We start from the raw sequence: 132,378 nt of genomic DNA, 5'->3' as shown, positions 1-132,378 counted from the left end.
GTGGTTCGCTATTCTGTAGGTGATGTCCACAGTGGGGGGTTTACCCCTAGCCTATTGACCTTATGAGTGTACGTAGCGGGGTCGCCCAAGATTCGGCTGGGGGGGGGGGTATGGTGTAGTGCATATGTGTGTCTATGTGGTATGATTATGTGAGCGTGTCGGTTTCCTGTTGCCGGTGAGTTAGTAGCTCCTGGTGTATGTGTACAAAAGTGGGAGCGGGTTGGATTAAAGTCTAAGTAGTAATATAATCGGGTATGTGTTGGCAAAACGATTTTGCAAATTAACTAGGCGTAGTCTCTAACTTGTGAAGTATGCTCAAAGTGTGAGTAGTACGTTGAAGAGTCACCACTGGTGGTCTTCTTCCATCTCCTCAGGTAGGCAGGCTGCTAGGTGAGGCTCTGGGGTTGTTCCTTGGGACGAAGTCTCGGATGGCGGCCATGTTTATTTGAGATAGTCCCTGTTTCTGTATTGTAGCGGTTTGTAGAATGCCTCTTGATTGCAGGTGTAGTTAAAGTTCTTGGTAGTCTTGCGCTTTGTATACAGTCCCGTTATGGGTAAACATTACGGCTCGAGGTGTACCCCATCTGTAGGGAGTTTCTCTGGCCTGTAGGTGTTGTAGGAGAGGCTGTAAAGACTTCCGCCAGGTTAAGGTGTTTTTAGTGAGATCTGGGAACACTGTTAGTGCGGCTCCCTCAAACAACATAAGGGTTTTCCCTCTCAGTGCGGTCAGCAGTGCGGTTTTGTCAGAGAGGGTTTGGAAGCGCAGTATGAGGTCTGGAGTCGCATTTGTTGGTGCTCGTGGTGGCTTTGGTATTCTAAACATCCCATCCAGTCTCAGGGACTTCATTTGTTTTGGTGGGAGCAGGGCTGCTAGGAAGCGCCTTATGTAGTGGGGAAGGTCAGCGAGTTCAACTGACTCAGGTACACCCCTTATTTTCAAGTTGTGGCGCCTCCTGTGGTCCTCCAGTCTGTCGGTAGTGATGGTCTGCCGCTTTGCCAGATCTGCTATTTGCTGCTCCACCGTTGTAAGTCTAGCCTCGTGGGTGTCAGTGCAGGCCTCCAGCCGTGTGATTTTTGTAACTTCCCCTTCAATAGCCTCTTTGTAATAGGCCATATCCGCCACCAGGTTTTTTTTAGTTGATCCGCTGTGACCGGATCCCTGGCCGTCTGTGAATCGATTTTGCGGTCCGGAGGGCGCCCCCTCCAGAAGGTCTGTGGCAAAATCCTCAGAGGAGTATGAGGATAACTCGTCCGTCAGCTCCATCTTGGCCCATGCAGCCTGCTGCGTGCTCCGGAGCATATCTCCAATATCCCTTCCGTGGGGACTCTTATTGCATGAGTTAGTGTCGGAGCTCCAAGAAGTGCGACCGTTCCGTTACCTCGCTTGCTCCGCCCCCTCCCCGGTACAAACCATTTTTAACTTGCTAATGTGAAATAAACGATGTTCATTTATCTTTACTGGCTGCAGTGGAAGTCTATACATTTGGGCTACTAAAGGTAGAGCAGACTTATCTGCTCTGTTTGTGAGTTAATTTCCTATTTTTTCCATCAATTCAGTACTCTTTATCCTACAATATCATACTATATATGTTTTTTGTCTTTTTTTATGTACTACAATTGGAGCTGTGGCTTACCTCAGAAATATTGTTAGTGTAAGTTACAATTAATTTATACACTATATCACTTTAAGCAGTAATTTGCATTTTGCACTTTTAGATATCACATGTGCTGATTGTTTGTATACACTTTATAACTTGTGAGTGAAGCAGTATATTGCACTTTATATTAAACATTTGATGCTGCTAAATGAATTTGCACTTTAAATTTTAGCGCACTTTTTTTTGTTCACAATTTAATGTTAATATATAATGGAGATAAAGGTTTTAGAACAAAGATAGTGGTGTACATGCAATCCATGTATATGTAGTAGCATAGCATTAAACACCCAGAAGGTGGCATCATGTGGAAAGATTAATTTGCTTGATGTAGAAGCAGACATCTTGCATAACCAAAAAAAAACAAAACACAAGTTCTTGTTTTTTGTCTATTATTCATTTAGAAAGTTACCGTATTTCATATTAAATATACAAGGGTACATATATTAGTTGGACATGTAGTAATTTACAATTCAGCCAGTCACACCAACTGTCTCTGGCATTATAACTGGCTGGTATTTAAGTTGGGAAAGCCTTTCGTTTTCCTGTGAGTGCAGATCATTAAACGTGAGTGTCCTCATATGATCAGGAAGGTGAGCAAATTCTTCTTCGTTCACATCAAAGTCTTTCATCTTCGATTGGAGAAACCACCAACGCCCAAAAAAACCAACATCTAGAACCTTGCTTGGAAAATCGGACCAACGTGGCTTAAGGTGAGGGCAGTGTGCTGGGTAGAGATCAACATCCGGGTCATAGGGGGCTTCGTAGACCAGAGAAACCACAATGAGGTTTAGGTAACGGAGACGACCTTCATTTGACAGATTTGTGAGGTTCAGCACATGTTGGTCAGATTTCCCACTTCGTGTCCACGGAGAAAGGAGGAGGAGTTCGGCAGAGGCTTCTAAAAAAGAACAGTGAAAGGAATCCTCTGAAGGAGCCTTAGAGGAGCATACGCCAATTCCTGTGAATAGTGAGAGGTAAAGCGCAGCTTTGCCTGGACGCTCTTTGGCCCCTGTTACAATATCCTTGCACGCTTCTCCATAGTCATGAATGAGGCTTTTCATCCACACAGCTGTCACAAAAGAAGAAAAAAATAAATAAGCCAGAAAACCACATTTCACTTATTTTTTTCCCCTCATTTATACATGGCTACTCTGTAGTGAGCCTTACGATTTGAACAGCTATTTTTGGTTGTGTTTATTATTGTAGTTTACGAATAACCTACTTGGAAATTCTAATTTATTTATATCTGTACTTTCTTGTTTATTATATGGTCAGTCAGTGTTTTATTTATTATTGCATATGTCACTGTCTCGTGTTTTACCTTAAATATCAACTTAATATAATATATATGTTACACTAAAAGAAAACCAAATTGCGAAGCTACATTAATCTCTGCTGGAGGCTATAGTACTTTTAATCTATACTTTTGCAGAATGAAATGACAAGGAGTTGTGGGAAACAGTGACACAGTGAGATAAAGCTATGAGGCATGGAGTCTGTCCCTCCCAGCATAGTGTGACACAGACAGGAGGGAGCTATGGGACATGGAGTCTGTCCCTCCCAGCACAGGGTGACACAGACAGGAGGGAGCTATGGGACATGGAGTCTGTCCCTCCCAGCATAGTGTGACAGACAGGAGGGAGCTATGGGACATGGAGTCTGTCCCTCCCAGCATAGTGTGACAGACAGGAGGGAGCTATGGGACATATGAATGACAGTGTATGTCATATATAACCTCTACGGTCGTGTGTGTATATACATACACACACACACACACACACACACACACACACATATACATATATATATATATATAAAAAAAATAACCTCAATGAAGGGAGCACACTAGGTCTTCAATTCAGTGGAAAAAAATATTTAATGTATCATACGAAATACATGAGCTGTGGGTGGCAAAAATCAACGTTTTGACCCTCCTGGGTTTTTTTATCAAGATCTTGATAAAGACCCCAGGAGGGTCAAAACGTTGATTTTTGCCACCCACAGCTCATGTATTTCGTATGATACATTAAATATTTGTTTCCACTGAATTGAAGACCTAGTGTGCTCCCTTCATTGAGGCGATTATATATTACGTGGGACTGCACCTAGGCACATATGGATACCTTTTTAGATTTGAAAAATGAGGAGTGCCCTGCTGATTTATTGTTTGGAGAGATATAGATAGATAGATATATATATATATATATATGAATGACAGTAGAGGTATATTGCAGGATGCACAGAGGTTACATTACTGTCTCATTGAGGTCAGTTACTGATTCATAGCAGCGGCGGCTCTCTAATCAGGCGGTTTAGGCGGCCGCCTAATGGCAGACTGCGTTGGGTTCTTGGTCAGTGATATGCCCCCTCCAGAGAGCGCCAATCGCAGACACATGTCTGCAGAGCTACAGACCATGTGTCTCGCAAGATCTGGCCAGAGTGTTGCGGCGTGTTACCAAGGCAGTACTCTGACTGGGTTTCACAAGATAAATGGTCTGCAGCTTTGCACACTGCGGCACTGCAGACTGGTTATCCCCACCGGACCACCAGGGAGCCCACACTGGACCACCAGGGAATGACAAAAGGTATTTAGTCCCCCTTCCCTCATACCATCACCTACCCCATACACATACGGTCCCAGATAAAAACGCAAACATGGTCACAGAGACAAATTCACACACACAGGTAGACAGTGCATCAATGTGTATATGTGACAGTGTGCATGTATTGCATTTCTATTTTTTCCCTTTGGTGTAAGTGGGGCCTCGTGTTTGAGTTTCATAGTTTGACCCCACTCACCCATGCCAGTCTCCCCACCCACACACCCCCATGCCAGTCTCCCCCACACACCCCCCGTGCCAGTCTCCCCCACACACCCCCCGTGCCAGTCTCTCCCACACACCCCCGTGACAGTCTCTCCCACACACCCCCGTGACAGTCTCTCCCACACACCCCCCGTGCCAGTCTCTCCCACACACCCCCCGTGCCAGTCTCTCCCACACACCCCCCGTGCCAGTCTCTCCCACACACCCCCCGTGCCAGTCTCTCCCACTCCCCCCGTGCCAGTCTCTCCCACTCCCCCCCGTGCCAGTCTCTCCCACTCCCCCCCGTGCCAGTCTCTCCCACTCCCCCCCATGCCAGTCTCTCCCACTCCCCCCCATGCCAGTCTCTCCCACTCCCCCCATGCCAGTCTCTCCCACTCCCCCCATGCCAGTCTCTCCCACTCCCCCCATGCCAGTCTCTTCCACACTCCCCCCATGCCAGTCTCTTCCACACTCCCCCCATGCCAGTCTCTTCCACACTCCCCCCATGCCAGTCTCTTCCACACTCCCCCCATGCCAGTCTCTTCCACACTCCCCCCATGCCAGTCTCTTCCACACTCCCCCCATGCCAGTCTCTATGAATGGAATCCCTCTCTCCCACGTGTTCTGTTACTCTGCACACTTGGTTTACCCATTTTCCCGGTTCTCAGTCGCTCCCAGCGGCCGGGTTTCTTTATTTCCGCTGCCGGTAAAGGGTTCGCAGTGGCGGCCGCAGAGCACGACCTCCGCCACAAGACCCTGACACAGCGCGCGGCCATGATCGTCTGCCAGCACTTCACTAACTTCCGGCGTCAGCTGCCCTTAGCTGTCCGTCCGAATCGCCCTCCGCCCGGAAACAGCCGACACACACCATTCAGTTCCTGTCACTCCGCCCGCGGCAGCCGTCGTGGCCATTACTGCGTGTTTCTGTTCCGGGGGGCGGGGCCGTGACAGGTTTGGGAGAAACCATTGAGAGTTATGAGGGGGGGGGGGTGTGCTCCCCCTGTGTGCAGTGTGAGATGATTAGAGTTTATTATACTGTATGCGGTGACTGTGCGCCCTGCTCTCTCTATGACAGTCTGTGTGGAGCTCTGACGGGCTCTGTAGAGAGGAGCTGTGAGGGTCCCTCCCCCCCCCGGCCCGGCTTGGTACAGTCCGAGTGTGAGCTGACGCGGAGGCTCAGTGTTTGGAGCGGAGTGAGAGCTTCTAGGCTCAGCTGAGTGTGAGTGAGGATCCAGGACATGGTGTGAGTCAGACAGAATGGCTTCAGCAGATCTCAGGTTCCAAGGTAAGGACTCTATCTGAGTGACGCTCACTGTGACCTGCACTCAGCCAAGGTACACTCACTGTGACCTGCACTCAGCCCAGGTGCACTCACTGTGACCTGCACTCAGCCAAGGTGCACTCACTGTGACCTGCACTCAGCCAAGGTACACTCACTGTGACCTGCACTCAGCCAAGGTACACTCACTGTGACCTGCACTCAGCCAAGGTGCACTCAGTGTGACCTGCACTCAGCCAAGGTGCACTCACTGTGACCTGCACTCAGCCCAGGTGCACTCACTGTGACCTGCACTCATCCCAGGTGCACTCACTGTGACCTGCACGCAGCCCAGGCGCACTCACTGTGACCTGCACTCAGCCCAGGCGCACTCACTGTGACCTGCACTCAGCCAAGGTGCACTCACTGTGACCTGCACTCAGCCAAGGTGCACTCACTGTGACCTGCACTCAGCCAAGGTGCACTCACTGTGACCTGCACTCAGCCAAGGTGCACTCACTGTGACCTGCACTTAGCCAAGGTGCACTCACTGTGACAGTCACTCAGCCCAGGCGCACTCACTGTGACAGTCACTCAGCCCAGGCGCACTCACTGTGACAGTCACTCAACCCAGGTACACTCACTGTGACACTCAGCCCAGGTACAGTCACTGTGACAGTCACTCAGCCAAGGACACACTCACTGTGACAGTCACTCAGCCAAGGACACACTCACTGTGACATTCACTCAGCCCAGGTACACTCACTGTGACATTCACTCAGCCCAGGTACAGTCACTGTGACATTAAATTACTGTTACATGTGCTTACCTCATTTATCCCCACCCTATGTCGTGTATCCAGCCCAAGTATACCTATCCCATCTTCCCTCTTACTGTGACACTCAGATCTACACAGTACTAGCCCACCTAGTGTAACAGTATGATATACACAGTACTATTCCCCTGGTTATATACAGTACTAGCCTACTGAGTGTACCAGTCTGATATACACAGTACTATTCCCCTAGGTATTGCAGTCTGATATACACAGTACTATTCCCCTAGGTATTGCAGTCTGATATACACAGTACTAGCCCACTGAGTGTACCAGTCTGATATACACAGTACTAGCCCACTGAGTGTACCAGTCTGATATACACAGTACTAGCCCACTGAGTGTACCAGTCTGATATACACAGTACTAGCCCACTGAGTGTACCAGTCTGATATACACAGTACTAGCCCACTGAGTGTACCAGTCTGATATACACAGTACTAGCCCACTGAGTGTACCAGTCTGATATACACAGTACTAGCCCACTGAGTGTACCAGTCTGATATACACAGTACTAGCCCACTGAGTGTACCAGTCTGATATACACAGTACTAGCCCACTGAGTGTACCAGTCTGATATACACAGTACTAGCCCACTGAGTGTACCAGTCTGAAATGCACAGTACTAGCCCACTGAGTGTACCAGTCTGAAATGCACAGTACTAGCCCACTGAGTGTACCAGTCTGATATACACAGTACTAGCCCACTGAGTGTACCAGTCTGAAATGCACAGTACTAGCCCACTGAGTGTACCAGTCTGATATACACAGTACTAGCCCACTGAGTGTACCAGTCTGAAATGCACAGTACTAGCCCACTGAGTGTACCAGTCTGATATACACAGTACTAGCCCACTGAGTGTACCAGTCTAAAATGCACAGTACTAGCCCACTGAGTGTACCAGTCTAATGTAAAGGTTGCCACACAAAGTGCATTAGTTGGGGATACATAGAACTGGCATATGAGGTCAATTTCTGGACAACACAACAGTACATCTGACATTGGAATCATCCTCTATTGCCAGAATTTGATGAAGCAGCTGACCTTCTAGCTGCCAGTCCCGATGCCACAACGACAAGTACGAAGTCGGAGAGTAAAGCCCAGCATGCCACACTGCACATGGGGGCCGACAGTGAGGGAGATGAAGGTGAAACAGATCAGACAGAGGTAAGAGTCAGTCTGTCTCGATTTGTCTTATTTAATCCTCCCCACTAATGAAGAAACCAGTATTTGTCCTAATATGTCTGGTTTAAATGCTCATCAGCTTTGGCCAGCCATTACATCGCGTTTTGTTCATACCTGGCTTAGCTTTTTGTTTTTTGTTAGCAGCTAAGCAGTGCATTTCTGGATACATGTCTAGTAAACAGTTAGAATGTTATAAGTATTTCACCTTTCTTTCCAGCTTCTCGCTGCCCAGAAGAAGCCATCAAGTTTCTGGACCTTTCAGTACTATCAGGACTTTTTCGATGTAGACACATACCAGGTAAAGAGCACTACATGGGGTAGTGTGCATCAGTTAGCGTTGGCAGATGTAAATTAAATCCTCCTTTTTCGTTTCAGGTATTGGATAGGATTAAGGCCTCTGTTATCCCCCTTCCTGGGAAAAACTTTGTACGGCATCATTTGAGGAACAATCCTGACTTGTACGGACCGTTCTGGATCTGTGCCACGCTAGTCATCACACTATCCATCATGGGAAACCTTTCAACATTCATTCAGATGCACGACCGTGCTGGTTACAACTATAACCCTCAGTTTCACAAAGGTTGGTTTTTACGGCTCTGAGTAACGATGCTGAATATGCACTCTCATGGTCTCATTTAGGTACCCAAGAGCTAATGTTTCTGTCCTATATGCACAACTGAATGACGAGAAAAGGCAATCTGAAGAAAAATAGAGAGTACAAACGTAATATTTATTTTAATTTATATAAAAAGAAAATGGTAAAAACATGGTGGTGGGTAACACCCTAATCAATTATTAGTAAAAACCAATCCTGTCATATGAATATTCAGTGTTAAAAAGGAAAAGCCATTAAAGCAACATTTACATAGATAAACACTTGTAGCAATTCATGTCAAAAACAAAACATAATGGAGATCAATCCATTTCCTCATATGTTGAGGTTAAGACTATTACCAAATATTCTGTACTCTGCCCTTGGGTTTTTACGTCCAAAATGCATTATCTTGCTGTTATCCACATTCTAGAATCCTTCCAAGGTGCCTCACAGTCGAAGGTGGCATAACCTCAATTCCAGAGTAAACCCCAAAAATGGTCTGGACACTCAAATATACATCCAATACAGACTTTATCGGACACAAATGTTTTGACTTAACAGAGTCTTTATCACGCCATAAGGAACCAACACATTCACAGTATCTTTTATTTATGTATAATATAGTGCAAAAGATGTACGACATCACTTCCGCCGTACATTGCAGCATTTTTGTAATGGGAACACAGCTGTAAGTAATGCTCACTAATCCTTTGCAATATATATATATTTATAGAGAGATATATGTGACATTGTAAATGTGTTGGTTCAGTTTAGCTTGATAAAGACCCAGTTGAGTCGAAATGTTGGCTTTCGTGTCCAATAAAGTCTGCATTGGATGTGCCCTTTGAGTGCCCCGACCTTTCTTTCTGCTATTCCATGTTTTGTTAGGAGACTTCCTGTCCCAGAGCTGAACTGTATGCTATATTCTAGTGACCCTCTGCCTCCTCTGTTTCAGTGTCTGTGGCTGGTGTAATTATATACAGTTATGCCTGGCTTGTTCCACTTGCTTTATGGGGCTTCCTGCAATGGAGGAAAGGCGTGATGCAAGGTGTGGGGTCTTACAGCTTCCTGGAGACAGTGTGTGTCTATGGATACTCCCTTACTGTTTATATTCCAACTACGGTGAGTGCACTATATAATCCTACATTAATTCATACTTTCTGGCCCTGCAGATGTTTATTGCAGTAATTATTACGATATCATGCTCAAGAGATGAGGCATGTAGCTAAGCCAGCTTATCTAACCCGTTTAAAGGTGTCCATTGGCACCTACCATCACAAAATGTTACAATCATTGGAGCGAAAAGGACGTGTAAACTCAATACTTTGTGTGTGTGTCCACAGACAAACTAATATGCCAAATTACTAATTTTCCCAGGCAATTCCTGGTTGATGAATAATACCGTTTGTTGAGGGGCGGGGCTAAGCCAGCGAGCCGAGCGGTCGCATGTAAGCTGGGCTCCCGTCTAATGGGCCACATTACTGCTGATCCTTGCCAAATCCGAGCCGAAAACCAAACCGGGAAGCGCTGACTGAGATAAGCGAGACCTGGTGACAAGCCTGAGACCCGTTCTAAGATCCTCGGAGACCGGGAGACTATGCTGGCCAGACGCGGCCTAGAGGTGAGGGGACTGGGGGGAGGCGGCCGCTCTCCCCGGCCCTGCATCGGAGGGGCCGGGGAGATAACAACCCCCCCCCCCCTCCGGACCGGTGGGGGTTATCCCGGTCAAAGCTTGACAGAACATCTACCTGCTAAAATCCCAAACAGGGAGCTCCATCGACGGCAGGAAGAGGCGAACTCCGGCAAAATGGCCGCCGTCACACACGCCCGACCTATGGAGGGGACTGACTTCCTTGCCAAACTAGATGCGCTATTTGCCAAATTCTGGGAGAAGATGGCACTCAGGGAGCAGCAAGCCCAGGCACACAAATCTAACATCTGCACTCTCACAGCGGAACTAACAGGCATCCAACAAGAGCGCGCACACCCCCCCTGGCAACCAAGGTCCAAAAATGGTGCAGAAGGAGACGGCCTGCCAGAGGAGAACACACACGCGCTAGGAAGTGGCCTGGGCAGCCTCCTAAAAGCCTACTCACCCCGAGACAGCCCGACAATCCTGAAGCGACGAAAGCCGCGGAGACTACCTCACCGGCTGAATAGGCGTGCAGCGGACAGACCTCTCGCCCATCACGCCAGCGCAGACACGAGCCCTCAAAAGCAGACTTACCTAAAGCATCTCGTCCAGCTACAACCCGCTACACGAATCCCTACAACATCGCTGAAAACAAAGAGACCTGCTGAATACAGCCAGCTGAGCCACACCTGGCAATACAGAGCATGAGCACTGAGAAGACCCAGAGACCATGGTCCGGTAACTGGACTATGCCGCTATGCAGCCGGAGCAGGGCGGGAGCACACAGGCACTTGGGGCTGGTGGCTTCCTTCCATACAAAAAGGTGGACTAGTGGGTTCCAGTCTTAGCGGCTTGCCATTAACGGGCATAGGGTGAGCAGCCCCATACGAAGGCCACAGATCCCTTAATATACAGCTTGTTTTCACTGACCAACTTGCCTTACACCTGTTCCAAGCCTTGATAAGACAGTGCGCAGTGGTATAACAATGACCTAATTCTTTTGTGTGTATGCCAGTTAAGTTAATGCTATCTTTTTCATCCACATAGATATCTAATGGCAAGCATAATATACTACCAGTGTGAGCCTGATCAGTTAACAATATGATGTTTAGCCGCCCACTCTGACAATGTTAATGTCTGCCTACCCAATATGCCTTGATAACACTCTCACCAGATAATCTCTCTCCTGCTGCCCATAGCAATCTGTAATGTGCCCCCTGTACCTAACCGCAGAGTTTAAGCTACCGTATTATTCTTATCATTTAAAGGAGCTCTACGCTAACATTTTGTGTTACTCATCATTATTTTATACCTAACGGGACTTTTCGCAACTAAATGGTTAAAGCTAGTTTAAACATTAATATAAAAATGTGCCTGTTCCTCAAATGTCACTTCCAGTTTTAAATGTATAGTATTGAAGCTTGTTTACGACGCTGTGACATATAGAACGCTTATATGTAATTTTCATAAATGCACAACCAAAATAAATAAAAAAAAAAAAAAAAAGAATAATACCGTTTGTTCACAAACTGCAGTTTTGTTTTTTTCCTTTTAACAAAGATTATGAAACTAATGTACCCTTAAGGGAAGGATGCAATTTCTGAGGCTCGTGTATTCTCACTTGATGAGGTCTAAAGGTGTAGACACACAGGGTGTTCTTGTGGAGGGTAATATCATATAAGGATGTACTTTACGTCTATTCCATCAGAAGCCTAACTCCACACTTTTCAGGCATCTGCATACGCACCACTGTCAAAGAAAGAAAAATGAGTCTGAAACTAAACAAAAATGCAGAATCCCATTCCCAAACCAGGACTTGACAACACCCAATTAGCTAACTGGAGACCAACTTCTCGAATTAATTTCAATTTAAAAATACTGGCAAAAAGGTTCAATCCAATACTTACTGTGTTAGTTCACCTTGATCAAGTTTGCTTTATCCCAGGCAGACATCTCTGAGAATACTCAAAGAAATATTGACCTAGTATGCCACCTTGTTGACTCTGACACCTTGTCTGGTCCTTTCTTCAGATGCGGAAGTGTTCAACAGGATTGAGCAGCCTTTTAAATTTGAACTTCTAACTCAACCTGGCTTTACCCTTACCATGTGTTACAGCGGTCTAAGCCTTATACGCAAACTTGAGAGCACTGACATTGATCATAGGATCTAAAGCTATACCATTCCAAATAGTGAATAGAATTCGGCAGAGGTGACCCTTTTCACCTTTATTTATTTACATTAACAATTTTGCTGTTGTTGTACTCAATCTGTAAGCAGCCAGGGATTTCTGGGGCCAATGTAGAGTAATTAGAAAGTAATTTGGCATATGCAAATGACTTTCTAATTATTCTAACCAGCCCAATCCTCTCCATGCGTCATTTGGTTATCATTCGGGAGATCTGTCTGGTTATAAGGTTAACCTGACAAACTATAGTAATGCCAATACATGTCTTCCCAAGGATGCAGCATGGATAGGAGACTTAATCCAAAGGATTATTTTGGTAACATTCAAAATAAAAATGTAAAAAAAATAATAGTGCTTACACGTCTGAAGCGCCAGGTGTGCATATCAATATCAAGCCACCAGGAGCCCTTCACTAGGAATTCTGTTTAATGCAGGCTGCTGTAGGATGTCAGATACCCAATTCACCTGGCCATTACTGTGAGGGCTTCCGTCAGCAAAGAAACAGAACTCTGGGATTTATAGCATTAATGTTAAAAATCAGTAGACCGGTGATTGTACCATTGTTTCTGATGTTGCAACATAGCAATCTGGTTGAAAATACATTTCCTGTCATTGCTCTCAATATCCATAGCTGGGACACATACTTTTGGTAAAGGTTGGGGCTAAAATATATGGTTCTAGGAGCCACAGCCCATGACATTTTGAAGAGTTGGGTATACCGATGAGTAACTGTATTCAGGGTATAATTGACAGTACAGAAAATAACATCCTTTCTATATCTCTAATTGCAGATTTTGTGTGTGATTCCTTTCGAATTATTCCGATGGATCCTGATCATTGTGGCTATGAGTATCTCTGGTTTTGTCCTCGTTCTTGCTTTCTGGCCTCATATCCGCAACGACAACAAAATGGCTTCCCTTGGCATGGTGATTGGCATGATTGCTCTGCATGTCCTAATGGCTGTAGGCTTCAAGGTACCAATTGCCTGTATTCATTCCATGAAAAGTTATGTGATGGAAATGTGTTTTCTTTTTTTCTATAAAAGGACAAAAAACTTTATTTTAATCTGACTATTACATTTCCAACGAGGACTGGTAGTCACAACTGCAGTGTCATATTCCCAAGTGCCCATTCTGTGTGGCTGCTTTCTCACAATATCACACTGTACAAAACATGTTTAATGATCCTTAGTCAGTTTTGTTTTGCTCCACCCATTCCTATGCTACAACGTAATTTGTTTCCAATCTTCTATGTAAATATCTAGATGCACCATGTATTATAGCCCCAATCTGTATTGATTTGTAATGTATACATAAGAAAATACCCTTTATCCCCAGAACATCTCCTGGTTTACCCTTGCAATATGGAGTCAGCCATCTTTACGTTCATTTGGTTAGAAGCACAGCTTATCCGAGCAAAAGCTGTGCTGGTAATAAAGATCTAGTGAGTGTATACAAATCCCCAAATCATGGGCATCTCAAAAATCCACTCCAGGGTGGTGTCAGACCTTCAAATTATGCAAAGCTTTGGGAGACAAGTGGAGTGTCTGAGCAAAGAGAATTTAATATGGCTGCCCCACAAAGCAAAGGCTATGATTGGAGATGCACTATAGTTAAACTTATTCATTACCAAATAATGCACACCATTACGTCATTTTTTCCTTTGGAATAAAGGAATGAAAAATAAAGTAACTACTAATTTATTTTAAAATGCATTCACATTTTGATTTAAGATGCACACTAGGCAAACCATTAAAACTAGTATATAGTTTACTAGAAGTATACGTCAGGTAGAGCTGCACTAAAATTGTTTGTAAGCCAAATGTGGATTGAAAAGTGCCTTGTTCATTAAAGTAGGCAACCACAAATCTAAGGTCCCATAGCTATGTTACAGTAAATGGCCCTCTATATTCAGGACATTCTGCTAGTCCTTGTCATCATGTAAGTGATGTCTCTGCCAGTCCTTGTTGTCATGTAGGTGTATGAGAGAGTGGCTTACAGCTTTGTGAATTTGTTCTGTGAGTGACCGCTTCAATTCCTGGGTCACAGTAGTCTACATTTGGTTGGATTATGCGATACTATTCCTTGCCAACCATGTAAGTCAATACAGCATATTCTACAAGGTTTATGGAGCTGATAAGAGATTGAGAATAGCCATGTTGCCTTGTGAGAAACGTTCTTCTCTTTCGGATGGTTAGTATCAAACAATCACAAAGGAACAGAGATAACTCTTTATTTCTGTCCACAGATGTATTTTTTCCAAAAGTTTGAAGAACAGAAGGCAGCGGTTGCAATTGCTACACAAAAACCAGCTCACATCACCACCCACAAGTCGTAGCTCCTGTATTGGACTCCATTCCAGATCGCACAAGCTTGATAGCCTGTTCTAAGGCTTTCTACTGCCCCGAGTGACTTGTCCTGGTAATGCAAGCTACTAATTTCATATATCTAGTGGACATAGGTAGGAACAAATTAACTATATTATTATTATGGGTAAGGTACCCTTTAGATTTGTGAAACTTTGAGATATTTGTTAATTATATAAGACAAAATGTTTTGATTAATAAAGATATTTTGAGGGGTTTCCCTTCTTCAAAGAAGAATTCAATGTTTGTTTAACAAATTTAATCATTTTATGCTGCTAAGCAAAACTTTGGTTGTAAAGGGGCCGTGGTGATTGTATTTTAGGAACACTCCAGACCCCTGAAGCAATTTAGCTTGCTAAAAAGCTTTGTGTCATTTGAAACAAGTGCAAATTTCAATATAAATGAACCTGGTTACAGCCACTTTGCTTTCAAGCAGACAACCTGACTTGTTACTTCCTGGTTTCGTTAGCTCAGTGGAGCTTAACTCTAGCTGCAGCAATTGCTTAGAGCACCTGCCTTGCAAAGACTTCTCATTGAGCTGCATTGGCAAGTTTGTGATTGGACGGTCACAGAAGGTCTGGGCGGGCTTGCAAACAGACAAAATGCAACTTTGCAAGCCGTTTTTATATCTAACCCAATTGGGGAAAAATTATGCATAATTAAATATGCAAGTTTTTATTTTGGGATATATTTAATAAACAGTGATTTTTATTTTCTATTCGACAGTAGAGTGTGCTTTTAATGACGGTCATGATTGCAGTACAATGGTTAAATGAGCACTATATGGTCATGTACCCAAATATGTATTACTAACCCTATATTGTTAAACTTTTTAGACACCCCCCCCCCCCCCCATTGAATACAGTAATAACTCTTATTTCCAGAGATGCGTGGGGTCTGCCAGCGCTGGCTCAGACATCAGAATTGGTGATCTTAGCCAATCACAATAGCATTGAATTGACTGAGACCATCAATTCTGATTATCTCAGCCAGGAAGGTAGGCTGGGACAGAGCTCAGTGCCGCTGTGGCCAATTAGCATTTCCTCCTAGACATGCGTGAAATCAATGGATCACAGAGAGAGGAGGGGGGGGAGGAGGGAGGGAGGAGGAGATCAGCTTCTAGAGGTGTTCCTAGGCTGTAATATTTGCTCTGAAAAGACAGTGTTTATAGCAAACGGGTTGCAGGGACTGACTAAAGCATAATGGAGTTGTTCTGGTGAGTATAGTTGTTCTGGTGACTATAGTGTCCCTTTAAAGACAACCTTCAGTTCTAGGACCTATTCCATTGTAATATAGATCACTTAACTCCAGTGGGATAGTAAGTGCTTTTAAGTTACCGTAATGACATTTCCCATATTAAAGAGAAATAAAATACAACTATATGAAAACATCTGCCAAAGTAGAATAAAAATATCACATGGAAAATTATACACATTACTAGGAGATTCCTATACACATTTGCAAATAAGATTTTTAAATTTAAAAAAACTAAGTAGTAGCAGTCCAGTGATTTAAAGTGGTTGTGGTGCAAGTACCCTGAATATGCAACATTTCAGTATAGAACCACCTGTAGTTATTTTATATTTCTGCTGTAAGTGTAACGTGGCACGTCTGTCAGACTGGAACGAGAGTTTCAAGCTGACTTCATTCTGTGCATATTCGTAGCACAGTGGTTCTCTGTTGAAGCTGGGTGATGGCTCAGCAGACAGAGTAGGCTCGTTGCAAAACATTCCCCAACCTTTTACTGTGCAACGGCACCGGGTGCTCCTGACACCATAACCTCCAACACAGGCTGTGATATAGTTATGCTTTCAGTAGCCCTTTAACAGTTTACATGCATTCTAGCTAGCACCGGGCTTTCTTCTTAACCTTGGGAAACAAAAGCCACTACCTAACATTGTACTGGCTGAATGACCTAGCTTTTCAGATTAAACATTATGTGACGACAATAACTCTACAAAACATCTGCATTCTACTCTGTCCAGTGCCAGTCTGCCTTAAAACTTAAGCAGACAGTACAGCTATGGTAAACATTGTATTTTGGGCAATTACTAAAGGTCAAATTCAAGTGATGAAGGTTCCAACTGTTGGATAGCATTTTGTTCCTGCAGCTCAAGAGGTTAAGAACCACTGTACTATCACAATATCAGGTTTGTTTCTCCTCATTTATACATTAGATGAGATATCAAACAGATCATTAAATATGCGGTTTCAGATTGAGCAATCAAAAGAGCAGATGGCCGATTAAATTGTTTCATAAACTGTCAGTGTGTCTATGGCATTAATAGCAAATTTTTTACCTACAAATCAGGCTTATTTCCCCCTTTCCTCCTCCCCCCACCGTTCCAAATAAAAACACAGACTTTATATTTTAAAATAAAAAAAAAAATAATCCCTCCCAACTTTATTGAACACTACAGACAGAACTGAGAACAGCAGCTGTGTTTGCAATGGTTTCCTACTGGGTCCTTCAACGTTACCTGTGAAAATCCATCTGATAAACTACAGTCTGCCATCCGATCAGAGGCAGACAAACCAACAAAAAAAACAGACAGGGTGCGATTGGGATCCTGTGACAAGCATTTTAATAAATGGGGAGGGAGGAATCACTAAAATGGGTGGGGATCTCATACTTTTTGGTGCCAGAGGTGAGTGCAGTTCATTTAGTCACTCCCTTTGGAACCAAAAGGTTTAGAGGAAAGTTTACAAACACACAACCCTAAATACTATAGGAATAGCGGATGGGTAAACAAAGAAAAATAAACTATTGGGACGGACGTTCAGGGCAATTCTGACACGTTCATAAAAACAAAAAACAAACATGCGCTAACCACTTCGTCGGAGGAAAAGACAGGGGTAGGAGGAAGGGGTGGGGAAGTTGAGGCAGGTAACGGAATCTGTGTTATGCACACAGAGAAAGAGAAGTGTCCATAACTAGACAAAAGGGCATGAAAGATCTGTACATTTAAACTACCCCAGCTCCCATAATCCTCCTGTTCTCGCTCAATGTGCAGCCCTTTTTAGAAAGCTTACTAACTGGATATGCATCTAGCTCCCATCCTATTCTGCTCTAACATGTATACTGTTAAAGCCTTGAGTACATTTTACTGCTGTATCTCTCCTCAGCCCCTGTGACCTCTCTTCATTAAGAATCTGGAGGAACTATTCACTAAACAATTTGACAACTGAATTGTACTTGGTAGGCCATCGCCAGTCAAAAACGGCTCCAATGATTGGCAATGCACAGTTTAATGAATAAATGCCTACATTTTCATACTCTTTAAAATTGTCTCAATGTTTAAAATACCAATGCTTATTATTGCTATTTTGCTCAAAGGGAAATCATGCCAAAATATTATTTAGGGATCATTTATAAAAAGAGGCATCTCCTCGCCTAGGTATGCACTTGTAATTATACGACCAACATAAGAAAGTCAGTGAAAGCAGCCAGTTTGTGTCTATTGCTTGAAATACTTAGGTGGTATTATTGCAAATTAACAATAAAAAAAAAAAATGGATTATACGGTGTTGTGATAACACTACTGCATACTAGTTTTGTTTAAAATAATCCTCTTCCCTGGAATCCTTACAAATGAAAACCAAGATGGCTACTGTCATGAACCTTATTTTGTTCATACATAGATTACACCTGCGTACACAGAAATAAATGGAGTCGGCAAAGAAGAATGCCTTAACTTTAAGTTAAAGAGACTAGGACTAACAGCATTTACAGTATAAAACTGGAAGTGCAGTCCAATCGATCTACAACAGGGATAGACAATTAGTTGTATATTATGGTACAACATCACAGCAGTGATGTTATGAAGAGGCAAAGCTAATAAGGGGGTATATTCCCTAAATTGTGAATTCTAGAGAATGGAAAGGTGTATTACAAATGATGGGAAAGGGATTGTAGTATTGCTGTATACACTGTTTAGGAGACAGTCAATGTAAACCCCACCAGCCAGCACGATACAGTTAGCTCTGAACTCAGAGGAGCAACATTAACAAATTAGTGTTTTTAGTGCGATCTGCTTTAAACGGATATATGGAAATATGGGGACAGGATTATCTATTCTCTTAACGGCCACAGTAGATTTTAACTTTTATTTGCCACGGGCTGACCATCAAAGAGCAAACAACAAAAAGACAGATGAATGTAAACGCTACAAATATTCTTCTGTGAGAAGATTAGGCCTTTACATTCTACCTCCTTAAGGAAGACAAAATAAAAAACAATCTGTACCTTTATGTCAGCAGTGCACCATTACCTACTGCTTTTAGACCATACTATCTTCTCTCGGGCTGCACCTGCCTCTTGAAGGGACGCTATCTAACCATAATACTAATTCACAGCAATGCCCCTAGGGCTACACCGAATGTAAATTCCAATGTGCTAAAGGAAGCTTTTTTAAAAGCAATGCGCAATTTTTGCATTTTTTTTGCAAAACAGACGGCCCTGATTGGAGGTTTCTTTCTTCCTCACTTTTCCCCCCCATTTTGTTCCATTTTTTGACACAGTGAGGTTTTAAGTAATTTCTTTAAAAAAAGAAAAAAAAAATGTACAAGTTCATTTTCAGAAAGCAAAGCATTTAAGCTTTGTCGTATGATACAAATGGGAGCAGGTTAACGAAATGGGGGAGGGAAATAGCAGAACGGGTAAAAAAGAAAGGGTGATGGTGTTGGGGAGAGAGAGAAGCCAAACGAAATCTCTGCACCTGAGAAGGAACAACAAAGACTTGTGACAAGCGGTGCAGATGTCTTGATAAAGAGACTGCAGCGAATCCAATGGAGTGCAATGAAACATCGCCGCATCATTTGGTATCCTCTTACTGTCAGTTTGAAGAGAGGAGGGAGGTAGAAGCAGAGAGGCGGGAAGGGGAGAAATGGCGACCTTTAACTCCCATAATGCATTGTGTTGGTGGTGAGGGACATCGGAGAGGCCATAGAAATGGCGGGTCCACCCATGGTGAACTGGTTGACCTGGTAATGGGTGGAGTTGCTTGAGCCAGTTTGACCACCAGCGGAACCTAAAACGAGACAAAACCAGGAGATTGTATTTCTGCTCTCTAAAGTCTTCACAAGAATTTTACTCCATTTCCTTGGGCCAATTTATGAAGCACCTACCTTGGACAATTCCTGTGCTCATGATAGATCCCATTCTTGAGTGGGTGTGATTAACAATTCCTGTGTTAGCTGTAGGTAAGAAGGAGAAGGGAACAGGAACAGTGTTAAAGCAGGTTATCCTGAGTGGCTTTCAAACTACAGGATAAAGAGTACAATGAAACAAATATTAGATGTAATGAGTCACTTAATGTGGCAACTGATTCTACTTGCTTAACCCCTTAAGGACCAAACATCTGGAATAAAAGGGAATCATGACATGTCACACATGTCATGTGTCCTTAAGGGGTTAAAGGAACACTGTAGTGTCAGTAGTACAAACACGTATTCCTGACACTACTGCTGGTGTGACTGTTTAGGTCCCCAGCTCCCTTCAGTTGCAGTGAAAAGGTGAGATTACCCAACTTTTCTCCCACGCTGTGCTAGTCTCACCGCAGCTGGCCCTGCCTCCATGGCTGAGATCGATCTTTACCATCTCAGCCAATCCAATGGGAGGCTATTGCACATGCACGGCAATACACTGTGGTGTGCTTATCAGAATCACTGCATCTCTATGTGGAACGATGAACGCCAGTGCTGCAGCACTGGACTAGGAAGCACATCTAGTAGCCGTCTGAGTGACAGCCACGAGAGGTGCAACTAGCCAGCAATATAAACACTGCCTTTTCTCTGAAAAGACTGTTTACAGTGCTATGGCTGCAGAGACAGGCTGTAGACACCAGAAACACTGCATTCAGCTGTAGAGGTTCTGGTCACTATAGTGCCCCCCTGTGCTAAGCAGCTCTATTACATTTATGGACTTTGTAAAGCAGATCCCATCAGCAAAAAAAAACCCCAAAAACTTTAGATCAATCAAGTGACAACCAGCTATGAACCACAAAGCCAAAGATTCCCAATTTACGCTAAGCTAAACGTTGGTAAGAGAGCCTTATTGTCAGCAGCAGCCTTGTGTACTAGCAGGTACCTGAACTCTCCATGATTGGAACCCTGCTGTGTATGGGTTTTACAGCACTCTCACAAACTGTACACTTTGCAGGTGGAGAGTATTGAGTTGGCACATTTTTGTCATCCTTGATTTTTTTTATGTAAAGTTTTTCAGGGATGGGTCCACTCGCAAATAAAGATGTTCCTTTTTTTTTTTTAATTATTACAAAAAAACAAAAAAACCCAAGCATAATTTAGTGGGTAACGCCATTTTTGTTTGTTTTGAAGCCTAAAGGAATACTCTAAGAACCAAACCAACTTTAGCTTAAGAAGCAGTTTTGGGCCATTGTTCATGCTCCTGCACTTAATTCGCTGTCATTTAAGAGTTAAAATAACTTGATTTTGTTTATGCAGCCCTACTCACACCTCCCCTGGCTGTGACTTGCACAGCCTCCGTGAAAAAATGCTTCATATTCGGTTAGATCTTACAGCACAGTATGTATTTTAGCTCGGCTATGTGCAGAGTTGCAGGCTATTACAGCAGAAAACACTATGTAATTAGGGAAGTAACACATTTTGACTCTTCCAGAAAGTGTGTAGGGAGGCTGTATGAGTCACAGCCAGGGGAGGTGTGCCTAGGGCTGCATAAACAAAAGTGATTTAACTCCTAAATGGCAGAGAGAGAATTGGGCAGTAAGATTGAAAAGGCATGATTTATATACAAAAATCAACTACAGCGAGAGTTTTGGTGCTTAAAGTGTCCTTTTAAGAGTGAGATTTAGAGGTAAAGCTGCAGTTTATTTTATTTACTGAATGTGATGATATAACGGAGATTATGCTATTACTGGAGGGTCCGAGAGTCAGGTCTTGGGGCTCCGGGTGCAGGGACGCAGGACGGCAAGAGGCTGCATTCTGCTCACCTAGAGGGATGAGGTTACTGTGGCTGATGCCTGAGCCGCCAGCTATAACACTGCTGAGATCATACGCAGTGGGCATTCCTGCAACAACATGGGGAGACAGAAAAAATATATATGTACCATTTAAAGAACAAGTAGCACAATAGAGGCTTCACACACAGTTTTCTAACCAGGCTAGAACCAATATGATCAGCTAGTTTGCTCATTGTGAAAAATATTATTTTAAAATTTTGAACAGTCTAAAAGTTAAAATACCTGAATGTCAACTTAACATTGGATAGACGTATCGTCTACTGACAAATTTAGGTGGTTAAAGGATGAATGGCAAAATCTAAGCTAAAACAGCAGATATGGAAAAAATTCAGCAAAGTCACACTTTTGCCATTGAGAATGTAAGATGATAAAGTTTTGAGTTTAGTGAATACACCCCTGCATATTTTCCTGAGCAGATTTCACTGGAACACTTTACAAATGTTCTACAACTCAACTATTCCATGTTGTGTGTGCACACCAGGAACAAAATGCATTTATATGCTGCTTCACTAACGGTACGCTCCCTGTTGGGCCTCTGACGTATTATAGTGAATATGATGCCAGGATAGCTAAAAGAACTTCCTGCTCTCCAGAAGAGGTAGTGGAGGCGCGAAGTGGCGACAGCTAACACAAGTTAAGAAGTCACTTACTATGGAGGGGAGCCAGGTCACACCTAACCATAACTACAGGGAGCTGTACTTGAAGTATTTAGTTAGCAATGAACAGATTGGCTGTACTCTGATGCCTTAATGTTATAGGTGAAGTCCAGTCCTACCTCTCAGCAGCTGGTTGAATGTTATTATTTAAAAGTTTAAATCACAGACAAACCTAACCGTGTGCAGTAGGACTGCCTATGTTACTGCCCTGCCTCTCTCCATAGCTTGTCCCAAGGAACTCAGCATATTTACTGAACGACAAACACTCCATTCACCAAGTCCTTAAAGTCCTTTTTATTCACAGTGAAAATTCAAAGCGAATTTCAAATTTAAGGCCAGAATAGCCAAACTGCTGACTTAGAGAATTTTTTCAGTTCCGCTATTTTGACATTCAATCTAAATTCACACTTTAGTGACCAACAACCCCTTTTCACATTTCGGGAGGAACATGCTAGTAGAGTTATAGATTTAGAGGAGACCTTTCATAATCAAGGGCAGACTAACTCACTGAGAAAACCATAATGGGGGTGGCGATGTTTTCCTATTGTAAATGAGTGACAAGTTCAATAGCAGGTCAGCAACACAGTTCACTGGCCGATAAAGGCCCATACTTAAAGGGACACTCCAGGCACCACAATAACTTCATCTGAATTAAGTTGTTATGGTGCCAGGAGGCCCCTGGAGGCACTCTTACCTCAAGGGGTTAAACTATTCTCAAACTGTTTAACCCCAAAGTTGTCTCCACTGACGATGACCACTACCCTGCCCTTACCCAGACAGCATCCAGCTTCTGATTTTTTTTAGATTAGGAAATCGCAGAAGTGCCATCGGGCAGCGGCACCGCTGATTGGTCAAAAGCAGTAAGCTGACACTTTCAGCCAGTCAGTTGCTTCCCATTCACTAAACTGGCATGGAAACAAACGTACCTTTTTGGTGCCTGGAGTGTTCCTTAACCCCTTAAGGACACATGACATGTATGACATGTCACGATTCCCTTTTATTCCAAAAGTTTGGTCCTTAAGGGGTTAAATAGTTACATGTGATATCGGAGTTTTCTGTGTTCTGCTATCCTTATAACACATTAAACTACATAAACAAATGCTAAATTATCACTAAGGTTTTAACACAGGAGATCGGATTCTGTCACTTACCACCCATGCCCATTCCTGTGTTCATGCCATAAGCTCCGGCTGTGTTCCACATATTCTCAGAAGGAGAAGAGTAGTGGGAGCCAGGAGGTGGGGATGGCGTGCTGCCTGTGTACCTGAAAAATACACAAACAGGTTGGTGAGATGAGGCAAGGCCACCTAACTGGACGGATGTGAGGTTCTTGTTTAAGAAAGGAGGGATACATACCTGAAGAAAGGGTTCTTCAGATCCAGGAGATTACTTGATTTGGAACCGGTCTGTTCCACCTGAGCAACAATACTGATATCGTAACTCTGCCTACAAGAGAGAGAGAAAGAGAGATAGTTTAAAGGGCTGTATCTGAGGAGTAGTTTACAATATCGGGGAGAGGAGGGCAGGTGTATTTTCCACAGTAAAATATGGCATCAGATGACGTTACAAGTATAGTATATTGAGTGGATAATAGATAGAACATGTGAAACAAAAAGCATGGAAGTAAAAAAGTTCAAATTTATAATAAATAATTATGAGTAAAATGAGGATTGTAGCGTCAGCACACAACATACAGACAGTATATAAATATTTGATCATCTCACAGTAATGGATGTGCAGTAAATGTGTGAGGAGTGAATCAGTACAGTGAGGTGTGTGCTTTAGCTTTGTTAGCACAGGAGGACGGAGAGGGTTGTGTCGCACCTTTTATTGGCAATGAGCAGCACAGTCCCAGACAATGTGTCTCCAGCTTTGGTGAAGAGTGGGGACTGCAGGAGGCAGCGGACTTGGTACCAGTGAGTAAGAGGCTCAGTTGGGGCTGTGGAAAGCCAGACAGTCATTCTGAAAAGAGAAACAGAGAAATGTTTAAGGGAGCAATGCTTTACATCACACAGTCAGCATCATCTTGCAGAGGTTTATATATTAAATCCCAACATCGATCTTATTCTTTGCATCTATCATAGTGTGAGTGGGGACTGCATGAGTCTTTTTACATATCGCTTTCAACGTACACAAGTCCCATATTGAACTGACAGCCCAATGGCAAACCCAGGTTTTTGCTTCGCAGTCGAGGACCCACAACTATATATACACACACAACTTTATATTTACACACACACTACTCACATTGATCCAATGAAAGCAACATCGAACCAGAATGCTAAACCGTGCACCAGTCCAGAGTGAAGCATGTGGAAGGAAAAAGGGATCTCTATCCTGTGAAAGTATAAGAGAGGACATGTCAACACGACTGCTTCAGGATACCCTGCTCAGCAACAATTAATAATGAACGTTACAAAGTGATGTAGTGTCTGCAGGTTAATACCTGTGCAGGTCAGCCTCTTTGGCATCCAGGAAATTTACTGTATACTTCACAGATTTGGCCATAAGGATTCGGATATCAAATGTGTCCTGTGAAGAGAGGGAAGAGTTAGTGAAACAATCAGATGTATGAATTTACAGATGCTCGTATCTGTATTTGCACCGCCAGAAGAGAAAAAAAACCTCAACGTACCACTACTGGCTGCTTGAAATACTCATCTACCGCAGCACCTCTGAGAGCGGAGAGATCCACCCCGTGGAAAGATGGCTGATACCTGAAGAACAAATTGGGCATTACAATGTGGACAAAGGGGCAAACCATGAGACATTTAAATGGTGATCACAAGGACTTCACGACTCACCAGAAGTTGGCCTTTGTAAACTGCTCCATATAAAGCTGCTCATCTGTGAACGGAGCCAAGTGAACATCTCCAATTGTGGGGAACATATTACCTAGGTAGAAATAAATTGGATGTAGTCTCAAGTTTATGCGGTGAAGAAAACACACATTCTGATTACATAACGCATGTCCGATAGCAGTTCCTTCCACAACTAAAGAGAATCTCATTTGATGTGATTCCTTCTCTCTAGAGAGGGAAGACACCCCTAAATCTCACCATTTGGTTTGAGAAATTTCTTTGCATGCAGGTAACTCTCCAGCATCCTTTCATTGAACAACATGTATCCCATAGGTTCAGAGACGATGATATCGACTTGCTCTGGGAGAGTAACCTCCTCCACTTTCCCTGGGATCACCACGATGCGATCCATTAGATTATTACTCTTTACCAGCAGCTGTGGGAAGAAAGGATACAAATTAGTAAGACAAAAGATAAACATGCCAACCCGTTTAAAAGTGGAAACCCTCCCAGTTAACAGTGGCACGCTCACCTCGGCATGCTGCGCCATAGAGCTGGCTTCCACAGCATACACCTTCCGAGCTCCAGCCTGAATTGCAAAGAAGGAAAGGATCCCTGAACCACAGCCGACATCCAAGATTACCTGACAGCACAACGGAAAGAAATTAAGTTGGTTGGGTTGGGCGAAAGGTCAGATCACTGTTAAAAGATTTGTTTGAAAAGACTCACCTTGTCTTTAAAGTCTGTGTGATTCTGCAAAATGGCTCTCTGGTACGTCCCCGTCCTCACATAATCTTGCATCATATTCTGTTGCTGTGATAAGTATCCATAAAACTACAGGGGGAAAAAAAATAAAAATGAAAGAAGATACACACCATGCAACCTGCCTTTTAATAGTTAATCTAATAAATAATATGCAAGTCATTGGGTCGTTACGCTCTCCAGTGGATGGAAAGTTTAAGTTGTACCTGTCACAAGTACAACAAATTATGCCCAACACAATTATGAACACTATAGCATTAGGAATACAAACCTGCATTACCTGTATTCCCCAACGCTATAGTGCCCTATTTGCATGCTTGTTTAGGTCCCCCTAAAATAAATAAAAAAAGTCTATCCATCACAACAGCAGATCACTGACAATTGCAAACAGGCAAGGAACAGAACCACCAAACGCCAGGCTGTTGTCCTGCTTACTGTAGTGCATACACAGCATTGTGCTGCAGTTTATGTAGTTTTGGGTCTCTGTGGTAATCAAATAAAGTCTCACACTTTGCCAGAAGATGACTAGATAGGAGTGACTAGCATCGTTTCTGTCACACGACAATGTCTGAGTGTGTTTAACTTGCTTTGGGAACCACTATTGTGCTGATTGAGTGATCGTTACAAAATTATTTTCTAAAGTGAAATTCAACGTGCATTTAAAATTTAAGCCAGAGTTGTCAAACTAAAAATCAGAGCTGACAGAGATTTTTTTCTAGCCTGGATATTGTAACCTTAAATTTTAAATTCTCACGTTAGTGAATAATCCTGTTAAACAGGAGGAGAAAAGGTGGCCCACCCAAAAATTCAGGAAGAAGATAGCCGTGACATCACTCGAGGGAAGATTAAATGAAAGATTTGGCATTATTAAAAAAAATGCAATGCCAAAACATTGACCAATAAAGTTATTTTCCAGTTCCAGTTTAATTAGGTTATTAGCAGAGATATTCACTAAGTAATTCAATCCAAGTGGAAAAACAGAAGTAAAATTGCCAACCTGTGACTATGGCCAAGGGAATTTTTCTAGATCACCTATTTTTCCTTCAGCTTTTCTATTTAGACTTAATTTGTGAAATTCAGAGTTTAGTGAATAACTAGGTTTGAATCCTGACTTAATTTGACCTGCTAAAAAAAAGACAATTGATGTCAGCATCACAACCTTCTCTGTAAAGATCACTTCAGCATACCCCCTCCCCCTCCCAAGATTACTAGTGAAGTAACTCTATAGATCACTAGTGATGCTAAACTAGGGGAAAGCTACAGGTCTACACAGTTATGTGCGACCTGAAGTCTGATTCTTAAAAGCAATTTGTGCTTAACGTGTTCGGTAATGCAGACAGCTCATTAGTTTACACTGCTATTCCAACCAATAAGTCCTGACCTGGAAGTACTGCACCGCAGACGATTCTTCTGTCCGCTCGCTGAAGACACTTTTTTCCATGGACTGGCAGCGGCAGTTCTTGATGATGTTGTAAAATGAACAGAAATCTTGGAAGGAAAGCAAGGTACAATGTTTCATTTAGTTACGTGACGTTCTGTAACCGTGGCCACATATCCGCAGAAAGTATAATGAACGTGTATTTTTATCTACAAGGCTCCAGGGAAATCTGAATTTTGCAGTAGTTTGGGAAATGCTGTGGTCACGGACCACGATTTGAATAGAACTACTTTTCAGACGTTGATACTGTGGCAAACCTAGCCACTTCTGGACTATAGTTATTAAAGGTTGTCCGTAGGCTGAATATATACTGTGTATTTTAATCTGTGTATGTACTGTATTATGGCCGTTCGCATGCTGGCAGCTGTACGCTGCCAGCATGCAAAATCCTTTCGTTTGACGAAACACGGCTCTCAAGGCCGTTCGCCATACGAATGCGGGCTCCCCAGGTAGACCACCCACTCACAAGTCGTGTGGCACCAATTAACCGATTGCAACAATGTTGCAATCGGTAATTAAGGGCTCTCCTAGGTGGCCGTCGTTCGGCTACCGACCATGCGGCGGTCGGCCATCTTGGATCCTTTGTCTCTGCAGCGGTGTTCGGTCCTCGAGAGCCTGGAACTGAAAACGGCTACTCAATGATCCGAACACCGCTGGACTTCCAGAGCGTTCGGGAGTTCCGCGTTCAGCACATTCTGTTCCCCATAGGGGTTCGGTACTTTTAAACCGAACTCAATGTTTTAATGTATTTTGTGCGGCGTTCGGTTAGTTTAGCTGGGATCGGAGCGGTATTCTCACTAAATGTGCCCGCCGACCCCAGCTATCTACCGAACGGTCATTCGTCTAAAACCGAGTAAAATGGTATAAAATATGGATTTCTGTATAAATTGTCGGTTTTGCTGCACGAGGAGATAATCCACTTAATCGTCCATTTTAGTGGGAGTATCCCTCTCGTGCAGCAATGCCTGTTGGGATAATCAGGCTGCCTGATGGGAGAAATCCCCTGTAACATCTGTACGGAAACCCCTTGCAAGGGGAACTGCATAAATATGGAAGTCTGTGAATAAAGCAAGTTAGTTGACTCCCAGACTGTGTTTCGTCCGGTTATTGGGAGGATTGGGGAACTTGTCTTACTTTTCAGCGCTGACTGTGGATGTACCTGTGTAACCAGCGGATATCGGGGATTTTACTATTGCCCTCCGCTACAGATACTCTTGACAGATCTATCAGGGACAAAATAACCCTATAATTCACGTTTGTGTGCTTGCCTACAAAGATCTTAACGGGACACTATAAGCACCCAGACCATTTCATCTAATTGAAGTGATCTGGGTGCACTACTGTCACTTACCTGGGTCCAGCGCAGATGTCCCTCGGCACTTGTTCATCTCTGCCCACGCTCCTCCCCCCGTCGACATCAGCAGGCGGGGGGACCTAATGTGTTGTACAGGATCCAAATAACCATACAAGGCAGAAGATGGTGAGGTGTAACCACTTACCTGATGGGGTGGCAAACTGGACCAGCACACTGTTGCATCCCAGAGTGACAATAAAAGACTGCTTCCCAACACGGCTGCATTCTGTATCCCGAGTGATTGAGCATTTAAACACGCAGACATTCTCCGCTGGAAGAAGAAAGGGGAGTTTAATGAGAATCCCAGTAAACATAAGACATGCCCAACACACATTGAAAGCTTGTGGAGCTCTGAATGAGCATGTTACAATGACAGTCTTTGGGGAAAAAAAACTCACAGCTAGTCCCAACTTGGGCTAATTTATCTGGAATTTTACAATTCGTGGTTTAATTCACAACTTTGTGTTTAGTGAATAACCCCCCTAAATCTTTAAAATCCCTTTAGAATTAACCAACCATGGTGCTCACTTACAGAACCTGCTTCTTTGGCCACCTTAAGTGTTCTATGTCCCCCATTCCCTGCAGTCCAGAGGTGCCCAACCTTGTCTCCCCAGAAGCTGGCAGAGAGAATAAGAGAGCCAAGGATGAACACCCCGTTCTAGAATTAAATGTTGCCTTTTAAAATCGGTTATCTGTATTAACAAAGCTTACCAAAACCTTTTACAAGGTCACTACCACAGCTTAGCACAACTGCAAAGGTGATGCTGTATGGAGCATCATGAACCGAGTCTCATCTCAGAGAATGGCTTAGAACTGCGGCAATGTCTAAAATAAATAAATAATATAAACTACTACTCAAAGGAGAACGTCTACTTGCCAATAGCTAGTGGAAATTTTTATATGAAGTGTGTGTACGTATGTGTACACATACGTACATACATATGCAAACACACACACACACACACACACACAGAGCTATAATCCTGCCCCTAGAGCTGTCAATTAGAGGACTCTGGGCTGCCTATGTTAATTGTGTCCTCCATGTGAGTGCATTGTGTGTACAGCCACAGATAAGTGTCTTCTGATAACATTGAAAGCAATAATTTTGTTGTTGTTGAGGTTTTGCCATTGATAAAATAGCAGGTGTATTTTACGTTAACCCTACAGTTTCCCTTTAAGTACTATAGCCAGCGTTCGGTAAAAGAAAGCAGAATCGATCTGAAAACGCCATCAGTGCTGATTTATGGCTTAACATTTACATATTCTAGTAGGACATGCTCCTTCCCTCCTTAGAAACCTGCATTAAAACCTATTAGAGTAATTAGGAAATTCATGGCACACCACCGGCATGGAAAGCTGCATTTAGATCTATCCTGTGAGCTAAGAGAGTAAAAATAGAAAATGCCATAACCGGAATCCAGAGACTGCTGCCAAAACACAGAAATGGATGCAAAACGGGAAACTATATGCAAGAACAAACAATAGGAGCCTTGATTATTATATTATTTATATAGCACCATCAGATTCTGTAGCGCTGTACAATGGGTGGACTAACAGACATAATATTATATATATTTTTGACAGTTGCAGGAGAGGAGTCATGGAGGGTGGGGGATGAAAACCTGCTAACAGTTTAATTGATTTGCTTTCTTGAAGAAGTGAGTTTTCAATGATTTTTTTTTAATGAGTGGAGTCGGTGAAATTCTTACGGAGAAGGGCATTAGAGGTGGGAGTATGGACAGAGGATAGACGAAGGTCTTCGGCAGAGCGTAGGGGCCTCGACGGGACATACTTGTGTATTAGGGAGCATAGGTAGGTTGGAGCAGAATTATGTAGGGACTTGTAAGCAAGCACCAGAATTTTAAATTGAGCCCTATATCTAACTGGAAGCCAAGGCAGGGACTGAGAGCGGGGAGGCGTGAGAGGTGCAGGCGGACAGGAAAATGAGCCTCGCTGCCGCATACATTATAGATTGCAGCGGTGGGAACACGTAAGACCACCGAGAAGAGTATTGCAGTAGTCCAGGCGAGAGAGAACAAGAGCATCTTAGCCGCATCCAGGGTTAAATAGGGGCGGATGCGCGCTGTTTTTGAGATTAAAATGCATCAAAATATTAATAGGAGAAGGGAGCAGGACTCATCAATGCGACCTGAGCTTTAGAACACGCAGCGTGTTTCACTGCCTCCCTGTGCATGTTCGTATAGAGGTTTACATGTACAAAGTATAACAATAAAGCGAAGAACAGGGGTCAGGAGGAGCTGAGAAAAGCTTTATCCTTTAAAAGGATAAAATAAATACACACAACACACTGACTAGATTTGGATGTTTTGGAGTGTAGGCTTTATATTTGTACATATATATTACTGCCTCCAAGGGTAATTTCCCAGGAAGTCTTTGTGTCCGAGCTATGAGGTGTCGCCAACTCTCTATATGGGCCAAGAGAGTATCACAGACTGATGCTGGATTTAGTCAAAGAGCATTCAAGAATATACCTTGAAAGACCCACCTGTGCTGGTACTACAATGTCGGTAGAAGCCACGGCGGTTAGGGTTCCAGAAAGCTTTTTATCCACTGCTAAATTAAACCGTTTCTTTCTGTAAATCATAGCACACTTTCCGGCTCCTATTATTCTGCCTGCCTCGCTACTCTTTTCTGTGTAGCTCAAATCAAAACTGAATTGTTTCTCACTGTGAATACCTATTAAAGGCAACAAAAGAAAAAAAAAAAACAAAAAAAAAAACGTGCAATACTGTATGAATGTGAATGCTCCGAGCAATCTATAATTACGTGCTACGGCTCTCCCGCAGTAACGGCAGCGGGAGGTCTGGCTGCAAGATTAGCCAGATAATGTATTGGAAGAGGAGGAACCGGAGCTCAACGCCAACACAAGCCAATTACGGACTACAGCCGCAGAATTGCATACAGATTAAACATTTCGTGTTTATATGTACACACCACTGCAGAGAACAGCGCTACAGAATCTGTTGGCGCTATATAAATGGCAATAATAAATAAATAAATAAACAGTCCTAGGGCTGTATAGAGATAAACATCATGAAACTGAAGGGGGTTTGAATGTGTGTGAAACTAGTCTGTATTGAAACTAGATAATGTATTGGAAGAGGAGGAACCGGAGCTCAACGCCAACACAAGCCAATTACGGACTACAGCCGCAGAATTGCATACAGATTAAACATTTCGTGTTTATATGTACACACCACTGCAGAGAACAGCGCTACGGAATCTGTTGGCGCTATATAAATGGCAATAATAAATAAATAAATAAATAAATAAACAGTCCTAGGGCTGTATAGAGATAAACATCATGAAACTGAAGGGGGTTTGAATGTGTGTGAAACTAGTCTGTGGAATGTTACATATACCGTGTATGAGTGCAGTTAAACTGGTTTTTAAAAATGTATTACCCTATGCAAGATTGGCCATACCACAGACAGATAAGCTAATATATGATTTCCACAAAGTAATCTGCCGTGACACCTTAAACGGACACCTTTATTAAAGGGACATGATGAGACACTAACAGCCTAGGATACCTGCATTAAGGTATGGTGCAGAGGTCTCCCATCGGTCTACCTGCTTCATCTTGTGCCCGTCTACATACATGCATGGAACAAGCATATGTTGTATATGCCCAACCTCTACCGTGAGGCAAATATCTGAGCTGCATGTATGTCCAGTTTTATCAGTTGCAATAAAGTCATCCCAATGCGGGCAGAATGAAAATACAAAAACACTTTTTTTGGGGGTGTTTCTGATCACCGCTGGGGTGCAAAGCAGGAATGGAACACAACATTTAAAGAGCCCTCACCACCTAGTGCACCATCTACACATCAGCAACAAAAGAATGATCAGGTACTCAAACAGGTAACAGGGTGACAATTTAATCTAAGTCAGAGTGGCCATTCTGTGATCTCAATTAAGGTGTATCTGTGTTATAGACTGCTTGGTCCTTTTTCTTTGCCCTCTGATTACCCCTGGGAAGTCAGACAATTAATTTGATGCCAGACATAGTAGGATTTTCATAGCGAATACAACTGCTTCCGAAACATCATTTCATTGAAATCTCACTGTACAATGGAAAGGTTTTAAAGTATGTCAACTTTCTCTCGGGCAGTTCTGGTCTTAGCCGATACTGCCCCGTAATCAAGATTAGTCACACAGACAACCTGGGTAAAGGGCTGTCAATTCCTTATAATCATTGAGTTACTTTGAAAAAGTGAAATAGGAGGTCTATGCGGTTTCTATTACAGGCTATACTCCTCAAACCTCTAGATTGTATCTGCACACTGTCCTGTTCATTGCAGTGAATGTGCAATCCTGGCTGTTTGGACAGCAATGCACATTTTGTTGTTTACTCTCCTCTCTATGGCACAATATTTAACAAGAGGATAAGGTGCAGTCTAACAGTATTTACATCTATAAACTGAATTGTGTGGGAAACATAATATAGAACTTCCTAGGGCAGGGCTCATTTTACTGCTGCGTACTTCCGTCCTCCCTTGCTCTCCGTACATTTGCAGCACAAAAGCAGAGGTCCTCAATAACAAGACTCAGATTGGTCAATTCCTAGGGATGGACAATCTTTGCAAAAAAAAAAAAAAAAAAAAAGCAACAAAAAAAGAAGGGCTTGCAAATGCTACAGACAAAAAAAATGCATAATTAAATGGATGCATGATTTTTAAGATCTATTTAATAGTTGTTTTTTGGGCAGTTACTTTTGCACCCTAGAATCAAGGTCTGTGTATAAAAAGGTTGTACACACACACACACACACACACACACACACACACACACACACACACACACACACACACCACAATTCCTGGCTTTACCAGAGTTGCTCCAAGAATTGTGCAAAGCACTTAATATACCCATAGTCCCAGAGAGTATAGAAGATAGCCAGGCTTTAAGAGAATGACTAATGTCAGGGTTATTATGTTACACATACTCGGTTAAAAAGAATGATTGCAAATCTTTTATATAACCCGTAGCAAGCAACACTGAATGAATATGTTCTGCCCATATTAACAGCTGGAAAAGCATATCAAACGCCGTAGTAATTGAAAGAAAGAAGAGGGAATAAAAAAAATAAAATAAAATAAATTTTAAAAAAAACACACACACAACCAACAACTCACAAAACACAAGACAACTAAAAACAGGATGGCAGAAATCTCATTCTTTTCCCGTTCAACAAGAACAGAACAAAGAACGAATATATTTTCTGAATAAAATATCTAGGTAAATGCTACACAAGGACCATTATTTAAACAAGGTATACAATCCATAGATTTGTTCCAAGGCGTGCAATCCAATTTGCTGTGAGATGCGGAGATTGCACTGCGCATGCTCAATACAAAAGCAATCTCCAGTGAAATTCAACGCCACCCCATAAAAAATACATTTAAAGATGGGTTTCTATTTAACATAAGTTATAGTCCAAAGGTTATCCAGCATGAAATATGGATTAGTTATGTAGCACGAGGCTCTGTATTTATGCACTATTTACATATTTCCACTGAAATTCCAACTTAGTCAAAAGGTATCAGAAAATAAGGTAGGTACTACGTTTCCTTGTGTACTTTTCCTGTACTTGACAGCCCTCAGCTGTCACTAGTACGGCCTAGCAAGACCCTCCACATACACCAGCGTTGTACTTGCACTCATGTACAGTACCGTCGGGCCCTGAAAGATAAATTGCGGAACAAGATGGCGGCAGCTGCAAGGGACAGGTTCAGGGAAGTAAAACTCACCTCTTCCTGCTCCCCATGGCCACTTAACTATTTGGAGTCTTTGCAAAATATGAGAGAGTCGCTTTAAATTATAACCACCCTGCAATGATCGCATCACTGGAGTATCAGGGTGAAACACTTTGCTATAAACCAAGGACTGTCAGCTTTTTAATGCATTGTCCAAATAATGGATAAAAATTCAATTAAGGGGTTTCTCAAAGCACCATTATCACTTCAGTGATTTAAAGTGGTCACGATGCTTGGAGAGTGTATGTGCAATTCTCTAAGATTCACTAAGATTGGCAGGACATAACTGCCGCATGTGTGCCTCCGGCAAAGGCATTATCCAGTCTAGAACACAAGTACCAGGCTGGCTAATGTGAATATTTGGTACCTGTGTTTAATTAAAACAATATTTCTGGTTGGATTAACCCTTTAAAATCACTCTGTAGGCATTGTAACCGTTTCATCACCCTGAAGTGGTTATAGTCTCTGGAGTTCCTTGGCACAATGCTGACATTCTGTGTTATAGAGGGACATTGTCCGAGCACTATAACCAATTCAATTAGCTAGAATGGTTATACTGCCTATGGTGTCCCGGGCATATGTGTAGCAGGGGTATTTGACTCACACCTGATTACGGAAGGGTTTAACAGTAGAATCCCCTTCATACTTTGCCCACAGCCACTAGTCACAAACTCAGACGGTAATAGAGATAAGAGTATATCAAACAATATGTGCAGTCTCAAACAATTCTATACACACACACACACACACACTATAAACTGTTTCCTGTCTGAGATCACAAGGATAAATGTTTAAAAACATCCTGAAAAATTGCAAGAGTAGAAAGCTGCTTCCCTTCCAAACAAGGAAGGCAATATGAGGTTTAATTCTAAACGAGGCCGAAAAAAAGTGCATTAAATGGACACCAGTCACTAAACCAATAAGGTAGCAGTTTGGGTGTATAAATTACCCCCCTGCAGCCTCACTGTGCAATTCTCTGCCGTTTAGGAGTTAAATCACTTTGTTTATGCAGCACTAGTCACAGCTTCCCGTATATGATTAGCACAGCCTCCCTAAACACTTCCTGTAAAGTAAGATGTAATGTTTACACTTCCTTTATTGCACAATATATTTAATTTAGATTTTTTATTTTCTATCTCCTGCACTGTGAATAACCTGCTAAAACTTGCAGGAGCCTCTTGTACGTGATCAATATTCATTTTACAGTGCAGGGGATAAAAACTTCTAAAGTTAAAGGGACACTATAGTCACCTGAACAACTTTAGCTTAATGAAGCAGTTTTGGTGTATAGAACATGCCCCTGCAGCCTCACTGCTCAATCCTCTGCCATTTAGGAGTTAAATCCCTTTGTTTATGAACCCTAGTCACACCTCCCTGCATGTGACTTGCACAGCCTTCCATAAACACTTCCTGTAAAGAGAGCCCTATTTAGGCTTTCTTTAGTGCAAGTTCTGTTTAATTAAGATTTTCTTATCCCCTGCTATGTTAATAGCTTGCTAGACCCTGCAAGAGCCTCCTGTATGTGATTAAAGTTCAATTTAGAGATTGAGATACAATTATTTGAGGTAAATTACATCTGTTTGTAACAACTCCTAAATGACAGTGAATTGAGCAGTGAAATTGCAGGGGAATGATCTGTACACTAAAACTGCTTTATTTAGCTAAAGTAATTTAGGTGACTATAGTGTTCCTTTAACTTCTGTTGTAATATTATCAGTCGTAATAATATCAGTCACAGCCAGGGGAGGTGTGGCTAGGGCTGAATAAACAAAAACAAAAGTGATTTAACTCCTAAATGGCAGAGACTTGAGCAGTGAGACTGCAGTGGCATGATCTATACACTAAAACTGCTTCATTAAGCTAAAGTTGTTATAGTGACTATAGTGTCCCTTTGAGTTTACTAGCAACACATGCCACATCTCCCTGACAGATGAAAGGTTAATGCAGAGCTTTACACTGGTTTTATGTAGCTGTTCTGGGATAAAGATCAGCTACAGCAGGTGGTAAGTTGGGGGGGGGGGGGTGTTGAAATGGGATAAAGACAGAGAGGGTAAAATGTGTATTGTTGGAAATTCAGAGTGGAAAGCACATTTTAGGTAAGATACAAATTAGACAATTTCTAAAGGGAAACTATGTTTTGAAGAAAACGTGTGTTTTGGAATAATGCTTTACAATGATCTGAAATCCCAGGAACCTACACTTTAGTGGCTCACGATTCCTGTTTGAAGTCCTAGGAGAACCACTTTTTACAGCGAATGAAAGAAAGGAAAATTTCAGACTACACACATTTTATTAAACTATCCAATTTTACTAAAAGTGCTTTACAGAACTGTGGTAGATTATATATATATATATATATATATATATATACACACACACACACACACACACACACACACACATCCTCAAAAATGCAACTGGAAGGAAAAAAAAAAAACACAAAGTTACAGTGCAGAACAGCAGGTTTTTAATTCCAGTGTTTCTTTACAAGGAGCAGACTAGCTTATATCCTTTACATAAAAGAAAGGCTGTGCATAATTTTACATGTAAAATAGCCAACCTCATGCAGGCTGAGTGCTCTCTCCGTGGCACGCTCCCCAGGACACATTGACAATAACAACAGGACTGGGGGGGTCAATAGCCATTATACAATCTGAGATCTCAGTGTTACTGGAGAGCCATTCAAATAGACATACAAAAGCCTTACGGGACAAAGAGGGTCCCCTGCAGGGTTGGACACAGCGCTATCCTATGTCTCACCATATGCATATGAATACATTAACCCCCACTATACTCCCTGCCCACACACCAATCTGCAGGCAGAATTTATTAGTCCAGAAAAGGTGCAAATATATAAAAAATGAAGGGGGTTGGAACCCCTAATACACCCATATTACTTTGTTTCCATAACTCATACATGCTAATTACACAACAGATATACCAAAATAAAAATATAAAAACAGCCGACTGACAATCTTACCTGCAAGAAAGGAGAATAGTGGGGGGGGGGGGGGGGGGGGGGGAGATAACCTCAGTAATAATGATTGTCTAGTGAGCATATTATGGGAGCACAAGTGAGGATACAGGAATAATTTACAAGGTCTAAATATAAGGCAGTTCAGCAAAAGTATTGAAGGGAGATTACATGGTCAGAGATGTGGAGAGATTTAGGACGATATTAGTAGCAAAGCCCAGACTTTCTGCTTTACAGGGTTACTTCAAGCACCATGATCAGTTCAGTGATTTGAAGTGGCCATAGTGCCTGGAGCCTGTATGCACAGCATTTCAATATAAAAAACACTGAGCAAACTGAGTTTAACCCCACCCCTGGCAGAGTCATTATCCAGCCTGGAACAAGAGTTCCAGGTAGCTAATGTTAGTTCTGTGCATGCAGCTCACAGCCATTGGCAACATGCCGCCATTACCCACAGCACATTGGACAGAGAGTCATGTAATCAATTACCACTTTAGCTATACAGCTACATATTAAGCATTAGAATCAGATGGGATTAGACTGGATTGGTGCTGGCCACTGGGGGAATGGCAGAAAGAGGTCAAGGTGGTTTGAGGGTGTGAACAGGCAGGGTAACAAACAGAAGAATTAGGAAAGACATGGTGTGAAGTTGAAAAAGGATTCCTATAACAGAGAAGCAGTTTCGCCTGGAAAATATAAGGGAGTGAATACGCACAGGTGTTCACGGTCAGCAGCAGTTTTCATATAAGAAAGAGGATATAAGCGGAAGTGATGGTAATGAAGGATGTGCTTGTCACATAAAAAGGAAGGAAATTAAAACGGATTTGTGCGCTGTTTTTAGGGGAGGTCAGGGAGGTGTCCAGCAACAAGGACCTAAAGGAGCTCCCGTCTACATGGCTCTGAGAAGCCATTATTTCACACCGGAACTTGGAATCAGTCTGGAACTCTGCGTTGGGTCAGAGGATAGTTGCGGCCCCGCCAAACCAACTGGTGATTACTTTGGCTACACACCTCCGATCCAAACGCTGTTTGCTCAGCTTACATCTTTAAATCAGGGCTCTTTGGGGATGTATAGCTCTTGGGAAAAAATTATGGTCCGCTCTCTGTTTTGGCGACACCGTTGTAAGGTGCCCTGTTGTCTAGTAGTTAATGTTATGCAGCTTTTGAGTTAATTATGTCCCACAAACTAAGGAGCCAGGGTAGGACTGTATGGTTTGGTTGAGGACTCCTATTGAGAATAACTATATAAACATGTGCAAGTTGTTGAATAAAGTGTGTCTGTTTTAACCTTGATCACGCCTTGGCTAATGCTTGGGGACTGACCTATAAGAACTCTACTCTCTACTTGATCTGAAACTAAATAGATACTTGGCTGTAGCTCCGTCACAACCTACAAGTGTAGAACTTCATATGACAACGGTCTGTTAGACTGGGTTTAACTGAAGGAAGAGCAAAGACATCAAATAAGAGATAAAACAAGAGTCGCTGGATTTTTGAGTGTAAATAGGAAAAATATGTGGATGAAAACTACAAACAAGGAGTGTTGAAGCTATTAAAGAATATATGATCAATATGTGATATGATAAAGTATCATCAGAAAGCACCTCTTATTCCAATACATCTCATGGTAAAATTGTCTATACGTCCCCAGTGTTGATATTCCCATATACTCTCTATTTTAAGGTGTTCTTGCAACCTTAAAACTTCTCAGCATTATACCCTCATCCACTACGATAAAGTGAGCTCTGTCAGTCATGAACCTTAATGTGATGCAATGTCAAAACTTACCAATAGGAAGAAGAAAAAAATAAAAAATAAGAAATACCAAATGCACATGTACGTGCCATTAACGCAGTGATACCTCCTAGAGTCTAGGACCTAGACTCTTAGCACACTATAATTAAAACTTTTTTACCTCAGGCTCGCAGGCATGCAATAGTTTTATCCAGGCCCCCAGGCCACATTTATCCCAAAAATTACAAATAAATGCCAAGAAGGGTTCATGCATTATTCTGAACACACCACTATACCGCCAGCCCATTCCTAGAAGTAGCAAACAGAACTGGATCATTCCTGGACCCCAGACAATATATTCTTATCGATAACAAACCATTCCCTTATAAATAGTATTTTACACTGCTTTGGATCCCGACCCTCCAAAACTTAGATTTATAAAGCGCAAAATTGCTACCCAGACATCTACTGTATTACAAGGCTTATCTTTTATCCAGGATTCACAGACACAATCTACCATCACATAGTCCCCTACAACAGGCCATCACTCTGCCCCAGTAGTGATCTTCTTTCACAGATACCATGACAAAGAGCAGTTCCCCTCCATGGAACCCCAGACACTATCTTCCCCAAATATACCAATATAAAGCCCGCTCTCCACTCCATGAGTTCCCCTCATACAACTGTACATAACTTTCTCAATGTCCCAGACACCATCTCCCCACACACATACCTTTACAAAGAGTTCTCTCTCCAACCTGGACCCTCTGCTACAATCTCCTCCATATATACAATTATAAAAAGTACTGTTCAACTCATCCTGGATCCTCAGCCATTATCTCACCTCCATACATTCCATTATAAAGCTCTAACACTCCGTCACAGAACCCTCAAAACTCTCCCCTGTACAGACCTTTATAAAAGCACTCTCTCTACACCCAGGGCCCTCATATATAATCTACCTTTATAAAAGCAGTATCCCCCTTTCTGGACCACCAGCCATGACCTCTCCACTTATATACAATTATAAAGCTCTCTCTTTATCCCAGGGCCACAGCCATGATCTTCCCCATAGATACATTTATAAAGTGCTATGTCTCTGTCTGACCCCCATACAAGCAAAGTTCCCTCCACCCCCAGCCAAGATCTCTCTATACATACCACATTAAAGCAATCTGTCCTCCCAAGACTCCCAGCCACGATCTCTCTCTATACATACCACATTAAAGCACTCTGTCCTCCCAAGACTCTCAGCCACGATCTCTCTATACATACCACAATAAAGCACTGTCCTCCCAAGACTCTCAGTCCCGATCTCTCTATATACATACCACAATAAAGCACTGTCCTCCCAAGACTCTCAGCCACGATCTCTCTATACATACCACAATAAAGCACTGTCCTCCCAAGACTCTCAGCCACGATCTCTCTCTATACATACCACAATAAAGCACAGTCCTCCCAAGACTCCCAGCCAGGATCTCCCTCTATACATACCACAATAAAGCACTGTCCTCACAAGACTCCCAGCCAGGATCTCCCTCTATACATACCACAATAAAGCACTTTGTCCTCCCAAGACTCCCAGCCAGGATCTCTCTATACATACCACAATAAAGCACTGTCCTCCCAAGAATCCCAGCCAGGATCTCTCTATACATACCACAATAAAGCACAGTCCTCCCAAGACTCCCAGCCAGGATCTCCCTCTATACATACCACAATAAAGCACTCTGTCCTTCCAAGACTCCTAAACTTGATCTCCCCCAAACATACCATTACAAAGCGCTCTCCCTTTTCAGGGCCACCATACATACTATTATAAAGCGACCTCTCCCTTCCAGGACCCCCAATCTCACCCCATGCACACCAATATAAAGCGCTATCTCCTCCCCCAAAACATACCATGACCCCCATATTATAGCGCGCCCTCTGCCTTCCCGGGACCCCCAGCCACAATCCAACCACCCTGAATCCCATTATAAAGCGCTCACTCCCCTCCCAGACCCCCATCCATGCTGCCCCCCACACTGAGCGGTATAAAGCGCTATCTCCCACCGGCACTCCGTTATAGAGCGCTATCTCCCCCGCACATACCGTTATAAAGCGCTATGTCCCCTCCCCGGGCCTCCAGCCGCAGCTCTCTCTGCTCTGCGTGTCGCTGGATTTCGCCATTCGCGTCCCCGATGCTGAGGAGCCGCACGCCGGGGAACACCGACACCGCCGCCATCTTTACAGAGGCGGGCACAGCGAGCAGCGCGGGGAGTTATGGGAGGCCAGGGGTATCGCGGGACACAGCGACACCTACCGGCCGGGAGGGGGACTGCAGGGGAGGATTACGTCATAGCCCAGCTCTCAGCTCCAGGGATAGAGTGAATCCCACCCAGCAACTAACTCTAGGGATAGAGTGAATCCCACCCAGTAACTCCAGGGATAGACTGAATCCTACCCAGTAACTAACTCCAGGGATAGAGTGAATCCCACCCAGCAACTCCAGGGATAGACTGAATCCCACCCACTAACTAACTCCAGGGATAGAGTGAATCCCACCCAGCAACTCCAGGGATAGAGTGAATCCCACCCACTAACTAACACCAGGGATAGAGTGAATCCCACCAAATAACTAACTCCAGGGATAGAATGAATCCCACCCAGCAACTCCAGGGATAGAGTGAATCCCACCCACTAACTAACTCCAGGGATAGAGTGAATCCCACCCAGCAACTCCAGGGATAGAGTGAATCCCACCCAATAACTAACTCCAGGGATAGAGTGAATCCCACCCAGCAACTCCAGGGATAGAGTGAATCCCACCCAATAACTAACTCCAGGGATAGAGTGAATCCCACCCAGCAACTCCAGGGATAGAGTGAATCCCACCCACTAACTAACTCCAGGGATAGAGTGAATCCCACCCAGCAACTCCAGGGATAGAGTGAATCCCACCCACTAACTAACTCCAGGGATAGAGTGAATCCCACCCAGCAACTCCAGGGATAGAGTTAATCCCACCCAATAACTAACTCCAGGGATAGAGTGAATCCCACCCAGCAACTCCAGGGATAGAGTGAATCCCACCCAATAACTAACTCCAGGGATAGAGTGAATCCCACCCAGCAACTCCAGGGATAGAGTGAATCCCACCCAATAACTAACTCCAGGGATAGAGTGAATCCCACCCAGTGATGTAGATTAATTTAGAAATAAACAAATATGTTTAAATGTCTATCTGTTCCTGTCCAAATCTGAGATGATTAAATTGCGTATACGCAGAAGTAAGTTCACACTGACACATGGAGTTCAGGTTAAAAGCACTTCAGAAAATTTAATGGCATCTGGGCAAAAAAACAGGCTTGCAGGCCCTTATAAGACCAAAATGACATCATCATTGAATATCAGATAATAACAAATAAACATCATTAATTGGATTAAATGTTAAGTGGCTATGTCAATGTCCACCCATCAATATTATTAATTGGCTCAGGGATTTGAGTGACTAGTGGGGCACCCTCCCATCATGGGATGTCGTCTTTACTCGATGGGAGGGGGAATCTGGCGACTAGCCATTTTGGGTAGTTAGTGATGTCAGACTCGTGATCAGGCTCAGGGTTCTTTTTATGAATAGAACATTTCATTAGTACAGTGTTCTCATGGCCTTCAGATTATACTATGTTGCAAATTACAGGAGATTCAGCAATTCCGGGGTTAGTCATGTCTTTATAGAAAATACAGTCTCTATTCATTATACTAAATGCTGTTAGGAAATTCTGTCATGTAATGTAGACAAAATGGAGGGTCTGTCATAATGTGAGGTTATGTGAGATTAAAATGGAGTTAGTACAATAATTCAATACAGGTGCAATAAAGATTTTTAAATAATTCTACATCAGTCCCCCCTATGAAATGTTAGATTCTAAAAAAGATAAACTTTATTGGTTAGTTTCAGAAGACAGGTTAGCCCAAAGGCACAAAACCCTATGAAGTAACGGTTCTTAAAGTCTTCTTAGTTCTTCAGAGGGACATCATAAAATAGACAAGCTTACATTACCATATGGACCTGTGTTATCTGGAGTATAGGCACAACAAGTCATGGTGACAGGTAAACGTTGTTGGTTGCAATAGATATAATAAATGCAAATCAAAATATTATTATTAGCAGTGACGGTTGGGAAAATGGACTCAAACTTTCCTTTTACTGCAAAATCATCTGGTACCCCCCTTGGCACACCTATGGCATCAATATATATATGTGTCAAACTTTCCCTTTAGAGGGGTGCTCCTCTTTGTGTTCTGAAGCATGAATGTGGTGTGTCAAGAGTACCTTGTCATGTATTATGTGTATGGACATAATAAACTTGGCTAGGGCACATTTGCTTATGCATTGTAGTATTAAACCTGTCCCACGCTACATCAGCGTAGGTGGACTCGGATCATTTAGTCAATATTAATATCACCACAAACTCAGGATGGGCAAATAATCCTGAGGAAGCTTGGCGTTTGGATCTCTTTAGCTTCACGAGGTCTCCTTTTGGGGTCCTCGGCTTTCCATCGATGGCAGGTGGTCAGGCATTATTATGGCCATCAAACACCTACTTGTTGGTATCTTTTTTTTTATTTTTTTTATTTAGAGTCAAAAGTGTGTCAAAATCAACAAATGTTACTTCCCATGTTGCAGAGAGAGAGAGTCTTGAATCTGGAACAATGAATCCACTGAGTGATCTCTGCAACTTTCACAATGCACTATTGGGTATATGGTCTTGGTTGTCACATTGATGACCGGCTAGGCTTCTGGCCATCCTGACAAAATGTCTATTATAACTAGTGCATATTTGACCCAGCAGCTCTTTGTCACCTGGATTCTTGAAAGGGATAGTGAGAGTTAGCTAGGTGCTTAGGATTCTCCTCCTCTTCTGCCTGAGCTGTCCTTGGCACAAATAACACAGGATCGGCAGTAACTGATGATTAGAGGAGTAATTCTAGGTGCTTTAGAGTATTTAGAGATCAAAGAGTTCATGAGGGTCTTGGATAGGTATAAAGTTCCGTGGGCCCACTGCCCAGTACATGTTTTTGGGTAAACAGAACTTGAGAGTGTTGGAGTACAGCCCGTCTTCAAGGGTTGCCCCTTTCTGTTTTTCCAGCTTTGTATTTCTTCAGGGTCAGCAGCTGCTTGTCATTCTTTCAGAAGCTTGAGATCTGTGGGTAAGATCTACATGGCTTGGTTGGCAGCTTGGTCAGCTGAGTGGTGCTTCTTATCTTCCAGATTGATCCAAAATAATGTGCTGCACCCAGGGCATATCTTGAGTCAGTGTAGGTATTGGCATGTCTTCCTTCAGGCATTTTGTATGCCACTGAGAAGGCTGTCAATTCAGCGTCTCGAGCAGATGTGGGTGAGGAAAGTGAAGATGCTTGACGTACCTGATCTTCTGTAGCAACAGCAAATCCAGTATGGTACCTTTCCTCTTTATCCGCAAACAGAGTGGAGTCAGGATCTGGTAAAGCTACTGCATGCTCTGTTGAAAGGTGTCTTGTTTCTTCTTTCATCTGTTCAAAGCAACCATGAGGAGCAGTAGAAGAGGTTTCCTCACCTATTTCTGTGTGAGATTGGGGGGTATTTGTCTTTCTATTTACAGTTCTCTTGCTGACCCCCCTCTGTAGAGAGTTGTAAATTGATTGTTAGTGTTTCATGTTTTGTTCTAATGAGTCAGGTTCCTTTCATGAGATTTCTGGGGACTTAGTGAAGAAAAACATGAGGGACAGCCACCTCCCTTACAGGTGTCTTACTTCCATGGGAATCTGGGTCAGGACCGCACTATTTCCTTGAGAGTGCCCAAAACAGTTCTTTCATGATGAAGTGCACCTCCACCAGTCTGAATAATTTTTTGTTAGAATAATTTTTCGTTAGTGTGGTATTCCCCCCTGGGAAGTGGCGGAAGAGTGGCCAGAGCAACTTTTCTTCAAAATATAATGTTGTCAGGTAGAGGCAGAGTTGTCTATGAGCGGAGGAAATTGGTAAGGAATAAGAAGGGAGGAAGCATATAAAGGATATAGATATGGTAGTGGGGAGATGGAGGAATGAGTAGTGGATAGAGCGAGAGGGGAAGAAGGTGGAGTAGGAAGGACAGGGGAAGTAGGAAGAGGAGAATGTGGAGTAGGAGGAGGAGAAGGTGGAGTAGAGGGAGGAGTAGAAAGAGGAGGGAGGAGTAAGAGCAGGAAGAAGGAGTAGGAGGAGGAGAAGGTGGACTAGAGGGAGGAGTAGGAGGAGGAGAAGGAGGAATAGAGGAGAAGTAGGAGGAGAGAGGAGAAGGTGGAGTAGAAGGAGAAAGTGGAGTAGAGGGAGGAGTAGGAGGAGGAGAAGGAGGAATAGAGGAGAAGTAGGAGGAGAGAGGAGAAGGTGGAGTAGAGGAGGAGGAGAAGGAGAAAGTGGAGTAGAGGGAGGAGTAGAAAGAGGAAGAAGGAGTAAGAGGAGGAGAAGGTGGAGTAGAGGGAGGAGTAGGAGGAGGAATAGAGGAGAAGTAGGAGGAGAGAGGAGAAGGTGGAGTAGAGGGAGAAGTAGGAGGAGAAAGTGGAGTAGAGGGAGGAGTAGGAAGAGGAGGGAGGAGTAAGAGCAGGAGGAAGGAGTAGGAGGAGTAGAGGAGAAGTAGGAGGAAAGAGGAGAAGGTGGAGTAGAGGGAGGAGGAGGAGGAAGAGAAGGAGGAATAGAGGAGAAGTAGGAGGAGAGAGGAGAAGGTGGAGTAGAAGGAGAAAGTGGAGTAGAGGGAGGAGTAGGAGGAGGAGAAGGAGGAATAGAGGAGAAGTAGGAGGAGAGAGGAGAAGGTGGAGTAGAGGAGGAGGAGAAGGAGAAAGTGGAGTAGAGGGAGGAGTAGAAAGAGGAAGAAGGAGTAAGAGGAGGAGAAGGTGGAGTAGAGGGAGGAGTAGGAGGAGGAATAGAGGAGAAGTAGGAGGAGAGAGGAGAAGGTGGAGTAGAGGGAGGAGTAGGAGGAGAAAGTGGAGTAGAGGGAGGAGTAGGAAGAGGAGGGAGGAGTAAGAGCAGGAGGAAGGAGTAGGAGGAGTAGAGGAGAAGTAGGAGGAAAGAGGAGAAGGTGGAGTAGAGGGAGGAGTAGGAGGAGGAGTAGAGGAGAAGTAGGAGGAGAGAGGAGAAGGTGGAGTAGAGGGAGGAGTAGGAGGAGAAAGTGGGAGACTGTAGATGAAGGGGAGGGATCGGTGGAAGGAGTAAGCGGGGGTGGGCAGGTAAGGGAGCAGACAGGTGATGTAGCAATGGAGGATACATCAGAAATCAAGACTAGGTAGAAATGCAATGGAGGCTGCAAATAGCCCATGTACAACAACTATTAACTGGCCCTATGCTTTCCCTAGAGAAAAATAATAAAAGGCTAACATGCTCATCTTGTCTGCACAGGCCTTGAACGTTTCACTCCGTGGGTGCCCCGCAGTGGCTAGCCCACCACTTCTCCCACACCAGACTTGTGCCCGTGGACAGGGCCGGCCTTAGGCATTTGGGCGCCCTGTGCAAAAAATCTTCACAGCGCCCCCCCTTCCCGTCCCCCCTCCCCCACTCCTTACCCCTTCCCACACACCCTGTCACACACACACAGGCAGACAGCCATACACACACACACACAAACACACTCAGGCAGTCATACAAAGACAGCCACACACAAACACACACACAGACATAGAATGTGACGGCAGATAAGAACCATTCAGCCCATCTAGTCTGCCCAGACAGTCACACATAGGCAGTCACACACAAACACACACACACACACACACAGGCAGACAGCCACACACACACAGGCAGACAGCCACACACACAGCCACACACACAGCCACACACACAAACACACAGGCAGACAGCCACACACACAGCCACACACAAACACACAGGCAGACAGCCAAACACACAGAGGCAAACAGCCACACACACACAGGCAGACAGCCAAACACACAGAGGCAAACAGCCACACACACACAGACAAACAGTCAAACACACACTGTCAGACAGCCACACACACACAGTCACACACAGACAGACAGACACACACACACACACACACACTGGCAGACAGTCACACACACACACACACACATAGGCAAACAGTCACACACACAGGCAGACAGCCACACACACACAGTCAGACACACACACTCACAGACACACACTAACAGACACACACACTAACATACACAGACACACACTAACATACACACACACACTAACAGACAGAGACACACACTAACATACACACACACACTAACCCACATTAACACATTTTTTTTAAATTTATTTAGACACCCCCCCAGCCTCCTTACCTTTGGGAATGCTGGGGGGGGTATCTTCCTCCCTGGTGGTCCAGTTGCTGCTGGGCTGGGCGGGCGGCTGGCGAGGGAGCACTTCCTCTGAGCTGTCTGCTCAGCTCCCTCGCGCGCCGCAGAGTGAGGCTGGGAGCCGGAATATGACGTCATATTCCGGCTCCGCCTCCCAGTCTCACTCTGCGGCGCGCGAGGGAGCTGAGTAGACAGCTCAGAGGAAGTGCTCCCTCGCCAGCCAACCGCCAGCGCCGCCCGACCGCCCAGGAGCCCGCCGGCATGTCTGTTAGCCGCAAGGCTAACAAGACATTTGCCTTGGGCATTTGGGGGGCGGCTTTTTTTGCCGCCCCCTGGAAAATGCCGCCCAAGGCAAATGCCTTGTTAGCATTGCGGCTAACAGACATGCCGTGTGAGCTATGCGGCCGCAGGGCGCCCCCTGCACCATGGCGCCCTGTGCGGCCGCACAGCTCGCACACCCCTAAGGCCGGCCCTGCCCGTGGAGACAGACGCTATCCCTGACTCTCGTTCTTTATTTTATTAATTTATAGCTAACATCTCAAAATGTAATTCCTACTTATATCACAAATATACATTATCACAATTTTATGTCTCGCAAATGGGATAAAATTTATTCTACTCTTCACTGATAATGTATTTTTAAAACATACAAAATAGACAAATAACATTGTCTTCTGCAAAATAAATGAAAAAGATAATGGAGATTTTGTTAAGCTTATAAATAGCTATACATTAATTCACATTTCTTGTTCTCCAGTTTCTGGCTGTTAATGACAATGTACAATGTAATAGAGCAGCAGAAAATGCTAGCAGAATGCTTGGTTGCATAGGGAGAGGTATTAGCAGTAGGAAGAGGGAAATGCTCATGCCATTGTACAGAACACTGGTGATACCTCACTTAGAGTACTGGATACAGTACTGGAGACCATATCTTCAGAAGGATATGGATACCTTAAAGAGAGTTCAAAGAAGGGCTACTAAACTGGTTCATGGATTGCAGGATAAAATTCACCAGGAAAGGTTAAACAGGTATAGCTTGGTGAAAAGACGAGACAGGGGAAATATGATAAAAGCATTTTAAATACATAAAGGGAAACAACACAGTAAAAGTGGAGACTATATTTAAAAGAAGGAAAACTACCATAACAAGAGGACATAGTCTCAAAAATAGAGGGACAACGGTTTAAAAATAATATCAGGAAGTATTACATTACTGAGAGGGTAGTGGATGCATGGAATAGCCTTCCAACTGGAGTGGTAGAGGTTAACTCAGTAGAAGTGTTTAAGCATGCGTGGGATAGGCATAAGGCTAAGCACTTGCTGCTAGTAACAGATCTAGAATTAATACACTATAATGCCCAAAGTCTCAATTCCTATGCATATGCAATAATAAAATATCTGGGCTTACAACAAAAATTATGTTAGTCAGTCTTTTAATCTTGGAGGCAAACATTATCCAGTAAAAAACAGATTGGAACACACTCCCACCTTATTCGTTTGTTAATAGTTATGCTTATAATGTTAACTGGTTCCTTTTCAATTAGATCAAAACATTTTGAAACCAATCCTTAATTGTATTACCATTTGTTCAAGAAATCTTGGTTTATTAGAACTTTCTTTTAGTAAATGTTCTTTAAGATAACCCTTCTTCCAGCATGTTATAAATCTTTGTACACAAAGTTCAAACACATTTGTTACTTACACATGAATCGATACACATATATATTCTATCTACATATTAACCATCACTTGTCACAGACACTTTCCTGATATAGGGAAACTAATAGCAGGATTATTTTAGTAATTGTAACTTTCTTGTTCATAATATGTGGGAATTAAGGAAGACAACATGTCTTAGGATAGGATGAGCATGGTAGGAGTAGATCTCGTCAGCCAGAATTGACACGATATATGGGCGGATATGACCTCACTAAGGGCAGAGTGAGGGCACTTAAGGACAACCTTCTTTTGTTCTAGGGGCCATTTTCTTTTAGGGCATTTCAGCTTAGCTACACTAAGTTATAGCCTAATAAAATAAATCAGAGAAGCAACATTCTGTTCGGCAAAATGAAATACCAAACTGGACAGACTTGACGGATTAAATAAGACAGTTTAAAACATTATACATCAACATGATGCAAAAATAAACTCACGGGATGCAACTAACCTCCCCCATCATTCACCAGCCATTAATCACTTAACACGTCCAAATATATATAACGCTACGGAAGAAACAAATCTGAATTTGCAAGCATGCAACCCCCCCCCCCCCCCCCCCGAACCTCCGCACACGGAGACCAGAAGCAGGAGGGAGAGAGAGCAAGCATGCCGGCCCCCCCCTCCCCCTCCGGCCAGAAGCCAGAGAGAGAGAGAGAAAGAGGGGGGGGGAAAGGGGAAGAGCGAGACAGGCAAGAGAATTTACAGGCATAAGGTTTAACCATGTCACTGCTGGAAGGACAGTAACAAAACAGAAGGATAGTTGCATTACAATTATTGCAAAAGCAAAGAGACACAAAAACACAACATTTAGTAATACTCTCAGTGAAACTCAATACAAAACCCCCACCCTCTACCAGGGTAATGGCTAACACAAAATACAAAAACAATTATTATGATATACATACATTCTTAACCCTTTGTGATCTAGTTCTTCCTCAACCCAACCTTCCTGCTGAATAGCTCTTGCTACTCTGTACCAGTAAAGCATTATCTGTAAGCTTGCTTTCTTCTCTGTCAGCAATCTACGCCAGCTTTCTGGCTGCAATCTACCACATGAAGGCACAGCAATTTTACACACTTTAGCAATCTTCAACTAGATCACACGCTAGTCAGCCCTTACCGGGCTTTATAATCCCTGTCTCATATCCCCCTATAAAAGGCGTCCCAGATATAGGGAAAGAAGATGAAACAGAGTGTCTACAATGGTCGGCTGCCACTCAGAAGGGTGGGTCCCCCCAAGTGCGTCTTCCCAAAACGTAGACTAGTCACTGAATCCGTGTACCCAAGGTGGTAGCCACGGATTGGAGCGGGGTGAGAAGTGTGTGACCAATCACTTCTCTCACAAGAGAAATAGGAGTGGATAGTGTAAATAATACAGGAAGTAGAGTAAGAAAGTAAAAAAAAGGTAAAGTGAATGCAGAGACAGACACAGGAGTTTGAATGACAATTCAATTGAAATACAGTGCATGCATCACAGTTCAAATAAAATCAACAGTAATCCCTTTCCTTTACTCGTGTGACCAAAGTCCCCTCCCTCAACCTCGTAGTGCCCCGCTCGGAGAATGACTTCCTCAAGTCTCACTACCAGCGGCCACGGAAAACAACTAACACCGGCCCGAGATCCGTAAGCCTCCCTCGTTACAGCAGTCCACTAAGTGTGGCCACCTCTATCCTCACCCCCGTAGCGCCCCTATGAACCCACTCATAAGTCTCACTACCCCGTGGTGATGGAGACAGCAATGCCTGCCCGAATCCACGCACCACAAATAACAATTGGAATGCCACCAGCCTCAGCGCTCGAAGCTGGAGGGTACCACCTCTCTGCAAGCAGAGCTATGTGCACAATGAGGCTAGCTAGGCTATCAAAGTGACACCAGAAGGACCCCCAGGAAACTATGAGTCTACACAATCTCCACAGATCCAACACCCTCTTTTTCCTTACCGCCACAGCCACGATGCTCCTAAAAGAGGTAAACAGGCAAAGAAGACCCCCAGGAAAACTTCCACAGGTCCACCCCCCTTTTTCCCTACAGCCACAGCCACGTGGCTCCTAAAAGGGGTAAACAGGCAACAGAGGACCCCCAGGCAAACACCACAGGTCCACCCCCCTTTATCCCAAAAGGGGCACACAGACAAACAGAGGACCCCCAGGCAAACTACCACAGGTCCACCCCCCTTTATCCCAAAAGGGGCACACAGTCAAACACTCCACCCGGGCACTTAAGCTAAACAAGCCCAATACAAACACACCCAGGCAACAGATAGACTAAATGCAGGTAAACAAGTATTAACAAATAAGGTATAGGCTCTCTGGGCAAGATATTACCTGTCTTTGATGTCCTCTTGGCAGCAGTCACAGACATTTGAATAGATAAATCAAAGGGGAAAGAATCATACCGGGCTGCTGCAGTCAGTCTCCACCGTGTATTTAGAGGTGATCAATCTCCATCCTTCCCCTGGGATTCACCCACCCAGGTCTTCTTGGACGGCTGCCAGATAGGTCATAACCCAGGCCCCACGTTGGGCGCCAAATTGATGTAGATTAATTTAGAAATAAACAAATATGTTTAAATATCTATCTGTTCCTGTCCAAATCTGAGATGATTAAATTGCGTATACGCAGAAGTAAGTTCACACTGACACATGGAGTTCAGGTTAAAAGCACTTCAGAAAATTTAATGGCATCTGGGCAAAAAAACAGGCTTGCAGACCCTTATAAGACCAAAATGACATCATCATTGAATATCAGATAATAACAAATAAACATCATTAATTGGATTAAATGTTAAGTGGCTATGTCAATGTCCACCCATCAATATTATTAATTGGCTCAGGGATTTGAGTGACTAATGGGGCACCCTCCCATCATGGGATGTCGTCTTTACTCGATGGGAGGGGGAATCTGGCGACTAGCCATTTTGGGTAGTTAGTGATGTCAGACTCGTGATCAGGCTCAGGGTTCTTTTTATGAATAGAACATTTCATTAGTACAGTGTTCTCATGGCCTTCAGATTATACTATGTTGCAAATTACAGGAGATTCAGCAATTCCGGGGTTAGTCATGTCTTTATAGAAAATACAGTCTCTATTCATTATACTAAATGCTGTTAGGAAATTCTGTCATGTAATGTAGACAAAATGGAGGGTCTGTCATAATGTGAGGTTATGTGAGATTAAAATGGAGTTAGTAAAATAATTCAATACAGGTGCAATAAAGATTTTTAAATAATTCTACATCACCAGCAACTCCAGGGATAGAGTGAATCCCACCCACTAACTAACTCCAGGGATAGAGTGAATCCCACCCACTAACTAACTCCAGGGATAGAGTGGATCCCACCCAGTAACTCCAGGGATAGAGTGAATCCCACCCAGTAACTAACTCCAGGGATAGAGTGAATCCTACCCACTAACTAACTCCAGGGATAGAGTGAATCCCACCCAGTAACTAACTCCAGGGATAGAATGAATCCCGCCCAATAACTAACTCCAGGGATAGAGTGAATCCCACCAAGCAACTCCAGGGATAGACTGAATCCCACCCAGTAACTAACTCCAGGAATAGAGTGAATCCCACCCAGTAACTAACTCCAGGGATAGACTGAATCCCACCCAGTAACTAACTCCAGGGATAGAGTGAATCCCACCCAGTAACTAACTCCAGGGATAGAGTAAATCCCACCCAGCAACTCCAGGGATAGAGTGAATCCCACCCAGTAACTAACTCCAGGGATAGAGTAAATCCCACGCAGCAACTCCAGGGATAGAGTGAATCCCACCCAGTAACTCCAGGGATAGAGTGAATCCCACCCACTAACTAACTCCAGGGAAAGAGTGAATCCCACCCAGTAACTAACTCCAGGGATAGAGTGAACCCACCCAATAACTAACTCCAGGGATAGAGTGAATCCCACCCAGCAACTCCAGGGATAGACTGAATCCCACCCAGTAACTAACTCCAGGGATAGAGTGAATCCCACCCAGTAACTAACTCCAGGGATAGAGTGAATCTCACCCAGTAACTAACTCCAGGGATAGAGTGAATCTCACCCAGCAACTCCAGGGATAGAGTGAATCCCACCCAGTGACTAACTCCAGGGATAGAGTGAATCCCACCCAGTAACTCCAGGGATAGAGTGAATCCCACCCAGTAACTCCAGGGATAGAGTGAATCCCACCCAGCAACTCCAGGGATAGAGTGAATCCCACCCAGCAACTCCAGGGATAGAGTGAATCCCACCCAGTAACTAACCCCAGGGATAGAGTGAATCCCACCCAGTAACTAACTCCAGGGATAGAGTGAATCCCACCCAGTAACTAACTCCAGGGATAGAGTGAATCCAACCCAGTAACTAACTCCAGGGATAGAGTGAATCCCAGGCAGTAACTCCAGGGATAGAATGAATCCCACCCAGTGACTAACTCCAGGGATAGAGTGAATCCCACCCAGTAACTCCAGGGATAGAGTGAATCCCACCCAGTAACTCCAGGGATAGAGTGAATCCCACCCAGTAACTCCAGGGATAGAGTGAATCCCACCCAGCAACTCCAGGGATAGAGTGAATCCCACCCAGCAACTCCAGGGATAGAGTGAATCCCACCCAGTAACTAACTCCAGGGATAGAGTGAATCCCACCCAGTGTCTAACTCCAGGGATAGAGTGAATCCCACCCAGTAACTCCAGGGATAGAGTGAATCCCACCCAGTAACTCCAGGGATAGAGTGAATCCCACCCAGCAACTCCAGGGATAGAGTGAATCCCACCCAGCAACTCCAGGGATAGAGTGAATCCCACCCAGTAACTAACTCCAGGAATAGAGTGAATCCCACCCAGCAACTCCAGGGATAGAGTGAATCCCACCCAGTAACTCCAGGGATAGAGTGAATCCCACCCAGTGACTAACTCCAGGGATAGAGTGAATCCCACCCAGTAACTCCAGGGATAGAGTGAATCCCACCCAGTAACTCCAGGGATAGAGTGAATCCCACCCAGCAACTCCAGGGATAGAGTGAATCCCACCCAGCAACTCCAGGGATAGAGTGAATCCCACCCAGTAACTAACCCCAGGGATAGAGTGAATCCCACCCAGTAACTAACTCCAGGGATAGAGTGAATCCCACCCAGTAACTAACTCCAGGGATAGAGTGAATCCCACCCAATAACTAACTCCAGGGATAGAGTGAATCCCACCCAGCAACTCCAGGGATAGACTGAATCCTACCCAGTAACTAACTCCAGGGATAGACTAAATCCCACCCAGTAACTAACTCCAGGGATAGAGTGAATCCCACCCAGCAACTCCAGGGATAGAGTGAATCCCACCCAGTAACTTCAGGGATAGAATGAATCCCACCTAGTGACTAACTCCAGGGATAGAGTGAATCCCACCCAGTAACTCCAGGGATAGAGTCAATCCCACCCAGTAACTCCAGGGATAGAGTGAATCCCACCCAGCATCTCCAGGGATAGAGTGAATCCCACCCAGCAACTCCAGGGATAGAGTGAATCCCACCCAGTAACTAACTCCAGGGATAGAGTGAATCCCACCCAGCAACTCCAGGGATAGAGTGAATCCCACCCAGTAACTAACTCCAGGGATAGAGTGAATTCCACCCAGTAACTAACTCCAGGGATAGAGTGAATCCCACCCAGTAACTAACTCTAGGGATAGAGTGAATCCCACCCACTAAGTCCAGGGATAGAGTGAATCCCACCCAGCAACTCCAGGGATAGAGTGAATCCCACCCAGTAACTAACTCCAGGGATAGAGTGAATCCTACCCACTAAGTCCAGGGATAAAGTGAATCCCACCCAGCAACTCCAGGGATAGAGTGAATCCCACCCAGCAACTCCAGGGATAGAGTGAATCCCACCCAGCAACTAACTCCAGGGATAGATTGAATCCCACCCAGCAACTAACTCCAGGGATAGAGTGAATCCCACCCAGTAACTCCAGGGATAGAGTCAATCCCACCCAGTAACTCCAGGGATAGAGTGAATCCCACCCAGCATCTCCAGGGATAGAGTGAATCCCACCCAGCAACTCCAGGGATAGAGTGAATCCCACCCAGTAACTAACTCCAGGGATAGAGTGAATCCCACCCAGCAACTCCAGGGATAGAGTGAATCCCACCCAGTAACTAACTCCAGGGATAGAGTGAATTCCACCCAGTAACTAACTCCAGGGATAGAGTGAATCCCACCCAGTAACTAACTCTAGGGATAGAGTGAATCCCACCCACTAAGTCCAGGGATAGAGTGAATCCCACCCAGCAACTCCAGGGATAGAGTGAATCCCACCCAGTAACTAACTCCAGGGATAGAGTGAATCCTACCCACTAAGTCCCGGGATAAAGTGAATCCCACCCAGCAACTCCAGGGATAGAGTGAATCCCACCCAGCAACTCCAGGGATAGAGTGAATCCCACCCAGCAACTAACTCCAGGGATAGATTGAATCCCACCCAGCAACTAACTCCAGGGATAGAGTGAATCCCACCCAGTAACTCCAGGGATAGAGTGAATCCCACCCAGCAACTAACTCCAGGGATAGAGTGAATCCCACCCAGCAACTAACTCCAGGGATAGAGTGAATCCCACCCAGTAACCCCAGGGATAGAGTGAATCCCACCCAGTAACTAACTCCAGGGATAGAGTGAATCCCACCCAGTAACTCCAGGGATAGAGTGAATCCCACCCAGCAACTAACTCCAGGAATAGAGTGAATCCCACCCAGTAACCCCAGGGATAGAGTGAATACCACCCAGTAACTAACTCCAGGGATAGAGTGAATCCCACCCAATAACTAACTCCAGGGATAGAGTGAATCCCACCCAATAACTAACTCCAGGGATAGAGTGAATCCCACCCAGTAACTAACTCCAGGGATAGAGTGAATCCCACCCAGTAACCAACTCCAGGGATAGAGTGAATCCCACCCAGTAACTCCAGGGATAGAGTGAATCCCACCCAGTAACTCCAGGGATAGAGTGAACCCCACCCAGCAACTCCAGGGATAGAGTGAATCCCACCCAGCAACTCCAGGGATAGAGTGAATCCCACCCAGTAACTAACCCCAGGGATAGAGTGAATCCCACCCAGTAACTAACTCCAGGGATAGAGTGAATCCCACCCAGTAACTAACTCCAGGGATAGAGTGAATCCCACCCACTAAGTCCAGGGATAAAGTGAATCCCACCCAGCAACTCCAGGGATAGAGTGAATCCCACCCAGCAACTCCAGGGATAGAGTGAATCCCACCCAGCAACTAACTCCAGGCATAGATTGAATCCCACCCAGCAACTAACTCCAGGGATAGAGTGAATCCCACCCAGTAACTCCAGGGATAGAGTGAATCCCACCCAGCAACTAACTCCAGGGATAGAGTGAATCCCACCCAGTAACCCCAGGGACAGAGTGAATCCCACCCATTAACCCCAGGGATAGAGTGAATCCCACCCAGTAACTAACTCCAGGGATAGAGTGAATCCCACCCAGTAACTCCAGGGATAGAGTGAATCCCACCCAGCAACTAACTCCAGGAATAGAGTGAATCCCACCCAGTAACCCCAGGGATAGAGTGAATACCACCCAGTAACTAACTCCAGGGATAGAGTGAATCCCACCCAATAACTAACTCCAGGGATAGAGTGAATCCCACCCAATAACTAACTCCAGGGATAGAGTGAATCCCACCCAATAACTAACTCCAGGGATAGAGTGAATCCCACCCAGTAACTAACTCCAGGGATAGAGTGAATCCCACCCAGTAACTAACTCCAGGGATAGAGTGAATCCCACCCAGCAACTCCAGGGATAGAGTGAATCCCACCCAGTAACTAACTCCAGGGATAGAGTGAATTCCACCCAGTAACTAACTCCAGGGATAGAGTGAATCCCACCCAGTAACTAACTCTAGGGATAGAGTGAATCCCACCCACTAAGTCCAGGGATAGAGTGAATCCCACCCAGCAACTCCAGGGATAGAGTGAATCCCACCCAGTAACTAACTCCAGGGATAGAGTGAATCCTACCCACTAAGTCCCGGGATAAAGTGAATCCCACCCAGCAACTCCAGGGATAGAGTGAATCCCACCCAGCAACTCCAGGGATAGAGTGAATCCCACCCAGCAACTAACTCCAGGGATAGATTGAATCCCACCCAGCAACTAACTCCAGGGATAGAGTGAATCCCACCCAGTAACTCCAGGGATAGAGTGAATCCCACCCAGCAACTAACTCCAGGGATAGAGTGAATCCCACCCAGCAACTAACTCCAGGGATAGAGTGAATCCCACCCAGTAACCCCAGGGATAGAGTGAATCCCACCCAGTAACTAACTCCAGGGATAGAGTGAATCCCACCCAGTAACTCCAGGGATAGAGTGAATCCCACCCAGCAACTAACTCCAGGAATAGAGTGAATCCCACCCAGTAACCCCAGGGATAGAGTGAATACCACCCAGTAACTAACTCCAGGGATAGAGTGAATCCCACCCAATAACTAACTCCAGGGATAGAGTGAATCCCACCCAATAACTAACTCCAGGGATAGAGTGAATCCCACCCAGTAACTAACTCCAGGGATAGAGTGAATCCCACCCAGTAACCAACTCCAGGGATAGAGTGAATCCCACCCAGTAACTCCAGGGATAGAGTGAATCCCACCCAGTAACTCCAGGGATAGAGTGAACCCCACCCAGCAACTCCAGGGATAGAGTGAATCCCACCCAGCAACTCCAGGGATAGAGTGAATCCCACCCAGTAACTAACCCCAGGGATAGAGTGAATCCCACCCAGTAACTAACTCCAGGGATAGAGTGAATCCCACCCAGTAACTAACTCCAGGGATAGAGTGAATCCCACCCACTAAGTCCAGGGATAAAGTGAATCCCACCCAGCAACTCCAGGGATAGAGTGAATCCCACCCAGCAACTCCAGGGATAGAGTGAATCCCACCCAGCAACTAACTCCAGGCATAGATTGAATCCCACCCAGCAACTAACTCCAGGGATAGAGTGAATCCCACCCAGTAACTCCAGGGATAGAGTGAATCCCACCCAGCAACTAACTCCAGGGATAGAGTGAATCCCACCCAGTAACCCCAGGGACAGAGTGAATCCCACCCATTAACCCCAGGGATAGAGTGAATCCCACCCAGTAACTAACTCCAGGGATAGAGTGAATCCCACCCAGTAACTCCAGGGATAGAGTGAATCCCACCCAGCAACTAACTCCAGGAATAGAGTGAATCCCACCCAGTAACCCCAGGGATAGAGTGAATACCACCCAGTAACTAACTCCAGGGATAGAGTGAATCCCACCCAATAACTAACTCCAGGGATAGAGTGAATCCCACCCAATAACTAACTCCAGGGATAGAGTGAATCCCACCCAATAACTAACTCCAGGGATAGAGTGAATCCCACCCAGTAACTAACTCCAGGGATAGAGTGAATCCCACCCAGTAACCAACTCCAGGGATAGAGTGAATTCCACCCAGCAACTCCAGGGATAGAATGAATCCCACCCACTAACTCCATGGGATAGAGTGATTCCCACCCAGCAACTCCAGGGATAGAGTGAATCCCACCCAGTAACCAACTCCAGGGATAGAGTGAATCCCACCCAGTAACTCCAGGGATAGAGTGAATCCCACCCAGTAACTCCAGGGATAGAGTGAACCCCACCCAGCAACTCCAGGGATAGAGTGAATCCCACCCAGCAACTCCAGGGATAGAGTGAATCCCACCCAGTAACTAACCCCAGGGATAGAGTGAATCCCACCCAGTAACTAACTACAGGGATAGAGTGAATCCCACCCAGTAACTAACTCCAGGGATAGAGTGAATCCCACCAAATAACTAACTCCAGGGATATAGTGAATCCCACCCAGCAACTCCAGGGATAGACTGAATCCTACCCAGGGCCGGATTAACATAGGGGCTGATGGAGCTGCAGCTCCAGGCCCAGGCCCATGGAATAGGCCCATTTAAAAAAAAAAAAAAACATTTTTTCTTTTTTTTTTTTTTACACACACATTACTCTTAGGTTTGCCACCTGACTGGTATTTTACTGGCACAGACAATATTTGAGGCTGCCGTGCCGTGCCGGTATTGCAGTAATACCAGCAATACAAAGGCAGGTATTTTTCTCAAAATAATTAGATTACTCTGCAATACCAGCACCAGCCAGTAGGGGTCACTGTGTGTGGAGAGAGGCAGGGATAGGAAGTTACAGCATTTTCCTGCCTCTCTCTACTACTTACTGATCCATGGGGGAGCAGCAACACAGCACAGAGTCCAGACAGCAGCTCTACAGCTCAGGTAAGTGAGGGATGGGGGGAAAGGCAGCAGGGACACATGGGGACACTGAGACACTAGGGGACACATGGGGACACTGAGACACTAAGGGACACTGAGACACTAGGAGACACAGACACTAGGGGACACAGACACTAGGGGACACATGGGGACACTAGGACACATGGGGACACTAGGACACATGGGGACACTAGGACACATGGGGACACTAGGACACATGGGGACACATGGGGACACTAGGACACATGGGGACACTAGGACACATGGGGACTCAGACACTGGGAGACCTGGAAACACTGAGACACTTGGGGACACTGGAAAACATGGGGATGCTGAGACACATGGGGACGCTGTGAGACATTGGGAAACACTGAGACATTGGGACACGGAGACACTATGTCCCCATTTCTCCCAGTGTCCCCCATCCAGTCTCGCTAGTGTGTCTGAGTCCCATGTCTCTCAGTGTGCCTAGTGTCCCCATGTGTCTCAGTGTCGCTATATGTCCCAGTGTCCCCATGTCTATGTCCACAACTGTCCCCATGTCTCCCAGCCAGTGTCCCCTAGTCTCACAGTGTCCCCATGTCCGTGTCCCTAGTGTCCCCCAATGTTTCAGTGTCCCCATGTCTCCCAGTGTCTGTGTCCCATGTCTCTCAGTGTGCCTAGTGTCCCCATGTGTCCCAGTGTCCTCATGTCTATGTCCACAACTGTCCCTATGTCTCCCAGTGTCCCCAAGTGTCTGTTTCCCAGCCAGTGTCCCCTAGTGTCCCAGTGTCTGTGTTCCCATGTCTGTGTCCCTAGTGTCCGAAATGTTTCAGTGTCCCCATGTCTCCCAGTGTCTGTGTCCCTAGTGTCACCATTTCTCTCAGTTTCCCTAAATGTCTCATTGTCCCCATGCCTCCGTGTCCCCATGTCTCCGTGTCCCCGGGTCTCTCAGTGTCCCCATGTCTCTGTGTCCCTGGGTCTCTCAGTGTGCCCATGTCTCTCAGTGTCCCCGGGTCTCACTGTGTCCCCAGTATCCTAGTGACATGGGGACACACTGAGGCATTGGGACACTGGGAGAAATGGAGACACTGAGACACTGGGAGACTAGGGGACTGGGCAGCATGGGGACACTGACACTGTGATACATAGGGACACTGAGACACTGGGTGACTTGCGTGACTGAGACACTGGGAGCAATCCATCTATACAGCAAAATCAAACTGTGAGTAGTTTGTTGGTGATTTTACAGAATTTTCTCTGATGTCACTCCTTGTGATTACACAAATGATTAAGGCTGGTATTTTATTCCAAGAAAGGTGGCAACCCTAACTACTCTTCACATACTCTTGCTTAAAGGAGCACTATAGGGTCAGGAACACAATCATGTATTTCTGACCCTATTATGTTAAAACCACCTGGCCCCTTCTTGCCTCCCTAAGTATAGTAAAATATAACTTGTATTCAAGTCTGCAGCTGCTGGCTCTGCCTCTGAACTGACTGTCTGCTGACATCATCAGAAGTGGTGGTCTGAGCAAATTACAATACTTCCCCATAGGATTGGCTGAGACTGTCAACTAGGCAGATCAGGGGCAGAGCCAGCACAAGTCCAACATAGCCCTGGCCAATCAGCATCTCCTCATAAAGATAAATTGAAGCAATGCATCTCTATGAGGAAAGTTCATTGTCTGCATGCAGAGGGTGGAGACACTGAATGGCAGTGCTGCACACTAGGCATTACTGCCCCAAGAAGCACCTCTAGCAGCCATCTAAGGAGTGGCCAGTGGAGTTATTTTCTCTGAAAAGACAGTGTTTACTGCAAAAGGCCTGAATGGAATGATTCTACTTACCAGAACAAATACAATAAGCTGTAGTTGTTCTGGTGACTATAGTGTCCCTTTAAGTTTGGAATCTTAAGAGGGATGTATGTGAACAAAACTTGTGTGGACTGGCTGACAATAAAATTAGTTTAGGTAATGCAGACGTTGGTCTCTCTAACACTGTGGCATATCCCCTTTCTTCTACACTCACTACATACACCTCTTCTCTGTCTCAGACTATATACCAGGAACTTCTGCCTGCTAATAAGAAGGTAAGGAGACAAGTGGACCAGCGAGTGCTAGGGGACAGTCCTTAGAAAGCATGGAGTGAGAGCATCATTAGATTCATTTATGTCAAACTCAGTGTGCTGCCTGCTTAGTATGCCCTTAGTTGGACAGCCTGCAAGATTGGCGGGCAGCCTGACATGCATTCATGCCAGGCTGGCCTTCCAATTCTTTGGACAGACATGCCCCCTTTTTGGGCATGTTCTCCCCTTTTGGCAGGTCTGGTTACGTGATTCGCACCAGGGGCCCAACCCTTTTACCCCACCCATTGACTTCCTGCTTCACTGGACACTGCTGTTAGGGGTTATGGATTTACTTGAAAGATGAAAGCATAAATTAGAGAGAGATTAGCATAGAGTATGTGTTTTCTTATGGCTGCATCCTATGAGTTTCCCTCCAACACCATCTCCATTAGATACATGACGCTTGGGAGGTATGACTGTTTTAGTGTTTTTGGTCGATAAGATTCTGTAATTAGGCCTATCATAATTGTCAGCACCAGGCCCAATGTGCTCTTAATCCGGCCCTGATCCTACCCAGTAACTAACTCCAGGGATAGAGTGAATCCCACCCAGTAACTAACTCCAGGGATAGAGTGAATCCCACCCAGTAACTAACTACAGGGATAGAGTGAATCCCACCCAGTAACTAACTCCAGGGATAGAGTGAATCCCACCCAATAACTAACTCCAGGGATAGAGTGAATCCCACCCAGCAACTCCAGGGATAGACTGAATCCTACCCAGTAACTAACTCCAGGGATAGAGTGAATCCCACCCAGTAACTAACTCCAGGGATAGAGTGAATCCCACCCAGCAACTCCAGGGATAGAGTGAATCCCACCCAGTAACTCCAGGGATAGAATGAATCCCACCTAGTGACTAACTCCAGGGATAGAGTGAATCCCACCCAGTAACTCCAGGGATAGAGTGAATCCCACCCAGTAACTCCAGGGATAGAGTGAATCCCACCCAGCAACTCCAGGGATAGAGTGAATCCCACCCAGCAACTCCAGGGATAGAGTGAATCCCACCCAGTAACTAACTCCAGGGATAGAGTGAATCCCACCCAGCAACTCCAGGGATAGAGTGAATCCCACCCAGTAACTAACTCCAGGGATAGAGTGAATCCCACCCAGTAACTAACTCCAGGGATAGAGTGAATCCCACCCAGTAACTAACTCTAGGGATAGAGTGAATCCCACCCACTAAGTCCAGGGATAGAGTGAATCCCACCCAGCAACTCCAGGGATAGAGTGAATCCCACCCAGTAACTAACTCCAGGGATAGAGTGAATCCCACCCACTAAGTCCAGGGATAAAGTGAATCCCACCCAGCAACTCCAGGGATAGAGTGAATCCCACCCAGCAACTCCAGGGATAGAGTGAATCCCACCCAGCAACTAACTCCAGGGATAGATTGAATCCCACCCAGCAACTAACTCCAGGGATAGAGTGAATCCCACCCACTAAGTCCAGGGATAAAGTGAATCCCACCCAGCAACTCCAGGGATAGAGTGAATCCCACCCAGCAACTAACTCCAGGGATAGATTGAATCCCACCCAGCAACTAACTCCAGGGATAGAGTGAATCCCACCCACTAAGTCCAGGGATAAAGTGAATCCCACCCAGCAACTCCAGGGATAGAGTGAATCCCACCCAGCAACTCCAGGGATAGAGTGAATCCCACCCAGCAACTAACTCCAGGGATAGATTGAATCCCACCCAGCAACTAACTCCAGGGATAGAGTGAATCCCACCCAGCAACTAACTCCAGGGATAGAGTGAATCCCACCCAGCAACTAACTCCAGGGATAGAGTGAATCCCACCCAGTAACTCCATGGATAGAGTGAATCCCACCCAGCAACTAACTCCAGGGATAGAGTGAATCCCACCCAGTAACCCCAGGGATAGAGTGAATCCCACCCAGTAACCCCAGGGATAGAGTGAATCCCACCCAGTAACTAACTCCAGGGATAGAGTGAATCCCACCCAGTAACTCCAGGGATAGAGTGAATCCCACCCAGCAACTAACTCCAGGGATAGAGTGAATCCCACCCAGTAACCCCAGGGATAGAGTGAATACCAACCAGTAACTAACTCCAGGGATAGAGTGAATCCCACCCAATAACTAACTCCAGGGATAGAGTGAATCCCACCCAGTAACTAACTCCAGGGATAGAGTGAATCCCACCCAGTAACCAACTCCAGGGATAGAGTGAATCCCACCCACTAACTCCAGGGATAGAGTGAATCCCACCCACTAACTCCAGGGATAGAGTGAATCCCACCCAGTAACTCCAGGGATAGAGTGAATCCCACCCAGTAACTAACTCCAGGGATAGAGTAAATCCCACCCAGCAACTCCAGGGATAGACTGAATCCCACCCAGTAACTCCAGGGATAGAGTACATCCCACCCAATAACTCCAGGGATAGAGTAAATCCCACCCCATAACTCCTTGGATAGAGTAAATCCCACCCAATAACTCCAGGGATAGAGTAATTCAGTGCAGTGTGATATGTTGGGAATTCAATGTGAATTTTATATTTTAGGCCTCAATAGGCTATTGAATATTTGGTTCTGAAAGACCCTTAACCCCTGGGAGTGTACTCATATATGGGTCCCATGCTATTGTATTGATCCTGCTAGTTGTAACAGATATATAGTCAGACCCTAGGCAACAGCTTAAATAGACTGCAGGCCACCCAACCTTACTGATTTGGGCGCAAAAGTCCCTATTTTAGGGTACTGTCCCGCCACCCTGACTTCGATTCTTGGTATCCCCAAAAGTTATGGCACCGGCCCTTCATTAGATTAATTTGTGGTAAGCTAATTGAAGTATGGTTCATTTAGCTAATTTAATAATAAAAAAATGGGTGGACAAACTAATACCATGTATATAACTCGAATTCCTGTCAAAAACCTTTTAAGGAGCTCTGGACTTGACTCACTTCCTAAAATCTCCTTGCAGAGACAATTCACAGAATTTCTGCCACTTAGTAGTAAGCCTGAGGTAATTAAAGCCTAGACCTGCTACTCACGGGTGATACCACTCTACATACAGAGAGGTCTCTGCTGATTAAAGGGACACTGTAGGCATCCAGACCGCTTCAGGTAATTTAAGTGGTCTGGGTACAGTGTCCCTTTTGCACTTAGTGCATAGAAACTGCAATGTTTACATTGCAGCTCTAAGTCTGCCCTCAGTGGCTGTCTACCAGACAGCCACTAGACGGCTTCCTGAATTGAAATGGAACTTTGGTCCGGTATCTGACACTGAACGCCCTCACGCTTTGCATGAGGACCTCCAGCTTCAGATTTTTCCCCATAGAAAAACATTGATTCAATGCTTTCCTATGGGGTGGTCTAATGCACGTGCTGCATTTGGCATGCATGCGCATTAGACCCCGCTCACCATAGGACGGAGAAGAGGGGCAGAGCGTTGGCGCAGTGCAGAGGGACATCGGCGCTGGGAAAAGGTAAGTAAATAAAGGGTAAAGCCCTCCTAAGTCGTTATGTAGATATTATCTAGGTGGTCAAAGGTTATGCAGTGTTGTCATTAGTGGTTTGAGTATGGGATGTTTGAGTTCGCTTTTGGTTGGGATATTGAGCCGTGTTTAAAGGGGCCGTGTATGGTACTTGAGATGGCGATGGACGTCACATACCATAAGCTATGTGGCCTCAGTTCATCTGGTTTTTACAGGGTACTTGTGTTGTGGTTCATTGATGTAAGGTGTGTGTGTGGGGGGGGGGAGAGGACATAGAGTAAGAGGAGGGGAGAGTAAGGTTTCTTTGACCTTGCTTCGTGCTTGGAAAGGATGTCACCTGGGTGGATTAGAATATCCGGAGCATGGTTAGAATATTGCTTCACCATGGTAAGGTTGTGTCTCCCTCCAGCAAGGGATCCCACATTGAAACTGTTTGGGTGTGTCGCAAATTTGTGAGGTAAGGTGGTCCATATCTATGCAGTTGGTATTGTGGGTGGTGTTGGGATGTTAGGAGTGGAACACAGTTGTCCGATTGCTCTGCGTGTAGCCAATGTTATACGTGCTACAAATTTGTTTTAAGCTCTTGTGAAGGTGTCTATGGGTTTTGATAGCAAGAATGTCCATGGACCTAAGGGACATGGTCTGTTGAGTACTCTAGAAATAAAGTGTTAAAGAAATAAAGGGAGGCAGGGGGAGCAGTAGTGCCAGGAATACAGCTTTGTATTCCTGGCACTACAGTATCACTTTAACAACACTGTCAGCTTATTATACCACACTTTAATATAGAGTGGAGATTGTAGATCCTTCTGCGTATGTAATGTCTTTTTTTGTAGGACAAAGATTTTTGAACACTAAGCATTATAACTACAAGAGTTTATTGTAGTGGGTGACGAAAGAGACTTTGCCACTCGGGTTTGGAGGGGACTACTCGCCAGCCTTTTCCCCTGTGACTATGGCCCCATTGATTTATTGAGGTTACAGATACTATTTGTGCCTATTGGGACTTGCCACAATGCTCTTCGGACTTTCGAAGTGGTCGAAGTGGCACTTCAGATACAGTCGAAGTGCCGAAGTAGTCAAACGGTTCAGCTGTGTTTTGTCGTCGAGTTCATGGAACTCAAATTGGACACTCGACAGCACGAACACCGCTGAAAAGTTACCTTTCAGGAAACTTCGATAATTCGAACGAGAGTTGAACAGCGTTCGGTGAGATGAAGCCCACAAACAAGGGGCACACAGTGACTGTGGCCATCCACCATTCCGTTCTGTAATTCTAAAGGTACTTTGACTGTTTAAAATAGACTGGCCCCACAGCCTAATTCACTGGAACTGTTTTGGGTATGAAACCATGCGTGCAGTCGGTCAAAAGAGACTTCCAGGAATTTCCTGAACCCCTGCTCTGATCTGGGTGATTTTGGGATATGTTGTTCACCCAGATCAGGGCTATCAGGGGATGAGTTGTATTTTGGGGTACTTATTGGACTTTATAAAAAATGTGTTTTTTTTCTGTTTGGGGATAATTAAGTTAAGGTATTATCTACCTTAATTGTATCACAGGCATAGGGAAGGGATTTACAGAGGTGATGGGTGAAACTATTCAGTGCCTAAATCGGCTGATTTGGACTTTTATTTGGACTTTTATTTACAATTGTTATACTCCAAATTTCTGGTTTTATATTTACTTTTTATTTGGAATCAATACATTTTCTTTAACCATTGAAGTCCTTGAAGCCTCTGGGAATCTTTACAGGAAAGTGCCATCCCTTCATACTGGCACATCGCTGACCACCCTCAGAGCCAGGAATTTAAGGCTCTCAACTAGGTGAGCATAACATTAACCACCTATATATTATCTGCCTGTTTGCACATATACCACCCATTGGGTCCCTTTCTCCTTTTGTTTCCTTGTCGGTGTAGAGGTACATCTCAGAGGAAGGGGTGTGTTGCTGCCCAAAGAGCACATAGGCTTACGTACGGAGCCAATATTATATAGGCTCCAGACCATGTGAGTGGTTTCAGTTTTTTACTTTCATCACTAATTTTCAGCAAAATCATCTACACTATATGTTTTTTTTTTATCTCTTTGTGTCCTTCATGTGTTTACAAGCATATTCCTGAATTTAAGACTACACAAAATTGTTGGGGTAAGTGAACTCCTCTATCACTTTTATTTGTCTTAGCGCTCCACTAGGTGGTGTATTTTGCACCACATTTCTATATAGAGGGAAGGGATTGTGTACTGTATGTGTGAGTGTTGTTCTGTATGTGTGAGTGTCATTCATTGTTACATTGTTTTTATTGGCTTGTACACTTTGTGTCCCTGTGCCCAACAAGGTCCACCTGGGCATCACCTTTGTTGGGAAAACTGCAGAAAAGGCCAGTGTGCCTCCATTAAAATTGAGTTCCTGTTTTACCCTCAACACGTAGCCTTGTCTCATGATTGGAGGGGAACTGCCAAATCACTACTAGCTCTTGTAAGAGCTGTTCCAGCTACACTCTCTGGAGCAGGAGAGGTTCTTCCCACACGGTCCTGGATCTCCGAGGTTGGTCCAGGATGGGAGGAAGACAGTGAGATTCCAGTTAAGTCTGTGGAGTCTGTGGTGGTTGTGGTGTCTGGTGCGGTGCTTATGGTCCTCAGCATTGGCTAGGAAGCATCGGTTGGCGGAGGTGCCCAGTCGGGGTGCCAGGTGATCCGTCACATAATGGTTGTGGTGTCAGGAGGCTATTAATGGGTGCCAGGCATCCTGTTCTTGTCAAACTGATTTAAAAAAACAAAACTAAACCAATTCCCAGTACTCAAAGCCTGCTTCTCTTTATCATTATCTGTGCAAAATACTTGTAAACAAATCTCCCAACAGTCCCAGATTAGAGGCTCCTGTCTCACCATCCCAAGTTTGTTCCCAGGCCTCTCACTTATGGTAACACCATAGAAATGTTCCCAATGAGTGTAGCAGTGCACTGTGAAAAGTGAACTACCAATAGGGCTGGCCAACATGGCTGCCTGTCAACAGAGATTTGCACGGAATCTTGGCATGACCCCAGACCCTGTCCGCCATTCAAACCTGTCCGCGTTGGTAGATATGTGTACAGTGTGATTATATATTGCATACTCACACCGTGCAATGAGAGGCTGTGAGGTATGGGAGGACTCAGCTCCGCCAAATCACTGTTAAACCATTTGGGCAACATGTCTCTTTGGGCAAGTAATCTCTTCTTTGTTAAATGTATATCTTCTGACCGCTGGAATTTCAGTGAGATTTACAGAACACAATATATATGAAGAGACAGTGCTCTTTTGACGATGTTATTTTCTGATTGATTTGCAAATAATCTGTTCAGAACCGATGCAGCTGACATATTGCTTAATTGTCAGATAAAATAAGGAAGTGGCATTTTTATACGTCTGCTATCGTCTCAGGCAATGCAGACCCAGGATTATTTAAAACACAGAGAGATAACAATAGTGTCTCATTATGTCCTCCAAGGCTTTCTGACCACAATTGGTTACTTACAGCATAAAATGTAAAACAGTTAAGGCTTAGCAGGACATCAAGAGATTAACTGTTGAGCTGCAGTAGTTGGGCCTGGTTGAGTGGCTGGTTAAACCACCAGTCCTTTTATTTTATTAAAGGGACAGTCTAAACACCACAGAGTCTTGTTTCAGCACTGTCGCTACCGTATAGTGGCGATCGGCTGCCTGCTTGTTGCTACTTGCCACACAGAGCGAAGAGTGCACGCACAGGTCCATGTTTCTGTACTTTACCGGCCAGCTGCTAATATAAGAGTAGTTGTTATCTGTAGCGGCAGCAATTACTATAGATAGGCATCAACAAAAATTATCAACCACATTTTTAACCTGTTGGTAATTTGTAGCCGCTACAAGCTACGGGCTGTTGTTAGTAGCGAAAGCTTGCGTCCACTATTTAACAACACGATTGTAAAGAGGCCCATTGTTAATGGACAACCATCACCTTAAAACAATTTTTTATATATAATTATACCTTTTGTCAAGTTTTGAAAGAAAATAGTTTAATTTTTTTTTCATTTTAATTATATGTAAAACAAATGAGAGAAGCTAATTTATTCTGTTAGTATAGGACAGGATCGTTCAGACATATACATGCACCGTTGATCAGACAGTATTTGAAAACGTTTGCGCAGGGTGTGAAGCAGGGAAGACCACAGAGACTAACTGTGCGTTATTAAACACTGTCTACTTCATTTAAAAAAAAAAAAAAAAAGCTATTTCCTTTCAAAACATGATGAAAAGGATTACTATATTTAAAAATAGTTTTGAGGCAACACTTACCCTTTCACTATTTAGTAGCATGTCTATTACCTAGTTACCTTGAGATCTGTCAAATTTTTTAATATAGACACTATAACTGCTACTAAATATATATATATATATATATATATAATTTTTTTAATTATGTTTTATACTATGTACAGTATTTAGGTTGTTTTCATTTATATCTGTTTTTACTTTGGAGTTTTTTGTAATTACACTGTGCGTATGTTCCGGTACTCTGACTTAACGAAGACCCCTTGGCACGTTGTTCGGTTCACACTTTAGTGGAATAAACTCTTGATCTAAAAATGTCAAATGTTGCGACTCCATTACTTTTATCCTATCATTGCACTGGATGGAAAGAAAATAAGGAGTCAGGCTGTATTAAGCAGAAGAACACTGTTTATTGTCAACCAGATCTTAAAATGTTCAACACACCACACCGAAGGGATCGGACGAGCACACATCACTCAAAATGCCAGGGTGGAGACACCCCCTGAAAATCCTAATCAACATAATAGGCGCATATATCCCACAAGACCACACACCCATGACTACCTGAAAGCACCAGTACCAATGACCAATGACCTAACGTGACCTGCTTATCTCCCATAAGGCAGTGCCTGATGCAGCACCTGATGCTCAAAAAGCCAGGACAAACACTAGATAAGTGTCAAAATCAGCACACTGCTCACTGTCTCACAATTCATGTATCATATACTTGTCGTCTAACCAACTAATTTCCTTTAATGTAAACAAATAACTTAAATAACTGCACAATGGCCTGATACTGCTCACACTGTTGGATAATATATTGTTGTTGGGACCTGCGAGTCCGGTTTACTATGTTTGACTTTTGCACTCAATAAACAGATCAATAAATAGATCTTATTCTACAACCCGCAATAGACTCTTGAAATCATAATCTCTACAATGAACTGCTCCTTTAATTGTGAACTTCAAATCACATGCAAAATCAATATGTTTTTAAATTCAAGTTTAAAGGGACACTATAGTCACCAGAACAACTACAGGTTATCGAATTTGTTCTGGTCAATAGAATCATTACCTTCAGGCTTTTTGCTGTAAACACGGTCTTTTCAGAGAAAATGCAGTGTTTACATTACAGCCTATTGATACCTCCACTGGCCACTCCTTAGATGGCTACGAGAGGTGCTTCCTGGGACAGTGCTGCACAACGTGACTAACATTTAGTGTCTCCACCCTCTGGATGGAGACACTGAACTTTCCTCATATAGATTCAATACATTTTTACGAGGAGATGCTAATTGACCAGGGCTGTGTTTGGCTTCTGCTGGCTCTGCCCCTGATCTGCCTCCTTGACAGTCTCAGCCAATCCTATGGGGAAGCATTGTGATTGGCTCAGACCACCACTTCTGATGATGTCAGCCAAGCATTCAGTTCAGGGGCAGTCTTGAATACAAGTAAGATTTTACTATATTTTGGGATAGAGGGGAGGTGGGGGGGGGGGGGGTAGATGGTGGTTTTAACATTATAGGGTCAGGAATACATGTTTGTGTTCCTGACCCTATAGTGTTCCTTTAATTCTAAGCAGACGTTGTGACTAAGCATCAAAACAACCCCCCACCCCCCAAAAATGCTTTATGTTTGTGTTGTTTGATGAAGTTTATGTGGACACGCCACACGTCTAAAGCATTTCAGCTTGCTTGTCCCTTTAATTTATTTGACAGTCGAGCTAACAGCTCCATGATTCACCCTGCTTGGACAATAGAAGCAGAAGTGAGTTTTTCTTTGGAAATCAGTTCAGAGACAGAAAAAATAAACTGCAAACAAGCATGTTTAGTGCAAACAATTACATTTAATATTACAATCGTTTCTTCATTTGTTGCAGGAATATTGGAGGGAAGTGAGGTTTTACTGAATGCAGTCCAGCTGAAAGTCTTTCAAACACTATTCAGTACAAAAATACTTTTAGGACACACAGTAAATGTGAGAAAGCTCAGCAGCCTTGCTCACAGGTAATGGGGAGCAATTGTCACCTGTGTTTTGGAATGCAGATGTTTAAGCATTATTGTAGGTCTAATGTTGAATACTATAACTATAGTGTCTGTGTGATAACACAGACATGTGTATCTGGATATCACTGGTCACCGCTATAGAACAGGTCCTGATTCTTTTACCAAAAACACTTCTACTTGTTTCTTAAAGGTGTCTTGTTCTCTGAGAGGTGAGTGTCAAAATATACAGTTCCTTAGCGCAAAGAAAGACTGGCTGAAAGATTAAGTGATAAATTGAGAGATAAATTTGTTACTTCTCTGGGTGAAGACCAGCGTTGAAGCTGCATGATAAATACTTTTTAACGGTTTTGTTTTATATATTATTTTGCCTCCCTAAGCAAAACAATATTTGGTCCAATTTATTTATTGAGGGGTTAATACGCTAGAGTACTAATTGAAATATTAGTCATGTTGAAAAAACATCAAGTAGTGCATACTATTGCCACCTAAACAACTTTAGATTTAAAAAAGCAGTTTTGGTGTATAGTTCATGCCCCTGGAGTCTCACTGCTCAATTCTCTGCCATTTAAGAGTTGAATCACCTTGTTTATACAGCCCTAGTCCCGCCTCCCTGCACATGACTTGCAAAGCCTTCCAAAACACTTCCTGTAAAGAGTCATCTAATGTTTATACCTCCTTTATTACAAATTCTGTTTAATTTATCATTTCTTATCTCCTGTTCATAACCTTCTGGACACAGCAGTAGCCTCTTGTGTATGAAAAAGTTAAATTTACATGAGATAAAAACTTCTAAAGTAAGTTAACATCTGATTGAAAATGGAACCCTTTTTACACGGAGGCTGTGTGAGTTACAGCCAGAAACAAAAGTGATTTAATTCCTAAATGGCAGAGATTTGAGCAGTGAGGCTACAGGGGTATAATCTATACACTAAAACTGCTTTATTAAGCTAAATATGTTTTGATGACTATAGTGTCCCTTTAATTATTCAATTTAAAATTCAGTCATGAATTCTTGGTGAAGCAACCCACCTTGTTACATAGGATGTATGCTTACTCCTCACCTTAGAATGTGGTTTTACATCAAACCATTAAATTAATTTAGGATTTCACAGTGAGATTTGTAGATGCTATGCCAATGTGAGTTTATCTATATACACATATACCTTTTCCTAGCAGATGAACAGTGCTTTGATCGGAGCACACAAATAGAGAAACAGTACACATCTGTTCTATTAGCAGATCACGATAGATATGACAAGGGATCTTGTATATATACATGTAAACGTCATTTATACCGCATGGATAACTATCGCTGTCACAGAATAATGTTTTCATTAGGAAAAATATAGAGCTAGGGATTTTATCAGGTCACTGGTGGAAAGAGCTGAAGGATTTTTCTGTCCATGATTCCCCGAGGATCTGTCTGTTGGGTTGGTGAGAGTACTGTGGCTCTGAAGGAGGCCTCCGCTCCTAGGAAAAAATAGAAAACAAGAATACTGGTACAGAAATACTACATTTACCAGAAATATTTACATGTCCCCTAAAGCTTTTCTAACTTTCTTAAAATAATAATAATTTCTACCTTGAATACACGTAGTGAGGCGTTAGCCTGGCGTTGTGGGTGGAGTTATGTGGCTATTTAACCTGGACTCACTCTCGATATATGCAGCATATATCATTATATATTTTTTTATCATATGTAGTAGCATTATCCAGGAGACTTTACAAAGATAGCTTAAAAAACATTGTTGGCCATCTCAATTTCATTGTGAGTGCTTTAAGACAAATGGGTAGTCATCAATTATTAAATCTACCAGACTTCTTAGGAAAAATCCATTAGTACCATTAATAGCTATGTTTCCATGAGAAAGAAATGATAAAATAAATTTAATAAACTAAATCCCATACACAGCATAAAATAACAATTTTAAATCGATAAAAAAGAAATTTCACAAAAAGTTAGAACACATTAATATCCAAATGACGAAATGCAGGCAAAAGTGTTGATTTTAATAATTTGTAATATATACATGCAGAGTATATAGAATTTAAATATGTATATCTGCTCAGTATTTAAAGGAACAGACTCACTCCTTCAATGACTTCAATGTCTTGGCAATGTCTCATCTTTTGGGGTTGTCATTTTCCAATGATAAATACTATTGAAGATATATTTAAAAAAATATTTCATTCTTCATACTGTGCAACATACTATGTCAGACACATTGGGTCTCTAGTCTAAATTTCTTCACATTTTCACAAATCATGGGGCACATTTCAAAGTTTTAAAGTGACGGTATCTCAGAGCAAGAGATTGGTGTGGGTTGCACTCATAAAATCTGCCAATTTTAGATATTTTATCAAATGACATATAAAGTAATTTATGCTATAGCAACGGATGTATTTAGTTTATGTATGGTCCACTTGGAATGGGAACAGACACATCCCAGGATTCTTAAAGGGACACTCCACTGCCCAAACACAAAATAAACCAAAACCACTGTTTAATATATGTACCCCATATGAAAATGTCCATGCATTTAATTATGTAGTTTTTAAATGGGGATATATCTAAAATCAGCTTGCAAAACCTGCAGTTTTCTTGTCTGCTGCCTTTGCAAACCTTCCAATTCTAACCACTCCCAGACTTTCAGTTGCTATCCAATCACATACTTCCCAATACAGGTCAATGAGAAGTCTTTGCAAGACAAGTGCTCTGGGCAATTGTTACATTATTATTATTATTATTTATATAGCGCCAACAAATTCCGTAGCGCTGTACAATGGGTGGACTAACAAACACATAATTGAGATCAGACCACTGGACGTACAGGAACAGAGGGGGTTGAGGGCCCTGCTCAATGAGCTTACATGCTAGAGGGAGTGGGGTATAGTGACACAAAGGGTTAAAGTAGGGGAATTAAATAGTTTGTTAGAGAAGGGTTTATTGAGTGCTTGGTAGGTCATTTTTGACAGTTGCAGGAAAGGAGTCATGGGTTGGGGGATGAGAAGCCTGCTGACAGTTTAATTGATACGCTTTAATGAAGAAGTGAGTTTTCAAAGATTTTTTGAAGGAGTGGAGGCTGGGTGAAAGTCTGATTGAGGAGGGAAGGGAGTTCCACAGAATAGGTGCAGCCCTAGAGAAGTCTTGAAGGCGAGCGTCAGAGGTGGGGATCCGGGCAGAGGATAGGCGTAGGTCTTGGGATGAGCGCAGGGGTCTCGACGGGACATACTTGTGTATGAGGGAGGATAGGTATGTTGGAGTAGCATTATGTAGGGATTTGTAAGCAAGCGCCAGAATTTTGAATTGGGCCCTATATCTAACTGGAAGCCAATTCAGGGACTGACAGAGCGTGGAGGCGTGGGAGGTGCGACCGGACAGGAAAATAAGCCTTGCAGCCGCATTCATTATAGATTGCAGCGGTGCAAGCTGGGAACATGTAAGACAGGTGAGAAGGGGATTGCAGTAGTCGAGGCGAGAGAGAACAACAGCATGAACCAGTATCTTAGCCGCGTCCGGCGTTAGATATGGGCGGATGTGCGCTATGTTCTTGAGTTGGAAGCGACAGGATTTGACTATCGATTGGACATGGGGAATAAAAGAGAGTTCAGAATCGAAAAGAACCCCTAGGCAGCGAGCCTGCGAGGTAGAGGTGATAGTAGCGCCGTTGACTTGGATGGAGACAACAGGAGTAGCAGCACTTGAGGGAGGAAGAACTAGAAGTTCTGTTTTGGACAGGTTGAGTTTAAGGAAGTGAGCAGCCATCTATCTTGAGACAACCAGGAAGTAACAGGACCAGTTGTGTGATTGACAGCCCGGAGGGTGTAACCAGGTTAATTTTTAAAAGTGTAAATTTCTATTGAAATCTGCCCTTTTTGAAAAATGAAAACACTTTTCATGCATAAAGCTTTTCACCAAGCTAAAGTGCGTTAGGGGTCTGGAGTGTCTCTTTAAAAATTAGGTTTACATATTCCCTATATATGACAAATATGAGGTTAGAAAAATTAAATTAAATGAGAAAATCCACACTGTTCTATTTACTTCTATCTTGGTGTTGAATATCTCCATTTTGGACGCTGTCAATCATGCTAAGCTCTCCTGTTTCCACCTGTCAGTCAGGAGAGAGAGAGTATTATGCATCTCTTTCATATCCTTTCAAACCATAATTGTCATGGTTGTGCAAGGGCTTAACTGGATTGTGATGTCAATTTTCAAATCTTTAGTAGAAATTTTAAAGAAAATGTAGCATTATGTAAAAAAAAATAAAAGATGAGGACAGGTTATAGGTGAGTTTCTGTGTTTTATTCAAGGGTGTAATCTAAAAAGGAGAGATGGCTGCCCTTTAATTTTCTGTGTATTGATTGATCATGCAGTATATAGTCTTTACGGAGTTAACTTTCGTAGGTTTGAAATACAAGAAAAATATATATATTTTACGCATGGAATATAGTTAATACTTCCTAAATAATGTTGATATTTTAAATTAAATCAAAATGAACTGCTCATGGATGTATTGTGAATGTGAATGTGAATGAAAGACCACATTTTCGTGCATGTAACAGAATGTCCACCTGACCGTATCACTGTCTCTATTAGAATCGTAGTGGGAATAGTGGTTGCAAATTCCTGAATACATAAATGAATGATTTTCATATTTGCACATATTTCCATAGTATGTCTGTTGTAGGCAGAATGGTTTTCATGTGATGTCTGCTTCCTTGTGTTCTCCTGACTTCCCTACACTATTAGTGAGTTAGTATCGATTAAAAAACAGTATTTTCAAGGAACGCCGTAGTATTTGGAATACAAACATGTATTCCTAATGCTATAGTAGTTTTAATCTATCTATCTATTTTATTTTATTTTTTAATCTCCCAATGCTGTGTGAGGGTTATAAAGGTAAGATCTACTTAGCTTTCAGACCTAGCCACATTGGTCTCAGGGGTGCCCATAAGTTACATTCATAAATGTTTTAAAAACTACAGCTTCAATGAAGCTTTGTCATTCTAAAGGCATTTTAAAGGCATGCAAAGCATCAAAGGAGTTGTAGTTGTAGAACATCTGGGGATCTACATTTTGGGCACCCCTGGTGTAGATGATCTCAGCCAATCAAATGCTTCCTAATAGGGAAACACTGGTAGGTTAGCGCGCATGCGAATGGGTCTGAAGTGCCCCAGAGTCCCTTGGTAGTAGCGAGAACGCTAATCTGGCGGAGGTACTCAGTTGGAGTACAGGAACTCAGTCATGCATTCAGAGAAGATGTTTGCGAGTTTGTTTGTTCTGCTCATAATCACACACTTTAAATTGTGTGTTTGCTTCCACCTTATTATTAGGTTATCGGCAGCCATTACTGTGTCGCAAATTATCTAGCGATACATTGTAATCAATCCCAACATGTGGAAATAGTAAATTATTAGATTTATCTACGTAGTACAATGTATTATAATAGAGTACTTACCAGAGAATATAATGTATTATCATAGGTCCAATCTGTAATGACAATGAAAATATTTATTTAAATGCAAAGTCCGCTCTCTAATTAGGTCAGTAAGGCCCAGGGGGGAGAACCCAGCAGTCTCTAGTCTGCAGCTCTGCCCTTTGCAGAGCATGAAATAGTTCTCTCGCGAGCTCCTGTCAATCTGAATGTTGCCGTGGGTTATTACGGCAACGTTCAGACGCTCAGACACTTCAAGTGCCGGAGCTTGTTAGACAACTACCTCATGGTCTACAACTCTGCACCCAATGGAGCTGCAGGTCGTATAGCCAGTTCCAGAAGGGGGGCAAATGCATAGAATAAGATATTACAGTGTGGGGTGGCTGGCTACAGAAACAACGTCTCCCCATATACTGTCACCCACTCCACACACACTCTGTCTCCATACATAGTTGGCATACCACACTCATGCTGTCACATTCACCCCCTCGCCCTGTCATATTCAACCAGTCTACTCTGTCACCCTCACCATGCCACAAATAACCTCTACCCCTAATCATTCGCACGCAGTCATGAAACACAATGTACAAAGACCACAAGCGGCCCCCCATACACACAACACACCACAAGCAGCTCCCCCACACAGATATACACATGTTCACAGAGACACACATTCAACCACATGCAGGACCGGCGCGTCCTATAGGCGACTTAGGCAATCGCCTAGGATGCACCGGCTCGGGGGGGCGCAAGATTTGAGTGACCCGGCCGGAGGGAAGCGCACAGCGCTACTTCCTAGTGTGTCACTCAGTGCAGCATGACCAGGCGTGGACCGCGGTACAGGAGCATCTGTTTCCTATACCCGGCCGGACTGACAGGAAGTGAGTGCACTTCCTGTCAGTACAGCCGGATACAGGAAATAAAGGCTTCTGTACCATGGTCCACCACCTGAGGTAGGAGGCACAGGGAGGAGAGAACCACTGAGGGGGGAGGGACTTACTTACAAAATACTACAGTCAGAGAGCTCACAATGCAGTGGAACAGAGAGCCGTGATACTGCAAGCCTCTGAATGCCAAATACAGACATGAGCTCTCTGCAAACCCTCCTTTCACTATAAATTTTCCCTGGTTAATGAATTTAAATCTCTTTAGTTTAGGAAAAAATGGCACCTCACTGGGAATATGATAGCAATGTACAAATTGTAATAACTTCTTGATCCAAGGAGATATCTGACTGCCATTCTGGGGTCAAGAAGGATTTTTTTGCTAGTTTGTTGAAAAATTGGAAGCGCTTTAGACTGGGCTTTTTGCCTTCTTTTGGCTCAGTAGCAAAAACAAATCTGAGAAAGGCTGAGCTTGATGGACACACGTCTCTATGTAACTATGTAAATGTGCCAATTTGTGTTGTCATGTATGATGTTCCTTTATATGTAATGCAGATAAAAAGGTAAGGCTATCATCAACAGAGGATGCATTGAATCTTAGTGATTGAGATTGCACCATTTTTAGTTTTATTTTATTTATACATAACTTCCATTGCATGTAGGTCCCTGGGTTGATCGTAATTTGTTTAATCTATGAAAAACCCAAGAAAAAACATGAAAAACAGGCTATAGTCAGATTAGTGAGGTAAGAAATGCAGTGATTTTATACAAACCAGAAGCCATATCTCGTGGAGTCCAAACACTTTCTCTTTCTCTGCAAAACAAAAATATCAAATGTCACATATTTTTTTTTTTATTACTTTATTTTTATTCCACTTAATTTTTTCACTTTTATTTCCATTTTTATGTCCCATTTATTTTTTATGGCTAACATGACCTATATTCTATTAGATTGCATGTGAGCAGGGCCCTAACCTCCTTTGGTTTCAAATATATCATCCTATACTTATAGTTGCTTTTTTTCCTCAGTTAATGATGTGCCTTTTTACTAATTTCTATGTTCCTAATCTCCAGGATGTTGATATGATATGAGCCTAATAACCTCAGAGCATGGGTTTCGGTTTAATGGATGCAATAATTATCATTGGGCACAGGAATTCTTTGAGACAGACTCTTATCATTCTAGAACATTGTGCACATGCAGGGTTGGTACACAGGCGAAGATGCATTTTACTGCCACCCCGCTCCATCTCCCCAAAATGGATCTTCACCTGTGTGTCTTTTAACCCGCATTTTGAACTTCTTATCCCATTGGTGTTTCTTATCCCCTCTTTTGAATGTCTTACCAACCTTAGTGTATCTTACCCCCCTTTTGTGTCTAACACCCCCTTTAGAAAATCTTACCCCCATTTTGTGGCTTACATCGCCCTTTGGTGTATCTTAACCCATGTGTTCCTCTTGTGTGTGTCTTACACCCACTTGTGTGTCTCTTATTCCCTCCCAGGCCCTTTGTATGTCTATTACTCCTCCAAGCTTCTTTGTGTGTGTCTCCTCCTCCTCCAAAAACAAATGCCCAAGTCTAGTAGAGGATACAACAGATCCTCTACCGCGGTCTGCTCTGCCACTCTACATGAAGTGAATGGCAGGAGGGGGAGTGCTGTGAGCCACTTCTGCCAGTTACACGGATATTGCGCCCCCTGGTTGTCGCTCCCTACGTTTGCTCTGGCCCTGTGCATATGATACATCTTTCTTTTTTATTTTGTAAATATGTTTTTATTGAAGTTTTCGATTGTTCAATTTGTCACATATATTTGAGTAAACTTCGGTTGGGACACGCAGGTCCCGACAGCATAAAACATTAACAATCACATTGAGACGTGGTGTTCGGTCAATCATACAGTGGTGACACGCAGGTCAGAGCATGGCACATGTATCTTTCCTTTCGTTCCTATTTTCCTTCCCTTTTTTCCCCTCTTTTTTTCTTTCCTTTTCCTTCCCTTCTTCCCCCTTTCCTTTCGTTTTCTTCACTTTTATTTTTTGGTCTCGTGAGGGGTGGTATGCCTCCCTGGTATCATGGTCGTGCGTTTGGTCAATATACGTACTTTCCAGTTTGTGGTTCGTTGTGTGTGGTGTTGGCCAGTGGGTCGCCCACCACCCTATCTAGTATAACTGCCTTAGTGACCCCTGTTTAGTCGTGCGTCTGCTGGGGCAGGTGTCCAATGTGGTCCCCCCAACGCTCGTCTATCTGAAGCCTCTGTTTCCTGGGTGTCTTATCTTTCGTCTGGTTGAGCCTCTAGTTTCACATTCATATGGTGGACCCTTCGGTCTGAGGCGTGGGTGTATCTGTGTGGTATGTGGTCCTGCGTGTGCTTTGTGTGTTCTATACCGTGTCCACCTGTGGGAGTGCGTTCTTATGTGTGGATCTGTGTGTGGAAATGTTCGTGTAGTATAGTGTCGTCTGCCGTTCTGGTTACCTCATCTTATAGGATCATTGTATTGAGAGTCGTGGGTGTGTCTGGTGTCTCTACCTGTTGGCGGGTGTCCCTTATGTTCCTGCCTCCCTTGGTTCAGTTCTTTCCATTAGTGTGGCCCCCGTCTGAACCCCGTGAGGGTCTACTCCCGCCAGGTCCCCAACCCCGCGGCCAAGGGTAGGCCGGGTTGGCGTAGGTGCGGTGGCATCGCGTCTGACGAGCCCGGGTTCTCCGCCCCTCTCTCTCCCACTCCTAGTCGGTATCCGCATTTTGTGAGCGGTATATATACCAGGGTCTCCACTGCTCCGCGTGTTTTTCTTGTCTTCCTAGTAGGTTTGCAATTGTTGATTCAGCTTTTTGTATTTCATCCACTCTGCGTCTCCGTTGTCCAATTAGTAGATGTCTAAGTATCGATCTTTTGTATGCTGAAAGCGTTCTGTCAGTGTGGTGCAGCAAGGCTCGATCTGCCGTCAGACCCGTGGGTTCCCCTAGTACTTCTGTATTTCCTCCTCGACGTCCTTCCAATATGGCTTAATTCTGTCGCAATCCCACCAAATGTGTTGGAGGGTACCAGTTCCATTCTCGCATCTCCAACATGTGTCCGGTATCTCCGGGTTGATCCGGTGTAATAGGGATGGGGTGCGATACCATTGGGATATCAATTTGTAATTTGCCTCCTGGTAGTGTGAACTGGATGAGCTCTTATGTTGTAGCAATAATATTTGTTCCCATTGGCTCTCCGTGTACGTTTTGTCTGTTATGTCTTCCCATTGCCTTTTAAATGTATCCTTCCTTTCCCTCTCACCTGTTGCCAATCGTTGATACATGGTTGAAACTGTACCGTCCAATTCTGGTGTCTGGAAGCACAGTGTTTTGAACCAGGTTAGGTCTCTATGTAGCTTGTTTTTATGTGGCAAGTTATGGTAGAAGTGTTTGAGTTGGGTATAGTGAAATTGGTGCATCATTGTGGGCATCTCGACTTCTGACATATCTTGTAGGGTCTTCAGCCCCGTGTCCGTTATTGCTGTATGTAGCGGTATGTATCCGTCCTGGTTGGCCAGTGGCCATGCGGACGGTGGTATTCCGTCTCCTATGTTAGTGTTGTGGGTGATGGGAATCAGCGGGCTCGGTGTAGGCGAAATATAGGGTGCTTTCCTCAGTCGGGTCCATGTTTTGAGTGTTTGGGTTAAAGGAGAGTCCTCCCCAAGGTCCTCTTTGGCATCGGTCTCCTTGTGCCAGAGGAAGAGGTGGAGATGGTTGTCCGCGAGTTCCCTGCATAGGGAAACCCACCGTTTGTGGGAAGTGGCCTGGTGTAATTCCCTGACGCGTTGTAGGATCGTCGCTTGGTAGTATTTGTGTAGGTCAGGTAAGGCGAGTCCTCCCCATGTTTTGGGGAGGCACAGTTTTTCGTGGCTAGTCCTAGCTCTATCTCCCTTCCATACGTACCTGAGGATCGCTGTTCGGAGTGTTTTGAAGAATGCTTGTGGGATTGTGCGGGGTATGGTGTGGATCTTGTACAGTATTCTTGGGAGGATGTTCATTTTTATGACTGCTATTCGTCCCTGCCATGAGATGTGGTTGTAGTTCCATCTCTTGAGGTCGTCGAGGATGTCAGTCAGAAGGGGCGTATCGTTGTGTGTGTATAAGTCCTTTGCCTCGGGTGTGACCCGGAGTCCGAGATATGTCATGTATTCTGTGCACCAGTGGAATGGAAATTGGCGTTTCAATGCGGCGCATTCCCCTTCCGGTATCGTCACATTCAATACCTCACACTTGGGTAGGTTGAGTTTAAGTCCCGATAGGGCTCCGTACGTCTGGAACTCTCTCATTAGCTGGGGGATCAACTCGAGGGGTTCGTCCAAAAAGAACAGCATGTCGTCCGCATAGGCGGCCACTTTGTGTTCTTGTGTTTTGTGTTTGAGGCCCGTTATCTGAGGGTTATTCCGTATTTTGTCTAGGAATGGCTCCAGGGTAAGCGCAAATAGGAGCGGCGAGAGTGGGCAGCCCTGCCTGGTTCCATTTCTGATTGCAAAGCTATCTGTAAGTGCCCCGTTCACCCTGACTCTGGCGTTCGGCTGATGGTAGAGCGTCTTGATCCAAGTCAGCATCCCATCTCCGATTCCAGCCCTCTATAGTGTCTCTATCATAAAGTGCCAGTCCACCCTATCAAATGCTTTTTCTGCATCCGTGGATAGCAGAAGTAATTTTTTCTTTAGATGTTTTGCCAGGTGTTGTATCACAAAGAGCCGGAGCGTACTGTCTCTGGCCTCCCTGCCCGGGATGAAGCCTGTCTGGTCAGGATGGACTAGTCTAGGCATGTAGGCCTGCAAACGAAATGAGATTACCTTGGAGAAGAGTTTTACATCCGTATTGATGAGGGAGATTGGGCGGTAATTACCCACCTGTTCCGTGTTTTGCACCGTGATCGTCGCCGCCAGAGATTCCCCATGAAAAGATGCACCGTCGCGCAGGCTGTTTAAGGCTTTCACTAGTTGTGGTACCAGGTCTTCGCTGAATTTCTTGTAATATTCTACCGGGAAACCGTCCGGGCCCGGTATCCTACCGTTTTTTGCAGATTTTAAAGCTAGCTTAATTTCCTCTTCGGTTACAGGTGCGTCTAGCGCTTCTGCTTCCTCCGGAGTGAGGGCGTCTGGGCTGAAGCCTTGTAGGTATCTGGCGGTATCGATTCGTTTCTGTGCGGTGGTGATACCTCTGTCTTCTTCAAGGATGTTGTACAGTTTTGTGTAGAATGTCTTAAATTCGTTGGCGATTTCCCTTGGGAATTGTGTCAGTTTGTCCAGTCTGGTGCGCAGGGTGTGTACCTGTGCCTGTTTCTGAGGGCCTCTAAGCATTTGGGCGAGTAGCCTCCCCCCCTTGTTAGCATGCATGTAGAAAAGCGTTGTACCTGTCTTGTATGGTTGCGTTCTATAATATCTGTGAGCTGTCTCCTCTTTAGGATCAGGTCTTGGTATGTCAGATCTTGTTGGGTCCTTTATGCATCTGTTCCAGGTCTGCTATTTGTCTGGGGTGGTCTCTTAGTTTTTTCTTTTGCGTTGCCATTCTTATGAGGTGTCCCCTCAGGACGCTTTTGTGCGCTTCCCATATGGTCATGTCTGGCAGGTTGTCTGTGGAGTTCTCCTCAAAGTATTGGCAGATGTGTTCAGCAATTAGCGCTCTCGACGGTACGTCTAGGAGAAGTGTGTCATTGAGTCTCCAAGTCGTTCTGGCTGGGCGGTATAACGGCGACTCCAGTTCTACTCTCATCGCACTGTGGTCGGACCAGGGGGTGGGCTGCATGTCTGCCTTCCTTAGGTAAGTTAGTCCTTCCTGCTGTATGCATATGTAATCAATCCGGGAGTATCTGCGGTGTAGTGTTGAGTAGTAGGTGTAGTCCCGCTCTACAGGGTGGAGTGCCCTCCATGTGTCTATTAGTCTAAGGGTTCTGAGGGACTTTTGGATAGTTTTCAAGGTCGAGTCTGGTATACTACTCCGTCCCATGGATGTGTCAACCAAGGGGTCCAGCGGGACATTCAGGTCGCCTCCCAGTATCAGAACTCCTTCTGTGAATTTGGCCAGCCTCCTCAACGTTCTGCGGATGAAGCTGGCCTGTCCCGAGTTCGGGGCGTACGCGTTTGCTATGGTATATGTTTTTCCGGCCAGTACCCCCTTAACGAAGATGTACCTCCCTTTGGGTCTATGTCATTAGCCTCTAGTTCTGTGCTAGAGCGGTCCCCTCTACCCGGCAGCCCAGGGCATCTCCTCAGTAATTTATTGTCGTCAACGTCTCAGGTGTGTTATCATATATATATATATTTTTTTTAGGGGGAGGGGCGTGCGGCAGGGTCAATCAGGGTGAATATAGTTTCCAGTAAGTCACGTCATCATGGGGGGTGTACTAGTCTGATGGAGGTCGGCTTCGGTGGGCAGGGTCATTGAGTGTCTGTCTAAAGTAGAAGCATGGCTGTGTAGGGTGTAGGGTTGATACGCTCATCTGGCCTCGTCTGGGCATGTGTGGCCTATGCATCATGGACCGTCATGTACACATACATTTCATCACATTTCGTCCCTGTATCGCTTAAGCATTTCCTTTTCATACCTAGTGCTCAGCGACTTCTCTACTTTATACTTTCCCCTCACCTATACCCTTTTCCCCCCACCCAACATCGCTGTGCTCCCTCTGCAAGTATTCTCCCCCAGCCTCGTTATCCTATCCCCCCAGTCCCATCCCCCCCGGATCCCCGGCAGTCCGTTAGAGCTGATGGCAGTGGCCACTGCTTTCCCACCCGGGTTGTTAGTAATCTGAGTATTGCGTCTCTCCAGCACCATGCGGTGAGATTACACTCCCTCCTTTTACCCCCCTCCCCAAGAAGCGTCCATCATCCCATATCCCCTGTACAGTGGGGTTGTGGTGTCAATCCCTCGCCGGTGAGTAGGCGCCCTAGGTTCCGCTGGGTAGGGGATGGCAGCAGTCTATGGGGAATCAGTCCTCGCCATCTTGTGTAGTAATGAGGGGAGTCTCAGATGGGATAAGTCAATAGTCTTAGGCTATAGGTCGGTGTATGCCAGGGTAAGGTAAGATGTACTTAACTGAGTCGATCTTAGTCTCGTCGATGTCCCATTGCTGCCAGCCGGGGGGATCTTCAAGTAGCTAGCCGTGGTGACGACCTGTTTAATCGGCTTGCTGAGCCGGGTTGCGAGGTCTGTGTGCAGGCGGCCTATGCGGTGAGTCTTCTCTGCGGCGTCGTGCGGCCCTTTGTGCCAGTGGGCCAGGGTGCGGTTCTAGCGGTCGCAGGATCCAATCTACCACATCTGTGGGCAGCAGGCCCAGTCTCCTCAGAAATACCGGCACCTCATCCGGCCATCGCACGGGGATCCACTCATTTTCACGTCGGGCCAACAGGCTAAAGGGGAAACCCCATTTATATGGGATGTTGCGGCTTCTCAGAAGTTGGGTTACCGGCTTGAGTGCCCTGCGGGCCTCCAGCGTGAGGGGCGACAGGTCTTGGTAGAGGGCTACTTCTGCTCCTTGGAACGGCCAGGACTGTTTGGAGCGGGCTTTGGACATTATTAGTTCTTTCAGTTTAAATTCGTGTAGACAGCAGACAATGTCCCTGGGTTATCTATGTTTCTCGGTCTTGTTGCCCTATGAGCTCTGTCAAACCGGATATTGGGTGGTGCATCTGGGCCTAGTATTTCTTTGAACAGAGTAGTTAGTGTGGCCTCCACGTTTTCTTTGCCGTTTGATTCAGGGAGGTTGCGCTCTCTCTCTAGAGTCTGGGGTTCTTTTTGGTTATAAGGGTCCCCTTCACATCACAAATTCACCACTCGGAAAAGTCTGCCTACTTAGAAGGAACCTTTTAACCTTTTGGAGCCATAGCAGAATGTCTTCTTTCTCTCTGTTGAAGGCTAGCTAACCTTTCTCCCTTTTGCCCCTAACATTTCCCGAGTTTTTTCCATTCACTCACACATTGGGGATGTCCATTCTAGCCTGTAGCCCAGGAGACCTGAATTCACATTATCTCCATAATGCATTAAATTGGGGATCCACGTTGGCTTGGCAAATCCTTTTAATAACAGTCAGATAGTATAATAACCGTGCAACTTTGTGTAATGTGACATGTAACCAACCTTTGTTTGCGCTTCTTTCTCTTGTCATCTAGAAAAAGAGAGAGAAAATGAATAAACTAAGACGTCTGGAGAAGACAACATTTCACTTTAGAATGTAAATTTCTATCTGCCCAGTTACGCAGACAATACAGGGGTTGGGGTGATAGAACCACTTCATTTTGCCTGCAGAACTTACACTCTTATTCATACAGGGCAATATTAACAGAACACTGGGAAAAGAAAATACATTGAAGAGTTTATAATAATATTATGGTGTGTATATAAAATCACCAGTCTTTAACACAATATTTTCCTGGACACATAGCAAGTTGATTTCCTTCCTGCAGTGTGTGTGTTTTACTTACTACATGTCTGTACATTACAATGAATAATCTCTATGTACTAAGGAATATATAGTGGATCTGGCAACCCTAGATTATGGGCATCTATGAGCCGCCAAGACCCAAATGGTCCAGAGGTGATTGCTGATAGCGTTACCAAGTCTGATCATATACAGAATTTTTTGGATATTGGAAAGCAGATTTTAATTTCTTAGGCCAGTGGCGTACACATAATCCATGGGGCCCTAGTGCGAAACGGATCACTCTGTTAAAGCGCCACAGCGCTGACCAAGCCTCCTGGAAATCCATACCCATCAGGTGGCCCTAACAGCATGCGCAACTCGATGGGTCCCTTGAACATGCAGCCCCCGGTGGTTTGCCGCAAAGCATGGCGGCTGGTACCCGGTCGCAGGGCAGCCGGGCCCCCCTGGAGTGACAGGCCCAGTCGCAGCTGTGACCCCTATATGTACAACACTGTCTTAGGCTAATACTTACATATTCTCTTGATGTAAACCGTTATCGTCACTGATATGACTACAACCACGAGGCCTGTTATTGCACCGACCAACACAATGATCCCGAATGGAACTGTGCAGGGGTAAAAGACAGCAAAAATCAGCAAAGATGTGTGAACATTGAACTGAGCAGATGTCAAGCAATGCAGATAATTTCATGTTTTGCGCAGTTAGTGTTAGGTAGAAGAGTAGAAAAGGCGATGCAGGGTAATTGAGCAAGATGGGAAAATAAAAGGTAAAAATGGAATGTCAGTGGTCATTCTAGCAGGAATTTGAATTTTCTACAAGGGAAATTTTTGTTAGAGATTATTATGGCAAAAATCTGAATATTCCATTAAAGCAACATTTTGATTTTACTGAAATACCTGCATTCACTCCATAAAAGCACCTTGATTTTTTTCATGGAATTTCCTCATGAAGGCAGCTCAAGTTAAAGGAACGCTCTGGATACTATAACAACTAAATCAACATGAGGTTGTTATGGTGCCAGAAGGTCCCTGGTGCTGGCTTACCTTTAAGGGTTTAATGATTCACCCCCAAACCCCCAAATGGTTACAACCCCAAAGACTCCTTGCCAATGCTATTTGCCTTTCCCCCTCCAATATCTGCTTCATGAAAAATCTTCAAAGCACAAGCCTTGGACTGCCATCGGCAGGGAGCTGTGGATTGGCTTACAGTGGTCAGCTGACGCTCTAACCCAATCTGATTTTTCAATTAAGTTGTTTAAGCAGCGTGGTTTTTGTGTAATGGAACATTCTCCATATCTATTTTAACTTTTTTTTTTTTTTTGCCAAACCACTTTAAGGAGACAAAAATATGAGACTCCACACATATGTCACAAACACCATAACCACTGCAACAGTGATAACAGCAAGTGATTATAGGCAGCAGGGATTATTGTCAAGATCTCGCAGAATCACTGGAACCATTTTACATCAACAATCTGGTGATTTGACAATTATCTAGGGTAAAACTCATCTGGATATTTTATAAAACATTTTATTTTTACCACCAGCTTTCGTAGGACCAGGAGGCTGCGTGGTGAAGTCAGGGACAGCTGGAAAAAAACAAAAGAAATCATAAACCTAAGTGTTACTATACAATGATATATCATAATGAAAATGTATCAAATGATTTTACTTTAGTTACTACAGAGTAAGCAGCATTAGCAGATATTGTGCGTGGTGTTTTTGCTAAGCTATTTAAATATGTTTTTTGAGTTTATTTCTTTCTAGTTATTTATGGATTTACATAGAAATGGCCAGGTACAATGTTACGTTTTCAACCAGCAATAGATCACATCTCATAGACAAGGAACGCAGATCTTCCTGTAGCTCAGAAATTACAGAAAAATACGCCAAATGAATAGGTATATAATCAGCGTCATTTCTGGACTCCCTGGTTTGTCTGATTTTAGCACTATTTCATTGTTAAACCTGAGTCACCTGGAAATCTGGGATTGAAAATTCTATTTCTCACTTATTTGTTGAAGGAACAGTCCAAGCGCTGCCTCGCTATTGTGGTTATGATGTCAGGAATGCTCTGAGATCCCCTCATTGTAAATAGTCAACACACTTTTTATTTTACCTGGGGCCCACCAGACGCAGCTTCCTTGCCTCTACTACAAATGTTAGGGAGTTGTAAGCTCTTAAAGGGATACTATAGTGTCAGGAATACAAAGCTGTATTTCTGCCACTATCGCTCCCACTGCCTTCACAATCCCTTGTGCCCCCTGCCCAGGCAAATAAAGGGTTAAAAACGTTTACTTTACTTACCTTTTCCCAGCGCTGATGTCCCTCGGCCTCCGATAGCCCGCGACAAGCGAGTGCTAATGAGCATTAGACCTCCCCATAGGAAATGTACAATAATAAATACAGGTTGCGCCACAGGGGATAGTGGAATATAGTCAATGTCAGAAAGTTCAAAGGTGTAGAAGAGAAGCTTCAAGTTCACATCAAATGGTGTCTTTATAATATGTTCAGCGGCAGGTTTGGATTCCTGAGGCTTGGGGATGGTACTAGTGGTCAGTCTCTCCGATGATTGGTTATATGAAATGGAGAGAGGAAGAAGGGAAAAGGCCAAATAGTGCAATATGTCTCATATAAAGTGATAACAGTAAAATAATGATAATGCACTCACATTTGGCAGAGCTATGGCCAGCTCTAGCATCTAGTGTTTGTAGTGGTACAATCCCCACTTTGGGATATAATGTAGATATCCTCAGTCTTTGGATTAACTGGAGCTCAAATGATAATAAAGATAGGGGGGCAATCCAATTGGATGTTTTTACTCTGTATTTGCAATAAAGGGACCCTTTTTGGACAAATATACATAGGTTTGTGCCAATTTCCTTTATACTATTATCTTTCACTCCCTTTGCATATTTCACTTAGATAACCAAAAGTGAGAGGTCTGTTAGTCGCAGGTTGCATACTCAAGCAGTCCCTTGCGGCTCCTGCCATCTATATGCTACAGAATCCATGCATTTATCATGTAAAACTCATGGACATTGTAAGCAAAAACCTCTTAAAGTGCTCAAAGCACAAATTTCTATATTTTGTTTTTAAAGGCACTTATATTTTATGCACATAGTGATGGCATGTAAATTGTGCATACTTTATGTGTGTGACTTGATTCCAATCTAAATGGCGTGCTAAGACCACGATACATGTGCTAAGATGGTAAAAGCATGCAAAATGCAATAACAATAGGATGTAAACACGGCTGGTCATGTCCCCCTTTAGAGCTAGATTTGGAAGGTCCCTCTAAGATGTTTCCACGTTTATGTCTCTTTGAAGAAACACGTCACCTGATAGTGTAAGGTGGAGAATATTGCTAGTCTTGGAAATCCCACATGTCGTTGATACCAATTGCTGATATCTGCAGACGTAGTTTCCTGGGACAGTGAACTCAGCAATGGTGAAGGTCACACTGTGCATGGACTGGGGAGCTTCTTTTGTTTCAACAAGTTTTCCGTCGTCCCGTATCTGCAGGTGGAAAGTACTTCCCTGGCGGTCACTGGGCGCTGCGCACTGCAGGCTGACAGACCGTCCCTTGAAGATGGCACCTTCCGTGAGCAGTGTGAGGTTTGGGGCTGGCAAAAGCCCTATAAAAAAATACAAAAATAAACTAGACGCATTATCACATTACACTACTGGAAATCAGTCTATAGGAATTTTCTAATTATTTTTTTCCAATGTCAAGCCATCCCATGCACCTCTCTTTCATAACTCACATAGTCCTGCTCACTGTCCCATCAATGCCAACCCCCCCATAAAAATAAATTAGCTCCCCACTCTGATTCATTAGAATTTCACACCTTCGGAAACTCGTATCTAACATTCTATATCAGATGAAAATGGTTACATTCTGACATAATGATCATCATTCTTTTAGATCTCAATTAATTAATTAATGGTAACAACTACTACATCCCAACACCTACCAACTTTCCTTATCACCAATATAAAGTGACAGTAAAATACATAATTCAGTGAATCACTGTCTGCTGAAGAAAAATTAAGATACACAGGGCCCTATGCAGGTTATCAGTTTGGTGCCAACTGTCATTCTTCACATAGGGATGGTGAATGGGTCCAAACAAATTCAGGGTCCAAATTCGGCGCTCAAGGACACCCTATAGTTATCCAGCCCTGCTCTCTCCTTATTTAAGTAGCATTATAAAATAATCTAGGTTTTTATGTAGCCTATAAATTCACAAACACATATAATACATCTATTTATATGGATTTTCTATAAAGTGACACCAATATTTTTAACAGGTAAAAAAATATAGGTTTTAGCAGTAACCTACAGAACTTCATCAGAGATTCTTCAGCTAGATACAGCCAACGAATCAATATTGGCCTCAATATTGGAAAAGGGCGAGCATGATGTCATAGCAGGGACGCCTTTTGCAACACAGGAGAATGCTCATAATATAGGAATCTGGGCTGTTATATACCAGACACCCCAACAATATGGCGCTCCTAGAAAAGAGGGAAATTAGGATAGAAAAGAGGGACAGAGGCATGTAGGCCAGGGCCGCCACCAGAAATTTTGGGGCCCCTGAGAAAGCACAAGGTCTGGGCCCCCCGCCCCATCCCCCCGGCCCGCCCCACCCCCCCCCCGGCCCACCCACGAGTCCGCCCACAGGACTCTTACCTAGTCCGCAGACAATGATGCAGGACTGAATGTGGTGTGTATAGTGGAATTAGAATGTGTGTAATGGATGTAGTGTTTGTGTGTATTAGATACTGTTTGTGCAGTGAATGCAGAGTGTGTGTTTGTGTAGCGGATGCAGTGTGTGTAGTGGATGTAGTGTGTTTGTCTAGTGGATGTAGTTTTTGTGTGTACTAGATGCAATGTGTTTAGTGGATGTAGTGTGTGTTTTAGACGCAGTGTCTCTGAATAGTGAATGCAGAATGTTTAAATGTGTGGTGGATGTAGTGTGTGTACTGTGAATACAGGATGTTTGTGTAGTGGATGCTGTGTGTATAGTTAATGCAGAGTGTGTGTCAGTGTAGTGAATGCAGAGTGTTTTTCAGTGTAGTGAATGCAGAGTGTGTGTTAGTGTAATAAATGCAGAGTGTGTGTGTCAGTGTAGTGAATGCAGAGTGTGTGTGTTAGTGTAGTGGATGCAGAGTGTGTGTGTTAGTGTAGTGGATGCAGAGTGTGTGTGTTAGTGTAGTGGATGCAGTGTGTGTATGTGTTAGTGTAGTGGATGCAGAGTGTGTGTCGGTGTAGTGAATGCAGAGTATGTGTCGGTGTAGTGAATGCAGAGTGTGTGTCGGTGTAGTGAATGCAGAGTGTGTCAGTGTAGTGAATGCAGTGTGTCAGTGTAGTGAATACAGTATGTGTGTGTTAGTGTAGTGGATGCAGAGTGTGTGTTAGTGAAGTGAATGCAGTGTGTGTGTGTTAGTGTAGTGGATGCAGTGTGTGTGTGAGTGTAGTGAATACAGTGTGTTAGTGTAGTGGATGCCGTGTGTGTTAGTGAAGTGAATGTAGTGTGTGTGTTAATGTAGTGGATGCAGTGTGTGTGTTAGTGTAGTGAATACAGTGTGTGTGTTAGTGTAGTGGATGCATAGTGTGTGTCAGTGTAGTGGATGCAGAGTGTGTGTCAGTGTAGTGGATGCAGAGTGTGTGTTAGTGTAATGAATGCAGTGTGTGTGTTAGTGTAATGAATGCAGTGTGTGTTAGTGTAGTGAATGCAGTGTGTGTTAGTGTAGTGAATGCAGTGTGTGTGTGTCAGTGCAATGAATGCAGAGTGTTTGTTAGTGTTGTGAATACAGTGTGTGTTAGTGTAATTAATGCAGTGTGTGTGTTAGTGTAATTAATGCAGTGTGTGTGTTAGTGTAATGAATGCAGTGTGTGTGTTAGTGTAATGAATGCAGTGTGTGTGTTAGTGTAGTGGATGCATAGTGTGTGTCAGTGTAGTGGATGCAGAGTGTGTGTTAGTGTAATGAATGCAGTGTGTGTGTTAGTGTAATGAATGCAGTGTGTGTGTTAGTGTAGTGAGTGCAGTGTGTGTTAGTGTAGTGAATGCAGTGTGTGTTAGTGTAGTGAATGCAGTGTGTGTGTGTCAGTGCAATGAATGCAGAGTGTGTGTTAGTGTTGTGAATACAGTGTGTGTTAGTGTAATTAATGCAGTGTGTGTGTTAGTGTAATTAATGCAGTGTGTGTTAGTGTAATAAATGCAGTGTGTGTGTTAGTGTAATAAATGCAGTGTGTGTTAGTGTAATGAATGCAGTGTGTGTGTTAGTGTAATGAATACAGTGTGTGTGTTAGTGTAGTGAATACAGTGTGTGTGTTAGTGTAATGAATGCAGTGTGTGTGTTAGTGTAATGAATGCAGTGTGTGTGTTAGTGTAATGAATGCAGTGTGTGTGTTAGTGTAATGAATGCAGTGTGTGTGTTAGTGTAATTAATGCAGTGTGTGTGTTAGTGTAATTAATGCAGTGTGTGTGTTAGTGTAATGAATGCAGTGTGTGTGTTAGTGTAATGAATGCAGTGTGTGTGTTAGTGTAATGAATGCAGTGTGTGTGTTAGTGTAATTAATGCAGTGTGTGTGTTAGTGTAATGAATACAGTGTGTGTGTTAGTGTAATGAATACAGTGTGTGTGTTAGTGTAATTAATGCAGTGTGTGTGTTAGTGTAATTAATGCAGTGTGTGTGTTAGTGTAATTAATGCAGTGTGTGTGTTAGTGTAATGAATAAAGTGTGTGTGTTAGTGTAATGAATACAGTGTGTGTGTTAGTGTAATTAATGCAGTGTGTGTGTTTGTGTAATAAATGCAGTGTGTGTGTTAGTGTAATTAATGCAGTGTGTGTGTTAGTGTAATTAATGCAGTGTGTGTGTTAGTGTAATGAATACAGTGTGTGTGTTAGTGTAATGAATACAGTGTGTGTGTTAGTGTAGGCACCAACACAGGGACTGTCCTTCCTAAATAGGGACACTTGGGAGGTATGATAAAGTATAGGATGGGTGCAGCAAGTCTGAGAAATATCTGCCCAAATGGGAGTGCCCCAGAAGCTCTACGTGTGGGCAACCTTGGCCGTCTCCCTTGCCAAGCAAGCTAATAAAATGAGGCACGGGTGCCCTGAGATAACACAATCCCATTACTGCCATGTGTGACACCAGTGACATAAATAGCAGCATTGTCACCCCCTCTCATTGATCTGTCATCCTCCTATCTCCGCTATATAAATGCTGGCAAGTATTACCCATGGAATCATTCGCAGAACAATCTGTTGCCTTGGACGGAACAGGGTTATCTGTAAAGAAGAGATATAGATATGTTAAAATACAATGCCTAGAAGGAATGATCTCCTACATTCTATTTTGCTCTCTGTATCATATAGAATGCTGCACTAGTAGGTATTGCAACATCATGTTTTTGTAACATATAAGGTGACAAGTCTATGGATACATTAAGCTAATTTTAACTATGTTTTCTGAATACATTTCCTGTGTTTATTTTCTAACGAGAATAATAATGTATACAGACCCATAAATAGCTACTGTTCCACACAGCCCGGAAAGAACAGTAAAACTACACTAAAAATCATTCTAAGCACAGAAATCAGTCTCCCACTATCTTGGGGTGGCATTCATGGCTATAGTATTAACTGGCGCAGGACTCCAAATTATACAATCTCCAAAATAGATAGTCATGCCCCCCTCCCATTCCTCTCCTCGTCCTTACAGTGATGGGAGCCAATTGGGACTACTCTGGGGAACCAGGGTAGCCCCAACATCCTTTAATGGAAAAATATAATGATAAATTCCCCTTCGTCTCTGATTAACAAACGGTTGAATCAGAGGCTAGGGAAAAGAGGTCAGGATGGTGGTACCAGCTCCACCGAAATATGGGCTTGAACCTGAATATTTAAATGTAAAAAAGCAAAGAAACAATAATTGGATAGCTCCCCTTTAAGGGGTGCTCCCAATAGATCTGGTAATGATGTAATGAAAACGCTAATTTGCACAAGAATATACCTGTGGGCTTATTAAAGAGAGAAAGAAAAAAGGTAGAAACTACAGGAAAGAGTACACTAATATTTTGGACACTGTGTGAACATGTATCCTAACTTGAACAGTGAGAACAGTGATACACTGAAACTTTATACAATTGTATCAGTGTCTCAAAGTACTTTTAACCCTATATTCCTCTGGGAACCTGTCTCAATGCCTGAGTTGCAATTTTGGTGTTCTAAATACTTAAGCAATGAGATAGAAGCCTTATCAAGATGATCCACAGAGGAAAACTAACATGATATAGTACCATTAAACCTATGAAGGACGAATAGGCAGAGCAATAGAGGAGACAGCAAAACGTTATATAAAGAGTATAATCGAAGTGTTTATTATGAGGTAGCTTATTGATAAATTACTATCATATATTGAGAGCAGTAGGAGTGATAGAATACAATCAGTGGGCAATTTAATGCAGTAAAATACTCTTGATATCGCCACTATTCTAATCCCCTGCAATCTCCTATTATTATTATTATTATTATTATTGCCATTTATATAGCGCCAACAGATTCTGTAGCGCTTTACAATATTATGAGAGGGGATTTAACTATAAATAGGATAATTACAAATAAACTTACAGGAACAATAGGTTGAAGATTAACACCTTCGTGGGTGTTCTATACTTAGTCTAGCTATCCAGGCACTGTCCCTCTATCTATTGCCACTACACTAATTAAACTCCAAGTAAAGATAACATTTAAACTAATGAAAAAAACAATAAAAATAAAAGTGAATAAAGGATTCCCTTGTGCATAGTGAAGTGCTCAAGTGAGTGGAGGGAAATCCGAGAGAAAACCTGACGCGCGTTTCGGAGTACGAAACTCCTTCGTCAGGGGCTGAAAATTGCCGCCCAAACACCCCCCCGGTATTTAAATGTAGGTTAGCCAATCCAGGGAACTGAACCATGTTTCGTCATTAGTGACGCATCGCATTGCGTCCACGTGGGGCTATTGTGGGTGGAGTGTCATACCTATTACGTCAAATGATTGACAGCATTCATTCTCATAGGTGAACTCCCTCTTTATCCGAACGGTGGAAACACATATACGGATTTAATAATTCTGATATGTTAAAAATCGTCTGTGAAGTTATCAATACTAAGTAGCCGCTCTGGCTACATAATTACCAGAGCAGTCACTCTAATCTTGCTTATTCACTACATTAATGAATTAAAAGGCAAATACATGGTTCTGAAATAGTTTGTATATGTTTTTAGATCACTATAATTATGTAAGAGGGATGATAAGATATCTATAGGACACATCTATAGGGCGCTTTTTGGACACATTGCTTGGGAGAGCAGGCACCATCTGGGGATGCCTAAATTGTGTATAAGAAAAAGTATGATTTTTCATGGGTACAGCGCCCTGATGTCTGGGGATTTAATAAAATCAGCAGTATATAATCGGATTATCTCTCAGACACAGCAGCGGTGGGACTGTAACCTAATGTCCAAGTTAATGACCTCCTGTTGTTTTTGTCCCTATAAATATGTGTGTTTGGTGGCAATAAACAGTTGTTTTTGTACTATGTGTCGAATAGTGTTTGTGGATGAGCTGTAATCACTATAGTGCATGACAGGCGCACAGTCGGATTTGCCGGCATATGAGCTAACCTTACCCAAACCTCCATTAAAACACAGACACAGGTTATACTGTTGGAAATAATTAGTCCACAGCTTTATAAAATTATTAATAAAATAATTAAGGAATAACAAATGGGGTCATTGCCAACAAATCTTATTAAAGTTAACTTCCTGTGGCTGCTATGCCTACCTCCTGGCTCTGTCAACGCCTATTCCTGGCTCTGTCCATGGGCTACAATATTCTCCAACTAGAGGGAACTACTAACAGAGGTACTCAGCTGGAGTATTCAGCTTCTTTACAGTATTCGTTACCCCATATGTATTTTTTTTTTTAAAGTAACTGTTATTTAACCCAAACCCCTATATAGTCATTAACATTTAAATGGCTTCTTATGAATCCCAGAAGTCTCTAAAACTAAATGAATGAATAGACAAAAAGTTGTTGGGTGTCTCGTACTAGAAATGTCTAACAGTACATCAGAGCATTGATGTTCCCAGGTTATGGAATTCCCTGCTACCAGTGGTCCAGTGAGCTCTTATTGTCTTGCGTAAGACTCCTGTGACTGTGTTCTCTCTCTGGTTAACTCAACTGTGTTTCAGATTCTCAAACTTAGTTGCCGGCTAAGAGAATTCCTCTAACTCCTTCAGGGCCCCTCCCTAACCTTCCTAATTATTTCCACGAATACTGACTCGGCTTTTCAAGGATCACACTAATCTCCTTGTATTTTGGGCTGTTTGCTCAGACTTTAGTTTATTCACTGGATTTCTGATGTGACGTGGATTAAGGATAACCTGATTCTATCCTGCATCACGGTGACAAGACAAACTTTCGATCAGTTTCCCAAATTTGGCAAAAGGGCCAGTTTCTTCACTCCATTGATGTAACTGTAACAATTATCCGGATACTTAGTACACTGGCAAGGGGAAAGTCAACATTTGGTCAATAATGAAAATGTAAAAAAGAAATATTCCCATCTATAATTAAATATTATAAATATTTTAAGAAAATAATGGGAGTCTTTCCGATATTTTAACTTTGCTTATGAATTAACACTGATAACATTCTGAGTTTTATTGATGCATCACAAACAATCAGATATAGAATTCTTGGGGAAAAGTTAGGGTTTAGTAAAAGCGTCCGTCTTTTCAATGCTGTGCATAATCTGATATGAAAAGTATTTTCCTTCACCTTTAAGAGCATTAAATGAGGCTGGTTTTTTTTTTTTTGTTTTTTGTTTTTTTGCTTTTTGCCGGAACTATTTCCACAGCCTGCAGAGTTAATGATCACTGGCATGTCAGCCACATGTTTTGTTCATGGTCATCAATTTCGCTTTTACAAATTTACATTTTGAATTGTGGCATTAACATTAAAACTTTATTTTAAACGTTACTGATTAGTTTTTTTATTTTGTGTTCCTTTTAGCGATAGTTGCACAATTGCTGAGCTAAGAAGATGATCCAAAGAGGTTTTGAGTAAAGATTAGTAGAAGCTAAAAAAAATGATTGGAGGATTAATTATAACTGTGTAATCGATAAAAACACGTTTTATTTTCATTGGCTTTGGAGTGCACTTCTCCCCTCTTTCATGATGGTTGTAGAGGCCGAGCAACTAATTATGTCAAAATTTAGGACATCTTGAAAAATGTGCCCATTTTCTGGGCATACACTTCTTACGCAATGCTTAGTCTGCTCTAGCAGAATTTCTGATGTCATCCATTAGTTTGGCATTGGTCCCTCGAATCCTGTATGCCCTTCAAGATATTCCTGTGCATTGTCCAGTCTTTTAGGAGGGTCATTGGGCAACAACATCAGGGTCTGTAGTCAGACTTCTTTAAAATGGTTGTTTTAAGCGCTAGATTATTTGTGTTAATGTCTCTTTAAATGTGTAGTTTCTTTTGATTGGGGCAATGTCAGGATTTGTCTCAAGTCACTGTTTAGAATAGCTGGATTATAATGGTGGAGTATATTTGACTATCTGGACTGGGATAAAATTGGAAAGGAACTCACATACAATAGAGCTTCAAACCAGCTCTAGGATACAGCACATGGGCAGAACAATCCCCGCCTGGGATATACAAATGTCTTCTTATATTTGGTATGAGTCCTCAGTAAGCCATGTAATGGGAACGTTCAGCCAGGTCTAATCTGCAAAATATGTAAATATATCCCCCCCCCCCCACAAAATCTAGTGCTCTTTGTAGACAACATTTGTCTGAGCAATTTTTGGTATTGCTCAATCCTTAATACTTTATTGGTTAGTATCCTCACCAAGGTTGTAGTAAATGTAGAGAGGGCATCCATGAACAGGATAAAAACTTAGCTTTTGTTTTTAAACTGGTGTAAAAAAAACCAATAACATGCACAAATAAAAAAAAGAATAAAAAAAATACCAAAATAATAACACAGTAAAATATGCAATAAAAGACAACGCGTTTTCACCTTCTCAAAAGGCTTTTTCAAAGTGTATGGAGGACTCCTGGAAGTTGCCTTCTTAAATAGGTGGTTTAAAATTCAAATTTAATGTTAAAATAATGTCATTTGAGTTAATTGGTGACCTGTGATGTCATAGGATCCTTTAGCCGAGAATAAATTAGCAGCACTCAGAGCAATTGGCACGTTATTGGCAAAAAGCTGAATCCTAGCTTCTACTAAAGCAGTTTGTAAAATCAGAGAATCCTTACATATGGACAGACTGAAGTCCCAATTAAATGATTCACCTAAGTAATTTCTCAAAATTTAGGATCGCTGGCTTTCAAATGGAATATAACGCTTTTTGGAGAGACACCAAGTAATCCATTCTTTTTTTATTAAACACTAACTGCTGGCTTCTGAGACATCTGTTTGGAGTTACTTAATTTCGTCCATTTCTCCCCCCTCCTCCCATGGGGACCAGGGCTTAGGATATCCTCTCTACTCTTAACTTTTCCTCGTCTAGGCTCTCTCTATCTTTCGCTTTACCTCAGAGCTTTACCACATTCTCTACTTACCTACAATTGTGCATACAAACACTTCCTCTATCCCCCCCCCTTACCCGACCTACCATACCCCATATAAATAGTGTCTTATTATCACAAGCCAGGGAATCATTATAAACTACTCAGTTTATAATAGGCTGACAAACCCCCTTAGTATATAATCACGATATATGCAGGCTTTGTATCCCACATTTCTATGCAGCCCTCTACTCACAGGCCAGTCAAACACATCTCGCAAACTGATTGGGTCAAGCTTTTACCAATCTTGCCTCTCAAACATAATTCAATTTAACATTACGTCATCAAAAGCAGAGGAAATATTTGCTTATATGAATTTACGGATCTCACCAGAATGCTATTTCAACGTTCTGTTTTATTTTACTTTCACTTTTTGTTCCCTGAGATTTCTTTAAATAAAGACTTTTAAAATAAAATGGGACATAATGAGAACGCCCCCCCCAAAACAAAAAACGGTTCAAACAAGTTATAGGTTATTCCTCTTGTCCAATTCTTTATTTTGGCAAGGGACAAATCTTACAAAAGGAACAATAGGTTAGTGTATGTACTATAAAAGACAAGTTGCAAATTTCAAATACAAAGTTAAAAATACAAAAAGTGTAATGGAGATTCCAATATTGTTGAATGGGTAAGGCAGTGGCTGAGTGACAGGCAACAGAGGGTTGTAGTCAATGGAGTATATTCGAAGCTTGGGCTTGTCACCAGTGGGGTACCTCAGGGATCTGTACTTGGACCCATTCTCTTTAATATTTTTATTAGTGATATTGCAGAAGGTCTTGATGGTAAGGTGTGTCTTTTTGCGGATGATACTAAGATATGTAACAGGGTTGATGTTCCAGGAGGGATAAGCCAAATGGCAAATGATTTAGGTAAACTAGAAAAATGGTCAGAGTTGTGGCAACTGACATTTAATGTGGATAAGTGCAAGATAATGCATCTTGGAAGTAAAAACCCAAGGGCAGAGTACAGAATATTTGATAGAGTCCTAACCTCAACATCTGAGGAAAGGGATTTAGGGGTGATTATTTCTGATGACTTAAAGGTAGGCAGACAATGTAATAGAGCAGCAGGAAATGCTAGCAGAATGCTTGGTTGTATAGGGAGAGGTATTAGCAGTAGAAAGAGGGAAGTGCTCATGCCATTGTACAGAACACTGGTGAGACCTCACTTGGAGTACTGTACGCAGTAGTGGAGACCATATCTTCAGAAGGATATTGATACCTTAGAGAGAGTTCAGAGAAGGGCTACTAAACTGGTTCATGGATTGCAGGATAAAACTTACCAGGAAAGGTTAAAGGATCTTAACATGTATAGCTTGGAGGAAAGACGAGACAGGGGGGATATGATAGAAACATTTAAATACATAAAGGGAATCAACACAGTAAAGGAGGAGACTATATTTAAAAGAAGAAAAACTACCACAACAGGAGGACATAGTCTTAAATTAGAGGGACAAAGGTTTAAAAATAATATCAGGAAGTATTACTTTACTGAGAGGGTAGTGGATGCATGGAATAGCCTTCCAGCTGAAGTGGTAGAGGTTAACACAGTAAAGGAGTTTAAGCATGCGTGGGGTAGGCATAAGGCTATCCTAACTATAAGATAAGGCCAGGGACTAATGAAAGTATTTAGAAAACTGGGCAGACTAGATGGGCCGAATGGTTCTTATCTGCCGTCACATTCTGTGTTTCTATGTTTTTACGTTCCCTACCCCCCCCCCCAAAACCTCCCCCCCCCCCAAAAAAAAAAACATAAACAGGGAGAAGTGAGGGCTAACCAAATCAATCACAGTCAAAGTCCCCATATAAAAATAAATGTAAAAAGGCCAAGTAAGCCAAAGGGGTATGCTAAGCCACTCCCAGAGAAGAAAAACAAGACTCCCATATTTTTTCACCTCAATTCAGTGGTTTGGGTGCAGTGTTCCCGTTGTTGTAACCCTACAATGTAAAACATTTTTTAGGAACTACAACGTTTACAAGTCCACCGTTACCACAGCACTGACTGAGTATAACGCGGTCACATGATGCAGAAGACCCATAGGGGAAGTTTAAATGCGTGAGCGAGAGGATGCCTAATGGTTCCCTGTGACGAGCATTGGATTGGACCATACCTCCTCCATGATGTCCCGGGAGGCAAACAGTTAAGCAGTGCCGAGGGAGCATTGCTGCTGAAAAAAGGTTAGCACAATGTATTTTAAAAACATTTTAATGTACCGGGGGGGGGGGGAGGGGGAGGGAGCTGAATAACAGTAGGGACACTATGGCGTTAGGAATACAGATTTGGATGTACGGAAATGACAAGGGCCGTAATTTGCTGGGTAAAATGCCACCAGTTTTAGGATTATACTCAGGGTATACAGTCAATATGATGCAGCAGATTTGTGACAGCATCAAACATAGGCGTAATAAAGTATAGAAGAAACATGAGCAGTACAGAAAGCAGCCACTAGATGGCAGTATGAGGATTTGAATAGAAAGGGTCATCGCAGTGATCATAGTGTAAATACAATCAGAGGACAAACACAGTTATCACCCAAAGGTAAAAGAGCTGTGTGACTGCTCCTATCAAATATCAACAGAAAATAAGATTGCCTAGAGACAAACCATAGTGCGATATAATTACTCTGTATATAATGTAGGTAGGTGGAGACGTAGGGATATGAGAGCAGGGTGTCTCCATCCTTCACTGTGTTAACCTCTACCACTTCAGCTGGAAGGCTATTCCATGCATCCACTACCCTCTCAGTAAAGTAATACTTCCTAAAATTATATGTTCCGCAGAGCTGTACAATTATAGAATTGTAAAATTTGACAATTATAGAATTGTAAAAGTAATTGGAATACAAAAATGAACAAATACAAGAGGTGAAGAAGGCCCTACTCTAACAGGCTTACTATCTATGAAAACATGTGGATAATATTTAATATAGTTTTAGTGATACATCAATAGGAATTATATATTGATGGAAATATTATAAAATGGACACTATAGGCACCCACACCACTTATGCTCATTAAAGTTGTCTGGGTGTAATGTCCCTGTCCCATTTAGTCCTGCAATGTGAATCATTGCAGTTTTTGAGAAACTGCAATGTTACCAAGGCAATGCTAAAACAGCCACTAGAGGCGCTTCTGGGAGTTTACCAGAATCTAGGACTCCTAAATGACGCTGGACACCCAGCGTCAATAAAATCCCCATAAGAAAGCATTGAGGCTAAGCTTTCCTATGTGGAGGGCCTAATGCGCTCACCACGCATGTGCGTTAGATCTCACTGTCAGATGCCATTGGAGGAGGCGGAGTGCCAACTCAGCATTGAGAGACATATGCACTGGAATCGGTATGCGACTAAAGGGTAATTTAACCCTTCAAATGCTGGGGGGTAGGCAAGTGAGGGGGGGGAGTAAGGGGGGGGTGGGGGTAAGGACCAGAAAGCGCTATAGTGTTAGGAATACATATTTGCACTTCTAACACTATAGATTCCCTTTAAGAATGTGTGTTTTGCTTAATAAACTAGATAAATTGTATCTCCTATATCCTTCAATAAAACTTTATTTAAAAAAAAAGTGTGTTGTACATTTGGACCTTCAAGTTATCAGGTTTAGAATGAACTGTTGTAAGGTATCCTTGAACTGTCAGACCAGCTTTCAGTGTTAATCTGCTGCTACATACATATTCTATAAACATTATTTGTAGTTTGTACAGAGATCACAGTATTCCCGACAGGACTTTAAACTATGGTGTCTGTCTTCGTACAGACCTATATGCAGGGCCGGCCTTAGGGGTGTGCGAGCTGTGCGGCCGCACAGGGCGCCATGGAGCAGGGGGCGCCGTGCGGCCGCACAGCCGGCCGGGTTTAAAAAAAAAAAAAAAAAAATTATTTTTTTTTTTTTAAATTTGCAGCGGGGGCGGAGCTTACCGTGCGGCGGGGGCGGAGCTAAAAGCGCCGGAAAACTGCTGCAGGGGAAGCAGGAAGGAGTCCCTGCTTCCCCACCAAACAGTCACCAGGAGCTGCACTGCCTCCACAGGTAACTGTGATTGTCAGGTGAGTGTGACTCTCTGCCTGTGTGTATTACTGTCTGTGTGTGTGTGTGTGTGTGTATGACTGTCTGCCTCTGTGTGTGTATTACTGTCTGTGTGTGTGTGTGTATGACTGTCTGCCTCTGTGTGTGTGTGTGTATGACTGTCTGCCTCTGTGTGTCTGTGTATGACTGTCTGCCTGTGTGTGTCTGTGTGTATGACTGTCTGCCTGCATAGGCGTGCGCACGGGGTACGCAGCACGCCTATGTATTGAGACCGGCAGGGGAGATCTCAGGATCTCCGCTGTCGGCTCATGCAGAGCCGGCGCTATCCGAGCGCCGGCTCTGCTCTCAGCCTTCCTCCCCACCGACCCACAGGCAGGGAGGGAGGCAGGAGAGGACCGGCGGAGCTCTTGCCAGCAGCTCCGCCGGGTTCCTCTCGCGAGATTTGAGCATTGCCTCAGCAACGCTCAAATCTCGCGAGAGTGAACTCTAGCCCCGCAGGGTAGAGTTCACTCTCCACTGGACCACCAGGGATGGCGGTAGCATGGTCCCCCCTCCCTACATAAGGTAACAAGGGAGGGGGGATATTAACTAAACGGCACCTCACCTCACCTCCACTGGACCACCAGGGAAGGCAGCAGGAACAAGAATCCCCCCTCCCTACATAAGGTAAGAAGGGAGGGGGGATATTGAGTCATGTACCCCCACCTCCACCCCCCACAATCACCCACACACATACAGCACACACACACAGCACCTACACACATACAGCACCCTCACACAGCACACACACACATACAGCACCTTCACACATACATACAGCACCTTCACACATACAGCACACACATACACAGCTCACACACACACACAGGACCTACACACATACAGCACCCTCACACAGCGCAAACACACACATACAGCACCCACACACACAGCACCTACACACATACAGCGCACACACACACATACAGCACCTACACACATACAGCACACACACACACAGCACCTACACACACATATAGCTCCCCCACACACACAGCACACATACAGCACACACACAGCACCCACACCCACATACAGCACCCACACACATAGCGCCCTTACACGCACGCACACACACACACACACACACACACACACACACACAGCAGTGTGTGTGTGTGTATAAATAAATATATATATATATATATATATATATATATATATATATATATATACACACATACATATACACGCGGCGTGTGTTTGTGCTTTAGGGTGCACACCCTAATGCAATAGGCTGCGCACGCCTATGTCTGCCTGTGTGTGTCTGTGTGTATGACTGTCTGCGTGTGTGTATGACTGTCTGCCTCTGTGTGTGTCTGTGTGTATGACTGTGTGTTTCTGTGTGTATTACTGTCTGCCTCTGTGTGTGTCTGTGTGTATTACTGTCTGTATGACTGACTGCCTCTGTGTGTGTCTGTGTGTATTACTGTCTGTGTCTGTGTGTATGACTGACTGTCTGCCTGTGTGTGTGTGTGTGAGACTGTCTGCCTTTGTGTGTCTGTGTGTGTGTGTGTGTATGACTGTCTGCCTGTGTGTGTATGGCCGTCTGACTCTGTGTGTGTCACATACAACCAATACACGCATATCACACACTGTTAATACACCCATTACAAATATCACACATAGCATACATATCACACACAGTCATCACACCTACTATCACATAAACAGACAACACAAACATTACAGCATACATGGATGACGGGGGGGGGGGAGGGGGCGCTGTGAAGATTTTTCGCACAGGGCGTCTAAATGCCTAAGGCCGGCCCTGCCTATATGCACCAAGATTACAGTTCGTTTAAAGGGAAACTGTCTCTTCACAGAACTTTTATTATACTGAAATCCATTGTATTTAACAAATATGCATTTGTGAGATCTGAGAAATATTAAATGTAAAAAAAACTCCTCTCTATCTTCGAACTGTCTGTCTCTATCTTAGCTCCCTGCCAATCAATGCCTGTCCTTTGCGTATGGCAGTCAGCATAGAGAGACAAGGAGAAATAGATTCAGAAAGGGTTCTGTTTGAGTCGTTCTAAAATCAGTTTATTAAAGTGTTTTGAAAGTTGTCTGAAAAGTATCAACTTTTTTCTTTGTATATTCCAGCAGATTTTTTACTTCAATAATTGTCCCCTAGCTAAAATTACCAAGCGTTCTATTCACTTCATTTAATTTTTTTAATTCAGAAGTTAAAAGGCATAGTAAATTTATACAATGTATATGTAAGGCTACCAAGAAAAGAATCAGGGTGAAAAAAAAATGGGAACTAGGTTCCCCTAAAAGTAGTGGAGTAGAGAAGGAGAGTATCAAAGATGAAAGGTCAAAAATTGTCTTGAGAAAATTCAGAAAGGAAATCATCCGAGGCCATATACAGTATCTGTTGCATTCAAGTTCCTATTTAGTGATCCATCTGACCCTTCGAGGAGGCTATGGTTACTTCCAGTCTCCACACCCCCTCCACCCTATCCCTCCACTCCTCGGGGGAAAGACCCTGCACCCAACCCCCTTTCAACAGCACATTAAACATTTGAATCCTACCATGGAGGTAGGTGCATCAACAAGGAAAAAAAAAGGATTTGCCTGGAATACTAAATCTTCACCATGGACCTCTGTTACAATCTCATGAATAGAAGACTAGAAGGTAAGGATCCTGGGGCTGTTCCACCAGATATTGAGATATGCGTCTGGCTCCTGTCTGCAATGCCAACAATATGGATCAAACAAAAGTATAGCCGTGTACCAGAAGGGATTTTCCATTCCCTTCCTGTAAGTATGGTATGGATAATGGAAAATTTGAATATAGTATTTTTACTTCAAATAGGCTTTTTTTGTATATTGAAATTTGTGCTGAGCTGCAGATATAGAAATATTATGCAAAAAGTTAATATTTTTACTAGCAGACACGACCATGCCAAGCACCCTCAATGACCGCCAACCGGCATCATCACATCCCTGGTTCGGCCTCCGACTAGGAACCGAGAATTGACGCTGGCTACCTGGAACTGTTCAGCAGATCGGTAGTTAGCAGCAGCCAGCTTAAACCTGAACTGGGTGGCGAATGGACACTAGATGGTCTACCCTTTAGGGGTTTTGTAAGGTCAGGAGACATCTGAGGATGTCCAGGATTTTAGGGCACTCCTCTACCCAGAGTTTCCGGAACCCCTCTTTCAAGACTGGGACTAATCAGCCGCATGTGTGGAACTCCAAGCCGGTTCGGAGGACGGCCGTGACATCATGGTCAAACTTTAAAGTGTTATGGCTCAGGCTGGGTGCTTCTGATCCGAGCAAATTTTGGACTGTACATGGTTCAGGTTACAGCTATTTGGGGATGTCTGATGTTTAGGAGTTACATGATGTTTAGTTTAATTCAGGGGGTTTGGAGTCCTTGGTGCCCTGTCTGGGGAGGACAGCTAGTGGATAATATCATTAGCCTGAGCTAAACTAATTACTGATTATAAGCCATGACTTGGTAGCGCCAGGGAGGGAACTGTCATTGTTCTATGGGTCACCCCTGCTGTTGCAATACACATTCGGTTGTATATATATATATATATATATATGTGCAAGCTGTTCCAATAAAGTGTGCTTGTTTTACCCTCAGTATGTTTTGGCTAGTATATGGGGATAAGGGCTATATTCACACTGTAGTGCTCTACAGCTAGAAGGAGGGAACTAGCAGAGGTACACAATGATATATCATATGCAATGATATTTTAAATCACTCCTCATTGGAGGCAGGAGGATCTGCCTGCGAGTCCCCCCCACCCCCCTGATCCAACTAAGAGAGTTATTCTGTCAAACCTATTTCTGGCTTGTAGGCACAGGTTTATAAACAGAACATGTGTGATTCATATCCTGCATAGGAAAAATTGGTACAGAAGTTCCTCATTTGCTTCTCTGCAACTTGAAATTGCACTGCTGTGTGTGACTGTATTGTAAACAGTGCTCCTCCCTCGACCGTAAGAATTGTGGGAACTCCTTCTGCAAATATTTTAAGGGAGCTCAGTCCCCATGGGTTCCGCACTGCCCCACATATTGGACGGAAAAGTGAATCGTAAAATCTAGGCTAAAATAGCTGAATTCACCACCGTTCCTTGTTTAATAAATAAAACTATTGTGTTATTAACACGATGAACACAAATTGCTTTTTTTTTTTTTTTTTTTTTTTTTTAAATGTGGAAATACACATATAATTAACAGTAAATGAGTGTATGTATGTGCGCTGGAATAAAAAATAAAATAAAACCCCCACAAATATCCACACATACACACACAAAAAAAAAATACATTGCTTTAGCTATTTCCTAAACTTTGAGATATAGCGTATTGAAAACTCAATTCCAAAATTCAGGCTAACGTTTTATTTGCAGGGATTAAACTTAGGTATAGCCTCAGCTTGGCTATTTTAGCCGTAATCGTGCAATAATTACAATAATTACTAATGGCTACAATTCACGACAGGCTAATCGCTATAGCGTGAATTGTTGAGAATTTAAAATGACGAGAAACTAATTTAAATGAAGTTTGGCACCTGCAGGCACCATTACAATGTGGTACAACTTTATTTCCTGTCTTTACAGAACAGAACAATTTGCACAACTCACTCTTAACACTACAAACAAGGCCCAGACCACCTTCTAGTGTTCTACGCCATTCATTGGCAAACTTTGCATTAGTACTAATTAACCAGAGGTCTCTCTCACAAGAATTATCCATTCATAGAAATGGGTTATGCTCACACAAATACATTGTGCATGCGCAATGGTCACATTTCACACATACTACATCTAGTTAGATATGAATAGTAAACAATATGCATACTGGACACGAACAGAAACATAGAAACACACATACAGTATTTCTAAGAGGGAGGAGATTACAAACAGAATAGAGGACTATAAGATGAGCAGGATAATATTTTGTAGTTGGGTTGTTAATTTAATGTTAATAACTTTCTTTTGTTCGATGACTACCAATATAAAGATTTGTAACATTTACTGACCTTGTTTAGTTCTGGCAATTTTCATTGCAATCACACCTGAGAAATTATAAAAAAGCTATATCAGTAATAAAACCTTAAGTACTTACGAAGAGTAAAAATTAGAGTACAAGAGAATACTGAGGATGGGCAGCAGTTTAAAAAAACGTGCCCTTCATTGGGCGCTATTACAGAGAGAACCTAAACCATTTGCATAGCAGACTGATCACACCTGAAACAGAGGTTCAGATCCAAAATGTAGGCCGCAACTTTTCACTCTCCTTAAGGCAAAAGTGTAATCCAGACGTGGACACCTTGCTCATTGTACCTAGCGTGGTATTGTCTATATATCACTGAGGAAACCTAACAAGGCTAAAACAATTTAGGATTGCTGTATCTCTCGTACAGAAAGAGCCGGCCTGTGTTTTGCATTTGTTCAGGATGGGATGGGATCAGTCTGATGTGTAAATGGGTTAGGGTCTCTCTATAATGGCACACGAAGCACTTTTTACGAGGTAGAACCGCAACATGCAGAGTTTAGGATAGCGAAGAGCGAAATAAAGGAAATAAACGTAGTACCGGGCCTTAGGATGGCCGGACTTAACATTAGTCATAGAGAAAGCGTAGTCAAGGTACAAGCTGAGGTCAGGGTAACAGAGAGACAGCAAAAATGATAACTTGCCAGAGTCAGGTACATGGTAATCAATCAAACAAGCAAATAACACAGGAAAGGGTTAAAGATAAACGCAGGCTCAGTAACAAGCCAAGGTCAATACCAGAAAATACTCAAAGAATTAAGAAACACACTAAAGGGTACTGGGAACAGAAATCACAATAGGGGACTGCAGATAGGGCCAGGGAAGTTTAAATACCATTATGTTAAATTTGATTGGTCCACGTCATGCCTGCGATCCAAAAATGTTCATGAATGGGGGCGTCGGGATGACGTGAACCAATGGGAGGCAGAAGTGATGTTTGGCTCCCGTTTCCCCTTTTAGAACGTGCTTGGGACTGTGAAGTGTCTGTCGATCTCTGCCAATCGGAGCGTTGCCGTGGGCGGGTTACCACGGCAACGCTCTGACTTCTGGAGATTGCGAGACTCCTACCACATGGTCTGCAGCTCACACCCAGCGGAGCTGCAGACCGGATAGGAAGCCCACCGGACCACCAGGGAGCCAGGACACTGGACCACCAGGGAAAAAAAGGTATTTCTAACATTCTAATAACCCCTCTCTCACTCAGTCCCCTGTCATGCCCTCACTCTACCCCCTGTCACCCCCTCAGTCAGCCTCCTATCACCCACTCAGTCAGGCCCCTGTCACGCCCTCACTCTGCTCCCTGTCACCCCCTCATTCTGCCCCCTGTTCCCCCCTCATTCTGTCCCCTGTCACCCCCTCAGATTCCCCCGTCACCCCCTCATTCTGCCCCTATCACCCCCCCCATTCTGCCCCCTGTCACCCCCTCAGGCACCCCCTGTCCCCCCTCACTCTGCCCCTGTCACCCCCTCACTCTGCCTCCTGTCACCCCCTCACACTGTTCCCTGTCACCCCCTTATTCTGCCTCCTGTCACCCCATCCTTCCCTCACTCTGCCTCCTGTCACCCCCTCACACTGTTCCCTGTCACCCCCTTATTCTGTCTCCTGTCACCCCACCCTTCCCTCACTCTGCCTCCTGTCACCCCCTCACACTGTTCCCTGTCACCCCCTCACTCTGCCTCTTGTCACCCCCTCCTTCCCTCACTTAGCCCCCTGTCACCCCCTCCTTCCCTCACTCTGCCTCCTGTCACCTCCTCACTTGGTCCCCTGTCACCCCCTCACTCTGCCCCCTGTCAAACCCTTACTCTGCCCCCTGTCACCTCATTAACACCTCTAATCCTGTCGCAAACCCCATCACTCTTCCCCCTGTTACCCCCTCATTCCCTTACTCTGCCTCGTCACCCCCTCACTTAGCCCCCTGTCACCCCCACTGAAGATGAATACAGAGACTAGCTCTCTGTATCCAACGCTGCAAGCTGCCCTTCATTATATCTACAGCTCCTTATACACACACAACTCAACCCCTATTTTTTTCACTAATGGTGTTAGTGGGGGCCTCATTTTTGAGTTTCGCCTGAGGCCTCGCAAAGTCTAGAGCCGCCCTTGACAATAATTTTTGAAAATGGACAACTAATTTTGGACTTTAACCAGGAATGTGTTCACTTGGCTCTGACAACACATGGGTAAAAATGCAAGAGTAATTTATATTTATTCACAAAAAAAAAACCCCATCCGAAAATTCAATTGAGACTCTCTCAAGGATTTAACTTGACAACAGACAGCCCGTACGGTCTGGAAGGTCATGTGAGCAGGTGGACCAGGTAATATAAGTGATATAAATGTAGACAATGGGGGGGAAAGAAATATTTTCATGCATAGGTTTGATGGCAAATTAGATTCATGTTTGTCCTGTTCAATCATGATAAATAAACACAAGAAGGGATCAGATAGATGTACCTTCGACTCAATATAAATAAAATTTACCTTATAAAATAGAGCCATAAATGAGAACGTTTCCTTTATTTTTTGTTTAGATTTTTTAGAAACCCCCCTGTATTTTCTAGGAAAAGCCACAGGATGCATGTGATCAATTCCACATTTCACTAAATGAGATCATGCACAGTCCGTTCCATTAAACATTGGACACAACACTGCTTCAGAATTTCACTTATGTTAAAAACCAACGCTAAAAAAGTTAAAGTTACGTTAAAACCAACAGCTTAAATTAGCAGATCTGCATCCTCACCGAGATTTTATACAGAAAACACAGCTGTTCTCCATACTGTCTCACATACAGGTTTGACAATACTTATGAATGGAATTGCAAGGACAATTAGCTTCATGTAAAGATATAAACAGCCTGGAACCTCTAATGTCACCGTCAAAGTTTTTTAACTCACCATGGGCACACGTATACCATACCTCCCATGAATTCAAATGAACAAAGAGCGAGAATTTCATTTTAGGAGTGCGAAGGGGGGTGTAGCCCTGTGGGAAGTTTGACTAAGTTACTAATAACAATTATTAACTAATCATTTGTGTATCTATAATGTAATTTAGAACACGAACATTATATCATATTTCTACAGATTGTTTTAAAACACATTTACTTTATTTTAATACCAATAACTTGGAGTTTTATTGCTGTGGAGATTTAATATACACTCACACACACCAATATTATTCAATTCCTTCAAAAGAAAGACATTAGCGTAGCAAAGAGGGACAGAGGAATTTGGGCCAAAATAGGGACTGTCTCTCATAAATAAGGACACTTGGGAGGTATGTGTAGAGTGGTAGGTAAAAGGGTTGATGGGAACTTAGAGTCTGGCAACATTTTACACTAAGACCCATAAATGGCCAGCTATCAGTGTATACAGTGTAGCAAATACAGGACAAAGATTTTGGAAATCTTTGGGCCAGAAACACTTTTTTTTTTAATCTTGTGCAATATTCTGGCAATTGTGAGACTTAAAGCTAAATATGAAGCCACTCAATGCTTGTTTTAGCCAAGTCTCTATATTGACAGGTTCATTGTTATGTCTCATGCAAATGCTGTTGTGGCAAATCCAACCGAGCCCGTACCACTGATATTGCACCTAAAATAAAGAACTTATAAAATACGAAGCCACTTACCCAATAACAGAAGAAGCTGTGATAGCTCCATGCTGGTCTCTCTCTGTGTACTGAATGTCTAGGAAAAGGAACAAGAGGGCTCACCCTTCTCAGGAAACCGCAAGAAATATCTCTAAAACAAAGTCAGTGTCACAAGCATTTAATTTCACAACCGCGACAATAAAATGAACACAATGTAACGTACAGCATCACTGCTGACAGACAGCTGTCGTTCTGTCACCATTTCCCTTGTGATGCGTGATATAATATTGCATTTTGCTCTCTGTATTATGTAAGATTGGCTAATTATTTTGCAAACCTCTATGAGATTTGAAATGAGAGTGTGAATGCCATATACCGAAAACTAAAGAAAACAAACAAACAACACACACAAACAAACAAACAAACAAACAAACAGTAGCGTTCACAAACTAAAACCAAGAATTCATATAGCAGGAAAACAAAAACAAAAGCAAAGTAGATATGAAGACCATAGATTGCCTTGTTATGGACATTTTCAAATAGTGCATGTTTTTAGAATGAAAAGTGGTGTTTCTTAAACTGTGTGCTTTTTTTTTCTTGAAGGGATTTTGTAAGGTGTCACGTTGTTTGAATGGAACATATTGGAACATATTGATTCTCTTTCGTAAATTGTTATTCTTACCCAGATACATGGATAAGATGTTTAGACTTTAAGACGCCATTTTGTCCCAGGTCAATGTGACACCAAGTCGGCTCCTTGTATACGTCATGCTCAGACACAAGTTTTGGTCCAAACAAAGGTTAGGATGTCTAGGCCGTGACAATAGACTGATTAAGATGTTTCCAGGTAAAATGAGCAATGTCATTTAATCGTCATGGCCTCGTCTCTTAGCCAAGTTAAGGTAGATTAGTTGTTTTTTTTTTTTTCTGTTTTCCAAACGTGGCCTAATTAAAAATCTAGAGTATAAATATCTGTACTTAATATTAGGGACACAAAGGGGAGAATTTGGATTATTATTATATATATATATATATATATATATATATATATATATATATATATATATATATATATATGGAAATGTTACCATCAACAAAGATACAAAAGTAGGTTGTAGGTATTAAAAGGTTGACTACCCTGGCTCTTTTTTTTTTTTTTAGCTAACAACCTCTCTTTAAAGAGTCACTCTGTCCATCAAAACAACTTTGCATCATTGTAGTAAGCTATGGGCAGACAGTATTTGGTCCATGTCTCCAGCACAGTTTGCATTGTAACTACTTAGAACTAAGAACTAGAATGAGAGGCTGATGACTGACAGAGCTCTTTTCTGGTGAGAGGCAGGTGTGCCAACTGTAAAACGTAGAAATCCAGGTGCTTATCAGGGTCAGGGTCGGTAAAACCCAGTTTAGTAGATAAAATAAATTAGGTCGAGGCACTCAGGATTTCTGCAGGAAGGCAGGTTTATTGGAACAAAAAGTGTAACATTTCGGCCTACACAGAGGCCTTTATCAAGCTATCACCTCAGTGTAACAGTACCCTATTTAAAGGGTGTCAACCATAACCACAATTAACAAATTATGTGAAACTTATGAACATTTTTGGTCAAACCCCCTTAAGTTGACATGTTCGCACAGTCTCTCATTCCATTAGGACTCAATCACAGTGTTCAGCATCTTTCAACTACATCCAGCTTCTCATGCCAGGGGCTGTGCTATCTTAGTACTCTTTGGCATGCGCAAACGTATCTATGGAAGATCCTGCAAGATTTTTCACAGATGGACACACTCTCTCTCTCTCTCTCTCTCTCTCTCTCTCTCTCTCTCTCTCTCTCATGCCATTGCCAAAGGTTTTTATTTGTCAGTGTGTGAGAAGATGTTCTTATTAGCTGTCACGAGCAGTGACTGATGGTAAGTGGCAAGATCACCCATTGTTACATTCTCAAAACTCCCCTTGTCCATAAAACAAAGTAAATTCTACTTTGTCTTATGAAATCTTTTAGTAAAAAACTAAAAGGTCACACTACTGCTTTAATTAAAGGTTAATACTTTTTGGTGGGGTTACTTGACTTTATTTATTTATTTTGCACTGATTGTCACTTTATGCATATGCTGTCCCTTTAATCATAGCTGAGACCTTTCAAGCCCTGCCCTAGAGATTTCAGAACTCAACAGTTTTATTTAGTAATGTGAGAAATGTCAGGTGTTCACAGTGAATTTGAACTTTAAGGCCAAAGTAGCCAGACTAGAAGCATCGCTGACTTATGGCAATATATTTCAAGTTAAAGGGACACAACAGACCCCTAAAGCACTTCCATGTGCTTTATATGTGAAGAGTGTGTTCTCTTTTTATAATTTAAAAAAAAAGTGCAGATTTCACCACCCCCCCCCCCCCCCCCCCGGCTGTCAATCAGACAATCAGTCGTGTTACTTCCTAGTTTGGTTAGCTCAGTGGAGCTAAACTCAGAGACAGCAATTGCCCACAGCACCTGCCTTGCAAAGACTTCTCATTGAGCTCCATTGGGAAGTCTGTGATTGGACAGCCACATAATACCTGGGCGGGGTTAGGAGGGGAGGGCTTGCAAAGGCTGCACACAAGAGAACTGCAGCTTTTGCAATCTGTTTTTAGATAGTATATCCTCAATGAAAATCTGCATAAATAAATGCGCGTATGTTTTAATTTGGGCTATATCTACTAAATAGTGATTTTTGTTGTATTTGGGCAGTTGCGTGTACATTTAAAGCAGAATTTGGTCATATTATGTATGTGCAATTTTGAGCAATGTTGCAACTCATTTGGAATTTTATGGTATGCATGATTGCAAACATAAAAGCTCTTTTGCTTGGCAATTTGTTAGACAAATAAAATGCTGAAATTAGTATTGAAAATGACATATTTTGGCACTGTATAATTAAACTTTTACATATTTTGCCCAGAGTCCCAATATCTAGCATACTAACACCATTTAGCAGCAACAATGTAATTATTATTATAAAAAAAGTAAATCCGTAATTTCAATTAAAATTGTGCTTTATTTATAATAAACCATTCCATCTCCAGAAATCTCTGCTATCAGGCATGCGCAGGGCAGCTATCCGGCAATCTCTGCTATCAGGCATGCGCAGGGCAGCTATCCGGCAATCTCTGCTATCAGGCATGCGCAGGGCAGCTCTCCACACTGAGTGACAAGGGGTCCTTCACCTCGGCAATCGCATTGGTCCAGGTCAGCTTCTTGCCCTTATAAGGAGGAGACGTGAAAGGCGGGCTTTATGATACTCAATAGCCAATGGGAAGTTAGTTTTCAAGAATGGCTGGCACGCCCACCAATCAGGTGTCAGGTAGGCAGTAACTCCGCCAATGAGGGAGTGAGTTAGAGACAGGGAAGCGGTGTCGGTAAGTCGGTGCTTGGTAGCCGCTTCCATGGCATCCGCGGGCAGTCTGCTGGTCCTGCTGCTGCCCCTGGCAGCCTGCACGTTCACACAGCCCCAGGATACCGAGCTCACCTTCCTGCTCCCGGCTGGGAGACAGGAGTGTTTCTACCAGGGGGCTCTGTACAATGACAGCATGGAGATAGAGTACCAGGTAAGAGGGGCTTGATATACCCCATATAATAATACCGAGGGGCTTGATATACCCCATATAATAATACCGAGGGGCTTGATATACCCCATATAATAATACCGAGGGGCTTGATATACCCCATATAATAATACCGAGGGGCTTGATATACCCCATATAATAATACCGAGGGGCTTGATATACCCCATATAATAATACCAGGGGGCTTGATATACCCCATATAATAATACCGAGGGGCTTGATATACCCCATATAATAATACCGAGGGGCTTGATATACCCCATATAATAATACCGAGGGGCTTGATATACCCCATATAATAATACCGAGGGGCTTGAGCCCCATATAATAATACCAGGGGGCTTGATATACCCCATATAATAATACCAGGGGGCTTGATATACCCCATATAATAATACCAGGGGGCTTGATATACCCCATATAATAATACCAGGGGGCTTGATATACCCCATATAATAATACCAGGGGGCTTGATATACCCCATATAATAATACCAGGGGGCTTGATATACCCCATATAATAATACCAGGGGGCTTGCTATACCCCATATAATAATACCGAGGGGCTTGCTATACCCCATATAATAATACCGAGGGGCTTGTTATACCCCATATAATAATACCGAGGGGCTTGATATACCCCATATAATAATACCGAGGGGCTTGAGCCCCATATAATAATACCAGGGGGCTTGATATACCCCATATAATAATACCGAGGGGCTTGATATACCCCATATAATAATACCAGGGGGCTTGATATACCCCATATAATAATACCAGGGGGCTTGATATACCCCATATAATAATACCAGGGGGCTTGATATACCCCATATAATAATACCAGGGGGCTTGATATACCCCGTATACTTAATACCAGGGGGCTTGATATACCCCGTATACTTAATACCAGGGGGCTTGATATACCCCGTATACTTAATACCAGGGGGCTTGATATACCCCGTATACTTAATACCAGGGGGCTTGATATACCCCGTATACTTAATACCAGGGGGCTTGATATACCCCGTATACTTAATACCAGGGGGCTTGATATACCCCGTATACTTAATACCAGGGGGCTTGATATACCCCGTATACTTAATACCAGGGGGCTTGATATACCCCGTATACTTAATACCAGGGGGCTTGATATACCCCGTATACTTAATACCAGGGGGCTTGATATACCCCGTATACTTAATACCAGGGGGCTTGATATACCCCGTATACTTAATACCAGGGGGCTTGATATACCCCGTATACTTAATACCAGGGGGCTTGATATACCCCGTATACTTAATACCAGGGGGCTTGATATACCCCGTATACTTAATACCAGGGGGCTTGATATACCCCGTATACTTAATACCAGGGGGCTTGATATACCCCGTATACTTAATACCAGGGGGCTTGATATACCCCGTATACTTAATACCAGGGGGCTTGATATACCCCGTATACTTAATACCAGGGGGCTTGATATACCCCGTATACTTAATACCAGGGGGCTTGATATACCCCGTATACTTAATACCAGGGGGCTTGATATACCCCGTATACTTAATACCAGGGGGCTTGATATACCCCGTATACTTAATACCAGGGGGCTTGATATACCCCGTATACTTAATACCAGGGGGCTTGATATACCCCGTATACTTAATACCAGGGGGCTTGATATACCCCGTATAATTAATACCAGGGGGCTTGATATACCCCGTATAATTAATACCAGGGGCTTGATATAGCCCGTATAATTAATACCAGGGGGCTTGATATAGCCCGTATAATTAATACCAGGGGGCTTGCTATAGCCCGTATAATTAATACCAGGGGGCTTGCTATAGCCCGTATAATAAATACCAGGGGGGGCTTGCTATAGCCCGTATAATAATACCAGGGGGGGGGCTTGCTATAGCCCGTATAATAATACCAGGGGGGGGGCTTGCTATAGCCCGTATAATAATACCAGGGGGGGGGCTTGCTATAGCCCGTATAATAATACCAGGGGGGGGGCTTGCTATAGCCCGTATAATAATACCAGGGGGGGGGGGGCTTGCTATAGCCCGTATAATAATACCGGGGGGGGGGGGGGGGGGCTTGCTATAGCCCGTATAATAATACCGGGGGGGGGGGGGGGGGCTTGCTATAGCCCGTATAATAATACCAGGGGGGGGGGGGGGCTTGCTATAGCCCGTATAATAATACCAGGGGGGGGGGGGGGGGCTTGCTATAGCCCGTATAATAATACCAGGGGGGGGGGGGGGGGCTTGCTATAGCCCGTATAATACCAGGGGGGGGGGCTTGCTATAGCCCGTATAATAATACCAGGGGGGGGGCTTGCTATAGCCCGTATAATAATACCAGGGGGGGGGGGCTTGCTATAGCCCGTATAATAATACCAGGGGGGGGGGGCTTGCTATAGCCCGTATAATAATACCAGGGGGGGGGGGGGGGGGCTTGCTATAGCCCGTATAATAATACCAGGGGGGGGGGGGCTTGCTATAGCCCGTATAATACCGGGGGGGGGGGCTTGCTATAGCCCGTATAATAATACCAGGGGGGGGGGGCTTGCTATAGCCCGTATAATAATACCAGGGGGGGGGGCTTGCTATAGCCCGTATAATAATACCAGGGGGGGGGGCTTGCTATAGCCCGTATAATAATACCAGGGGGGGGGGGCTTGCTATAGCCCGTATAATAATACCGGGGGGGGGGCTTGCTATAGCCCGTATAATAATACCAGGGGGGGGCTTGCTATAGCCCGTATAATAATACCAGGGCGGGAGCTTGCTATAGCCCGTATAATAATACCAGGGGGGGGGGCTTGCTATAGCCCGTATAATAATACCAGGGGGGGGCTTGCTATAGCCCGTATAATAATACCGGGGGGGGGGCTTGCTATAGCCCGTATAATAATACCGGGGGGGGGGCTTGCTATAGCCCGTATAATAATACCGGGGGGGGGGCTTGCTATAGCCCGTATAATAATACCGGGGGGGGGGCTTGCTATAGCCCGTATAATAATACCAGGGGGGGCTTGCTATAGCCCGTATAATAATACCAGGGGGGGCTTGCTATAGCCCGTATAATACCAGGGGAGAGGGGCTTACTATACAACAGATAACACAGTACCAGGTGAGAGGGGACATTGGAGTTACCATACCCCATATTGTTATTTGGGTAATATCTATTACTATTCAGCTGCCAAAATGGTTAATTCCGAGAGCGTGCGTTGAAAAGCGATTTGAGTCCCACTGGGAGAAAGGCGCTATATAAATACTAGTTATTATATAATCGTACCAGGTGAGTGGGACTTGCCATATCCCATATAACACAGGACCAGGTGAGTAGGGGGCACAGGGCAGAGAGTTACCAGACCTCATATATCAAAATACCAGGTGTGGGGGCAGGTCAGACTGGGAGTTATAATAACCAATGTAACGGTACCAGGTAAGTGGGGGCAGAGTGTTACAAAATAGGTGAGATGGGGGGCTGCTCAGAGAGGGAATAATGAGAAACATTCCCCCATACAACACATTACCAGGTGAGTGGGGGCAGAGAGTTTCCAGACCCTACCCCATATGGTGAGGGAGGCACAGGGAAGAGAGTTACTAGAACCAGAACTCGCATAACAAAATAAGTTGAGGGGGCACAGGGCAGCTCAGACTGGGAGTTATCATACCACATATAAAACAGCAGCAGGTTAGTGGAGGCAGAGAGTTACTAGAGCTATACTCCATAGCACATCAGGTGAGTGGGTGGCAAAGATCTACCAGATAGGTAGTTACTAGAACCACAGCTCCATAAAGAACTGTACCCAGTGAGTGAGGGGTAACAAAAAAGCATTTTCTCCCCTCCCCCCCCACCCCCCCTTTAATAAAAATAAAAAATTGTGTAAATAATGTATGAGGGCAGTTCTGTGACTGTGAAACTGGAAAACCCACATTTCTGTTGGAACAAGGTTTTTCAGGTCCACCAAGTTGTCCAGGACACGCAACTTTTTTATCTTGATGTGCTGGAAATGAGGTGTATATTTGTAGAGAGATTCAGAGTATGTGCACCCGTGTATGTGTGTTAATGTTGGATGTATTTCACCCTCTCCCTCCTCATGGCATGTGACAAGGCTTGACAAAGACCTGCTTTAAAGGAAAACTATAGTGCAAAATGGATTGACCATCAAGGACCAAGTCTCTCTTCACGCTCATTATGGAAGCATCATCTAATGGTGTTGGTGTTAGTGTTCCATTCACTAGAGGTAGCCCTGCAATATAAACATGGTTTTATCTCTGAAACAGCAGTGTATTACATTGCGGGAGCAAAACGCCAGGGGCACTGCACACAGACCACTTAAAGGGACACTATAGTCACCAGAACCACTACAGCTTTATGTAGTGGTTCTGGTATCTATAGCCTGTCTCTGTAGGCTAAGCATTATAAATGCTGCCTTCTAAGAGACGGCCACTAGACATAGAGATGCAATGATTCAACGTATCTCTGAGGAGATGCTGATTATCACAGTGGGGCATTTTTCTGCGCATGCACAGTAGCTTTCCAATGCTGTCCTATGGGAAAGCTTTGGATTGGATGCGATCCTCAAGATTGATGATCTCCGCCATGGAGGTAGAGCAAGCTGCGGTGATAAAGGGTTTGTTTAACACCTTCTTACTCCACAGATAAGGGCTCTACACCTAAGTGCATCCATGCTCTGTAGTGTTACTTTATTTGAGATGAAGTGGTCTAGGTGCCTTTTAAGGCTGACAATTTGCCATTTTATGGGATTACAATAAATGAATTGGAATTGCATAAGATGTCAAGATGTTAAAGGACCACTCTAGGCACCCAGACCACTTCAGCTTAATGAAGTGGTCTGGGTGCCAGGTCCTTCTAGGGTTAACCCATTTTTTCAGAAACCTAGCAGTTTCAGAGAAACTGCTATGTTTATGAATGGGTTAAGCCTTCCCCCTATGTCCTCTAGTGGCTGTCTCATTGACAGCCGCTAGAGGCGCTTGCGTGCTTCTCACTGTGATTTTCACAGTGAGAGCACGCCAGCGTCCATAGGAAAGCATTGTGAATGCTTTCCTATGTGACCGGCTGAATGCGCGCAGCTCTTGCCGCGCGTGCGCATTCAGCCGACGGGGAGGAGGATCGGAGGAGGAGAGCAGGAGGAGATCTCTCCGCCCAGCGCTGGAAAAAGGTAAGATTTAACCCCTTTCCCCTTTCCAGAGCCGGGCGGGAGGGGGTCCCTGAGGGTGGGGGCACCCTCAGGGCACTCTAGTGCCAGGAAAACGAGTATGCTTTCCTGGCACTAGAGTGGTCCTTTAACTAGTGGTGTGCTGAACGGTTTTCTGCTTGCCTATTTGACCGAACCGTCTCTTCCACCTCTGCGTTACGTTAGTGTGTGCTTGCTACTGCTAAACTTCAAATTGCTGTTTCCATATCTAGGTTGGCATGATAGTCTACTGTGTGTATATAGAGGTCAGACGTGGTAAAAATGCTGAAGGACGGCTAGCATTAGCTGAGCGGCATTGGCGAATTCATAGAGCTCATAACTGCAAGCTGGAATGTGCTTGAAACAGGAACTTTAATGGAACATTATTGGCTCAGGATCACAAACGTGTATTCCTGACTGTATAGTGTTAAAAACACATTTTAACCCCACACCCCTTAAATAAAGTAAAAACTTACATTTATTCCAGCTTTGCTTTTTTTTTTTTTTTTTTTTTTTTTTTTTTAACAGACATGTTCCTGATTAGAAGACAGTGAGTGTAGCTGAGCGGCTGAATTGGCTCCTGCCTACAGCCAATCACTATGCCCCACAATTTGTAAACATAGCCATGCTAAAATTAAAAAAAATGACATTTAGCAAAAATTGCTGAATGTTAGGCCAAAAACTACCACATGTACTTAAATTCTGTCAGTGCTTAATGTGTTTGGTGTTTACTTTTAACCACTGCAGGCCCAGTGAATATTAGCATTTCTTTCTTTTTTTGTTTCTTGAAAATCCACAATGAAACCTAGAAATACACATTTATTGAGTCGTTGGCCAACATAAGTACCATTGGATTCTCTTATGTTCACAAATTACAAATTCACATTACGAACATTTGTCATTTGAAATCACAAGTAAACTGTTTAAAACTCCCATTTTATTACATTTAGTGGGAGGGGTGAGCAGGCACTGTAGGTATAAAAAGATCTTTAGTAGCCATGTAAGGGGTTAAAGGAATTTTACTTTTAATATTTAGAAAGGGTCACTATAGGCATCATAGTAAGTTTGAGGTGCATAGAATTCCCTGCTTTAACTCTCTGCTCTGAGAAGCCAGCAACTGCGGAGATTTATGAAAATCTCACTATAAGCCTGTCCCTTAGAGTGGTCAATTAGGCAACCTGAATGCTCTGTTCCTGCTTCCTGGTATCCATTTTGTGGTGAATGTTTTGTGGGCTTAGCCCTGTCTCTTCTGCCATTGCTCATAAGCAACATCCTAGTGTTCTAGGCTGATGCATTTGGGCCAATAATGAAGGTTCCAATGTCTTTGAGAGTAACGGTGCACACTTTATATCTTTTATCAGGTGATTGGAGGTGCTGGACTTGATGTGGATTTTACGATCACCACTCCTTCAGGGGTTTTGCTTATTATGGAGCGACGTCGATCTGATGGAGTGCACACGTAAGTGACTAAGTGTCAGGGCAACGACCGGCATCTTCTCTATAGTTTTCAAAGATAGTCTATGGGTGGCTAACAATTCCAATTGTACAGTGCTGTAAAATAGGTGAACACGACAAACGTTTAAAGGATCACTATAGGGTCAGGAACACAATCATGTATTCCTGACCCTATAGTGTTAAAACCACCATCTAGCCCCCCTCGGCCCCTCATGCCTCCATAAATATAGTAAAAATCTTACTGTATTCAAGCCTGAAGCTGTAACTCTGCATGCTGTTAGACTCAGAAAACAAGCAGTCTGCTGACCTCATCAGAAGTGGTAGCCTGATCCAATCACAATGCTTCCACATATGATTGGCCGAGACTGACAAGGAGGCAGATCAGGGGCAGAGCCAGCATGATTCAAACACAGCCCTGGCCAATCCGCATCTCATCATAGAGATGAATTGAATCAATGAATCTCTATGAGGAAAGTTCAGTGTCTACATGCAGAGGGAGGAGATACTGAATGTTTGGATGCATTTTAGGCAGCCATGACCCAGGAAGGATCTCTAACCGCTATCTGAGGAGTGGCCAGTAAAGTTATCACGAGGCTGCAATGTAAACACTGCATTATATCTGAAAAGACCGTGTTTACAGCAAAAAGCCTGAAGGTAATGATTCTACTCACCAGAACAAATGCAATAAGCTGTAGTTGTTCTGGTGACTATAGTGTCCCTTTAATTCTAATACGTGATTGACGTACTGGAACAGTAGGTGAAAAAGGCCCTGTCTAAACAAGCTTACCACTGGCCTGTATCTGATCTATGAGTAAAAGTCCATGTTGGTTTAAGGTAATTGAAGCTATGAACTGTAGGACGGCTAGTAACTGCTCTGATCGATTCAACAGCCAGAGTTCTGTACTGTTCTTTATGCTTATATTGGTCACCCAACACATATTGCTATGTTGGCCGCCGAGCCTACTTGACTCTCGGGTGACACGGTTCAGAATTGCAGAAGCTGCATCCTGATCCCAATGGTCCTTCATAGGCTGAGAGAATCTGCTGCACACTCTGGCCAGAGGTAGAGTTAAACCTCCAGCAGAACTGGGTTAGATGTTAGTGAAAACCTGCGCATACAGGCTCCAGGCACAATTTGCACTTCAAATCCCCGAAGGGGGTCCTGCTTTGTGGAGTAACACACTAATTTTGGTGTAAAACTTGCCACGTAAACTAGTAGTTTGTTCATAAACCTGCAGCTACTGTCTTCCTCTAACATAATTCTCTTTTTGTTATTTTATTTGTTTGTTTTCCTTGTTAGGGTGGAACCTGCTGAAGCTGGCGACTATATGATTTGCTTTGATAATTCATTTAGCACAATCTCAGAAAAACTTGTTTTCTTCGAGATTATATTTGACACACGACCAGGCGATGAAGAACCAGATAACTGGTCTGAAATGGTGGAACCAGATGAACTCTTAGACATTAAAATTGAGGACATAAAGGTAGGTGGGGGGGGGGGGGGGAATACAAATTCTAAATCCACCCCTGTCTGCTACTGCAGCTGAGCCATGTTCTCATGACTTTCTGACCGGGTAGAAAATCTTTTTTTTTTTTTTTTTTTTTTTTTTATATTTAAATTTTTATTGAATTTCATGCAATATAGCAGATATTCACTTCAGGGTATAGTATTCCAATTTGACAACTTCACAGCATTTGATAAGACATATTCCAACAGTTGATAGTACTTATTCCAACATTTGATAAGACATATTACAATTAACACGGGTTTAGATATATTTTAAAACATCTTAATTGGCGTATAACTGGGCTCTATTCCTGTGCCTCACAAGTCATCTAGAACAAGGCGCTAGATCTGTGGATGCCTGTGTTGACCCCAGGTGGTAACCTGGACATGTATGTTTCCTTGTGTGGTCTCGTGGTTGGCTAGTAGGTATGTGAGTGTGTATGTGCATGGGTGTGTGCTTCTAACTGGGGTAGTGCTGCAGCGCGGAGAGCATTTAATTATATTATAGGTGTCCCCTGAGTTGTGTTAGAGTTTGGCTTAGTAACGTTCACATTTTGCAGGCTCCCAGTCTATATATCTTGGTCCCTGTTCGCAGTTTGCCTTCCTCAGTACGCCGCTTCTCCTTTTCTTTGCAGCTGTTCATGTTCACTTCGGTCGGTGTGGCTTCTTTGACTAGGCTCTGGAGTGCTGTCTCAGGGTCATCCGCTGAGGTGATTATGGTGGTTGTTCCTCCGTTTGTTACAATCAACGCTCCGTCTGCTCCCCATCTGTACCGCATTGATCTGTCTCTTAGTTGTTTTGCCACTGGAGCCAGTTTCCTTCTTTCCAGCAGTGCAGTGAAGGGAATGTCGTTGAAGAATGAGATGACGGCTCCGTCCAACTCCGCACCCCCTAGCTCTCTGGAGCGGGCCATGATGGCTGTTCTGACAGCCGTGTCCCTGGTTACTAGTATTGCATCTCTTGGGGCTTCTTCTGGGGCTGTCGTTGCCTTCCTCACTCTGAAAACAGTGAGTATCATTCCAGGGTCTGCTTCCCCTGCGATGCCTATAGCTGTCAGTAGCCGGCGGGAGTATGGTAGCAGCTGCTCCCCCTTCACCTCTTCAGGTATACCCCGCAGGCGTATGTTGCGGCGCCTATGTCGGGTTTCCAGGGAAGCAACCGTGCGGGACAGATTCTGGACCTGCAGCGTGAGAGTGCCGACTTTGGTTTCGGTAGTTTGCAGCCGGGATTCTTTTGCCGCGTCTCTTCTCTCTACTTCTTGTAGCTTTGACCGCATGTCCCCCATGTCTCGTCGGATTTCCTGGAGATCCGTCCTCCACGTTCTTCGCATCTCCAGAAGCATTTGCTTTATATCTCCTCTGGTTGCTGGGGCCTGGTCACCCTCCGAGTCTTCTGCCCCATCAGAATCACTTTGTCTAGAGGATGTAAGTTCAGTTTCTTCTTCCTCCAGGGATTCCTCCGAGGTCTCGACTTGGCGGATCTCCGCGGGCGCCATTTTGGAGGGCGCCGGCGGTGTAGGCCGCCCAAATGCCAGCCTTATATCTTTGGTGTTGGAGGTGCCTGGTCCCTGAGGTTTGCGGTTTTTGCGCCCCATGTTATATTTGGTGGGGTGAGGTTATGGGCGGTCCGCTTCGGTAATTCTGTCAATGGTTTTTTGGGTTTAATTCTCTGGGTGAAGCGGAGCGCCGCAGAAACACGTCTTTTCAGTTTCGTGGTTGGCCACGCCCCCTCAGAAAATATCTTTTAATCTATTTATTAGCTAGTGATTTCACCTCTGCCGTGTACTGAAGAAATTGAATTACTCATCAGAAGGGAACTCTGAGGGACATGTACTGATTTGTTTACTTTAATAAGATTACCTCTCCTGCTGACGGACGGAGGAGCAGTAGAGTTCTGCCTTCCGAAGATCTTACTTACTGTATAGCCAGTTTCCAGTCACCAACTTTTTAAAGGGAAACTCCAGTGCCAGAAAAACGATCCGTTTTTCTGGCACTGGAGGGTCCCTCTCCCTCCCACCCACCAATCCCCGGTTACTGAAGGGGTGAAAACCCCTTCAGTCACTTACCTGGGACAGCGGCGATGTCCCTCGCCGCTGTCTCCGCCTCCGCGACGCTCCTCCTAGTGATTACGTCGGCAGGTGGGCGAGACTAATCTCGCTCACCGGCCGAGGAGACCTAATGCGCATGCGCGGAAATGCCGCGCATGCGCATTATGTCTCCCCATAGGAAAGCATTGAAAAATCATTTCAATGCTTTCCTATGGGGTTTTGAGCGACGCTGGAGGTCCTCACACAGCGTGAGGACGTCCAGCGACGCTCTAGCACAGGAAACCTGTGCTAGAACCCAGGAAGTGACCTCTAGTGGCTGTCTAATAGACAGCCACTAGAGGTGGAGTTAACCCTGCAATGTAATTATTGCAGTTTATGAAAAACTGCAATAATTACACTTGCAGGGTTAAGGGTAGTGGGAGTTGGCACCCAGACCACTCCAATGAGCAGAAGTGGTCTGGGTGCCTGGAGTGTCCCTTTAAGACATCCAAAGCATGGACTTTATTGAACGTCTCTAGTAAATCATAGGCTCTTTTCAGAATGTCAGAATTCTAAAAAAAAGAATTTCTTAAGGACCAATGTTTTTTTTGAGATTGAACAGGTTTGTGACCAAGGCTGTTTTTGCCATGCATTAATTTTGTACCCCCCCCCCCCCCCCAAAAAGGTTTTAAGCAAACCTATCTGAATGTAAATCAAATTGTACTGCCGCAAGCTAGTTAAGAAATGTAAAAGGTAAGTGTAATAGGTGTTGTAGTGATAAGCAGATATAGCCTGAGCATTGCATATTGGTGGACATAAAAAGATACATGTGGCTATCTGATAAGTGCTACAAGCTTGCATCCACCTGGGGAACACACGCATTGCTGGAGACCTGGCTACTGAAGGTGCATTGACCTCTAAATTAAAATTTCTAAACAAATGGTAAAAGATATCTGTCTCTCTAGTAGTAGGTGCTGGGATTACTGACTGCATGTGGTCTGATATCTGTAGCTGGCAGATTGACCGTGAGTTTTTGAGGCCAGGTCTTTCCCTGTGTGGGTGCTGCGGAAGACAGACTCCGATGTTCCTCCCCTGCCACCGGCAGGCAGTCTTCTGGTAGTTTGGGTGATACCTCGGAGTGGCTCTCAGTGTGACCTTTGGCCCAGGCATGCATGCGATATGGGAGCTTTAGATTTTGTTTTTCCCAAGACAGGACCGTTTCGCTTTTCCGAACGCCTCTGCTTTTCAGCAGATCCCAGAAGCGCGTAAATATCAGGTCCAGTTGGGTTTGTGCAGCCTGCGTGGAGGCTGGTGCCGACAGCCGGGTCTTGTCCGCCATCTTGCTTGGACCAATGTGGTAGGAGCTTGGGTTGCAGTATGCGGCAGGAGCAATGCATGCATTTGGCTGGTTGGGACCGGGATGATCTCCGCTGGTCCGTGGGGGGGACGAGGACGAGGGCCCAAGCTGTGATCTGCAGTCGGTCATAGCAACGGGGAGTGCCCGTCTCCACCACACCGGCCATGTTTCTATGCTGCAAGGTTAGTCCAGGCAAGACCAGTACAAAGGTCCACATGTGGTATGGGTGTGGAGATCATGATGTCCCCAATCGTTTACCAGCTATATTTTGTCGATATACCACCTCTGCCCAGTATAAATAGTTGAAGCAGGAGCTGCAGTTACATGCTTCTGCTCTGCGGTCAGGACCCGCCCCCACCATTTACGATTTTATCAAATGGGAAGGGGAAAAAGAAGGGTGGAAAAACCTATACAGTATTTGTAGAAAGGAAAGCATGTCCCCGAGGCTATATAATAAGGAGAAATTTGACACTTTCTGTTTAACCATTTTATTACAAACCTTCACAACCTTTCTCAATCCATTCCCAACCCACACCCCCACACCTATAGACTTTATTTGGGGAAAATTCACAGACCACATGTATCCCACTACTGCAAACATAGCTTGTTTGTATTCTGCTACTTTTCGAAATCATAGTGTGTGTGCCCTTAATCCAGCTATAATCCTAATTCCACCTCAAGATTCTTTTTGCTGATGTCAGTACTGACATTGGCAGAGGATTTCCCAACCCATGCCGTACATAGCACTCTGCTAGCTCTATGTACAGTGTGATGTTGTAGCAATCAGATGGTGTTGGGCAGATGGCCGAACCCAGCAATAATCCTGCTGCAGGGAGAGTTCTCCCTGGTCTCCCTTACACTGATGGGACACTGTTCAAGGCTGGGCGAGGACCAAAGGCATTCAGTTTACCGTAGCAGGGTGATCACTTTTCAAAGGGCTAAGAGCAGTGCTCTACTCATAGCCCTCCTGTTAGTCTGGGGGGGCTACTAACTGTGGCCCCAACTGACCGAGGAGACCCCCAGGTATCAAGATACCGGAGCATCCTTGGTACCAGCAGAGAGTTAACCTCTGCTGGTACCTTTACTGTATGACCGCCTATGCCATCACTGGGCATTAAAACCCTTAAGTGGTTAAAGGGCTGCTCTTTGTAGGGTGTTAATCACCACTACCCACGATAGCCAGCAGCAGCATGACTGCTACCTTGGACTACCCCACCATTACTCCTTAACCGAAAGATTTACATAAACTGTTTGCAGACCACAGTAGCAGAGTCTGTCTGTGATGCAGACTTGTCTATTCACAAAGCAGAAGACTTGGCACAAACTGGGTATTATCTAAGGTAGATTTATTGAGATGTAAAGTGCAATTTATGGGCGTCTATGAGCCTTTTGTTTGACAGGGGCTCTCTCTTCTGTTTACCTTGGTGTGGATCTGCCTGTTACGTCTGCACTTGGATTTTCCATATGTTATGTTCTTCACAGCATACTCTTGTTTAGACTGTTATTTCTACTTTGATCTATAGACTTAATCTCCCTTTTTATGGTATGTTCTTTGCTTTCTTGCTGCTAGGAATCTATAGACAACATGAAGAGCAGGCTGGAACGCAGTATTCAGATGCAGACCGTTCTACGTGCCTTCGAGGCTCGAGACCGTAATTTACAAGATAGCAACCTCGATCGAGTCAACTTCTGGTCGGCTGTAAACCTCGGAGTGCTGGTTGCAGTCGCCTTCATTCAGGTGTATATGTTGAAAAGCCTGTTCGATGACAAGAAGAAGGTGCGGACGTAACAGTATCAAAGTGATGAAGAAGACGGAGCCACATTGTTTTCCTAGCACTGCCAGCCACCCATTCACGTCTTCCGTTAATATTGTGGACATTGGATCTTCAGTCCCCATCAGAGCAATGTGGCTGTAAATAATGTGATCAACCAATTTCAGCTTGGTACACAAGGCGATCTGCATCAGATAACAGTGGAAAATGGATTTGGTGGGTAGGGGTACACCTACAGACTCTCGTACAGCGGTTTTAAATAAGTATTTTTTACTGCCTTTTATTAGGTTTTAGGAAGTGTTCAATAGATCAAATTCAACCATCATATGGTCTATAGGCAGCCATGTTCTTCACAAAGTGAGGGATAGGAAAAATGTTTACTAAACTGTACCAAATACCTCCCATATATATTTTTTTTATATATTTTTTTTCGGTCCTGTAATTGTCAATGTGCACAATATACTCTAATTTGTGTCTGCAATTAAGCAGCTCTAAAAACTTTTGTTTCAGCAAATTGTACCTTTTTAACGTTTTTGTTCCATCTAGCACGGCTGTATTCAGTCTGAAGAAGAAAAAAAAATCAAAGGAGGTGCAGAATAGGCTTTTCATCTTCTCCCCACTCATTTTCTACCAATTTCATTCTTTAACTAATGCATTGAAATCTATTAGCTGATGCAGATCCAGAATTCTAAGAGTCTTTTAACATTACAGAAAGTGATCACAGTCAACTTTTTATATCTCAGCCATCCACTGCCCTGGTGCAAATCGTGATTATTTCTGTTAAAATGAATAATCAAATTTCAAAACCACGAGGTAAAGGAAAGAGGTAGAGGGCGGCTATTTTATTGTTTTGCCTTAAGGCAAATATTTCTATGCAATATGCCTGATGCAGTATTTTATATCTGGAAGGGTGTGATTAGATTTTCTCTTGTCTTGACATGAGTCTTCCTTTCTAATAGTTATATAATTTATATATATTTTTAATTGCAGAAAACGTATTTGCTATTTTTGTTATCTGTAAAAAGAGGGGTTTGTATAAATGCACAATATGGTGTATATTTTTCCCCTTTCGTTTTGATTAGCCAGAATTTCCCACACCTATAGCTTAAAGGCCAGGGAAACAGTGTCCGTAACAGTTACTTTCTTAGGAACAGTGGGAATGGGTTTGTGTCATTTCAAGGGGGTTAACTGTCTTACAATAAAGTTATATTTCATAGAAAGGTTTTTTACTTTTTCAAAGAGCTAGGAGCTCACTGGACAATCGCATTGCTGCTAAAGATCTTTTTATACCTACAGTGCCTGCTCACCCCTCCCACCAAATGTAATAAAATGGGAGTTTTAACAGTTTACTTGTGATTTCAAATGACAAATGTTCATAATGTGAATTTGTAATTTGTGAACATAAGAGAATCCAATGGACAATGGTACTTATGTTGGCCAATGACTCAATAAATGTGTATTTCTAGGTTTCATTGTGGATTTTCAAGAAACAAAAAAAGAAAGAAATGCTAATATTCCCTGGGCCTGCAGTGGTTAAAAGTAAACACCAAACACATTAAGCACTGACAGAATTTAAGTACATGTGGTAGTTTTTGGCCTAACATTCAGTATTTTTTGCTAAATGTTGTTTTATTTTAATTTTAGCATGGCTATGTTTACAAATTGTGGGGCATAGTGATTGGCTGTAGGCAGGAGTCAATTCAGCCGCTCAGCTACACTCACTGTCTTCTAATCAGGAAGATGTCTGTTAACAAAAAAAGCAAAGCTGGAATAAATGTAAGTTTTTACTTTATTTAAGGGGTGTTGGGTTAAAATGTGTTTTTAACACTATAGAGTCGGGAATACACGTTTGTGGTCCTGAGCCAATAATATTACTTTAAAGTTCTATCTATACATTGTGCCTGCAGTTTTGCTAGCAAATGTATATATTTGGAGAAAAACCCTAAATTCCTCAGCAGACACTCAATGCTGAGAAATGGATGGTTAGGAGCAGAGGAGACCTTCCACAGGCCATCCATCTGCTCTCCACACGTAACTCCGTAGCCAGCGATGATCGCACCAGCTAGGGGGAATATAGGAACGGAAGTGTAATACCCACCTCTTTAATTGGGGAGTGGAGTGCCAGGAAAGCCATAACAGATTCCTTTTAATATGTCTCATGGTGCTGCTTTGTAGTTCTGTCTGTCACTGTATATTCATTCTCACACAGGGATGAGAACCTCCAATAATGCTTTTGAATATATTTTAATCTCCACCAAAGTGGTTATGGTGCCAGGAGTGACAAGATACCTGGGGTCCGCTGAGTGGAGGTCTTCCCTCCGTGAAAGCTCTCTGCATTGGCAGTTCAGTGGAGGGGGGCTGGCAGAGAGCGTTTACCTCTCCTGCAGCTACCTTCTCCTCCGTGCCGGTCCGGTCAGCTCCCTCTGCAAGTCCCAGTGTAAGTCTCGCAAGAAAGCCGCGCTATGACCCTGCGGCTCTTGCGAGACTTACACTGGGAGCTGACAGAGGTGCTGACCGAATCGGCGCAGAGGAGAAGGGAGCTGACAGGAGCTGCAGGAGAGGTAAGTAAATGTAAATTGCCATAATACAGACATTGAATCGAGTATAAGTCGAGTTGGGGTTTTTCAGCACAAAAAATGTGCTGAAAAACTTGACTTATACTCGAGTATATACGGTATATACATATGTATGTGTTAAGGCGATAGTTCCCTAATTTGCAATCCTTACATATGGAAATCCCACATAGGATAAATAAGGGAGGGATCTACTAAACAATTGAAAATTAAGAAGGATTTTAAAGTTATATTACATATATACATTTACTATATTATATATTTGATGTGTTGCCCAAGACAATTTCTCTTTGCTCAATGTGTCTTGCACAGCAGGGAGCAAAAGCTTTTGGCTTTCAGTCGAAGAAGTTAACTGGTCCACCCCAGGTAAGAAGTCATTCGTTTAGGAGGCAGATTAATTGTTTACACAGGAGGTTGTGAGGGAACTTCTGGAACCATAACTACTACATATTTTGTTGGACTGTTCATTTAACTTTGGCGGCTGCTATCAAATGTTTGTAAATGTAATAACTATATACAGTCATGTAAAAAAGTACACTCTTTGAATTGTATGGTCTTACATATCAGGACATAATCATCTTTTCCACAACCTCAGATGAGCAACACATGACATATTACACAGTGTAATTTATTTTAAACAAAACAAAGACTAAATGGAGAAGTCACGTTTGAAAAACTGAGTACACTTTATGATGCACTAGCTTGTAGAATCACCTATAGCAGCAATAACTTGAAGTAATCGTTTTCTGGATGACTTCATTAGTCTCTCGCATCGTTATAGAGGAATTTTGACCCACTCTTCTTTACAACGTTGTTTCAGTGCATTGAGGTTTGCTGGTATTCGTTTATGCCCAGCTCTTAAGGTTCTGCCACAGCAGATCAATCAGGTTGAGGTCTGGACTTTGATGCTTTCCTTTTTCAGCCATTCTTTTCTAGATTTGCTGGTGTGCTTTAATCACTGTCCTGTTGCATGACCCAATTTCAGCCAAGCTTTATCTGTCGGACAGATGGTCTCACGTTAGACTCTATAAAACTTTGGTGTACAGAGGCGTTTATGGTCGACTCAATGGCTGCAAGGTTCCCAGGTTCTGTGGCTGCAAAACAAGTCTATATCACCACCCCTCCACCACCGTGCTTCACAGCTGGTATGAAGGGTTTGTGCAGATATGCTGTGTTTGGTTTTCGACACACATCTCCATCCTTGATCTCCTATGTCCAAAGGACATTGTTCCAGAAGTCTTGAGGTTTGTTCAGATGCAACTTTGCTAAGCTGTGCTGTCCTGTTCTTTTCAGTGAGGTGAGGCTTTCCCCTGGCAACCCTTCCAAACAGACCACCAGGAGCTTCGGCTGGATTCCAATAAGGAGAGACATTGCTTCATTTAAGAGTATTCGAGTCTGTGATTATGAGATGCATGCCTTCATGACGGCCAGGGGGCTGGAGGGCCACTATCCCTCACGCTTGCCTAGATGTCTCTACCGCATATCCCCATACACTACGAAGTTTGGGCAATGGATGAAGCTTGCAACCACGCATGGAGCGACTTGTCACACCCCCATGCGTCCCCAAAACCTGCAAACTCTGATATTCTGTGTT

At 43.6% G+C, this 132,378-nt stretch overlaps 5 protein-coding genes across 10 annotated transcripts; 2 read left to right on the top strand and 3 right to left on the bottom strand.

Moving 5' to 3' along the window:
• Window positions 1–1,863: 1,863 nt before the first annotated feature.
• Window positions 1,864–5,416, bottom strand: TIMM29 (translocase of inner mitochondrial membrane 29). Its single transcript, XM_063445941.1, has 2 exons — window positions 5,112–5,416; window positions 1,864–2,727 (listed from the first exon to the last, which is right to left on the bottom strand). Exons 1-2 carry the CDS (start codon window positions 5,236–5,238, stop codon window positions 2,129–2,131), a joined length of 726 nt encoding a protein of 241 aa, XP_063302011.1. The 5' UTR covers window positions 5,239–5,416; the 3' UTR covers window positions 1,864–2,128.
• A 179-nt stretch (window positions 5,417–5,595) lies between these two features.
• Window positions 5,596–14,757, top strand: YIPF2 (Yip1 domain family member 2). The gene is made up of 7 exons (XM_063449505.1): window positions 5,596–5,747; window positions 7,581–7,723; window positions 7,959–8,039; window positions 8,117–8,321; window positions 9,292–9,458; window positions 12,947–13,129; window positions 14,403–14,757. The coding sequence occupies exons 1-7, from the start codon at window positions 5,720–5,722 to the stop codon at window positions 14,490–14,492; spliced, it is 897 nt and encodes a 298-aa protein (XP_063305575.1). The 5' UTR covers window positions 5,596–5,719; the 3' UTR covers window positions 14,493–14,757.
• Window positions 14,758–16,883: 2,126 nt separating this feature from the next.
• Window positions 16,884–41,266, bottom strand: CARM1 (coactivator associated arginine methyltransferase 1). 5 transcript variants are annotated; one of them, XM_063449500.1, is made up of 16 exons: window positions 41,115–41,266; window positions 28,675–28,800; window positions 27,119–27,225; window positions 25,705–25,809; window positions 25,508–25,618; window positions 25,234–25,411; window positions 24,979–25,069; window positions 24,810–24,891; window positions 24,621–24,706; window positions 24,422–24,511; window positions 23,999–24,136; window positions 23,531–23,620; window positions 23,326–23,438; window positions 21,414–21,566; window positions 19,648–19,716; window positions 16,884–19,550 (listed from the first exon to the last, which is right to left on the bottom strand). In XM_063449500.1, the coding sequence occupies exons 1-16, from the start codon at window positions 41,245–41,247 to the stop codon at window positions 19,417–19,419; spliced, it is 1,806 nt and encodes a 601-aa protein (XP_063305570.1). In that variant the 5' UTR covers window positions 41,248–41,266; the 3' UTR covers window positions 16,884–19,416. The 5 variants fall into 5 exon arrangements, with proteins under 5 accessions (XP_063305570.1, XP_063305572.1, XP_063305571.1 ...); XM_063449502.1 differs by having other exon boundaries at window positions 21,489–21,566; XM_063449501.1 differs by having other exon boundaries at window positions 24,422–24,519; window positions 24,629–24,706.
• Window positions 41,267–72,412: 31,146 nt separating this feature from the next.
• On the bottom strand, window positions 72,413–111,367 carry C3H19orf38 (chromosome 3 C19orf38 homolog). 2 transcript variants are annotated; one of them, XM_063445939.1, is made up of 10 exons: window positions 111,322–111,367; window positions 107,675–107,710; window positions 93,220–93,270; window positions 89,308–89,604; window positions 87,508–87,555; window positions 86,479–86,571; window positions 85,664–85,691; window positions 78,338–78,378; window positions 76,705–76,736; window positions 72,413–72,715 (listed from the first exon to the last, which is right to left on the bottom strand). In XM_063445939.1, the coding sequence occupies exons 1-10, from the start codon at window positions 111,350–111,352 to the stop codon at window positions 72,614–72,616; spliced, it is 759 nt and encodes a 252-aa protein (XP_063302009.1). In that variant the 5' UTR covers window positions 111,353–111,367; the 3' UTR covers window positions 72,413–72,613. The 2 variants fall into 2 exon arrangements, with proteins under 2 accessions (XP_063302009.1, XP_063302010.1); XM_063445940.1 differs by lacking the exon at window positions 93,220–93,270.
• Window positions 111,368–114,572: 3,205 nt separating this feature from the next.
• TMED1 (transmembrane p24 trafficking protein 1) lies at window positions 114,573–129,560 on the top strand. Its single transcript, XM_063449499.1, has 4 exons — window positions 114,573–114,862; window positions 121,456–121,553; window positions 122,850–123,033; window positions 128,010–129,560. The coding sequence occupies exons 1-4, from the start codon at window positions 114,701–114,703 to the stop codon at window positions 128,226–128,228; spliced, it is 663 nt and encodes a 220-aa protein (XP_063305569.1). The 5' UTR covers window positions 114,573–114,700; the 3' UTR covers window positions 128,229–129,560.
• The last annotated feature ends 2,818 nt before the right edge of the window (window positions 129,561–132,378 follow it).

Source organism: Pelobates fuscus, chromosome 3, assembly GCF_036172605.1.
Source record: "Pelobates fuscus isolate aPelFus1 chromosome 3, aPelFus1.pri, whole genome shotgun sequence".
Classification (NCBI taxonomy): domain Eukaryota; kingdom Metazoa; phylum Chordata; class Amphibia; order Anura; family Pelobatidae; genus Pelobates; species Pelobates fuscus.
This window is presented reverse-complemented; position numbering and strand designations above follow the sequence as displayed.

Coding starts and splice junctions, on each gene's coding strand:
- TIMM29 (XM_063445941.1), bottom strand. CDS start 5,238: ATGGCCGCGCGCTGTGTCAGGGTCTTGTGGCGGAGGTCGTGCTCTGCG. Junction 2,728..5,111: donor ACTGAGAACCGGGAAAATGG/GTAAACCAAGTG, acceptor CTTTTGTGACAG/CTGTGTGGATGAAAAGCCTC.
- YIPF2 (XM_063449505.1), top strand. CDS start 5,720: ATGGCTTCAGCAGATCTCAGGTTCCAAG. Junction 5,748..7,580: donor AGCAGATCTCAGGTTCCAAG/GTAAGGACTCTA, acceptor CTCTATTGCCAG/AATTTGATGAAGCAGCTGAC. Junction 8,322..9,291: donor TAACCCTCAGTTTCACAAAG/GTTGGTTTTTAC, acceptor CCTCTGTTTCAG/TGTCTGTGGCTGGTGTAATT.
- CARM1 (XM_063449500.1), bottom strand. CDS start 41,247: ATGGCGGCGGTGTCGGTGTTCCCCGGCGTGCGGCTCCTCAGCATCGGG. Junction 24,512..24,620: donor AAAGAGGCTGACCTGCACAG/GTATTAACCTGC, acceptor ATACTTTCACAG/GATAGAGATCCCTTTTTCCT. Junction 19,551..19,647: donor GAGCACAGGAATTGTCCAAG/GTAGGTGCTTCA, acceptor GTCTCGTTTTAG/GTTCCGCTGGTGGTCAAACT.
- C3H19orf38 (XM_063445939.1), bottom strand. CDS start 111,352: ATGGAGCTATCACAGCTTCTTCTGTTATTGG. Junction 89,605..93,219: donor TTCTGCGAATGATTCCATGG/GTAATACTTGCC, acceptor ATTTTTTTATAG/GGCTTTTGCCAGCCCCAAAC. Junction 72,716..76,704: donor ATAATACATTATATTCTCTG/GTAAGTACTCTA, acceptor ATTTTTTCCTAG/GAGCGGAGGCCTCCTTCAGA.
- TMED1 (XM_063449499.1), top strand. CDS start 114,701: ATGGCATCCGCGGGCAGTCTGCTGGTCCTGCTGCTGCCCCTGGCAGCC. Junction 114,863..121,455: donor GCATGGAGATAGAGTACCAG/GTAAGAGGGGCT, acceptor ATCTTTTATCAG/GTGATTGGAGGTGCTGGACT. Junction 121,554..122,849: donor CGATCTGATGGAGTGCACAC/GTAAGTGACTAA, acceptor TTTCCTTGTTAG/GGTGGAACCTGCTGAAGCTG.